At 43.0% G+C, this 139,223-nt stretch overlaps 13 protein-coding genes and 2 non-coding genes across 21 annotated transcripts in view; 7 read left to right on the forward strand and 8 right to left on the reverse strand.

Moving 5' to 3' along the window:
- Window positions 1-60,124: 60,124 nt before the first annotated feature.
- On the forward strand, window positions 60,125-67,480 carry slco1d1 (solute carrier organic anion transporter family, member 1D1). The gene is made up of 14 exons (XM_084701252.1): window positions 60,125-60,197; window positions 60,505-60,581; window positions 61,408-61,549; window positions 61,945-62,077; window positions 62,226-62,497; window positions 62,709-62,807; window positions 63,300-63,560; window positions 64,522-64,686; window positions 64,786-64,981; window positions 65,179-65,344; window positions 65,832-66,016; window positions 66,141-66,205; window positions 66,296-66,413; window positions 66,609-67,480. Exons 2-14 carry the CDS (start codon window positions 60,531-60,533, stop codon window positions 66,805-66,807), a joined length of 2,052 nt encoding a protein of 683 aa, XP_084557378.1. The 5' UTR covers window positions 60,125-60,197; window positions 60,505-60,530; the 3' UTR covers window positions 66,808-67,480.
- A 1,594-nt stretch (window positions 67,481-69,074) lies between these two features.
- Window positions 69,075-76,332, forward strand: slco1e1 (solute carrier organic anion transporter family, member 1E1). Of its 2 annotated transcripts, none has more exons than XM_084701250.1 (16): window positions 69,075-69,369; window positions 69,837-69,945; window positions 70,703-70,826; window positions 71,477-71,618; window positions 71,831-71,963; window positions 72,050-72,180; window positions 72,272-72,418; window positions 72,546-72,644; window positions 72,787-73,008; window positions 73,132-73,296; window positions 73,536-73,731; window positions 74,002-74,167; window positions 74,392-74,573; window positions 74,923-74,987; window positions 75,120-75,237; window positions 75,483-76,332. In XM_084701250.1, the coding sequence occupies exons 3-16, from the start codon at window positions 70,725-70,727 to the stop codon at window positions 76,084-76,086; spliced, it is 2,472 nt and encodes an 823-aa protein (XP_084557376.1). In that variant the 5' UTR covers window positions 69,075-69,369; window positions 69,837-69,945; window positions 70,703-70,724; the 3' UTR covers window positions 76,087-76,332. The 2 variants fall into 2 exon arrangements, with proteins under 2 accessions (XP_084557376.1, XP_084557377.1); XM_084701251.1 differs by having other exon boundaries at window positions 70,707-70,826.
- Window positions 76,333-79,005: 2,673 nt separating this feature from the next.
- iapp (islet amyloid polypeptide) lies at window positions 79,006-80,828 on the forward strand. The gene is made up of 4 exons (XM_084701730.1): window positions 79,006-79,109; window positions 79,479-79,574; window positions 80,007-80,144; window positions 80,350-80,828. Exons 2-4 carry the CDS (start codon window positions 79,495-79,497, stop codon window positions 80,522-80,524), a joined length of 393 nt encoding a protein of 130 aa, XP_084557856.1. The 5' UTR covers window positions 79,006-79,109; window positions 79,479-79,494; the 3' UTR covers window positions 80,525-80,828.
- Window positions 80,829-83,997: 3,169 nt separating this feature from the next.
- On the forward strand, window positions 83,998-88,117 carry pyroxd1 (pyridine nucleotide-disulphide oxidoreductase domain 1). Its single transcript, XM_084701024.1, has 12 exons — window positions 83,998-84,412; window positions 84,588-84,668; window positions 84,873-84,992; window positions 85,351-85,479; window positions 85,640-85,713; window positions 85,836-86,026; window positions 86,147-86,232; window positions 86,303-86,405; window positions 86,505-86,617; window positions 86,725-86,847; window positions 87,013-87,150; window positions 87,728-88,117. The coding sequence occupies exons 1-12, from the start codon at window positions 84,332-84,334 to the stop codon at window positions 87,974-87,976; spliced, it is 1,488 nt and encodes a 495-aa protein (XP_084557150.1). The 5' UTR covers window positions 83,998-84,331; the 3' UTR covers window positions 87,977-88,117.
- A 129-nt stretch (window positions 88,118-88,246) lies between these two features.
- On the reverse strand, window positions 88,247-95,653 carry recql (RecQ helicase-like). The gene is made up of 15 exons (XM_084701027.1): window positions 95,419-95,653; window positions 94,984-95,069; window positions 94,036-94,263; window positions 93,687-93,866; window positions 93,412-93,518; window positions 93,084-93,282; window positions 92,755-92,921; window positions 92,491-92,572; window positions 92,080-92,228; window positions 91,788-91,905; window positions 91,521-91,659; window positions 91,354-91,445; window positions 91,005-91,221; window positions 90,760-90,898; window positions 88,247-89,192 (listed from the first exon to the last, which is right to left on the reverse strand). Exons 2-15 carry the CDS (start codon window positions 95,003-95,005, stop codon window positions 88,563-88,565), a joined length of 2,469 nt encoding a protein of 822 aa, XP_084557153.1. The 5' UTR covers window positions 95,006-95,069; window positions 95,419-95,653; the 3' UTR covers window positions 88,247-88,562.
- A 126-nt stretch (window positions 95,654-95,779) lies between these two features.
- On the forward strand, window positions 95,780-98,445 carry golt1ba (golgi transport 1Ba). 2 transcript variants are annotated; one of them, XR_014762410.1, is made up of 6 exons: window positions 95,780-95,934; window positions 96,391-96,482; window positions 96,601-96,779; window positions 96,926-97,007; window positions 97,168-97,230; window positions 97,514-98,445. XR_014762410.1 is itself a non-coding variant. In XM_084701025.1 (5 exons), exons 1-5 carry the CDS (start codon window positions 95,910-95,912, stop codon window positions 97,550-97,552), a joined length of 417 nt encoding a protein of 138 aa, XP_084557151.1. In that variant the 5' UTR covers window positions 95,780-95,909; the 3' UTR covers window positions 97,553-98,445. The 2 variants fall into 2 exon arrangements, 1 of the variants encoding a protein (XP_084557151.1); XM_084701025.1 differs by lacking the exon at window positions 97,168-97,230.
- Window positions 98,446-98,583: 138 nt separating this feature from the next.
- Window positions 98,584-100,336, forward strand: spx (spexin hormone). The gene is made up of 6 exons (XM_084701026.1): window positions 98,584-99,182; window positions 99,396-99,476; window positions 99,559-99,616; window positions 99,759-99,821; window positions 99,955-100,041; window positions 100,130-100,336. Exons 1-6 carry the CDS (start codon window positions 99,177-99,179, stop codon window positions 100,192-100,194), a joined length of 360 nt encoding a protein of 119 aa, XP_084557152.1. The 5' UTR covers window positions 98,584-99,176; the 3' UTR covers window positions 100,195-100,336.
- Window positions 100,326-108,918, reverse strand: gys2 (glycogen synthase 2). The gene is made up of 16 exons (XM_084701023.1): window positions 108,416-108,918; window positions 107,308-107,489; window positions 106,830-107,021; window positions 106,472-106,657; window positions 105,655-105,799; window positions 105,354-105,471; window positions 105,083-105,203; window positions 104,679-104,785; window positions 104,412-104,471; window positions 103,972-104,050; window positions 102,547-102,660; window positions 102,307-102,433; window positions 102,115-102,210; window positions 101,834-101,997; window positions 101,226-101,306; window positions 100,326-100,974 (listed from the first exon to the last, which is right to left on the reverse strand). Exons 1-16 carry the CDS (start codon window positions 108,534-108,536, stop codon window positions 100,762-100,764), a joined length of 2,106 nt encoding a protein of 701 aa, XP_084557149.1. The 5' UTR covers window positions 108,537-108,918; the 3' UTR covers window positions 100,326-100,761.
- A 737-nt stretch (window positions 108,919-109,655) lies between these two features.
- On the forward strand, window positions 109,656-110,376 carry kiss2 (kisspeptin 2). The gene is made up of 2 exons (XM_084701094.1): window positions 109,656-109,866; window positions 109,959-110,376. Exons 1-2 carry the CDS (start codon window positions 109,749-109,751, stop codon window positions 110,249-110,251), a joined length of 411 nt encoding a protein of 136 aa, XP_084557220.1. The 5' UTR covers window positions 109,656-109,748; the 3' UTR covers window positions 110,252-110,376.
- A 129-nt stretch (window positions 110,377-110,505) lies between these two features.
- On the reverse strand, window positions 110,506-115,070 carry ldhba (lactate dehydrogenase Ba). Its single transcript, XM_084701091.1, has 8 exons — window positions 114,931-115,070; window positions 112,983-113,119; window positions 112,685-112,802; window positions 112,369-112,542; window positions 111,959-112,132; window positions 111,706-111,823; window positions 111,496-111,619; window positions 110,506-111,345 (listed from the first exon to the last, which is right to left on the reverse strand). The coding sequence occupies exons 2-8, from the start codon at window positions 113,109-113,111 to the stop codon at window positions 111,178-111,180; spliced, it is 1,005 nt and encodes a 334-aa protein (XP_084557217.1). The 5' UTR covers window positions 113,112-113,119; window positions 114,931-115,070; the 3' UTR covers window positions 110,506-111,177.
- Window positions 115,071-119,425: 4,355 nt separating this feature from the next.
- slc25a3a (solute carrier family 25 member 3a) lies at window positions 119,426-125,366 on the reverse strand. 2 transcript variants are annotated; one of them, XM_084701623.1, is made up of 8 exons: window positions 125,270-125,366; window positions 124,614-124,773; window positions 122,734-122,861; window positions 121,844-122,023; window positions 121,442-121,623; window positions 120,832-121,004; window positions 120,415-120,525; window positions 119,426-119,905 (listed from the first exon to the last, which is right to left on the reverse strand). In XM_084701623.1, exons 2-8 carry the CDS (start codon window positions 124,753-124,755, stop codon window positions 119,745-119,747), a joined length of 1,077 nt encoding a protein of 358 aa, XP_084557749.1. In that variant the 5' UTR covers window positions 124,756-124,773; window positions 125,270-125,366; the 3' UTR covers window positions 119,426-119,744. The 2 variants fall into 2 exon arrangements, with proteins under 2 accessions (XP_084557749.1, XP_084557750.1); XM_084701624.1 differs by lacking the exon at window positions 122,734-122,861 and adding an exon at window positions 123,581-123,705.
- On the reverse strand, window positions 120,137-120,356 carry LOC146276427 (small nucleolar RNA SNORA53). Its single transcript, XR_014766176.1, has one exon. It is a non-coding gene; the product is annotated as a small nucleolar RNA SNORA53 (small nucleolar RNA).
- LOC146276428 (small nucleolar RNA SNORA53) lies at window positions 121,089-121,308 on the reverse strand. Its single transcript, XR_014766175.1, has one exon. It is a non-coding gene; the product is annotated as a small nucleolar RNA SNORA53 (small nucleolar RNA).
- Window positions 125,367-126,325: 959 nt separating the features above from the next.
- On the reverse strand, window positions 126,326-138,621 carry tmpoa (thymopoietin a). Its single transcript, XM_084701385.1, has 14 exons — window positions 137,978-138,621; window positions 132,554-132,671; window positions 132,090-132,239; window positions 131,837-131,952; window positions 130,706-130,897; window positions 130,135-130,215; window positions 129,736-129,990; window positions 129,166-129,339; window positions 128,889-128,978; window positions 128,749-128,811; window positions 128,419-128,619; window positions 128,010-128,147; window positions 127,619-127,719; window positions 126,326-127,399 (listed from the first exon to the last, which is right to left on the reverse strand). Exons 1-14 carry the CDS (start codon window positions 138,206-138,208, stop codon window positions 126,985-126,987), a joined length of 2,325 nt encoding a protein of 774 aa, XP_084557511.1. The 5' UTR covers window positions 138,209-138,621; the 3' UTR covers window positions 126,326-126,984.
- Window positions 138,622-138,705: 84 nt separating this feature from the next.
- The window catches only part of strap (serine/threonine kinase receptor associated protein), a 3,497-nt gene continuing 2,979 nt past the window's right edge, over window positions 138,706-139,223 (reverse strand). For all 4 annotated transcript variants that reach the window (XM_084701382.1, XM_084701381.1, XM_084701384.1 and 1 more), the window contains exon 10: window positions 138,706-139,223. This exon is cut by the window's right edge. The gene's annotated coding sequence lies outside the window, so the exon portion shown is untranslated.

Genomic DNA, 139,223 nt, shown 5'->3' on the forward strand with positions numbered 1-139,223 from the left:
ATCAGAAAAAACGGCTCAAGGTTAGTGTGAATCGATGAAGTAACTACCCCAAACCATCTTTGAAAGTTTTAATACCTTTGGGAAGCAGTTACAGGGGAACACATATGCTTAAAATGTATTTTTTGTGGGTCACACATTCTGACGGCCGTCAGAAATTGTGACCTGCGTGGTAATGGCTCTATGACGACTCTAAATCAGAAACAACGACTCCAGATTAATGTGAATCGATTAACTAACTACCCCAAACGATCTTTCGTAATTGTAATACCTTTAGGAAGCAGTTACGGTGGGAACACACATTCTTGAAACATATTTTTTTTTATTATTGTTGGTCACACATTCTCACGGCCGTCAGAAATGGTGACCTGTGTGGTAATGGCTCTATCACGATTCTAAATCAGAAAAAACGGCGCAAGGTTAGTGTGAATCGATGAAGTAACTACCCCAAACCATCTTTGAAAGTTTTAATACCTTTGGGAAGCAGTTACAGGGGAACAAATATGCTTAAAATGTATTTTTTGTGGGTCACACATTCTGACGGCCGTCAGAAATGGTGACCTGCGTGGTAATGGCTCTATGACGACTCTAAATCAGAAACAACGGCTCCAGATCGATTAACTAACTACCCCAAACGATCTTTCGAAATTGTAATACCTTTAGGAAGCAGTTACGGTGGGAATAAACATTCTTAAAACATCTTTTATTATTGTGGGTCACACATTCTGACGGCCGTCAGAAATGGTGACCTGTGTGGTAATGGCTCTATGACGACTCTAAATCAGAAACAACGGCTCCAGATTAACGTGAATCGATTAACTAACTACCCCAAACGATCTTTCGAAATTGTAATACCTTTAGGAAGCAGTTACGGTGGGAATAAACATTCTTAAAACATATTTTATTATTGTGGGTCACACATTCTGACGGCCGTCAGAAATGGTGACCTGTGTGGTAATGGCTCTATCACGATTCTAAATCAGAAAAAACGGCTCAAGGTTAGTGTGAATCGATGAAGTAACTACCCCAAACCATCTTTGAAAGTTTTAATACCTTTGGGAAGCAGTTACAGGGGAACACATATGCTTAAAATGTATTTTTTGTGGGTCACACATTCTGACGGCCGTCAGAAATTGTGACCTGCGTGGTAATGGCTCTATGACGACTCTAAATCAGAAACAACGACTCCAGATTAATGTGAATCGATTAACTAACTACCCCAAACGATATTTCGTAATTGTAATACCTTTAGGAAGCAGTTACGGTGGGAACACACATTCTTGAAACATATTTTTTTTTATTATTGTTGGTCACACATTCTCACGGCCGTCAGAAATGGTGACCTGTGTGGTAATGGCTCTATCACGATTCTAAATCAGAAAAAACGGCGCAAGGTTAGTGTGAATCGATGAAGTAACTACCCCAAACCATCTTTGAAAGTTTTAATACCTTTGGGAAGCAGTTACAGGGGAACAAATATGCTTAAAATGTATTTTTTGTGGGTCACACATTCTGACGGCCGTCAGAAATGGTGACCTGCGTGGTAATGGCTCTATGACGACTCTAAATCAGAAACAACGGCTCCAGATCGATTAACTAACTACCCCAAACGATCTTTCGAAATTGTAATACCTTTAGGAAGCAGTTACGGTGGGAATAAACATTCTTAAAACATCTTTTATTATTGTGGGTCACACATTCTGACGGCCGTCAGAAATGGTGACCTGTGTGGTAATGGCTCTATCACGATTCTAAATCAGAAAAAACGGCTCAATATTAGTGTGAATCGATGAAGTAACTACCCCAAACCATCTTTGAAAGTTTTAATACCTTTGGGAAGCAGTTGCAGGGGAACACATATTCTTAAAACATGTATTTTTTGTGGGTCACACATTCTGACGGCCGTCAGAAATGGTGACCTGCGTGGTATTGGCTCTAAGACGACTCTAAATCAGAAACTACGGCTCCAGATAAGTGTGAATCGATTAAATAACTACCCAATAGGATCTTTCGAAATTGTAATACCTTTAGGAAGCAGTTACGGTGGGAACAAACATTCTTACAACATATTTTTTATGTTGTGGGTCACACATTCTGACGGCCGTCAGAAATGGTGACCTGCGTGGTAATGGCTCTATGACGACTCTAAATCAGAAACAACGACTCCAGATTAATGTGAATCGATTAACTAACTACCCCAAACGATCTTTCGTAATTGTAATACCTTTAGGAAGCAGTTACGGTGGGAACACACATTCTTGAAACATATTTTTTTTTATTATTGTTGGTCACACATTCTGACGGCCGTCAGAAATGGTGACCTGTGTGGTAATGGCTCTATCACGATTCTAAATCAGAAAAAACGGCTCAAGGTTAGTGTGAATCGATGAAGTAACTACCCCAAACCATCTTTGAAAGTTTTAATACCTTTGGGAAGCAGTTACAGGGGAACACATATGCTTAAAATGTATTTTTTGTGGGTCACACATTCTGACGGCCGTCAGAAATGGTGACCTGCGTGGTAATGGCTCTATGACGACTCTAAATCAGAAACAACGGCTCCAGATTAACGTGAATCGATTAACTAACTACCCCAAACGATCTTTCGAAATTGTAATACCTTTAGGAAGCAGTTACGGTGGGAATAAACATTCTTAAAACATATTTTATTATTGTGGGTCACACATTCTGACGGCCGTCAGAAATGGTGACCTGTGTGGTAATGGCTCTATCACGATTCTAAATCAGAAAAAAACGGCTCAAGGTTAGTATGAATCGATGAAGTAACTACCCCAAACCATCTTTGAAAGTTTTAATACCTTTGGGAAGCAGTTACAGGGGAACACACATTCTTAAAACATGTATTTTTTGTGGGTCACACATTCTGACGGCCGTCAGAAATGGTGACCTGCGTGGTATTGGCTCTAAGACGACTCTAAATCAGAAACAACGGCTCCAGATAAGTGTGAATCGATTAAATAACTACCCAATAGGATCTTTCGAAATTGTAATACCTTTAGGAAGCAGTTACGGTGGGAACAAACATTCTTACAACATATTTTTATGTTGTGGGTCACACATTCTGACGGCCGTCAGAAATGGTGACCTGCGTGGTAATGGCTCTATGACGACTCTAAATCAGAAACAACGACTCCAGATTAATGTGAATCGATTAACTAACTACCCCAAACGATCTTTCGTAATTGTAATACCTTTAGGAAGCAGTTACGGTGGGAACACACATTCTTGAAACATATTTTTTTTTATTATTGTTGGTCACACATTCTCACGGCCGTCAGAAATGGTGACCTGTGTGGTAATGGCTCTATCACGATTCTAAATCAGAAAAAACGGCTCAAGGTTAGTGTGAATCGATGAAGTAACTACCCCAAACCATCTTTGAAAGTTTAAATACCTTTGGGAAGCAGTTACAGGGGAACAAATATGCTTAAAATGTATTTTTTGTGGGTCACACATTCTGACGGCCGTCAGAAATGGTGACCTGCGTGGTAATGGCTCTATGACGACTCTAAATCAGAAACAACGGCTCCAGATCGATTAACTAACTACCCCAAACGATCTTTCGAAATTGTAATACCTTTAGGAAGCAGTTACGGTGGGAATAAACATTCTTAAAACATCTTTTATTATTGTGGGTCACACATTCTGACGGCCGTCAGAAATGGTGACCTGTGTGGTAATGGCTCTATCACGATTCTAAATCAGAAAAAACGGCTCAATATTAGTGTGAATCGATGAAGTAACTACCCCAAACCATCTTTGAAAGTTTTAATACCTTTGGGAAGCAGTTGCAGGGGAACACATATTCTTAAAACATGTATTTTTTGTGGGTCACACATTCTGACGGCCGTCAGAAATGGTGACCTGCGTGGTATTGGCTCTAAGACGACTCTAAATCAGAAACTACGGCTCCAGATAAGTGTGAATCGATTAAATAACTACCCAATAGGATCTTTCGAAATTGTAATACCTTTAGGAAGCAGTTACGGTGGGAACAAACATTCTTACAACATATTTTTTATGTTGTGGGTCACACATTCTGACGGCCGTCAGAAATGGTGACCTGCGTGGTAATGGCTCTATGACGACTCTAAATCAGAAACAACGACTCCAGATTAATGTGAATCGATTAACTAACTACCCCAAACGATCTTTCGTAATTGTAATACCTTTAGGAAGCAGTTACGGTGGGAACACACATTCTTGAAACATATTTTTTTTTATTATTGTTGGTCACACATTCTGACGGCCGTCAGAAATGGTGACCTGTGTGGTAATGGCTCTATCACGATTCTAAATCAGAAAAAACGGCTCAAGGTTAGTGTGAATCGATGAAGTAACTACCCCAAACCATCTTTGAAAGTTTTAATACCTTTGGGAAGCAGTTACAGGGGAACACATATGCTTAAAATGTATTTTTTGTGGGTCACACATTCTGACGGCCGTCAGAAATGGTGACCTGCGTGGTAATGGCTCTATGACGACTCTAAATCAGAAACAACGGCTCCAGATTAACGTGAATCGATTAACTAACTACCCCAAACGATCTTTCGAAATTGTAATACCTTTAGGAAGCAGTTACGGTGGGAATAAACATTCTTAAAACATATTTTATTATTGTGGGTCACACATTCTGACGGCCGTCAGAAATGGTGACCTGTGTGGTAATGGCTCTATCACGATTCTAAATCAGAAAAAAACGGCTCAAGGTTAGTATGAATCGATGAAGTAACTACCCCAAACCATCTTTGAAAGTTTTAATACCTTTGGGAAGCAGTTACAGGGGAACACACATTCTTAAAACATGTATTTTTTGTGGGTCACACATTCTGACGGCCGTCAGAAATGGTGACCTGCGTGGTATTGGCTCTAAGACGACTCTAAATCAGAAACAACGGCTCCAGATAAGTGTGAATCGATTAAATAACTACCCAATAGGATCTTTCGAAATTGTAATACCTTTAGGAAGCAGTTACGGTGGGAACAAACATTCTTACAACATATTTTTATGTTGTGGGTCACACATTCTGACGGCCGTCAGAAATGGTGACCTGCGTGGTAATGGCTCTATGACGACTCTAAATCAGAAACAACGACTCCAGATTAATGTGAATCGATTAACTAACTACCCCAAACGATCTTTCGTAATTGTAATACCTTTAGGAAGCAGTTACGGTGGGAACACACATTCTTGAAACATATTTTTTTTTATTATTGTTGGTCACACATTCTCACGGCCGTCAGAAATGGTGACCTGTGTGGTAATGGCTCTATCACGATTCTAAATCAGAAAAAACGGCTCAAGGTTAGTGTGAATCGATGAAGTAACTACCCCAAACCATCTTTGAAAGTTTTAATACCTCTGGGAAGCAGTTACAGGGGAACAAATATGCTTAAAATGTATTTTTTGTGGGTCACACATTCTGACGGCCGTCAGAAATGGTGACCTGCGTGGTAATGGCTCTATGACGACTCTAAATCAGAAACAACGGCTCCAGATCGATTAACTAACTACCCCAAACGATCTTTCGAAATTGTAATACCTTTAGGAAGCAGTTACGGTGGGAACAAACATTCTTAAAACATCTTTTATTATTGTGGGTCACACATTCTGACGGCCGTCAGAAATGGTGACCTATGTGGTAATGGCTCTATCACGATTCTAAATCAGAAAAAACGGCTCAAGGTTTGTGCGAATCGATGAAGTAACTACCCCAAACCATCTTTGAAAGTTTTAATACCTTTGGGAAACAGTTACAGGGGAACACATATGCTTAAAATGTATTTTTTGTGGGTCACACATTCTGACGGCCGTCAGAAATGGTGACCTGCGTGGTAATGGCTCTATGACAATCAGAAACAACGGCTCCAGATTAACGTGAATCAATTAACTAACTACCCCAAACGATCTTTCGAAATTGTAATACCTTTAGGAAGCAGTTACGGTGGGAACAAACATTCTTAAAACATCTTTTATTATTGTGGGTCACACATTCTGACGGCCGTCAGAAATGGTGACCTGTGTGGTAATGGCTCTATCACGATTCTAAATCAGAAAAAACGGCTCAAGGTTAGTGTGAATCGATGAAGTAACTACCCCAAACCATCTTTGAAAGTTTTAATACCTTTGGGAAGCAGTTGCAGGGGAACACATATTCTTAAAACATGTATTTTTTGTGGGTCACACATTCTGACGGCCGTCAGAAATGGTGACCTGCGTGGTATTGGCTCTAAGACGACTCTAAATCAGAAACAACGGCTCCAGATAAGTGTGAATCGATTAAATAACTACCCAATAGGATCTTTCGAAATTGTAATACCTTTAGGAAGCAGTTACGGTGGGAACAAACATTCTTACAACATATTTTTTATGTTGTGGGTCACACATTCTGACGGCCGTCAGAAATGGTGACCTGCGTGGTAATGGCTCTATGACAACTCTAAATCAGAAACAACGACTCCAGATTAATGTGAATCGATTAACTAACTACCCCAAACGATCTTTCGTAATTGTAATACCTTTAGGAAGCAGTTATGGTGGGAACACACATTCTTGAAACATATTTTTTTTTATTATTGTTGGTCACACATTCTGACGGCCGTCAGAAATGGTGACCTGTGTGGTAATGGCTCTATCACGATTCTAAATCAGAAAAAACGGCTCAAGGTTAGTGTGAATCGATGAAGTAACTACCCCAAACCATCTTTGAAAGTTTTAATACCTTTGGGAAGCAGTTACAGGGGAACACATATGCTTAAAATGTATTTTTTGTGGGTCACACATTCTGACGGCCGTCAGAAATTGTGACCTGCGTGGTAATGGCTCTATGACGACTCTAAATCAGAAACAACGACTCCAGATTAATGTGAATCGATTAACTAACTACCCCAAACGATCTTTCGTAATTGTAATACCTTTAGGAAGCAGTTACGGTGGGAACACACATTCTTGAAACATATTTTTTTTTATTATTGTTGGTCACACATTCTCACGGCCGTCAGAAATGGTGACCTGTGTGGTAATGGCTCTATCACGATTCTAAATCAGAAAAAACGGCGCAAGGTTAGTGTGAATCGATGAAGTAACTACCCCAAACCATCTTTGAAAGTTTTAATACCTTTGGGAAGCAGTTACAGGGGAACAAATATGCTTAAAATGTATTTTTTGTGGGTCACACATTCTGACGGCCGTCAGAAATGGTGACCTGCGTGGTAATGGCTCTATGACGACTCTAAATCAGAAACAACGGCTCCAGATCGATTAACTAACTACCCCAAACGATCTTTCGAAATTGTAATACCTTTAGGAAGCAGTTACGGTGGGAATAAACATTCTTAAAACATCTTTTATTATTGTGGGTCACACATTCTGACGGCCGTCAGAAATGGTGACCTGTGTGGTAATGGCTCTATGACGACTCTAAATCAGAAACAACGGCTCCAGATTAACGTGAATCGATTAACTAACTACCCCAAACGATCTTTCGAAATTGTAATACCTTTAGGAAGCAGTTACGGTGGGAATAAACATTCTTAAAACATATTTTATTATTGTGGGTCACACATTCTGACGGCCGTCAGAAATGGTGACCTGTGTGGTAATGGCTCTATCACGATTCTAAATCAGAAAAAACGGCTCAAGGTTAGTGTGAATCGATGAAGTAACTACCCCAAACCATCTTTGAAAGTTTTAATACCTTTGGGAAGCAGTTACAGGGGAACACATATGCTTAAAATGTATTTTTTGTGGGTCACACATTCTGACGGCCGTCAGAAATTGTGACCTGCGTGGTAATGGCTCTATGACGACTCTAAATCAGAAACAACGACTCCAGATTAATGTGAATCGATTAACTAACTACCCCAAACGATCTTTCGTAATTGTAATACCTTTAGGAAGCAGTTACGGTGGGAACACACATTCTTGAAACATATTTTTTTTTATTATTGTTGGTCACACATTCTCACGGCCGTCAGAAATTGTGACCTGCGTGGTAATGGCTCTATGACGACTCTAAATCAGAAACAACGACTCCAGATTAATGTGAATCGATTAACTAACTACCCCAAACGATCTTTCGAAATTGTAATACCTTTAGGAAGCAGTTACGGTGGGAATAAACATTCTTAAAACATCTTTTATTATTGTGGGTCACACATTCTGACGGCCGTCAGAAATGGTGACCTATGTGGTAATGGCTCTATCACGATTCTAAATCAGAAAAAACGGCTCAAGGTTTGTGCGAATCGATGAAGTAACTACCCCAAACCATCTTTGAAAGTTTTAATACCTTTGGGAAGCAGTTACAGGGGAACACATATGCTTAAAATGTATTTTTTGTGGGTCACACATTCTGACGGCCGTCAGAAATGGTGACCTGCGTGGTAATGGCTCTATGACAATCAGAAACAACGGCTCCAGATTAACGTGAATCAATTAACTAACTACCCCAAACGATCTTTCGAAATTGTAATACCTTTAGGAAGCAGTTACGGTGGGAACAAACATTCTTAAAACATCTTTTATTATTGTGGGTCACACATTCTGACGGCCGTCAGAAATGGTGACCTGTGTGGTAATGGCTCTATCACGATTCTAAATCAGAAAAAACGGCTCAAGGTTAGTGTGAATCGATGAAGTAACTACCCCAAACCATCTTTGAAAGTTTTAATACCTTTGGGAAGCAGTTGCAGGGGAACACATATTCTTAAAACATGTATTTTTTGTGGGTCACACATTCTGACGGCCGTCAGAAATGGTGACCTGCGTGGTAATGGCTCTTTGACGACTCTAAATCAGAAACAACGGCTCCAGATTAATGTGAATCGATTAAATAACTACCCCAATGGATCTTTCGAAATTGTAATACCTTTAGGAAGCAGTTACGGTGGGAACAAACATTCTTAAAACATCTTTTATTATTGTGGGTCACACATTCTGACGGCCGTCAGAAATGGTGACCTGTGTGGTAATGGCTCTATCACGATTCTAAATCAGAAAAAACGGCTCAATGTTAGTGTGAATCGATGAAGTAACTACCCCAAACCATCTTTGAAAGTTTTAATACCTTTGGGAAGCAGTTGCAGGGGAACACATATTCTTAAAACATGTATTTTTTGTGGGTCACACATTCTGACGGCCGTCAGAAATGGTGACCTGCGTGGTATTGGCTCTAAGACGACTCTAAATCAGAAACAACGGCTCCAGATAAGTGTGAATCGATTAAATAACTACCCAATAGGATCTTTCGAAATTGTAATACCTTTAGGAAGCAGTTACGGTGGGAACAAACATTCTTAAAACATATTTTTTATGTTGTGGGTCACACATTCTGACGGCCGTCAGAAATGGTGACCTGCGTGGTAATGGCTCTATGACAACTCTAAATCAGAAACAACGACTCCAGATTAATGTGAATCGATTAACTAACTACCCCAAACGATCTTTTGTAATTGTAATACCTTTAGGAAGCAGTTACGGTGGGAACACACATTCTTGAAACATATTTTTTTTTATTATTGTTGGTCACACATTCTGACGGCCGTCAGAAATGGTGACCTGTGTGGTAATGGCTCTATCACGATTCTAAATCAGAAAAAACGGCTCAAGGTTAGTGTGAATCGATGAAGTAACTACCCCAAACCATCTTTGAAAGTTTTAATACCTTTGGGAAGCAGTTACAGGGGAACACATATGCTTAAAATGTATTTTTTGTGGGTCACACATTCTGACGGCCGTCAGAAATTGTGACCTGCGTGGTAATGGCTCTATGACGACTCTAAATCAGAAACAACGACTCCAGATTAATGTGAATCGATTAACTAACTACCCCAAACGATCTTTCGTAATTGTAATACCTTTAGGAAGCAGTTACGGTGGGAACACACATTCTTGAAACATATTTTTTTTTATTATTGTTGGTCACACATTCTCACGGCCGTCAGAAATGGTGACCTGTGTGGTAATGGCTCTATCACGATTCTAAATCAGAAAAAACGGCGCAAGGTTAGTGTGAATCGATGAAGTAACTACCCCAAACCATCTTTGAAAGTTTTAATACCTTTGGGAAGCAGTTACAGGGGAACAAATATGCTTAAAATGTATTTTTTGTGGGTCACACATTCTGACGGCCGTCAGAAATGGTGACCTGCGTGGTAATGGCTCTATGACGACTCTAAATCAGAAACAACGGCTCCAGATCGATTAACTAACTACCCCAAACGATCTTTCGAAATTGTAATACCTTTAGGAAGCAGTTACGGTGGGAATAAACATTCTTAAAACATCTTTTATTATTGTGGGTCACACATTCTGACGGCCGTCAGAAATGGTGACCTGTGTGGTAATGGCTCTATGACGACTCTAAATCAGAAACAACGGCTCCAGATTAACGTGAATCGATTAACTAACTACCCCAAACGATCTTTCGAAATTGTAATACCTTTAGGAAGCAGTTACGGTGGGAATAAACATTCTTAAAACATATTTTATTATTGTGGGTCACACATTCTGACGGCCGTCAGAAATGGTGACCTGTGTGGTAATGGCTCTATCACGATTCTAAATCAGAAAAAACGGCTCAAGGTTAGTGTGAATCGATGAAGTAACTACCCCAAACCATCTTTGAAAGTTTTAATACCTTTGGGAAGCAGTTACAGGGGAACACATATGCTTAAAATGTATTTTTTGTGGGTCACACATTCTGACGGCCGTCAGAAATTGTGACCTGCGTGGTAATGGCTCTATGACGACTCTAAATCAGAAACAACGACTCCAGATTAATGTGAATCGATTAACTAACTACCCCAAACGATATTTCGTAATTGTAATACCTTTAGGAAGCAGTTACGGTGGGAACACACATTCTTGAAACATATTTTTTTTTATTATTGTTGGTCACACATTCTCACGGCCGTCAGAAATGGTGACCTGTGTGGTAATGGCTCTATCACGATTCTAAATCAGAAAAAACGGCGCAAGGTTAGTGTGAATCGATGAAGTAACTACCCCAAACCATCTTTGAAAGTTTTAATACCTTTGGGAAGCAGTTACAGGGGAACAAATATGCTTAAAATGTATTTTTTGTGGGTCACACATTCTGACGGCCGTCAGAAATGGTGACCTGCGTGGTAATGGCTCTATGACGACTCTAAATCAGAAACAACGGCTCCAGATCGATTAACTAACTACCCCAAACGATCTTTCGAAATTGTAATACCTTTAGGAAGCAGTTACGGTGGGAATAAACATTCTTAAAACATCTTTTATTATTGTGGGTCACACATTCTGACGGCCGTCAGAAATGGTGACCTGTGTGGTAATGGCTCTATCACGATTCTAAATCAGAAAAAACGGCTCAATATTAGTGTGAATCGATGAAGTAACTACCCCAAACCATCTTTGAAAGTTTTAATACCTTTGGGAAGCAGTTGCAGGGGAACACATATTCTTAAAACATGTATTTTTTGTGGGTCACACATTCTGACGGCCGTCAGAAATGGTGACCTGCGTGGTATTGGCTCTAAGACGACTCTAAATCAGAAACTACGGCTCCAGATAAGTGTGAATCGATTAAATAACTACCCAATAGGATCTTTCGAAATTGTAATACCTTTAGGAAGCAGTTACGGTGGGAACAAACATTCTTACAACATATTTTTTATGTTGTGGGTCACACATTCTGACGGCCGTCAGAAATGGTGACCTGCGTGGTAATGGCTCTATGACGACTCTAAATCAGAAACAACGACTCCAGATTAATGTGAATCGATTAACTAACTACCCCAAACGATCTTTCGTAATTGTAATACCTTTAGGAAGCAGTTACGGTGGGAACACACATTCTTGAAACATATTTTTTTTTATTATTGTTGGTCACACATTCTGACGGCCGTCAGAAATGGTGACCTGTGTGGTAATGGCTCTATCACGATTCTAAATCAGAAAAAACGGCTCAAGGTTAGTGTGAATCGATGAAGTAACTACCCCAAACCATCTTTGAAAGTTTTAATACCTTTGGGAAGCAGTTACAGGGGAACACATATGCTTAAAATGTATTTTTTGTGGGTCACACATTCTGACGGCCGTCAGAAATGGTGACCTGCGTGGTAATGGCTCTATGACGACTCTAAATCAGAAACAACGGCTCCAGATTAACGTGAATCGATTAACTAACTACCCCAAACGATCTTTCGAAATTGTAATACCTTTAGGAAGCAGTTACGGTGGGAATAAACATTCTTAAAACATATTTTATTATTGTGGGTCACACATTCTGACGGCCGTCAGAAATGGTGACCTGTGTGGTAATGGCTCTATCACGATTCTAAATCAGAAAAAAACGGCTCAAGGTTAGTATGAATCGATGAAGTAACTACCCCAAACCATCTTTGAAAGTTTTAATACCTTTGGGAAGCAGTTACAGGGGAACACACATTCTTAAAACATGTATTTTTTGTGGGTCACACATTCTGACGGCCGTCAGAAATGGTGACCTGCGTGGTATTGGCTCTAAGACGACTCTAAATCAGAAACAACGGCTCCAGATAAGTGTGAATCGATTAAATAACTACCCAATAGGATCTTTCGAAATTGTAATACCTTTAGGAAGCAGTTACGGTGGGAACAAACATTCTTACAACATATTTTTATGTTGTGGGTCACACATTCTGACGGCCGTCAGAAATGGTGACCTGCGTGGTAATGGCTCTATGACGACTCTAAATCAGAAACAACGACTCCAGATTAATGTGAATCGATTAACTAACTACCCCAAACGATCTTTCGTAATTGTAATACCTTTAGGAAGCAGTTACGGTGGGAACACACATTCTTGAAACATATTTTTTTTTATTATTGTTGGTCACACATTCTCACGGCCGTCAGAAATGGTGACCTGTGTGGTAATGGCTCTATCACGATTCTAAATCAGAAAAAACGGCTCAAGGTTAGTGTGAATCGATGAAGTAACTACCCCAAACCATCTTTGAAAGTTTTAATACCTCTGGGAAGCAGTTACAGGGGAACAAATATGCTTAAAATGTATTTTTTGTGGGTCACACATTCTGACGGCCGTCAGAAATGGTGACCTGCGTGGTAATGGCTCTATGACGACTCTAAATCAGAAACAACGGCTCCAGATCGATTAACTAACTACCCCAAACGATCTTTCGAAATTGTAATACCTTTAGGAAGCAGTTACGGTGGGAACAAACATTCTTAAAACATCTTTTATTATTGTGGGTCACACATTCTGACGGCCGTCAGAAATGGTGACCTATGTGGTAATGGCTCTATCACGATTCTAAATCAGAAAAAACGGCTCAAGGTTTGTGCGAATCGATGAAGTAACTACCCCAAACCATCTTTGAAAGTTTTAATACCTTTGGGAAACAGTTACAGGGGAACACATATGCTTAAAATGTATTTTTTGTGGGTCACACATTCTGACGGCCGTCAGAAATGGTGACCTGCGTGGTAATGGCTCTATGACAATCAGAAACAACGGCTCCAGATTAACGTGAATCAATTAACTAACTACCCCAAACGATCTTTCGAAATTGTAATACCTTTAGGAAGCAGTTACGGTGGGAACAAACATTCTTAAAACATCTTTTATTATTGTGGGTCACACATTCTGACGGCCGTCAGAAATGGTGACCTGTGTGGTAATGGCTCTATCACGATTCTAAATCAGAAAAAACGGCTCAAGGTTAGTGTGAATCGATGAAGTAACTACCCCAAACCATCTTTGAAAGTTTTAATACCTTTGGGAAGCAGTTGCAGGGGAACACATATTCTTAAAACATGTATTTTTTGTGGGTCACACATTCTGACGGCCGTCAGAAATGGTGACCTGCGTGGTATTGGCTCTAAGACGACTCTAAATCAGAAACAACGGCTCCAGATAAGTGTGAATCGATTAAATAACTACCCAATAGGATCTTTCGAAATTGTAATACCTTTAGGAAGCAGTTACGGTGGGAACAAACATTCTTACAACATATTTTTTATGTTGTGGGTCACACATTCTGACGGCCGTCAGAAATGGTGACCTGCGTGGTAATGGCTCTATGACAACTCTAAATCAGAAACAACGACTCCAGATTAATGTGAATCGATTAACTAACTACCCCAAACGATCTTTCGTAATTGTAATACCTTTAGGAAGCAGTTATGGTGGGAACACACATTCTTGAAACATATTTTTTTTTATTATTGTTGGTCACACATTCTGACGGCCGTCAGAAATGGTGACCTGTGTGGTAATGGCTCTATCACGATTCTAAATCAGAAAAAACGGCTCAAGGTTAGTGTGAATCGATGAAGTAACTACCCCAAACCATCTTTGAAAGTTTTAATACCTTTGGGAAGCAGTTACAGGGGAACACATATGCTTAAAATGTATTTTTTGTGGGTCACACATTCTGACGGCCGTCAGAAATTGTGACCTGCGTGGTAATGGCTCTATGACGACTCTAAATCAGAAACAACGACTCCAGATTAATGTGAATCGATTAACTAACTACCCCAAACGATCTTTCGTAATTGTAATACCTTTAGGAAGCAGTTACGGTGGGAACACACATTCTTGAAACATATTTTTTTTTATTATTGTTGGTCACACATTCTCACGGCCGTCAGAAATGGTGACCTGTGTGGTAATGGCTCTATCACGATTCTAAATCAGAAAAAACGGCGCAAGGTTAGTGTGAATCGATGAAGTAACTACCCCAAACCATCTTTGAAAGTTTTAATACCTTTGGGAAGCAGTTACAGGGGAACAAATATGCTTAAAATGTATTTTTTGTGGGTCACACATTCTGACGGCCGTCAGAAATGGTGACCTGCGTGGTAATGGCTCTATGACGACTCTAAATCAGAAACAACGGCTCCAGATCGATTAACTAACTACCCCAAACGATCTTTCGAAATTGTAATACCTTTAGGAAGCAGTTACGGTGGGAATAAACATTCTTAAAACATCTTTTATTATTGTGGGTCACACATTCTGACGGCCGTCAGAAATGGTGACCTGTGTGGTAATGGCTCTATGACGACTCTAAATCAGAAACAACGGCTCCAGATTAACGTGAATCGATTAACTAACTACCCCAAACGATCTTTCGAAATTGTAATACCTTTAGGAAGCAGTTACGGTGGGAATAAACATTCTTAAAACATATTTTATTATTGTGGGTCACACATTCTGACGGCCGTCAGAAATGGTGACCTGTGTGGTAATGGCTCTATCACGATTCTAAATCAGAAAAAACGGCTCAAGGTTAGTGTGAATCGATGAAGTAACTACCCCAAACCATCTTTGAAAGTTTTAATACCTTTGGGAAGCAGTTACAGGGGAACACATATGCTTAAAATGTATTTTTTGTGGGTCACACATTCTGACGGCCGTCAGAAATTGTGACCTGCGTGGTAATGGCTCTATGACGACTCTAAATCAGAAACAACGACTCCAGATTAATGTGAATCGATTAACTAACTACCCCAAACGATCTTTCGTAATTGTAATACCTTTAGGAAGCAGTTACGGTGGGAACACACATTCTTGAAACATATTTTTTTTTATTATTGTTGGTCACACATTCTCACGGCCGTCAGAAATTGTGACCTGCGTGGTAATGGCTCTATGACGACTCTAAATCAGAAACAACGACTCCAGATTAATGTGAATCGATTAACTAACTACCCCAAACGATCTTTCGAAATTGTAATACCTTTAGGAAGCAGTTACGGTGGGAATAAACATTCTTAAAACATCTTTTATTATTGTGGGTCACACATTCTGACGGCCGTCAGAAATGGTGACCTATGTGGTAATGGCTCTATCACGATTCTAAATCAGAAAAAACGGCTCAAGGTTTGTGCGAATCGATGAAGTAACTACCCCAAACCATCTTTGAAAGTTTTAATACCTTTGGGAAGCAGTTACAGGGGAACACATATGCTTAAAATGTATTTTTTGTGGGTCACACATTCTGACGGCCGTCAGAAATGGTGACCTGCGTGGTAATGGCTCTATGACAATCAGAAACAACGGCTCCAGATTAACGTGAATCAATTAACTAACTACCCCAAACGATCTTTCGAAATTGTAATACCTTTAGGAAGCAGTTACGGTGGGAACAAACATTCTTAAAACATCTTTTATTATTGTGGGTCACACATTCTGACGGCCGTCAGAAATGGTGACCTGTGTGGTAATGGCTCTATCACGATTCTAAATCAGAAAAAACGGCTCAAGGTTAGTGTGAATCGATGAAGTAACTACCCCAAACCATCTTTGAAAGTTTTAATACCTTTGGGAAGCAGTTGCAGGGGAACACATATTCTTAAAACATGTATTTTTTGTGGGTCACACATTCTGACGGCCGTCAGAAATGGTGACCTGCGTGGTAATGGCTCTATGACGACTCTAAATCAGAAACAACGGCTCCAGATTAATGTGAATCGATTAAATAACTACCCCAATGGATCTTTCGAAATTGTAATACCTTTAGGAAGCAGTTACGGTGGGAACAAACATTCTTAAAACATCTTTTATTATTGTGGGTCACACATTCTGACGGCCGTCAGAAATGGTGACCTGTGTGGTAATGGCTCTATCACGATTCTAAATCAGAAAAAACGGCTCAATGTTAGTGTGAATCGATGAAGTAACTACCCCAAACCATCTTTGAAAGTTTTAATACCTTTGGGAAGCAGTTGCAGGGGAACACATATTCTTAAAACATGTATTTTTTGTGGGTCACACATTCTGACGGCCGTCAGAAATGGTGACCTGCGTGGTATTGGCTCTAAGACGACTCTAAATCAGAAACAACGGCTCCAGATAAGTGTGAATCGATTAAATAACTACCCAATAGGATCTTTCGAAATTGTAATACCTTTAGGAAGCAGTTACGGTGGGAACAAACATTCTTACAACATATTTTTTATGTTGTGGGTCACACATTCTGACGGCCGTCAGAAATGGTGACCTGCGTGGTAATGGCTCTATGACAACTCTAAATCAGAAACAACGACTCCAGATTAATGTGAATCGATTAACTAACTACCCCAAACGATCTTTCGTAATTGTAATACCTTTAGGAAGCAGTTACGGTGGGAACACACATTCTTGAAACATATTTTTTTTTATTATTGTTGGTCACACATTCTGACGGCCGTCAGAAATGGTGACCTGTGTGGTAATGGCTCTATCACGATTCTAAATCAGAAAAAACGGCTCAAGGTTAGTGTGAATCGATGAAGTAACTACCCCAAACCATCTTTGAAAGTTTTAATACCTTTGGGAAGCAGTTACAGGGGAACACATATGCTTAAAATGTATTTTTTGTGGGTCACACATTCTGACGGCCGTCAGAAATTGTGACCTGCGTGGTAATGGCTCTATGACGACTCTAAATCAGAAACAACGACTCCAGATTAATGTGAATCGATTAACTAACTACCCCAAACGATCTTTCGTAATTGTAATACCTTTAGGAAGCAGTTACGGTGGGAACACACATTCTTGAAACATATTTTTTTTTATTATTGTTGGTCACACATTCTCACGGCCGTCAGAAATGGTGACCTGTGTGGTAATGGCTCTATCACGATTCTAAATCAGAAAAAACGGCGCAAGGTTAGTGTGAATCGATGAAGTAACTACCCCAAACCATCTTTGAAAGTTTTAATACCTTTGGGAAGCAGTTACAGGGGAACAAATATGCTTAAAATGTATTTTTTGTGGGTCACACATTCTGACGGCCGTCAGAAATGGTGACCTGCGTGGTAATGGCTCTATGACGACTCTAAATCAGAAACAACGGCTCCAGATCGATTAACTAACTACCCCAAACGATCTTTCGAAATTGTAATACCTTTAGGAAGCAGTTACGGTGGGAATAAACATTCTTAAAACATCTTTTATTATTGTGGGTCACACATTCTGACGGCCGTCAGAAATGGTGACCTGTGTGGTAATGGCTCTATGACGACTCTAAATCAGAAACAACGGCTCCAGATTAACGTGAATCGATTAACTAACTACCCCAAACGATCTTTCGAAATTGTAATACCTTTAGGAAGCAGTTACGGTGGGAATAAACATTCTTAAAACATATTTTATTATTGTGGGTCACACATTCTGACGGCCGTCAGAAATGGTGACCTGCGTGGTAATGGCTCTATGACAACTCTAAATCAGAAACAACGACTCCAGATTAATGTGAATCGATTAACTAACTACCCCAAACGATCTTTCGTAATTGTAATACCTTTAGGAAGCAGTTACGGTGGGAACACACATTCTTGAAACATATTTTTTTTTATTATTGTTGGTCACACATTCTGACGGCCGTCAGAAATGGTGACCTGTGTGGTAATGGCTCTATCACGATTCTAAATCAGAAAAAACGGCGCAAGGTTAGTGTGAATCGATGAAGTAACTACCCCAAACCATCTTTGAAAGTTTTAATACCTTTGGGAAGCAGTTACAGGGGAACAAATATGCTTAAAATGTATTTTTTGTGGGTCACACATTCTGACGGCCGTCAGAAATGGTGACCTGCGTGGTAATGGCTCTATGACGACTCTAAATCAGAAACAACGGCTCCAGATCGATTAACTAACTACCCCAAACGATCTTTCGAAATTGTAATACCTTTAGGAAGCAGTTACGGTGGGAATAAACATTCTTAAAACATCTTTTATTATTGTGGGTCACACATTCTGACGGCCGTCAGAAATGGTGACCTGTGTGGTAATGGCTCTATGACGACTCTAAATCAGAAACAACGGCTCCAGATTAACGTGAATCGATTAACTAACTACCCCAAACGATCTTTCGAAATTGTAATACCTTTAGGAAGCAGTTACGGTGGGAATAAACATTCTTAAAACATATTTTATTATTGTGGGTCACACATTCTGACGGCCGTCAGAAATGGTGACCTGCGTGGTAATGGCTCTATGACAACTCTAAATCAGAAACAACGACTCCAGATTAATGTGAATCGATTAACTAACTACCCCAAACGATCTTTCGTAATTGTAATACCTTTAGGAAGCAGTTACGGTGGGAACACACATTCTTGAAACATATTTTTTTTTATTATTGTTGGTCACACATTCTGACGGCCGTCAGAAATGGTGACCTGTGTGGTAATGGCTCTATCACGATTCTAAATCAGAAAAAACGGCTCAAGGTTAGTGTGAATCGATGAAGTAACTACCCCAAACCATCTTTGAAAGTTTTAATACCTTTGGGAAGCAGTTACAGGGGAACACATATGCTTAAAATGTATTTTTTGTGGGTCACACATTCTGACGGCCGTCAGAAATTGTGACCTGCGTGGTAATGGCTCTATGACGACTCTAAATCAGAAACAACGACTCCAGATTAATGTGAATCGATTAACTAACTACCCCAAACGATCTTTCGTAATTGTAATACCTTTAGGAAGCAGTTACGGTGGGAACACACATTCTTGAAACATATTTTTTTTTATTATTGTTGGTCACACATTCTCACGGCCGTCAGAAATGGTGACCTGTGTGGTAATGGCTCTATCACGATTCTAAATCAGAAAAAACGGCGCAAGGTTAGTGTGAATCGATGAAGTAACTACCCCAAACCATCTTTGAAAGTTTTAATACCTTTGGGAAGCAGTTACAGGGGAACAAATATGCTTAAAATGTATTTTTTGTGGGTCACACATTCTGACGGCCGTCAGAAATGGTGACCTGCGTGGTAATGGCTCTATGACGACTCTAAATCAGAAACAACGGCTCCAGATCGATTAACTAACTACCCCAAACGATCTTTCGAAATTGTAATACCTTTAGGAAGCAGTTACGGTGGGAATAAACATTCTTAAAACATCTTTTATTATTGTGGGTCACACATTCTGACGGCCGTCAGAAATGGTGACCTGTGTGGTAATGGCTCTATGACGACTCTAAATCAGAAACAACGGCTCCAGATTAACGTGAATCGATTAACTAACTACCCCAAACGATCTTTCGAAATTGTAATACCTTTAGGAAGCAGTTACGGTGGGAATAAACATTCTTAAAACATATTTTATTATTGTGGGTCACACATTCTGACGGCCGTCAGAAATGGTGACCTGTGTGGTAATGGCTCTATCACGATTCTAAATCAGAAAAAACGGCTCAAGGTTAGTATGAATCGATGAAGTAACTACCCCAAACCATCTTTGAAAGTTTTAATACCTTTGGGAAGCAGTTACAGGGGAACACACATTCTTAAAACATGTATTTTTTGTGGGTCACACATTCTGACGGCCGTCAGAAATGGTGACCTGCGTGGTATTGGCTCTAAGACGACTCTAAATCAGAAACAACGGCTCCAGATAAGTGTGAATCGATTAAATAACTACCCAATAGGATCTTTCGAAATTGTAATACCTTTAGGAAGCAGTTACGGTGGGAACAAACATTCTTACAACATATTTTTATGTTGTGGGTCACACATTCTGACGGCCGTCAGAAATGGTGACCTGCGTGGTAATGGCTCTATGACGACTCTAAATCAGAAACAACGACTCCAGATTAATGTGAATCGATTAACTAACTACCCCAAACGATCTTTCGTAATTGTAATACCTTTAGGAAGCAGTTACGGTGGGAACACACATTCTTGAAACATATTTTTTTTTATTATTGTTGGTCACACATTCTCACGGCCGTCAGAAATGGTGACCTGTGTGGTAATGGCTCTATCACGATTCTAAATCAGAAAAAACGGCTCAAGGTTAGTGTGAATCGATGAAGTAACTACCCCAAACCATCTTTGAAAGTTTTAATACCTCTGGGAAGCAGTTACAGGGGAACAAATATGCTTAAAATGTATTTTTTGTGGGTCACACATTCTGACGGCCGTCAGAAATGGTGACCTGCGTGGTAATGGTTCTATGACGACTCTAAATCAGAAACAACGGCTCCAGATCGATTAACTAACTACCCCAAACGATCTTTCGAAATTGTAATACCTTTAGGAAGCAGTTACGGTGGGAATAAACATTCTTAAAACATATTTTATTATTGTGGGTCACACATTCTGACGGCCGTCAGAAATGGTGACCTGTGTGGTAATGGCTCTATCACGATTCTAAATCAGAAAAAACGGCTCAAGGTTAGTATGAATCGATGAAGTAACTACCCCAAACCATCTTTGAAAGTTTTAATACCTTTGGGAAGCAGTTACAGGGGAACACACATTCTTAAAACATGTATTTTTTGTGGGTCACACATTCTGACGGCCGTCAGAAATGGTGACCTGCGTGGTATTGGCTCTAAGACGACTCTAAATCAGAAACAACGGCTCCAGATAAGTGTGAATCGATTAAATAACTACCCAATAGGATCTTTCGAAATTGTAATACCTTTAGGAAGCAGTTACGGTGGGAACAAACATTCTTACAACATATTTTTATGTTGTGGGTCACACATTCTGACGGCCGTCAGAAATGGTGACCTGCGTGGTAATGGCTCTATGACGACTCTAAATCAGAAACAACGACTCCAGATTAATGTGAATCGATTAACTAACTACCCCAAACGATCTTTCGTAATTGTAATACCTTTAGGAAGCAGTTACGGTGGGAACACACATTCTTGAAACATATTTTTTTTTATTATTGTTGGTCACACATTCTCACGGCCGTCAGAAATGGTGACCTGTGTGGTAATGGCTCTATCACGATTCTAAATCAGAAAAAACGGCTCAAGGTTAGTGTGAATCGATGAAGTAACTACCCCAAACCATCTTTGAAAGTTTTAATACCTCTGGGAAGCAGTTACAGGGGAACAAATATGCTTAAAATGTATTTTTTGTGGGTCACACATTCTGACGGCCGTCAGAAATGGTGACCTGCGTGGTAATGGCTCTATGACGACTCTAAATCAGAAACAACGGCTCCAGATCGATTAACTAACTACCCCAAACGATCTTTCGAAATTGTAATACCTTTAGGAAGCAGTTACGGTGGGAATAAACATTCTTAAAACATCTTTTATTATTGTGGGTCACACATTCTGACGGCCGTCAGAAATGGTGACCTATGTGGTAATGGCTCTATCACGATTCTAAATCAGAAAAAACGGCTCAAGGTTTGTGCGAATCGATGAAGTAACTACCCCAAACCATCTTTGAAAGTTTTAATACCTTTGGGAAGCAGTTACAGGGGAACACATATGCTTAAAATGTATTTTTTGTGGGTCACACATTCTGACGGCCGTCAGAAATGGTGACCTGCGTGGTAATGGCTCTATGACAATCAGAAACAACGGCTCCAGATTAACGTGAATCAATTAACTAACTACCCCAAACGATCTTTCGAAATTGTAATACCTTTAGGAAGCAGTTACGGTGGGAACAAACATTCTTAAAACATCTTTTATTATTGTGGGTCACACATTCTGACGGCCGTCAGAAATGGTGACCTGTGTGGTAATGGCTCTATCACGATTCTAAATCAGAAAAAACGGCTCAAGGTTAGTGTGAATCGATGAAGTAACTACCCCAAACCATCTTTGAAAGTTTTAATACCTTTGGGAAGCAGTTGCAGGGGAACACATATTCTTAAAACATGTATTTTTTGTGGGTCACACATTCTGACGGCCGTCAGAAATGGTGACCTGCGTGGTAATGGCTCTATGACGACTCTAAATCAGAAACAACGGCTCCAGATTAATGTGAATCGATTAAATAACTACCCCAATGGATCTTTCGAAATTGTAATACCTTTAGGAAGCAGTTACGGTGGGAACAAACATTCTTAAAACATCTTTTATTATTGTGGGTCACACATTCTGACGGCCGTCAGAAATGGTGACCTGTGTGGTAATGGCTCTATCACGATTCTAAATCAGAAAAAACGGCTCAATGTTAGTGTGAATCGATGAAGTAACTACCCCAAACCATCTTTGAAAGTTTTAATACCTTTGGGAAGCAGTTGCAGGGGAACACATATTCTTAAAACATGTATTTTTTGTGGGTCACACATTCTGACGGCCGTCAGAAATGGTGACCTGCGTGGTATTGGCTCTAAGACGACTCTAAATCAGAAACAACGGCTCCAGATAAGTGTGAATCGATTAAATAACTACCCAATAGGATCTTTCGAAATTGTAATACCTTTAGGAAGCAGTTACGGTGGGAACAAACATTCTTACAACATATTTTTTATGTTGTGGGTCACACATTCTGACGGCCGTCAGAAATGGTGACCTGCGTGGTAATGGCTCTATGACAACTCTAAATCAGAAACAACGACTCCAGATTAATGTGAATCGATTAACTAACTACCCCAAACGATCTTTCGTAATTGTAATACCTTTAGGAAGCAGTTACGGTGGGAACACACATTCTTGAAACATATTTTTTTTTATTATTGTTGGTCACACATTCTGACGGCCGTCAGAAATGGTGACCTGTGTGGTAATGGCTCTATCACGATTCTAAATCAGAAAAAACGGCTCAAGGTTAGTGTGAATCGATGAAGTAACTACCCCAAACCATCTTTGAAAGTTTTAATACCTTTGGGAAGCAGTTACAGGGGAACACATATGCTTAAAATGTATTTTTTGTGGGTCACACATTCTGACGGCCGTCAGAAATTGTGACCTGCGTGGTAATGGCTCTATGACGACTCTAAATCAGAAACAACGACTCCAGATTAATGTGAATCGATTAACTAACTACCCCAAACGATCTTTCGTAATTGTAATACCTTTAGGAAGCAGTTACGGTGGGAACACACATTCTTGAAACATATTTTTTTTTATTATTGTTGGTCACACATTCTCACGGCCGTCAGAAATGGTGACCTGTGTGGTAATGGCTCTATCACGATTCTAAATCAGAAAAAACGGCGCAAGGTTAGTGTGAATCGATGAAGTAACTACCCCAAACCATCTTTGAAAGTTTTAATACCTTTGGGAAGCAGTTACAGGGGAACAAATATGCTTAAAATGTATTTTTTGTGGGTCACACATTCTGACGGCCGTCAGAAATGGTGACCTGCGTGGTAATGGCTCTATGACGACTCTAAATCAGAAACAACGGCTCCAGATCGATTAACTAACTACCCCAAACGATCTTTCGAAATTGTAATACCTTTAGGAAGCAGTTACGGTGGGAATAAACATTCTTAAAACATCTTTTATTATTGTGGGTCACACATTCTGACGGCCGTCAGAAATGGTGACCTGTGTGGTAATGGCTCTATGACGACTCTAAATCAGAAACAACGGCTCCAGATTAACGTGAATCGATTAACTAACTACCCCAAACGATCTTTCGAAATTGTAATACCTTTAGGAAGCAGTTACGGTGGGAATAAACATTCTTAAAACATATTTTATTATTGTGGGTCACACATTCTGACGGCCGTCAGAAATGGTGACCTGCGTGGTAATGGCTCTATGACAACTCTAAATCAGAAACAACGACTCCAGATTAATGTGAATCGATTAACTAACTACCCCAAACGATCTTTCGTAATTGTAATACCTTTAGGAAGCAGTTACGGTGGGAACACACATTCTTGAAACATATTTTTTTTTATTATTGTTGGTCACACATTCTGACGGCCGTCAGAAATGGTGACCTGTGTGGTAATGGCTCTATCACGATTCTAAATCAGAAAAAACGGCGCAAGGTTAGTGTGAATCGATGAAGTAACTACCCCAAACCATCTTTGAAAGTTTTAATACCTTTGGGAAGCAGTTACAGGGGAACAAATATGCTTAAAATGTATTTTTTGTGGGTCACACATTCTGACGGCCGTCAGAAATGGTGACCTGCGTGGTAATGGCTCTATGACGACTCTAAATCAGAAACAACGGCTCCAGATCGATTAACTAACTACCCCAAACGATCTTTCGAAATTGTAATACCTTTAGGAAGCAGTTACGGTGGGAATAAACATTCTTAAAACATCTTTTATTATTGTGGGTCACACATTCTGACGGCCGTCAGAAATGGTGACCTGTGTGGTAATGGCTCTATGACGACTCTAAATCAGAAACAACGGCTCCAGATTAACGTGAATCGATTAACTAACTACCCCAAACGATCTTTCGAAATTGTAATACCTTTAGGAAGCAGTTACGGTGGGAATAAACATTCTTAAAACATATTTTATTATTGTGGGTCACACATTCTGACGGCCGTCAGAAATGGTGACCTGCGTGGTAATGGCTCTATGACAACTCTAAATCAGAAACAACGACTCCAGATTAATGTGAATCGATTAACTAACTACCCCAAACGATCTTTCGTAATTGTAATACCTTTAGGAAGCAGTTACGGTGGGAACACACATTCTTGAAACATATTTTTTTTTATTATTGTTGGTCACACATTCTGACGGCCGTCAGAAATGGTGACCTGTGTGGTAATGGCTCTATCACGATTCTAAATCAGAAAAAACGGCTCAAGGTTAGTGTGAATCGATGAAGTAACTACCCCAAACCATCTTTGAAAGTTTTAATACCTTTGGGAAGCAGTTACAGGGGAACACATATGCTTAAAATGTATTTTTTGTGGGTCACACATTCTGACGGCCGTCAGAAATTGTGACCTGCGTGGTAATGGCTCTATGACGACTCTAAATCAGAAACAACGACTCCAGATTAATGTGAATCGATTAACTAACTACCCCAAACGATCTTTCGTAATTGTAATACCTTTAGGAAGCAGTTACGGTGGGAACACACATTCTTGAAACATATTTTTTTTTATTATTGTTGGTCACACATTCTCACGGCCGTCAGAAATGGTGACCTGTGTGGTAATGGCTCTATCACGATTCTAAATCAGAAAAAACGGCGCAAGGTTAGTGTGAATCGATGAAGTAACTACCCCAAACCATCTTTGAAAGTTTTAATACCTTTGGGAAGCAGTTACAGGGGAACAAATATGCTTAAAATGTATTTTTTGTGGGTCACACATTCTGACGGCCGTCAGAAATGGTGACCTGCGTGGTAATGGCTCTATGACGACTCTAAATCAGAAACAACGGCTCCAGATCGATTAACTAACTACCCCAAACGATCTTTCGAAATTGTAATACCTTTAGGAAGCAGTTACGGTGGGAATAAACATTCTTAAAACATCTTTTATTATTGTGGGTCACACATTCTGACGGCCGTCAGAAATGGTGACCTGTGTGGTAATGGCTCTATGACGACTCTAAATCAGAAACAACGGCTCCAGATTAACGTGAATCGATTAACTAACTACCCCAAACGATCTTTCGAAATTGTAATACCTTTAGGAAGCAGTTACGGTGGGAATAAACATTCTTAAAACATATTTTATTATTGTGGGTCACACATTCTGACGGCCGTCAGAAATGGTGACCTGTGTGGTAATGGCTCTATCACGATTCTAAATCAGAAAAACGGCTCAAGGTTAGTATGAATCGATGAAGTAACTACCCCAAACCATCTTTGAAAGTTTTAATACCTTTGGGAAGCAGTTACAGGGGAACACACATTCTTAAAACATGTATTTTTTGTGGGTCACACATTCTGACGGCCGTCAGAAATGGTGACCTGCGTGGTATTGGCTCTAAGACGACTCTAAATCAGAAACAACGGCTCCAGATAAGTGTGAATCGATTAAATAACTACCCAATAGGATCTTTCGAAATTGTAATACCTTTAGGAAGCAGTTACGGTGGGAACAAACATTCTTACAACATATTTTTATGTTGTGGGTCACACATTCTGACGGCCGTCAGAAATGGTGACCTGCGTGGTAATGGCTCTATGACGACTCTAAATCAGAAACAACGACTCCAGATTAATGTGAATCGATTAACTAACTACCCCAAACGATCTTTCGTAATTGTAATACCTTTAGGAAGCAGTTACGGTGGGAACACACATTCTTGAAACATATTTTTTTTTATTATTGTTGGTCACACATTCTCACGGCCGTCAGAAATGGTGACCTGTGTGGTAATGGCTCTATCACGATTCTAAATCAGAAAAAACGGCTCAAGGTTAGTGTGAATCGATGAAGTAACTACCCCAAACCATCTTTGAAAGTTTTAATACCTCTGGGAAGCAGTTACAGGGGAACAAATATGCTTAAAATGTATTTTTTGTGGGTCACACATTCTGACGGCCGTCAGAAATGGTGACCTGCGTGGTAATGGCTCTATGACGACTCTAAATCAGAAACAACGGCTCCAGATCGATTAACTAACTACCCCAAACGATCTTTCGAAATTGTAATACCTTTAGGAAGCAGTTACGGTGGGAATAAACATTCTTAAAACATCTTTTATTATTGTGGGTCACACATTCTGACGGCCGTCAGAAATGGTGACCTATGTGGTAATGGCTCTATCACGATTCTAAATCAGAAAAAACGGCTCAAGGTTTGTGCGAATCGATGAAGTAACTACCCCAAACCATCTTTGAAAGTTTTAATACCTTTGGGAAGCAGTTACAGGGGAACACATATGCTTAAAATGTATTTTTTGTGGGTCACACATTCTGACGGCCGTCAGAAATGGTGACCTGCGTGGTAATGGCTCTATGAAAATCAGAAACAACGGCTCCAGATTAACGTGAATCAATTAACTAACTACCCCAAACGATCTTTCGAAATTGTAATACCTTTAGGAAGCAGTTACGGTGGGAACAAACATTCTTAAAACATCTTTTATTATTGTGGGTCACACATTCTGACGGCCGTCAGAAATGGTGACCTGTGTGGTAATGGCTCTATCACGATTCTAAATCAGAAAAAACGGCTCAAGGTTAGTGTGAATCGATGAAGTAACTACCCCAAACCATCTTTGAAAGTTGTAATACCTTTGGGAAGCAGTTGCAGGGGAACACATATTCTTAAAACATGTATTTTTTGTGGGTCACACATTCTGACGGCCGTCAGAAATGGTGACCTGCGTGGTAATGGCTCTATGACGACTCTAAATCAGAAACAACGGCTCCATATTAATGTGAATCGATTAAATAACTACCCCAATGGATCTTTCGAAATTGTAATACCTTTAGGAAGCAGTTACGGTGGGAACAAACATTCTTAAAACATATTTTTTATGTTGTGGGTCACACATTCTGACGGCCGTCAGAAATGGTGACCTGCGTGGTAATGGCTCTATGACAACTCTAAATCAGAAAAAACGACTCCAGATTAATGTGAATCGATTAACTAACTACCCCAAACGATCTTTCGTAATTGTAATACCTTTAGGAAGCAGTTACGGTGGGAACACACATTCTTGAAAAATATTTTTTTTTATTATTGTTGGTCACACATTCTGACGGCCGTCAGAAATGGTGACCTGTGTGGTAATGGCTCTATCACGATTCTAAATCAGAAAAAACGGCTCAAGGTTAGTGTGAATCGATGAAGTAACTACCCCAAACCATCTTTGAAAGTTTTAATACCTTTGGGAAGCAGTTACAGGGGAACACATATGCTTAAAATGTATTTTTTGTGGGTCACACATTCTGACGGCCGTCAGAAATTGTGACCTGCGTGGTAATGGCTCTATGACGACTCTAAATCAGAAACAACGACTCCAGATTAATGTGAATCGATTAACTAACTACCCCAAACGATCTTTCGTAATTGTAATACCTTTAGGAAGCAGTTACGGTGGGAACACACATTCTTGAAACATATTTTTTTTTATTATTGTTGGTCACACATTCTCACGGCCGTCAGAAATGGTGACCTGTGTGGTAATGGCTCTATCACGATTCTAAATCAGAAAAAACGGCGCAAGGTTAGTGTGAATCGATGAAGTAACTACCCCAAACCATCTTTGAAAGTTTTAATACCTTTGGGAAGCAGTTACAGGGGAACAAATATGCTTAAAATGTATTTTTTGTGGGTCACACATTCTAACGGCCGTCAGAAATGGTGACCTGCGTGGTAATGGCTCTATGACGACTCTAAATCAGAAACAACGGCTCCAGATCGATTAACTAACTACCCCAAACGATCTTTCGAAATTGTAATACCTTTAGGAAGCAGTTACGGTGGGAATAAACATTCTTAAAACATCTTTTATTATTGTGGGTCACACATTCTGACGGCCGTCAGAAATGGTGACCTGTGTGGTAATGGCTCTATCACGATTCTAAATCAGAAAAAACGGCTCAAGGTTAGTATGAATCGATTAACTAACTACCCCAAACGATCTTTCGAAATTGTAATACCTTTAGGAAGCAGTTACGGTGGGAATAAACATTCTTAAAACATCTTTTATTATTGTGGGTCACACATTCTGACGGCCGTCAGAAATGGTGACCTGTGTGGTAATGGCTCTATCACGATTCTAAATCAGAAAAAACGGCTCAAGGTTAGTATGAATCGATGAAGTAACTACCCCAAACCATCTTTGAAAGTTTTAATACCTTTGGGAAGCAGTTGCAGGGGAACACATATTCTTAAAACATGTATTTTTTGTGGGTCACACATTCTGACGGCCGTCAGAAATGGTGACCTGCGTGGTAATGGCTCTATGACGACTCTAAATCAGAAACAACGGCTCCAGATTAATGTGGATCGATTAAATAACTACCCCAATGGATCTTTCGAAATTGTAATACCTTTAGGAAGCAGTTACGGTGGGAACAAACATTCTTAAAACATCTTTTATTATTGTGGGTCACACATTCTGACGGCCGTCAGAAATGGTGACCTATGTGGTAATGGCTCTATCACGATTCTAAATCAGAAAAAACGGCTCAAGGTTTGTGCGAATCGATGAAGTAACTACCCCAAACCATCTTTGAAAGTTTTAATACCTTTGGGAAGCAGTTACAGGGGAACACATATGCTTAAAATGTATTTTTTGTGGGTCACACATTCTGACGGCCGTCAGAAATGGTGACCTGCGTGGTAATGGCTCTATGACGACTCTAAATCAGAAACAACGGCTCCAGATTAACGTGAATCGATTAACTAACTACCCCAAACGATCTTTCGAAATTGTAATACCTTTAGGAAGCAGTTACGGTGGGAATAAACATTCTTAAAACATCTTTTATTATTGTGGGGCACACATTCTGACGGCCGTCAGAAATGGTGACCTGTGTGGTAATGGCTCTATCACGATTCTAAATCAGAAAAAACGGCTCAAGGTTAGTATGAATCGATGAAGTAACTACCCCAAACCATCTTTGAAAGTTTTAATACCTTTGGGAAGCAGTTGCAGGGGAACACATATTCTTAAAACATGTATTTTTTGTGGGTCACACATTCTGACGGCCGTCAGAAATGGTGACCTGCGTGGTAATGGCTCTATGACGACTCTAAATCAGAAACAACGGCTGCAGATTAATGCGAATCGATTAAATAACTACCCAATAGGATCTTTCGAAATTGTAATACCTTTAGGAAGCAGTTACGGTGGGAACAAACATTCTTACAACATATTTTTTATGTTGTGGGTCACACATTCTGACGGCCGTCAGAAATGGTGACCTGCGTGGTAATGGCTCTATGACGACTCTAAATCAGAAACAACGACTCCAGATTAATGTGAATCGATTAACTAACTACCCCAAACGATCTTTCGTAATTGTAATACCTTTAGGAAGCAGTTACGGTGGGAACACACATTCTTGAAACATATTTTTTTTTATTATTGTTGGTCACACATTCTGACGGCCGTCAGAAATGGTGACCTGTGTGGTAATGGCTCTATCACGATTCTAAATCAGAAAAAACGGCTCAAGGTTAGTGTGAATCGATGAAGTAACTACCCCAAACCATCTTAGAAAGTTTTAATACCTTTGGGAAGCAGTTACAGGGGAACAAATATGCTTAAAATGTATTTTTTGTGGGTCACACATTCTGACGGCCGTCAGAAATGGTGACCTGCGTGGTAATGGCTCTATGACGACTCTAAATCAGAAACAACGGCTCCAGATTAACGTGAATCGATTAACTAACTACCCCAAACGATCTTTCGAAATTGTAATACCTTTAGGAAGCAGTTACGGTGGGAATAAACATTCTTAAAACATCTTTTATTATTGTGGGTCACACATTCTGACGGCCGTCAGAAATGGTGACCTGTGTGGTAATGGCTCTATCACGATTCTAAATCAGAAAAAACGGCTCAAGGTTAGTATGAATCGATGAAGTAACTACCCCAAACCATCTTTGAAAGTTTTAATACCTTTGGGAAGCAGTTACAGGGGAACACACATTCTTAAAACATGTATTTTTTGTGGGTCACACATTCTGACGGCCGTCAGAAATGGTGACCTGCGTGGTAATGGCTCTATGACGACTCTAAATCAGAAACAACGGCTCCAGATTAATGTGAATCGATTAAATAACTACCCCAATGGATCTTTCGAAATTGTAATACCTTTAGGAAGCAGTTACGGTGGGAACAAACATTCTTAAAACATCTTTTATTATTGTGGGTCACACATTCTGACGGCCGTCAGAAATGGTGACCTGTGTGGTAATGGCTCTATCACGATTCTAAATCAGAAAAAACGGCTCAATGTTAGTGTGAATCGATGAAGTAACTACCCCAAACCATCTTTGAAAGTTTTAATACCTTTGGGAAGCAGTTGCAGGGGAACACATATTCTTAAAACATGTATTTTTTGTGGGTCACACATTCTGACGGCCGTCAGAAATGGTGACCTGCGTGGTATTGGCTCTAAGACGACTCTAAATCAGAAACAACGGCTCCAGATAAGTGTGAATCGATTAAATAACTACCCAATAGGATCTTTCGAAATTGTAATACCTTTAGGAAGCAGTTACGGTGGGAACAAACATTCTTACAACATATTTTTTATGTTGTGGGTCACACATTCTGACGGCCGTCAGAAATGGTGACCTGCGTGGTAATGGCTCTATCACGATTCTAAATCAGAAAAAACGGCTCAAGGTTAGTATGAATCGATGAAGTAACTACCCCAAACCATCTTTGAAAGTTTTAATACCTTTGGGAAGCAGTTGCAGGGGAACACATATTCTTAAAACATGTATTTTTTGTGGGTCACACATTCTGACGGCCGTCAGAAATGGTGACCTGCGTGGTAATGGCTCTATGACGACTCTAAATCAGAAACAACGGCTGCAGATTAATGCGAATCGATTAAATAACTACCCAATAGGATCTTTCGAAATTGTAATACCTTTAGGAAGCAGTTACGGTGGGAACAAACATTCTTACAACATATTTTTTATGTTGTGGGTCACACATTCTGACGGCCGTCAGAAATTGTGACCTGCGTGGTAATGGCTCTATGACGACTCTAAATCAGAAACAACGACTCCAGATTAATGTGAATCGATTAACTAACTACCCCAAACGATCTTTCGTAATTGTAATACCTTTAGGAAGCAGTTACGGTGGGAACACACATTCTTGAAACATATTTTTTTTTATTATTGTTGGTCACACATTCTCACGGCCGTCAGAAATGGTGACCTGTGTGGTAATGGCTCTATCACGATTCTAAATCAGAAAAAACGGCGCAAGGTTAGTGTGAATCGATGAAGTAACTACCCCAAACCATCTTTGAAAGTTTTAATACCTTTGGGAAGCAGTTACAGGGGAACAAATATGCTTAAAATGTATTTTTTGTGGGTCACACATTCTGACGGCCGTCAGAAATGGTGACCTGCGTGGTAATGGCTCTATGACGACTCTAAATCAGAAACAACGGCTCCAGATCGATTAACTAACTACCCCAAACGATCTTTCGAAATTGTAATACCTTTAGGAAGCAGTTACGGTGGGAATAAACATTCTTAAAACATCTTTTATTATTGTGGGTCACACATTCTGACGGCCGTCAGAAATGGTGACCTGTGTGGTAATGGCTCTATCACGATTCTAAATCAGAAAAAACGGCTCAAGGTTAGTATGAATCGATTAACTAACTACCCCAAACGATCTTTCGAAATTGTAATACCTTTAGGAAGCAGTTACGGTGGGAATAAACATTCTTAAAACATCTTTTATTATTGTGGGTCACACATTCTGACGGCCGTCAGAAATGGTGACCTGTGTGGTAATGGCTCTATCACGATTCTAAATCAGAAAAAACGGCTCAGGGTTAGTATGAATCGATGAAGTAACTACCCCAAACCATCTTTGAAAGTTTTAATACCTTTGGGAAGCAGTTGCAGGGGAACACATATTCTTAAAACATGTATTTTTTGTGGGTCACACATTCTGACGGCCGTCAGAAATGGTGACCTGCGTGGTAATGGCTCTATGACGACTCTAAATCAGAAACAACGGCTCCAGATTAATGTGGATCGATTAAATAACTACCCCAATGGATCTTTCGAAATTGTAATACCTTTAGGAAGCAGTTACGGTGGGAACAAACATTCTTAAAACATCTTTTATTATTGTGGGTCACACATTCTGACGGCCGTCAGAAATGGTGACCTATGTGGTAATGGCTCTATCACGATTCTAAATCAGAAAAAACGGCTCAAGGTTTGTGCGAATCGATGAAGTAACTACCCCAAACCATCTTTGAAAGTTTTAATACCTTTGGGAAACAGTTACAGGGGAACACATATGCTTAAAATGTATTTTTTGTGGGTCACACATTCTGACGGCCGTCAGAAATGGTGACCTGCGTGGTAATGGCTCTATGACAATCAGAAACAACGGCTCCAGATTAACGTGAATCAATTAACTAACTACCCCAAACGATCTTTCGAAATTGTAATACCTTTAGGAAGCAGTTACGGTGGGAACAAACATTCTTAAAACATCTTTTATTATTGTGGGTCACACATTCTGACGGCCGTCAGAAATGGTGACCTGTGTGGTAATGGCTCTATCACGATTCTAAATCAGAAAAAACGGCTCAAGGTTAGTGTGAATCGATGAAGTAACTACCCCAAACCATCTTTGAAAGTTTTAATACCTTTGGGAAGCAGTTGCAGGGGAACACATATTCTTAAAACATGTATTTTTTGTGGGTCACACATTCTGACGGCCGTCAGAAATGGTGACCTGCGTGGTATTGGCTCTAAGACGACTCTAAATCAGAAACAACGGCTCCAGATAAGTGTGAATCGATTAAATAACTACCCAATAGGATCTTTCGAAATTGTAATACCTTTAGGAAGCAGTTACGGTGGGAACAAACATTCTTACAACATATTTTTTATGTTGTGGGTCACACATTCTGACGGCCGTCAGAAATGGTGACCTGCGTGGTAATGGCTCTATGACAACTCTAAATCAGAAACAACGACTCCAGATTAATGTGAATCGATTAACTAACTACCCCAAACGATCTTTCGTAATTGTAATACCTTTAGGAAGCAGTTATGGTGGGAACACACATTCTTGAAACATATTTTTTTTTATTATTGTTGGTCACACATTCTGACGGCCGTCAGAAATGGTGACCTGTGTGGTAATGGCTCTATCACGATTCTAAATCAGAAAAAACGGCTCAAGGTTAGTGTGAATCGATGAAGTAACTACCCCAAACCATCTTTGAAAGTTTTAATACCTTTGGGAAGCAGTTACAGGGGAACACATATGCTTAAAATGTATTTTTTGTGGGTCACACATTCTGACGGCCGTCAGAAATTGTGACCTGCGTGGTAATGGCTCTATGACGACTCTAAATCAGAAACAACGACTCCAGATTAATGTGAATCGATTAACTAACTACCCCAAACGATCTTTCGTAATTGTAATACCTTTAGGAAGCAGTTACGGTGGGAACACACATTCTTGAAACATATTTTTTTTTATTATTGTTGGTCACACATTCTCACGGCCGTCAGAAATGGTGACCTGTGTGGTAATGGCTCTATCACGATTCTAAATCAGAAAAAACGGCGCAAGGTTAGTGTGAATCGATGAAGTAACTACCCCAAACCATCTTTGAAAGTTTTAATACCTTTGGGAAGCAGTTACAGGGGAACAAATATGCTTAAAATGTATTTTTTGTGGGTCACACATTCTGACGGCCGTCAGAAATGGTGACCTGCGTGGTAATGGCTCTATGACGACTCTAAATCAGAAACAACGGCTCCAGATCGATTAACTAACTACCCCAAACGATCTTTCGAAATTGTAATACCTTTAGGAAGCAGTTACGGTGGGAATAAACATTCTTAAAACATCTTTTATTATTGTGGGTCACACATTCTGACGGCCGTCAGAAATGGTGACCTGTGTGGTAATGGCTCTATGACGACTCTAAATCAGAAACAACGGCTCCAGATTAACGTGAATCGATTAACTAACTACCCCAAACGATCTTTCGAAATTGTAATACCTTTAGGAAGCAGTTACGGTGGGAATAAACATTCTTAAAACATATTTTATTATTGTGGGTCACACATTCTGACGGCCGTCAGAAATGGTGACCTGTGTGGTAATGGCTCTATCACGATTCTAAATCAGAAAAAACGGCTCAAGGTTAGTGTGAATCGATGAAGTAACTACCCCAAACCATCTTTGAAAGTTTTAATACCTTTGGGAAGCAGTTACAGGGGAACACATATGCTTAAAATGTATTTTTTGTGGGTCACACATTCTGACGGCCGTCAGAAATTGTGACCTGCGTGGTAATGGCTCTATGACGACTCTAAATCAGAAACAACGACTCCAGATTAATGTGAATCGATTAACTAACTACCCCAAACGATCTTTCGTAATTGTAATACCTTTAGGAAGCAGTTACGGTGGGAACACACATTCTTGAAACATATTTTTTTTTATTATTGTTGGTCACACATTCTCACGGCCGTCAGAAATTGTGACCTGCGTGGTAATGGCTCTATGACGACTCTAAATCAGAAACAACGACTCCAGATTAATGTGAATCGATTAACTAACTACCCCAAACGATCTTTCGAAATTGTAATACCTTTAGGAAGCAGTTACGGTGGGAATAAACATTCTTAAAACATCTTTTATTATTGTGGGTCACACATTCTGACGGCCGTCAGAAATGGTGACCTATGTGGTAATGGCTCTATCACGATTCTAAATCAGAAAAAACGGCTCAAGGTTTGTGCGAATCGATGAAGTAACTACCCCAAACCATCTTTGAAAGTTTTAATACCTTTGGGAAGCAGTTACAGGGGAACACATATGCTTAAAATGTATTTTTTGTGGGTCACACATTCTGACGGCCGTCAGAAATGGTGACCTGCGTGGTAATGGCTCTATGACAATCAGAAACAACGGCTCCAGATTAACGTGAATCAATTAACTAACTACCCCAAACGATCTTTCGAAATTGTAATACCTTTAGGAAGCAGTTACGGTGGGAACAAACATTCTTAAAACATCTTTTATTATTGTGGGTCACACATTCTGACGGCCGTCAGAAATGGTGACCTGTGTGGTAATGGCTCTATCACGATTCTAAATCAGAAAAAACGGCTCAAGGTTAGTGTGAATCGATGAAGTAACTACCCCAAACCATCTTTGAAAGTTTTAATACCTTTGGGAAGCAGTTGCAGGGGAACACATATTCTTAAAACATGTATTTTTTGTGGGTCACACATTCTGACGGCCGTCAGAAATGGTGACCTGCGTGGTAATGGCTCTATGACGACTCTAAATCAGAAACAACGGCTCCAGATTAATGTGAATCGATTAAATAACTACCCCAATGGATCTTTCGAAATTGTAATACCTTTAGGAAGCAGTTACGGTGGGAACAAACATTCTTAAAACATCTTTTATTATTGTGGGTCACACATTCTGACGGCCGTCAGAAATGGTGACCTGTGTGGTAATGGCTCTATCACGATTCTAAATCAGAAAAAACGGCTCAATGTTAGTGTGAATCGATGAAGTAACTACCCCAAACCATCTTTGAAAGTTTTAATACCTTTGGGAAGCAGTTGCAGGGGAACACATATTCTTAAAACATGTATTTTTTGTGGGTCACACATTCTGACGGCCGTCAGAAATGGTGACCTGCGTGGTATTGGCTCTAAGACGACTCTAAATCAGAAACAACGGCTCCAGATAAGTGTGAATCGATTAAATAACTACCCAATAGGATCTTTCGAAATTGTAATACCTTTAGGAAGCAGTTACGGTGGGAACAAACATTCTTACAACATATTTTTTATGTTGTGGGTCACACATTCTGACGGCCGTCAGAAATGGTGACCTGCGTGGTAATGGCTCTATGACAACTCTAAATCAGAAACAACGACTCCAGATTAATGTGAATCGATTAACTAACTACCCCAAACGATCTTTCGTAATTGTAATACCTTTAGGAAGCAGTTACGGTGGGAACACACATTCTTGAAACATATTTTTTTTTATTATTGTTGGTCACACATTCTGACGGCCGTCAGAAATGGTGACCTGTGTGGTAATGGCTCTATCACGATTCTAAATCAGAAAAAACGGCTCAAGGTTAGTGTGAATCGATGAAGTAACTACCCCAAACCATCTTTGAAAGTTTTAATACCTTTGGGAAGCAGTTACAGGGGAACACATATGCTTAAAATGTATTTTTTGTGGGTCACACATTCTGACGGCCGTCAGAAATTGTGACCTGCGTGGTAATGGCTCTATGACGACTCTAAATCAGAAACAACGACTCCAGATTAATGTGAATCGATTAACTAACTACCCCAAACGATCTTTCGTAATTGTAATACCTTTAGGAAGCAGTTACGGTGGGAACACACATTCTTGAAACATATTTTTTTTTATTATTGTTGGTCACACATTCTCACGGCCGTCAGAAATGGTGACCTGTGTGGTAATGGCTCTATCACGATTCTAAATCAGAAAAAACGGCGCAAGGTTAGTGTGAATCGATGAAGTAACTACCCCAAACCATCTTTGAAAGTTTTAATACCTTTGGGAAGCAGTTACAGGGGAACAAATATGCTTAAAATGTATTTTTTGTGGGTCACACATTCTGACGGCCGTCAGAAATGGTGACCTGCGTGGTAATGGCTCTATGACGACTCTAAATCAGAAACAACGGCTCCAGATCGATTAACTAACTACCCCAAACGATCTTTCGAAATTGTAATACCTTTAGGAAGCAGTTACGGTGGGAATAAACATTCTTAAAACATCTTTTATTATTGTGGGTCACACATTCTGACGGCCGTCAGAAATGGTGACCTGTGTGGTAATGGCTCTATGACGACTCTAAATCAGAAACAACGGCTCCAGATTAACGTGAATCGATTAACTAACTACCCCAAACGATCTTTCGAAATTGTAATACCTTTAGGAAGCAGTTACGGTGGGAATAAACATTCTTAAAACATATTTTATTATTGTGGGTCACACATTCTGACGGCCGTCAGAAATGGTGACCTGCGTGGTAATGGCTCTATGACAACTCTAAATCAGAAACAACGACTCCAGATTAATGTGAATCGATTAACTAACTACCCCAAACGATCTTTCGTAATTGTAATACCTTTAGGAAGCAGTTACGGTGGGAACACACATTCTTGAAACATATTTTTTTTTATTATTGTTGGTCACACATTCTGACGGCCGTCAGAAATGGTGACCTGTGTGGTAATGGCTCTATCACGATTCTAAATCAGAAAAAACGGCGCAAGGTTAGTGTGAATCGATGAAGTAACTACCCCAAACCATCTTTGAAAGTTTTAATACCTTTGGGAAGCAGTTACAGGGGAACAAATATGCTTAAAATGTATTTTTTGTGGGTCACACATTCTGACGGCCGTCAGAAATGGTGACCTGCGTGGTAATGGCTCTATGACGACTCTAAATCAGAAACAACGGCTCCAGATCGATTAACTAACTACCCCAAACGATCTTTCGAAATTGTAATACCTTTAGGAAGCAGTTACGGTGGGAATAAACATTCTTAAAACATCTTTTATTATTGTGGGTCACACATTCTGACGGCCGTCAGAAATGGTGACCTGTGTGGTAATGGCTCTATGACGACTCTAAATCAGAAACAACGGCTCCAGATTAACGTGAATCGATTAACTAACTACCCCAAACGATCTTTCGAAATTGTAATACCTTTAGGAAGCAGTTACGGTGGGAATAAACATTCTTAAAACATATTTTATTATTGTGGGTCACACATTCTGACGGCCGTCAGAAATGGTGACCTGCGTGGTAATGGCTCTATGACAACTCTAAATCAGAAACAACGACTCCAGATTAATGTGAATCGATTAACTAACTACCCCAAACGATCTTTCGTAATTGTAATACCTTTAGGAAGCAGTTACGGTGGGAACACACATTCTTGAAACATATTTTTTTTTATTATTGTTGGTCACACATTCTGACGGCCGTCAGAAATGGTGACCTGTGTGGTAATGGCTCTATCACGATTCTAAATCAGAAAAAACGGCTCAAGGTTAGTGTGAATCGATGAAGTAACTACCCCAAACCATCTTTGAAAGTTTTAATACCTTTGGGAAGCAGTTACAGGGGAACACATATGCTTAAAATGTATTTTTTGTGGGTCACACATTCTGACGGCCGTCAGAAATTGTGACCTGCGTGGTAATGGCTCTATGACGACTCTAAATCAGAAACAACGACTCCAGATTAATGTGAATCGATTAACTAACTACCCCAAACGATCTTTCGTAATTGTAATACCTTTAGGAAGCAGTTACGGTGGGAACACACATTCTTGAAACATATTTTTTTTTATTATTGTTGGTCACACATTCTCACGGCCGTCAGAAATGGTGACCTGTGTGGTAATGGCTCTATCACGATTCTAAATCAGAAAAAACGGCGCAAGGTTAGTGTGAATCGATGAAGTAACTACCCCAAACCATCTTTGAAAGTTTTAATACCTTTGGGAAGCAGTTACAGGGGAACAAATATGCTTAAAATGTATTTTTTGTGGGTCACACATTCTGACGGCCGTCAGAAATGGTGACCTGCGTGGTAATGGCTCTATGACGACTCTAAATCAGAAACAACGGCTCCAGATCGATTAACTAACTACCCCAAACGATCTTTCGAAATTGTAATACCTTTAGGAAGCAGTTACGGTGGGAATAAACATTCTTAAAACATCTTTTATTATTGTGGGTCACACATTCTGACGGCCGTCAGAAATGGTGACCTGTGTGGTAATGGCTCTATGACGACTCTAAATCAGAAACAACGGCTCCAGATTAACGTGAATCGATTAACTAACTACCCCAAACGATCTTTCGAAATTGTAATACCTTTAGGAAGCAGTTACGGTGGGAATAAACATTCTTAAAACATATTTTATTATTGTGGGTCACACATTCTGACGGCCGTCAGAAATGGTGACCTGTGTGGTAATGGCTCTATCACGATTCTAAATCAGAAAAAACGGCTCAAGGTTAGTATGAATCGATGAAGTAACTACCCCAAACCATCTTTGAAAGTTTTAATACCTTTGGGAAGCAGTTACAGGGGAACACACATTCTTAAAACATGTATTTTTTGTGGGTCACACATTCTGACGGCCGTCAGAAATGGTGACCTGCGTGGTATTGGCTCTAAGACGACTCTAAATCAGAAACAACGGCTCCAGATAAGTGTGAATCGATTAAATAACTACCCAATAGGATCTTTCGAAATTGTAATACCTTTAGGAAGCAGTTACGGTGGGAACAAACATTCTTACAACATATTTTTATGTTGTGGGTCACACATTCTGACGGCCGTCAGAAATGGTGACCTGCGTGGTAATGGCTCTATGACGACTCTAAATCAGAAACAACGACTCCAGATTAATGTGAATCGATTAACTAACTACCCCAAACGATCTTTCGTAATTGTAATACCTTTAGGAAGCAGTTACGGTGGGAACACACATTCTTGAAACATATTTTTTTTTATTATTGTTGGTCACACATTCTCACGGCCGTCAGAAATGGTGACCTGTGTGGTAATGGCTCTATCACGATTCTAAATCAGAAAAAACGGCTCAAGGTTAGTGTGAATCGATGAAGTAACTACCCCAAACCATCTTTGAAAGTTTTAATACCTCTGGGAAGCAGTTACAGGGGAACAAATATGCTTAAAATGTATTTTTTGTGGGTCACACATTCTGACGGCCGTCAGAAATGGTGACCTGCGTGGTAATGGTTCTATGACGACTCTAAATCAGAAACAACGGCTCCAGATCGATTAACTAACTACCCCAAACGATCTTTCGAAATTGTAATACCTTTAGGAAGCAGTTACGGTGGGAATAAACATTCTTAAAACATATTTTATTATTGTGGGTCACACATTCTGACGGCCGTCAGAAATGGTGACCTGTGTGGTAATGGCTCTATCACGATTCTAAATCAGAAAAAACGGCTCAAGGTTAGTATGAATCGATGAAGTAACTACCCCAAACCATCTTTGAAAGTTTTAATACCTTTGGGAAGCAGTTACAGGGGAACACACATTCTTAAAACATGTATTTTTTGTGGGTCACACATTCTGACGGCCGTCAGAAATGGTGACCTGCGTGGTATTGGCTCTAAGACGACTCTAAATCAGAAACAACGGCTCCAGATAAGTGTGAATCGATTAAATAACTACCCAATAGGATCTTTCGAAATTGTAATACCTTTAGGAAGCAGTTACGGTGGGAACAAACATTCTTACAACATATTTTTATGTTGTGGGTCACACATTCTGACGGCCGTCAGAAATGGTGACCTGCGTGGTAATGGCTCTATGACGACTCTAAATCAGAAACAACGACTCCAGATTAATGTGAATCGATTAACTAACTACCCCAAACGATCTTTCGTAATTGTAATACCTTTAGGAAGCAGTTACGGTGGGAACACACATTCTTGAAACATATTTTTTTTTATTATTGTTGGTCACACATTCTCACGGCCGTCAGAAATGGTGACCTGTGTGGTAATGGCTCTATCACGATTCTAAATCAGAAAAAACGGCTCAAGGTTAGTGTGAATCGATGAAGTAACTACCCCAAACCATCTTTGAAAGTTTTAATACCTCTGGGAAGCAGTTACAGGGGAACAAATATGCTTAAAATGTATTTTTTGTGGGTCACACATTCTGACGGCCGTCAGAAATGGTGACCTGCGTGGTAATGGCTCTATGACGACTCTAAATCAGAAACAACGGCTCCAGATCGATTAACTAACTACCCCAAACGATCTTTCGAAATTGTAATACCTTTAGGAAGCAGTTACGGTGGGAATAAACATTCTTAAAACATCTTTTATTATTGTGGGTCACACATTCTGACGGCCGTCAGAAATGGTGACCTATGTGGTAATGGCTCTATCACGATTCTAAATCAGAAAAAACGGCTCAAGGTTTGTGCGAATCGATGAAGTAACTACCCCAAACCATCTTTGAAAGTTTTAATACCTTTGGGAAGCAGTTACAGGGGAACACATATGCTTAAAATGTATTTTTTGTGGGTCACACATTCTGACGGCCGTCAGAAATGGTGACCTGCGTGGTAATGGCTCTATGACAATCAGAAACAACGGCTCCAGATTAACGTGAATCAATTAACTAACTACCCCAAACGATCTTTCGAAATTGTAATACCTTTAGGAAGCAGTTACGGTGGGAACAAACATTCTTAAAACATCTTTTATTATTGTGGGTCACACATTCTGACGGCCGTCAGAAATGGTGACCTGTGTGGTAATGGCTCTATCACGATTCTAAATCAGAAAAAACGGCTCAAGGTTAGTGTGAATCGATGAAGTAACTACCCCAAACCATCTTTGAAAGTTTTAATACCTTTGGGAAGCAGTTGCAGGGGAACACATATTCTTAAAACATGTATTTTTTGTGGGTCACACATTCTGACGGCCGTCAGAAATGGTGACCTGCGTGGTAATGGCTCTATGACGACTCTAAATCAGAAACAACGGCTCCAGATTAATGTGAATCGATTAAATAACTACCCCAATGGATCTTTCGAAATTGTAATACCTTTAGGAAGCAGTTACGGTGGGAACAAACATTCTTAAAACATCTTTTATTATTGTGGGTCACACATTCTGACGGCCGTCAGAAATGGTGACCTGTGTGGTAATGGCTCTATCACGATTCTAAATCAGAAAAAACGGCTCAATGTTAGTGTGAATCGATGAAGTAACTACCCCAAACCATCTTTGAAAGTTTTAATACCTTTGGGAAGCAGTTGCAGGGGAACACATATTCTTAAAACATGTATTTTTTGTGGGTCACACATTCTGACGGCCGTCAGAAATGGTGACCTGCGTGGTATTGGCTCTAAGACGACTCTAAATCAGAAACAACGGCTCCAGATAAGTGTGAATCGATTAAATAACTACCCAATAGGATCTTTCGAAATTGTAATACCTTTAGGAAGCAGTTACGGTGGGAACAAACATTCTTACAACATATTTTTTATGTTGTGGGTCACACATTCTGACGGCCGTCAGAAATGGTGACCTGCGTGGTAATGGCTCTATGACAACTCTAAATCAGAAACAACGACTCCAGATTAATGTGAATCGATTAACTAACTACCCCAAACGATCTTTCGTAATTGTAATACCTTTAGGAAGCAGTTACGGTGGGAACACACATTCTTGAAACATATTTTTTTTTATTATTGTTGGTCACACATTCTGACGGCCGTCAGAAATGGTGACCTGTGTGGTAATGGCTCTATCACGATTCTAAATCAGAAAAAACGGCTCAAGGTTAGTGTGAATCGATGAAGTAACTACCCCAAACCATCTTTGAAAGTTTTAATACCTTTGGGAAGCAGTTACAGGGGAACACATATGCTTAAAATGTATTTTTTGTGGGTCACACATTCTGACGGCCGTCAGAAATTGTGACCTGCGTGGTAATGGCTCTATGACGACTCTAAATCAGAAACAACGACTCCAGATTAATGTGAATCGATTAACTAACTACCCCAAACGATCTTTCGTAATTGTAATACCTTTAGGAAGCAGTTACGGTGGGAACACACATTCTTGAAACATATTTTTTTTTATTATTGTTGGTCACACATTCTCACGGCCGTCAGAAATGGTGACCTGTGTGGTAATGGCTCTATCACGATTCTAAATCAGAAAAAACGGCGCAAGGTTAGTGTGAATCGATGAAGTAACTACCCCAAACCATCTTTGAAAGTTTTAATACCTTTGGGAAGCAGTTACAGGGGAACAAATATGCTTAAAATGTATTTTTTGTGGGTCACACATTCTGACGGCCGTCAGAAATGGTGACCTGCGTGGTAATGGCTCTATGACGACTCTAAATCAGAAACAACGGCTCCAGATCGATTAACTAACTACCCCAAACGATCTTTCGAAATTGTAATACCTTTAGGAAGCAGTTACGGTGGGAATAAACATTCTTAAAACATCTTTTATTATTGTGGGTCACACATTCTGACGGCCGTCAGAAATGGTGACCTGTGTGGTAATGGCTCTATGACGACTCTAAATCAGAAACAACGGCTCCAGATTAACGTGAATCGATTAACTAACTACCCCAAACGATCTTTCGAAATTGTAATACCTTTAGGAAGCAGTTACGGTGGGAATAAACATTCTTAAAACATATTTTATTATTGTGGGTCACACATTCTGACGGCCGTCAGAAATGGTGACCTGCGTGGTAATGGCTCTATGACAACTCTAAATCAGAAACAACGACTCCAGATTAATGTGAATCGATTAACTAACTACCCCAAACGATCTTTCGTAATTGTAATACCTTTAGGAAGCAGTTACGGTGGGAACACACATTCTTGAAACATATTTTTTTTTATTATTGTTGGTCACACATTCTGACGGCCGTCAGAAATGGTGACCTGTGTGGTAATGGCTCTATCACGATTCTAAATCAGAAAAAACGGCGCAAGGTTAGTGTGAATCGATGAAGTAACTACCCCAAACCATCTTTGAAAGTTTTAATACCTTTGGGAAGCAGTTACAGGGGAACAAATATGCTTAAAATGTATTTTTTGTGGGTCACACATTCTGACGGCCGTCAGAAATGGTGACCTGCGTGGTAATGGCTCTATGACGACTCTAAATCAGAAACAACGGCTCCAGATCGATTAACTAACTACCCCAAACGATCTTTCGAAATTGTAATACCTTTAGGAAGCAGTTACGGTGGGAATAAACATTCTTAAAACATCTTTTATTATTGTGGGTCACACATTCTGACGGCCGTCAGAAATGGTGACCTGTGTGGTAATGGCTCTATGACGACTCTAAATCAGAAACAACGGCTCCAGATTAACGTGAATCGATTAACTAACTACCCCAAACGATCTTTCGAAATTGTAATACCTTTAGGAAGCAGTTACGGTGGGAATAAACATTCTTAAAACATATTTTATTATTGTGGGTCACACATTCTGACGGCCGTCAGAAATGGTGACCTGCGTGGTAATGGCTCTATGACAACTCTAAATCAGAAACAACGACTCCAGATTAATGTGAATCGATTAACTAACTACCCCAAACGATCTTTCGTAATTGTAATACCTTTAGGAAGCAGTTACGGTGGGAACACACATTCTTGAAACATATTTTTTTTTATTATTGTTGGTCACACATTCTGACGGCCGTCAGAAATGGTGACCTGTGTGGTAATGGCTCTATCACGATTCTAAATCAGAAAAAACGGCTCAAGGTTAGTGTGAATCGATGAAGTAACTACCCCAAACCATCTTTGAAAGTTTTAATACCTTTGGGAAGCAGTTACAGGGGAACACATATGCTTAAAATGTATTTTTTGTGGGTCACACATTCTGACGGCCGTCAGAAATTGTGACCTGCGTGGTAATGGCTCTATGACGACTCTAAATCAGAAACAACGACTCCAGATTAATGTGAATCGATTAACTAACTACCCCAAACGATCTTTCGTAATTGTAATACCTTTAGGAAGCAGTTACGGTGGGAACACACATTCTTGAAACATATTTTTTTTTATTATTGTTGGTCACACATTCTCACGGCCGTCAGAAATGGTGACCTGTGTGGTAATGGCTCTATCACGATTCTAAATCAGAAAAAACGGCGCAAGGTTAGTGTGAATCGATGAAGTAACTACCCCAAACCATCTTTGAAAGTTTTAATACCTTTGGGAAGCAGTTACAGGGGAACAAATATGCTTAAAATGTATTTTTTGTGGGTCACACATTCTGACGGCCGTCAGAAATGGTGACCTGCGTGGTAATGGCTCTATGACGACTCTAAATCAGAAACAACGGCTCCAGATCGATTAACTAACTACCCCAAACGATCTTTCGAAATTGTAATACCTTTAGGAAGCAGTTACGGTGGGAATAAACATTCTTAAAACATCTTTTATTATTGTGGGTCACACATTCTGACGGCCGTCAGAAATGGTGACCTGTGTGGTAATGGCTCTATGACGACTCTAAATCAGAAACAACGGCTCCAGATTAACGTGAATCGATTAACTAACTACCCCAAACGATCTTTCGAAATTGTAATACCTTTAGGAAGCAGTTACGGTGGGAATAAACATTCTTAAAACATATTTTATTATTGTGGGTCACACATTCTGACGGCCGTCAGAAATGGTGACCTGTGTGGTAATGGCTCTATCACGATTCTAAATCAGAAAAACGGCTCAAGGTTAGTATGAATCGATGAAGTAACTACCCCAAACCATCTTTGAAAGTTTTAATACCTTTGGGAAGCAGTTACAGGGGAACACACATTCTTAAAACATGTATTTTTTGTGGGTCACACATTCTGACGGCCGTCAGAAATGGTGACCTGCGTGGTATTGGCTCTAAGACGACTCTAAATCAGAAACAACGGCTCCAGATAAGTGTGAATCGATTAAATAACTACCCAATAGGATCTTTCGAAATTGTAATACCTTTAGGAAGCAGTTACGGTGGGAACAAACATTCTTACAACATATTTTTATGTTGTGGGTCACACATTCTGACGGCCGTCAGAAATGGTGACCTGCGTGGTAATGGCTCTATGACGACTCTAAATCAGAAACAACGACTCCAGATTAATGTGAATCGATTAACTAACTACCCCAAACGATCTTTCGTAATTGTAATACCTTTAGGAAGCAGTTACGGTGGGAACACACATTCTTGAAACATATTTTTTTTTATTATTGTTGGTCACACATTCTCACGGCCGTCAGAAATGGTGACCTGTGTGGTAATGGCTCTATCACGATTCTAAATCAGAAAAAACGGCTCAAGGTTAGTGTGAATCGATGAAGTAACTACCCCAAACCATCTTTGAAAGTTTTAATACCTCTGGGAAGCAGTTACAGGGGAACAAATATGCTTAAAATGTATTTTTTGTGGGTCACACATTCTGACGGCCGTCAGAAATGGTGACCTGCGTGGTAATGGCTCTATGACGACTCTAAATCAGAAACAACGGCTCCAGATCGATTAACTAACTACCCCAAACGATCTTTCGAAATTGTAATACCTTTAGGAAGCAGTTACGGTGGGAATAAACATTCTTAAAACATCTTTTATTATTGTGGGTCACACATTCTGACGGCCGTCAGAAATGGTGACCTATGTGGTAATGGCTCTATCACGATTCTAAATCAGAAAAAACGGCTCAAGGTTTGTGCGAATCGATGAAGTAACTACCCCAAACCATCTTTGAAAGTTTTAATACCTTTGGGAAGCAGTTACAGGGGAACACATATGCTTAAAATGTATTTTTTGTGGGTCACACATTCTGACGGCCGTCAGAAATGGTGACCTGCGTGGTAATGGCTCTATGAAAATCAGAAACAACGGCTCCAGATTAACGTGAATCAATTAACTAACTACCCCAAACGATCTTTCGAAATTGTAATACCTTTAGGAAGCAGTTACGGTGGGAACAAACATTCTTAAAACATCTTTTATTATTGTGGGTCACACATTCTGACGGCCGTCAGAAATGGTGACCTGTGTGGTAATGGCTCTATCACGATTCTAAATCAGAAAAAACGGCTCAAGGTTAGTGTGAATCGATGAAGTAACTACCCCAAACCATCTTTGAAAGTTGTAATACCTTTGGGAAGCAGTTGCAGGGGAACACATATTCTTAAAACATGTATTTTTTGTGGGTCACACATTCTGACGGCCGTCAGAAATGGTGACCTGCGTGGTAATGGCTCTATGACGACTCTAAATCAGAAACAACGGCTCCATATTAATGTGAATCGATTAAATAACTACCCCAATGGATCTTTCGAAATTGTAATACCTTTAGGAAGCAGTTACGGTGGGAACAAACATTCTTAAAACATATTTTTTATGTTGTGGGTCACACATTCTGACGGCCGTCAGAAATGGTGACCTGCGTGGTAATGGCTCTATGACAACTCTAAATCAGAAAAAACGACTCCAGATTAATGTGAATCGATTAACTAACTACCCCAAACGATCTTTCGTAATTGTAATACCTTTAGGAAGCAGTTACGGTGGGAACACACATTCTTGAAAAATATTTTTTTTTATTATTGTTGGTCACACATTCTGACGGCCGTCAGAAATGGTGACCTGTGTGGTAATGGCTCTATCACGATTCTAAATCAGAAAAAACGGCTCAAGGTTAGTGTGAATCGATGAAGTAACTACCCCAAACCATCTTTGAAAGTTTTAATACCTTTGGGAAGCAGTTACAGGGGAACACATATGCTTAAAATGTATTTTTTGTGGGTCACACATTCTGACGGCCGTCAGAAATTGTGACCTGCGTGGTAATGGCTCTATGACGACTCTAAATCAGAAACAACGACTCCAGATTAATGTGAATCGATTAACTAACTACCCCAAACGATCTTTCGTAATTGTAATACCTTTAGGAAGCAGTTACGGTGGGAACACACATTCTTGAAACATATTTTTTTTTATTATTGTTGGTCACACATTCTCACGGCCGTCAGAAATGGTGACCTGTGTGGTAATGGCTCTATCACGATTCTAAATCAGAAAAAACGGCGCAAGGTTAGTGTGAATCGATGAAGTAACTACCCCAAACCATCTTTGAAAGTTTTAATACCTTTGGGAAGCAGTTACAGGGGAACAAATATGCTTAAAATGTATTTTTTGTGGGTCACACATTCTAACGGCCGTCAGAAATGGTGACCTGCGTGGTAATGGCTCTATGACGACTCTAAATCAGAAACAACGGCTCCAGATCGATTAACTAACTACCCCAAACGATCTTTCGAAATTGTAATACCTTTAGGAAGCAGTTACGGTGGGAATAAACATTCTTAAAACATCTTTTATTATTGTGGGTCACACATTCTGACGGCCGTCAGAAATGGTGACCTGTGTGGTAATGGCTCTATCACGATTCTAAATCAGAAAAAACGGCTCAAGGTTAGTATGAATCGATTAACTAACTACCCCAAACGATCTTTCGAAATTGTAATACCTTTAGGAAGCAGTTACGGTGGGAATAAACATTCTTAAAACATCTTTTATTATTGTGGGTCACACATTCTGACGGCCGTCAGAAATGGTGACCTGTGTGGTAATGGCTCTATCACGATTCTAAATCAGAAAAAACGGCTCAAGGTTAGTATGAATCGATGAAGTAACTACCCCAAACCATCTTTGAAAGTTTTAATACCTTTGGGAAGCAGTTGCAGGGGAACACATATTCTTAAAACATGTATTTTTTGTGGGTCACACATTCTGACGGCCGTCAGAAATGGTGACCTGCGTGGTAATGGCTCTATGACGACTCTAAATCAGAAACAACGGCTCCAGATTAATGTGGATCGATTAAATAACTACCCCAATGGATCTTTCGAAATTGTAATACCTTTAGGAAGCAGTTACGGTGGGAACAAACATTCTTAAAACATCTTTTATTATTGTGGGTCACACATTCTGACGGCCGTCAGAAATGGTGACCTATGTGGTAATGGCTCTATCACGATTCTAAATCAGAAAAAACGGCTCAAGGTTTGTGCGAATCGATGAAGTAACTACCCCAAACCATCTTTGAAAGTTTTAATACCTTTGGGAAGCAGTTACAGGGGAACACATATGCTTAAAATGTATTTTTTGTGGGTCACACATTCTGACGGCCGTCAGAAATGGTGACCTGCGTGGTAATGGCTCTATGACGACTCTAAATCAGAAACAACGGCTCCAGATTAACGTGAATCGATTAACTAACTACCCCAAACGATCTTTCGAAATTGTAATACCTTTAGGAAGCAGTTACGGTGGGAATAAACATTCTTAAAACATCTTTTATTATTGTGGGGCACACATTCTGACGGCCGTCAGAAATGGTGACCTGTGTGGTAATGGCTCTATCACGATTCTAAATCAGAAAAAACGGCTCAAGGTTAGTATGAATCGATGAAGTAACTACCCCAAACCATCTTTGAAAGTTTTAATACCTTTGGGAAGCAGTTGCAGGGGAACACATATTCTTAAAACATGTATTTTTTGTGGGTCACACATTCTGACGGCCGTCAGAAATGGTGACCTGCGTGGTAATGGCTCTATGACGACTCTAAATCAGAAACAACGGCTGCAGATTAATGCGAATCGATTAAATAACTACCCAATAGGATCTTTCGAAATTGTAATACCTTTAGGAAGCAGTTACGGTGGGAACAAACATTCTTACAACATATTTTTTATGTTGTGGGTCACACATTCTGACGGCCGTCAGAAATGGTGACCTGCGTGGTAATGGCTCTATGACGACTCTAAATCAGAAACAACGACTCCAGATTAATGTGAATCGATTAACTAACTACCCCAAACGATCTTTCGTAATTGTAATACCTTTAGGAAGCAGTTACGGTGGGAACACACATTCTTGAAACATATTTTTTTTTATTATTGTTGGTCACACATTCTGACGGCCGTCAGAAATGGTGACCTGTGTGGTAATGGCTCTATCACGATTCTAAATCAGAAAAAACGGCTCAAGGTTAGTGTGAATCGATGAAGTAACTACCCCAAACCATCTTAGAAAGTTTTAATACCTTTGGGAAGCAGTTACAGGGGAACAAATATGCTTAAAATGTATTTTTTGTGGGTCACACATTCTGACGGCCGTCAGAAATGGTGACCTGCGTGGTAATGGCTCTATGACGACTCTAAATCAGAAACAACGGCTCCAGATTAACGTGAATCGATTAACTAACTACCCCAAACGATCTTTCGAAATTGTAATACCTTTAGGAAGCAGTTACGGTGGGAATAAACATTCTTAAAACATCTTTTATTATTGTGGGTCACACATTCTGACGGCCGTCAGAAATGGTGACCTGTGTGGTAATGGCTCTATCACGATTCTAAATCAGAAAAAACGGCTCAAGGTTAGTATGAATCGATGAAGTAACTACCCCAAACCATCTTTGAAAGTTTTAATACCTTTGGGAAGCAGTTACAGGGGAACACACATTCTTAAAACATGTATTTTTTGTGGGTCACACATTCTGACGGCCGTCAGAAATGGTGACCTGCGTGGTAATGGCTCTATGACGACTCTAAATCAGAAACAACGGCTCCAGATTAATGTGAATCGATTAAATAACTACCCCAATGGATCTTTCGAAATTGTAATACCTTTAGGAAGCAGTTACGGTGGGAACAAACATTCTTAAAACATCTTTTATTATTGTGGGTCACACATTCTGACGGCCGTCAGAAATGGTGACCTGTGTGGTAATGGCTCTATCACGATTCTAAATCAGAAAAAACGGCTCAATGTTAGTGTGAATCGATGAAGTAACTACCCCAAACCATCTTTGAAAGTTTTAATACCTTTGGGAAGCAGTTGCAGGGGAACACATATTCTTAAAACATGTATTTTTTGTGGGTCACACATTCTGACGGCCGTCAGAAATGGTGACCTGCGTGGTATTGGCTCTAAGACGACTCTAAATCAGAAACAACGGCTCCAGATAAGTGTGAATCGATTAAATAACTACCCAATAGGATCTTTCGAAATTGTAATACCTTTAGGAAGCAGTTACGGTGGGAACAAACATTCTTACAACATATTTTTTATGTTGTGGGTCACACATTCTGACGGCCGTCAGAAATGGTGACCTGCGTGGTAATGGCTCTATCACGATTCTAAATCAGAAAAAACGGCTCAAGGTTAGTATGAATCGATGAAGTAACTACCCCAAACCATCTTTGAAAGTTTTAATACCTTTGGGAAGCAGTTGCAGGGGAACACATATTCTTAAAACATGTATTTTTTGTGGGTCACACATTCTGACGGCCGTCAGAAATGGTGACCTGCGTGGTAATGGCTCTATGACGACTCTAAATCAGAAACAACGGCTGCAGATTAATGCGAATCGATTAAATAACTACCCAATAGGATCTTTCGAAATTGTAATACCTTTAGGAAGCAGTTACGGTGGGAACAAACATTCTTACAACATATTTTTTATGTTGTGGGTCACACATTCTGACGGCCGTCAGAAATTGTGACCTGCGTGGTAATGGCTCTATGACGACTCTAAATCAGAAACAACGACTCCAGATTAATGTGAATCGATTAACTAACTACCCCAAACGATCTTTCGTAATTGTAATACCTTTAGGAAGCAGTTACGGTGGGAACACACATTCTTGAAACATATTTTTTTTTATTATTGTTGGTCACACATTCTCACGGCCGTCAGAAATGGTGACCTGTGTGGTAATGGCTCTATCACGATTCTAAATCAGAAAAAACGGCGCAAGGTTAGTGTGAATCGATGAAGTAACTACCCCAAACCATCTTTGAAAGTTTTAATACCTTTGGGAAGCAGTTACAGGGGAACAAATATGCTTAAAATGTATTTTTTGTGGGTCACACATTCTGACGGCCGTCAGAAATGGTGACCTGCGTGGTAATGGCTCTATGACGACTCTAAATCAGAAACAACGGCTCCAGATCGATTAACTAACTACCCCAAACGATCTTTCGAAATTGTAATACCTTTAGGAAGCAGTTACGGTGGGAATAAACATTCTTAAAACATCTTTTATTATTGTGGGTCACACATTCTGACGGCCGTCAGAAATGGTGACCTGTGTGGTAATGGCTCTATCACGATTCTAAATCAGAAAAAACGGCTCAAGGTTAGTATGAATCGATTAACTAACTACCCCAAACGATCTTTCGAAATTGTAATACCTTTAGGAAGCAGTTACGGTGGGAATAAACATTCTTAAAACATCTTTTATTATTGTGGGTCACACATTCTGACGGCCGTCAGAAATGGTGACCTGTGTGGTAATGGCTCTATCACGATTCTAAATCAGAAAAAACGGCTCAGGGTTAGTATGAATCGATGAAGTAACTACCCCAAACCATCTTTGAAAGTTTTAATACCTTTGGGAAGCAGTTGCAGGGGAACACATATTCTTAAAACATGTATTTTTTGTGGGTCACACATTCTGACGGCCGTCAGAAATGGTGACCTGCGTGGTAATGGCTCTATGACGACTCTAAATCAGAAACAACGGCTCCAGATTAATGTGGATCGATTAAATAACTACCCCAATGGATCTTTCGAAATTGTAATACCTTTAGGAAGCAGTTACGGTGGGAACAAACATTCTTAAAACATCTTTTATTATTGTGGGTCACACATTCTGACGGCCGTCAGAAATGGTGACCTATGTGGTAATGGCTCTATCACGATTCTAAATCAGAAAAAAACGGCTCAAGGTTTGTGCGAATCGATGAAGTAACTACCCCAAACCATCTTTGAAAGTTTTAATACCTCTGGGAAGCAGTTACAGGGGAACACATATGCTTAAAATGTATTTTTTGTGGGTCACACATTCTGACGGCCGTCAGAAATGGTGACCTGCGTGGTAATGGCTCTATGACGACTCTAAATCAGAAACAACGGCTCCAGATTAACGTGAATCGATTAACTAACTACCCCAAACGATCTTTCGAAATTGTAATACCTTTAGGAAGCAGTTACGGTGGGAATAAACATTCTTAAAACATCTTTTATTATTGTGGGGCACACATTCTGACGGCCGTCAGAAATGGTGACCTGTGTGGTAATGGCTCTATCACGATTCTAAATCAGAAAAAACGGCTCAAGGTTAGTATGAATCGATGAAGTTACTACCCCAAACCATATTTGAAAGTTTTAATACCTTTGGGAAGCAGTTGCAGGGGAACACATATTCTTAAAACATGTATTTTTTGTGGGTCACACATTCTGACGGCCGTCAGAAATGGTGACCTGCGTGGTAATGGCTCTATGACGACTCTAAATCAGAAACAACGGCTGCAGATTAATGTGGATCGATTAAATAACTACCCCAATGGATCTTTCGAAATTGTAATACCTTTAGGAAGCAGTTACGGTGGGAACAAACATTCTTAAAACATCTTTTATTATTGTGGGTCACACATTCTGACGGCCGTCAGAAATGGTGACCTATGTGGTAATGGCTCTATCACGATTCTAAATCAGAAAAAACGGCTCAAGGTTTGTGCGAATCGATGAAGTAACCACCCCAAACCATATTTGAAAGTTTTAATACCTTTGGGAAGCAGTTACAGGGGAACACATATGCTTAAAATGTATTTTTTGTGGGTCACACATTCTGACGGCCGTCAGAAATGGTGACCTGCGTGGTAATGGCTCTATGACAATCAGAAACAACGGCTCCAGATTAACTTGAATCGATTAACTAACTACCCCAAACGATCTTTCGAAATTGTAATACCTTTAGGAAGCAGTTACGGTGGGAACAAACATTCTTAAAACATCTTTTATTATTGTGGGTCACACATTCTGACGGCCGTCAGAAATGGTGACCTGTGTGGTAATGGCTCTATCACGATTCTAAATCAGAAAAAAACGGCTCAAGGTTAGTGTGAATCGATGAAGTAACTACCCCAAACCATCTTTGAAAGTTTTAATACCTTTGGGAAGCAGTTGCAGGGGAACACATATTCTTAAAACATGTATTTTTTGTGGGTCACACATTCTGACGGCCGTCAGAAATGGTGACCTGCGTGGTAATGGCTCTATGACGACTCTAAATCAGAAACAACGGCTCCAGATGAATGTGAATCGATTAAATAACTACCCCAATGGATCTTTCGAAATTGTAATACCTTTAGGAAGCAGTTACGGTGGGAATAAACATTCTTAAAACATCTTTTATTATTGTGGGTCACACATTCTGACGGCCGTCAGAAATGGTGACCTATGTGGTAATGGCTCTATCACGATTCTAAATCAGAAAAAACGGCTCAAGGTTAGTGTGAATCGATGAAGTAAATACCCCAAACCATCTTTGAAAGTTTTAATACCTTTGGGAAGCAGTTGCAGTGGAACACATATTCTTAAAACATGTATTTTTTGTGGGTCACACATTCAGACGGCCGTCAGAAATGGTGACCTGTGTGGTAATGGCTCTATCACGATTCTAAATCAGAAAAAAACGGCTCAAGGTTAGTGTGAATCGATGAAGTAACTACCCCAAACCATCTTTGAAAGTTTTATTACCTTTGGGAAGCAGTTACAGGGGAACACACATTCTTAAAACATGTATTTTTTTGTGGGTCACACATTCTGACGGCCGTCAGAAATGGTGACCTGCGTGGTATTGGCTCTAAGACGACTCTAAATCAGAAACAACGGCTCCAGATAAGTGTGAATCGATTAAATAACTACCCAATAGGATCTTTCGAAATTGTAATACCTGTAGGAAGCAGTTACGGTGGGAACAAATATTCTTACAACATCTTTTTGTTGTTGTGGGTCACACATTCTGACGGCCGTCAGAAATGGTGACCTATGTGGTAGTGGCTCTATCAAGATTCTAAATCAGAAAAAACGGCTCAAGGTTAGTGTGAATCGATGAAGTAAATACCCCAAACCATCTTTGAAAGTTTTAATACCTTTGGGAAGCAGTTACAGGGGAACACATATTCTTAAAACATGTATATTTTGTATGTCACACATTCTGACGGCCGTCAGAAATGGTGACCTCAGTAGTAATGGCTCTATGATGACTCTAAATCAGACACAATTGCTCCAGGTTAGTTTTAATTGATGAAATAACTACCCCAAACTATCTTTCGAAGTTTCAATACCTTTGGGAAGCAGTTACGGTGGGAACACACATTCTAACAAAATCTTTTTATTTTTTTGTGGGTCACACATTCTGACGGCCGTCAGAAATGGTGACCTCAGTGATAAAGGCTTACTCTAAATCGGACAAAATGGCTCCAGATTAATGTGAATCGATTAACTAACTATCCCAAACGATCATTCGAAATTGTAATACCTTTAGGAAGCAGTTACAGTGGGAACAAACATTCTTGAAACATCTTTTTTTTATTATTATTGTGGGTCACACATTCTGACGGCCGTCAGAAATGGTGACCTGCGTTTTAATGGCTCTTAGACGACTCTAAATCAGAAACAACGGCTCCAGATTCATGTGAATCGATTAACTAACTATCCCAAACCATCTTTGAAAGTTTTAATACGTTTGGAAAGCAGTAAGAGGGGAACACACATTCTTAAACATGTATTTTGTGGGTCACACATTCTGACGGCCGTCAGAAATGGTGACCTGCGTGGTAATGGCTCTATGACGACTCTAAATCAGAAACAACGACTCCAGATTAATGTGAATCGATTAACTAACTACCCCAAACGGTCTTTCGAAATTGTAATACCTTTAGGAAGCAGTTAGGGTGGGAACACACATTCTTGAAACATATTTTTTTTTATTATTGTGGGTCACACATTCTGACGGCCGTCAGAAATGGTGACCTGTGTGGTAATGGCTCTATCACGATTCTAAATCAGAAAAAACGGCTCAAGGTTAGTCTGAATCAATGAAGTAACTACCCCAAACCATCTTTGAAAGTTTTAATACCTTTGGGAAGCAGTTACAGGGGAACACACATTCTTAAAACATGTATTTTTTGTGGGTCACACATTCTGACGGCCGTCAGAAATGGTGACCTGTGTGGTAATGGCTCTATCACCATTCTAAATCAGAAAAAACGGCTCAAGGTTTGTGCGAATCGATGAAGTAACTACCCCAAACCATCTATGAAAGTTTTAATACCTTTGGGAAGCAGTTGCAGGGGAACACATATTCTTAAAACATGTATTTTTTGTGGGTCACACATTCTGACGGCCGTCAGAAATGGTGACCTGGGTGGTATTGGCTCTAAGACGACTCTAAATCAGAAACAACGGCTCCAGATTAATGTGAATCGTTTAACTAACTACCCCAAACGATCTTTCGAAATTGTAATACCTTTAGGAAGCAGTTACGGTGGGAACAAACATTCTTAAAACATCTTTTATTATTGTGGGTCACACATTCTGAAGGCCGTCAGAAATGGTGACCTGTGTGGTAATGGCTCTATCACGATTCTAAATCAGAAAAAACGGCTCAAGGTTAGTGTGAATCGATGAAGTAACTACCCCAAACCATCTTTGAAAGTTTTAATACCTTTGGGAAGCAGTTACAGGGGAACACACATTCTTAAGACATGTATTTTTTGTGGGTCACACATTCTGACGGCCGTCAGAAATGGTGACCTGCGTTTTAATGGCTCTTAGACGACTCTAAATCAGAAACAACGGCTCCAGATTCATGTGAATCGATTAACTAACTATCCCAAACCATCTTTGAAAGTTTTAATACCTTTGGAAAGCAGTAAGGGTGGAACACACATTCTTAAACATGTATTTTTTGTGGGTCACACATTCTGACGGCCGTCAGAAATGGTGACCTGCGTTTTAATGGCTCTAAAACGACTCTAAATCAGAAACAACGGCTCCAGATTAATGTGAATCGATTAACTAACTACCCCAATGGATCTTTCGAAATTGTAATACCTTTAGGAAGCAGTTACGGTGGGAACAAACATTCTTAAAACATCTTTTATTATTGTGGGTCAAACATTCTGACGGCCGTCAGAAATGGTGACCTGTGTGGTAATGGCTCTATCACGATTCTAAATCAGAAAAAACGGCTCAAGGTTAGTGTGAATCGATGAAGTAACTACCCCAAACCATCTTTGAAAGTTTTAATACCTTTGGGAAGCAGTTACAGGGGAACACATATTCTTAAAACATGTATATTTTGTGTGTCACACATTCTGACGGCCGTCAGAAATGGTGACCTCAGTAGTAATGGCTCTATGATGACTCTAAATCAGACACAATTGCTCCAGGTTAGTTTTAATTGATGAAATAACTACCCCAAACTATCTTTCGAAGTTTCAATACCTTTGGGAAGCAGTTACGGTGGGAACACACATTCTAACAAAATCTTTTTATTTTTTTGTGGGTCACACATTCTGACGGCCGTCAGAAATGGTGACCTCAGTGATAAAGGCTGACTCTAAATCGGACAAAATGGCTCCAGATTAATGTGAATCGATTAACTAACTATCCCAAACAATCATTCGAAATTGTAATACCTTTAGGAAGCAGTTACAGTGGGAACAAACATTCTTGAAACATCTTTTTTTTATTATTATTGTGGGTCACACATTCTGACGGCCGTCAGAAATGGTGACCTGCGTGGTAATGGCTCTATGACGACTCTAAATCAGAAACAACGGCTCCAGATTCATGTGAATCGATTAACTAACTATCCCAAACCATCTTTGAAAGTTTTAATACCTTTGGGAAGCAGTTACAATAGGAACACACATTCTTAAAATATCTGATTTTTTTTTGTGGGTCACACATTCTGGCTGCCGTCAGAAATGGTGACGTCAGAGGTAATGGCTCTATGATGACTCTAAATCAGACACAATTGCTCCAGATTAGTGTGAATTGATGAAATAACTACCTCAAACCATCTTTCGAATTTGTTATACCTTTGGGAAGCAGTTACGATGGGAACACACATTATTAAAAAAAATATATATTTTTTTGCGGGTCACACATTCTGACGACCGTCAGAAATGGTGACCTCAGTGGTAATGGCTCTATGATGACTCTAAATCAGACAAAATGGCTCCAGATTAGTGTGAATTTATGAAATAACTACCCCAAACCACCTTTCGATTTTTTAATACCTTTGGGAAGCAGTTACAATGGGAACACACATTCTTAAAATATCTGAATATTTTTTGTGGGTCACACATTCTGACTGCCGTCAGAAATGGTGACCTCAGTGGTAATGGCTCTATGACGACTCTAAATCAGACACAATTGCTCCAGGTTAGTGTGAATTGATAAAACAACTACCTCAAACCATCTTTCGATTTTGTATACCTTTGGGAAGCAGTTACGATGGGAACACACATTCTTAAAAAATCTTTATTATTTTTTATTTTTTGTGGGTCACACATTCTGAAGGCCGTCAGAAATGGTGACCTCAATGGTAATGGCTCTATAATGACTCTAAATCAGGCAAAATGGCTCCAGATTAGTGTGAATTGATGAAATAACTACCCCAAACCGTCTTTCGAAGTTTTAATACCTTTGGGAAGCAGTTACGGTGGGAACACACATTCTTAATTACAATTTTGTCAATGCAACCTTTCTGATGTTTCCAAACAGCCTATTCCATCATACAGGTAACCATCTTGGTCATGGTGTGATGCCTTAGAGCAAGCAGTGATTACAGTAATAAGCCACAAGAAAGAAGCACTGATCTTAAAATGGCACATAATCAATCTGACAGTCAGTAATCCATTGACCAATCAATCAGTGAGAAGGTGTGAATTGTTTGAAGTCTTGTGAAAGTATTGACAAATGGACTGGTAGACTTTGTGCTGCTAGATTTACTGAACTGGATCCTGTGAGAAAAGAATTGCCTCCGTTCCGGCAAACTATAGACACACATGACTTGAAGTACCTGGATCTCTCATTCAGGTGCAGTTGGACTCTAAGAGTGGACCGGCTGGAGTGAAATCTGTGTTACTGTGGTTTAATGAGTTTGTGTGTGTGTGTACCCCCACCAGGATCCCTTGAAAGTACTCAGCTCTTGTCATGGGCACTCACATTTTTTAGGGGCCGTTTTGTTGACATAATCAACAAGCACACATGCAAGCTTAGTTACTGATTAGGACTGATGTTATAATGTCTCTGAGATAAGACCTTGACCAAAGTCCCATCAGCAAGAACTCTGTCTCTCCACTAATCATCCAGTCATTCTTCATCTCAGCACAGGAACCTCATCTGCTATTCAGGTAATAATAGTTTTTTCCCTTCTCTTTTCCTAAATCAATATCCTTTCATTGATCTTTGATGCATTGTTTGTCTTGTGACTGCAGTAGTTTGATATTTAGCACCTATTTGATGCTATCTCGAAAGAGAGAGAAATACTATATCCTGTCGGTCAGCAATATAATGTTCTTTGTTTGGGATCACTGGTAAATGTAATTACACAGCAGTGGCAGGTTCAAGTAGGAAAATGTGCAACATGAAGTCTAGCTTGGATTTAGAATTGAAACTTCTCTGTGACTCAGCTGGACTGAACTGTCTGTTCGCTCTCAGCTCCTGCCTGTCTGCCCGCCGTCACGATGAGTGTGGAAACCAAGCAACCACGTGAGGCTTGTTGCTCTCAACTCAAGGTCAGTTTTTACATCCTTTACAGGTGCCTCCAAATAGAGGAATGTAACATAGATGGCAGCCTAAGTCCTTTCTTCATGCCCTACTCAGTGGAAAGTGTCTTGAATTGCATAAATAATATTACCAGAAGTACCTGTCATTGTATTCAAAGCATGATTTAATGTTTTTAGTGGTTGGATGGTGTAGAAGCTATATATACAAGTTATAAGACTGATTTACATGCAATGGTATTTGAGAAGTGAACTCATCGATTAATTCGTGTTAAATGATCTGTCATAGATTATTGATTTAACTAACAATGTGAAGGAAAACCAGATGTTCTCATTTAGATACCAGGTTGGATTTAAATAGGGCTGTTATTCAGCATATATAAAAGTGATTGGCAGGGGTTTGTGGAGGGTGGTACATACCCTCTAAAGGTATTGTGCAAACACAGACGTGGTATAGCCTGTAACCCCACGTCTTTAATCTTTAACTCTTTTTACTACATGCTCACTTACACAAAAACTGCAATCTACCAATAGGAAAACAAACTAGGAAAAAGAGCAAATCAACTTTTATCTAAATCTTAGGGCATAGGGGAAGAGCATTGAGGGAAAGGTTACTGGAAGCACACAAGGGTGCAAGACAAATAGTTACATAGTGTGCTGTGTCATTCTACGTCATTCAATGATAAACACACGCATAACGCCAGTGGGAACATGGCGTTATTCCTCACATTCCCTGTCTGTCACAAGCATTTAGACCAGCACCAAATATGATCCGATCCACAGCCATGTTAACCTCGTTCGCTGTAGTACCAACTGTCATGGTGGTGTGTTTCCCCAGCTCTTCCTGGCCTCCCTCTCCTTTGTGTACTTTGCCAAGGCCTTCGGGGGCAGCTACATGAAGAGCTCCATCACTCAGATCGAGAGGCGCTTCGACATCCCCAGCTCCCTCATCGGAGTCATCGACGGCAGCTTTGAGATGGGTAGGAATGTCCTCTGACTCCAAGTTGAATCACCCCACCCAAACTTAACAATGCAGATTAGCTTACTTTGCAAAAAAACAAAACACTACAGTAGACTATCTCATTGTAACCTTTGTTTGATCTTTATAGTATTTCTGAACTCTTTCTTGTTTGCTTGTGTGTGTGTGTGTGTATTGGGGGGGGGGGTCAGATGGCTGAGCGGTGAGGGAATCGGGTTATTAATCAGAAGGTTGCCGGTTCAATTCCTGGCTGTGAAAAATGAAGTTGTGTCCTTGGGCAAGGCTCGTCACCATACTTGCCTCGGGGGGAATGTCCCTGTACTTACTGTAAGTCGCTCTGGATAAGAGCGTCTGCTAAAGGACTAAATGTGTGTGTGTGTCTTTCTGTTGGGTCAGGCAACCTGCTGGTGATAGCGTTTGTGAGCTACTTTGGAGCCAAGATGCATCGACCCCGGTTGATCGGCGCTGGCTGTCTCATCATGGCGGCTGGGTCCTTCTGCACAGCCCTGCCACATTTCTTCCAGGGACAGTGAGTCAGCAACTGCCACAGTTCACTTCAGTTCAGCTGCAAAAGAAAACACACGGATCCACACAAACACCAAAAAGAAAGAGTTACGCAACAGCAGTGAAACAATGTCTCCTTCACACAACTCGCCTGTGGTCTCCGTTCCCCTCAGGTACAAGTATGAGACGAGCATCAAGCACTTTTCAGAGGTAAACTCTACAGAGACTATCCTGCCCTGCATGTCCAACCACAGCCTGAGCGTATCAGAGGCTGCCCCCTCTGCGGAGAACCAGGCGGCGTGTGAGAAGGAGGCAGGCTCCTACCTGTGGATCTACGTCTTCCTGGGGAACATGCTCAGGGGCATCGGAGAAACCCCCATCATGCCCCTGGGCGTCTCTTACCTGGATGACTTTTCTAGAGAGGAGAACACCGCTTTCTACCTGGGTACGTTGTCACGGCAGAAACACCTTTCATCTTCTACCTGGGGAGGTTACCGTGGCAACAATCTGTCACGTGTTCTACGACTAAAGCCTACTATAGCTTGAACTCTTTAATAACAAAGTCAACCAAGACAGTGTCTCCATTTAACAGTCGATGCAATCAGTTCTTTTTTTCTCTCCCTCTCCTCTCCTCTCCTCTCCCCTTCCTGCTTCAGCGTGTATCCAGACCGTGGGGATCCTGGGTCCCATGTTTGGGTTCATGCTGGGATCCTTCCTGGCTAAGGTCTACGTGGATGTTGGAACAGTGGATCTAGGTAACACACTCCTGATGTCCTGGATGTTTAGTTGGTTGCTTGCCATGTTAGAAAGTCTGACATAGGCTGTTTCCTCTATTCCAAATTACATTTAATTGGCACTTTATTGATTTTTCATTAGTCCTTTTATAGTGTACTTTATTGGTATTGCCGATGTTGCTACATGGGGTGATTGACAGCAACTGTGTTTGTTTGTAATCGTGGCCTGTTTGCGGATGGGTCCCCACAGATCCTCTTAGGAAATTGATGCCAAGGGTCATGTAGCAATACTGGAACTACCTGTTATGCTGTTGTCGTGAGAGTTTGTTATTCATCCACCATTAGGTTCAATAAATTGGTGACATGATGTAATACATTATTATATATAATATCAGCAGTATTTATAATATTTAATTAACAATCTTTTGTTGAAGTACACTAGTGGTTTGCCTTACATCAGTAATTCATCAACAACATCTCCTTTCCTCTCTCTCTCATCTCCCCTCCACCCAGACACAATCTCGATCAACCACAAGGACTCTCGCTGGGTTGGGGCCTGGTGGCTTGGCTTCCTGTTGACTGGAGTGATCATGCTCCTGGCTGGAATTCCCTTCTGGTTCCTTCCCAAGTCCCTCCCTAAGCAAGGCCGGGGCCAGGGCCAGGACCAGGGCCAGGACCCAGGGGCCTCAGAGGGAGAGCAGGAGGGCTTCCTCCCTGAGGACAGCAGTGACCCAGCACAGGACAAACCTGTCACCATGGCCGAGATGGCTCGAGGTGTGTGTCAGCTCCAACCCTCCTCCTGGTGCCCTCCAAACCCTTTTACCTTGTCTGTGTATCGTCAGGGTAGATTAGTAGGAGGCCAACGTGCTGGTGGTTAGTGGAACTGCAATTTTTACAAGTGCAAGAGATTTATCATGGGGACACCATATTTATGTCTCGGGCAGTTTTCTCTCAATCATTCATGGACATTACAGCCTTGTGACCTGGAAGACAGTGTGCAGGACACTTGACCCTGAAACCAACTTTACCCTGTTTAAGCAGTGATTGGCCATTTACTGTTTCTCAACACACCCGTGTGAGTTTAGTAAATCAATAGGTGGGTCTTTACAACTTTGGTTAGGATTAAGATAGAGCATGTATGGTAGCTTAAGCAGTAACTTTGGCTGTACTAGGTAAATATGTATTAACCAAATGCATGTTACTTTTCACAGGTCACAGTAGCAAATAGAAATGCAATATTGTATTATATGTATCAAGCCAGAGTTCCAGAGGTGTTAACCCCTGTTAATGCCACACCTGGGGGGTCTTTCTCTCTCTCTCTCTCTCTCTCTCTCTCTCTCTCTCTCTCTCTCTCTCTCTCTCTCTCTCTCTCTCTCTCTCTCTCTCTCTCTCTCTCTCTCTCTCTCTCTCTCTCTCTCTCTCTCTCTCCCTCTACCTCCCTCCCTCTCTCTCTCTCTCTTTCTCTCTCTCTCTCTCTCTCTCTCTATCTCTCTCTCCTCTCTCTCTCTCTCTCTCTCTCTCTCTCTCTCTCTCTCTCTCTCTCTCTCTCTCTCTCTCTCTCTCTATCTCTCTCTCTCTCTCTCTCTCTCTCTCTCTCTCTCTCTCTCTCTCTCTCTCTCTCTCACTCTATCTCTGTATCTCTCTCTCACACACAGTGTCTCTCACAGTCATCCCACTCTTTTCCCTTCTCTTTCTCTATGTGTTTAATAAACAATGTGGCCTCCATTGTCTCCAGATTTCATTCCGTCCCTGCGGAGGCTGTTCTTCAGTACGGTCTTCCTGCTGATCATCTGCACCTCCCTCGTCCAGGTCAACGGCTTCATCGGCATGATCACCTTCAAACCCAAGTTTATGGAGCAAGTCTACGGCCAGTCTCCCTCCAAGGCTATCTTCATGATAGGTAGAGCAGGCTCATTGTACCCTGGTGTTAGTCAAGGGGCATGGTGAACCCCACGATGAGCTATTATTTCATGGATTCTGTGTGTGTGTGGCCTCCCAGGGGCGATGAACCTGCCCGCGGTGGCGTTGGGGATCATCACAGGAGGTCTGCTGATGAAGTGCTTCAAGCTGAGCATTCTGGGAGCGGCCAGGGTGTCCATCAGCGCCTCCTTCCTGTCCTTCTGCATGCTCCTGCTGCAGTACTTCCTGTATTGTGACAACAGCCAGGTGGCCGGCCTGACCGTCTCCTACCAGGGGTGGGTTCACAGACCTGCCTATGAGGCTGCTATAGGATACGTACTGGCAGCGGTTGTTATCTCATAGTTATCTGTTACAGTTCATAGTTATCTGTTACAGTTCATAGTTATCCATTACAGCCTCGAGCCTAAGGTCAATTCAAAAAACAACACAATTAACCTTATGGCCCTCTCTGTGTGTGTGTGTGTTCTCCTAGGGTGTCAGCAGTGTCCTATGAGCAGGAGAGCCTGTTGTCACAGTGTAACGTGGGCTGCTCCTGCTCTCTGCGGCGCTGGGACCCTGTGTGTGCCTACAACGGCATGACGTACGCGTCACCGTGCCTGGCCGGGTGCCAGACCTCTACAGGAAAGGGCAGAGAGATGGTGGGATGTGCACCAGCAAACATAACACATTCACACACTCCAGAGAGACGGTGGGATGTTCACCAGCAAACATAACACATACACACACTCACTCCAGCCCACATACACAGCTAGACAGATAAATCAACGTGTAGTGAGATGGAGAAAAGAGCACCGTAGTCTGTCGACTTATTCAATCCACTGGTACCTGTTTTATGTGTACATACATCAGCCTGTCTCCATGGAGATATCCCTGGCTGGCTGACCCCAGCAGGGCTGAATCTCTGCTGGTCACATTCCCCTCTCTCAGAGAAACTTTAATCACCTAGATCACACATCAAGCTGTAAATCACGAGTCCCAAAAATCTGCCCCAACATTTTTATTAAATATAATTCTCTTGTTGATCTTTAATGATGGGCTGAACGCCTATCAGTGAATTGGACACACACACACACACACTCACCCACACACTCTCTGATCTCTACGCCCCCCGTCCTCCGTCCCCAGGTGTTTCACAACTGCACGTGCGTGAAGGAGACGAGCGCCCCAGCTGTGAACATGTCGGCCATCTTGGGCCAGTGTCCCAGGAAGAGTGACTGTGACTCCATGTTTAAGTTCTACATGGCTGCATCTGTGGTGGGGGCCTTCGTCTCAGCCTGCGGGGCCACGCCGGGCTACATCGTCCTGCTCAGGTTAGGCCCTCCGCTCCCCGTCATCCACGCAGTGCAGCTCGTCTGGACGTCGATAACTTAGCCTCGACGACAGGCCATTCAACCGGACGAGGGGGTTTGATGCGTGTCTGTCTCTGCGTTTCAGGTCCATACATCCTGACCTGAAGTCCCTGGCTCTGGGCATGCAAACACTGATAGTTAGGACGCTGGGTGAGCACTATAGATGGACGTGGTCATTCTGGAACCGGAGCCGTTTGAAATGCCGTAGATTGTCTTTGACGTCTTTGTGTGTGTTTACAGGTGGCATCCCTCCTCCTATATACTTTGGAGCTTTGATTGACAGGACGTGTCTGAAATGGGGCTCCAAAAGGTGTGGCGGGAAAGGAGCGTGTCGACTGTATGACTCGCATGCATTCAGGTAAAAGGAAATCACCCCAGGAGACTGCTCCGTTGAAAGTCATTCAACATGGCTTCGTCACTAAAGGCTTTACAGATGCCCGTTAGACGACCGACACCCAGGGCATGCAACCTAAACTCTGAGCCCAAACACACTACACACCGCAGCAAGGCAGGGAGACGACTCGTTCTAACCTGTGGTTCTGTCTCCTTCCAGAGTGACGTTCCTGGGCCTCATCTACGGCCTGTACTCACTGTCCTATTTGCTGTGGGGAGTCCTCTACCACCGCCTGTCCAAGAGACAGAAGAAGTTGGCCCTGAGGAGCCAGGCCAAGGCTGCGGCTCTGGAGGGCTGCACCAATGGCCCGTCAGACCCGGTGAAGAAGGAGGACCTGGAGAAAGAGAGCACCATCTAAGATGGAGGACGGGAAGGGTTGTGATCTGGTGCAACCTCCAATAAAGACTGACACACCAACACCCGCATACACGCACACACAGGCGTACATACACAAACACCAACGCTGCGTTCACACCGAACACAAAGCGAGTTGAATTCAAAACCAACACATTTGGTGGTGTTTAAATTTCAAGATTAAGCCTTCAATTACTTTGAAAATTCAAAACATTCTGTCACTGATTTGCTTCCATACATAACACCTCCGTCACACATACACACACACACACACACATTCATACACACACACACACACAGACACGCACACTTGCACAGATGCACACACACACCCCCGACACACACTCTAACAATATCTTGAACGCCTAACAGAACTCTACTGAAGGACTATTGTACATAGTGTAATTATGATCTACACACATACAAGCCGTAGTCTCTGTCAACACAGGACTCTTACTGTCCTGTCTTGGAAGCTCTTGTTACATAATATTCACTTACCTTACAGATTGTTCCTATCTGGCTGTGTTTCTTTACCCTGTAGGCTTGGTGCTGTTTAGAAGTATTGTTTTGGAGTGGAAACTATAGTTGATTGTACGTACTGAGTTATTATTTTTTAGATCTCTGTTTTCAATTTGACTGCTGTGTTAATATAAAGATGTGTACAGCTATAGTTAGGACATGTTTTTGGCGGTTTGTGTTTTGTTGCTACAATTATCTCGATCTACATCATGTCCAACCATCAACATACATACTGCCAGTGTTGACCATACAGCCATACACTCAGTTCATCATTACAATTGCAGTAATATTTTGGTGTTACATTGGTACATTACTGAAGATAATATCCAACTTTGTTCTTTTAGGATACCATGCAAGCACGTTACGAACAGAGACAGTACCTACTCATGACCACTAGACGATGCTGTAGACCACAACTGTCTTTGCTAGATTGTGGACCAATATTTTAACTGGGCATATTAGAACGCACATGAAATACAATTTGAACAATATAAAATCTGTGAAATTGATAACAAGTATACAGGTGAAATTAAATGTTGTTTTAAAAGCATAGAGTATTAATCGCTACAATCCAAACCACGTCCCATAACCAAGTAAACTTGACATTGCATGCAGTTACAAAAGTCCTTCATTTGTGTGTCTAATGTCCAATAAAAGAGAGGGATTGTAAACATCAAGGGAGCTGCTGAGAGCTTTCCTCTCAGTCGCTGTGCAGGAATGTGTTGGGCTCTTAAACCTTAATCCCTAAAACTCCAGTGAGGGAAAAGCTGCAGGTTCACATGCCCGTCTGTCTGCCTGACACCCTGTCTCCCTGCCTGTCAGCCTACCTGCCTGACACCCTGTCTGTCTGCCTGACACCCTGTCTGTCTGCCTGTTGGCCTACCTGCCTGACACCCTGTCTGTCTGCCTGACACCCTGTCTGTCTGCCTGACACCCTGTCTGTCTGCCTGTTGGCCTACCTGCCTGACACCCTGTCTGTCTGCCTGACACCCTGTCTGTCTGCCTGACACCCTGTCTGTCTGCCTGTTGGCCTACCTGCCTGACACCCTGTCTGTCTGCCTGACACCCTGTCTGTCTGCCTGACACCCTGTCTGTCTGCCTGTTGGCCTACCTGCCTGACACCCTGTCTGTCTACCTGACTGTTTGTCTGTCTGCCTGACATCCTGTCTGTCTGCCTGACATCCTGTCTGTCTGTTTGTCTGTCTGCCTGACAGCCTGTCTGTCTGCTTATCTGTATGCCAGACAGCCTGTCTCCCTCTCTGTCTTCCCAACTGCATGCCTGCCTGCTGGCCTGAACCACATGCTGGTTAATGCATTAATAACAAATTCCTTGACTCAGACCCAGATCTCCTAGTGTGAACCGTCACACTGTAGAGCTGCCGCTGGTCCGGTTCTGGACGCCCAGTAGGTCACAGGGACTAATTGGGCTTTGTTGATTTAGTTGGGTAACCAGTAATGACATGTCAGACACCCTGTGTGTCTACTGTATAGGTATGCTTACAAAACGATATGGGCTACTACAGTTGGGTATTAAAGCAGTTAAGCAGTTAAGTTAAAGCAGTTTTCTTTTTAAATGGGGGGAATTGGATAGTTGGAAGAATCCAAGAAGAATCTCTTTTTCTCCTCCTCTCTCCATCTCTTCCCTCCCCTTTACCTTTCTCACTCTCTCTACTCCCCCCCCCCACCTGCGCTCTTTTGTGCTGTCTGGTATCCCTCTTTCCCCCTCCTTCTCTCCTCCTCCCTCCCTCTCTGTTCACTTGTTGCTGTCCCCTTCTGGGTTGGCATGTGTACGGAATAGAAATGTGCCAGGGCTTTTGTTGGGCCTGCTCTCAGTAGCGCTGCAGCCCACCGCTCCAGGACTGGGCCTTTCGGAGGCCTGGGCGCAGAAGGACAGGATGAACAGACAGACACACAGACGCAGCCACACAGGAACAGGAGACTCCAGCTGAGATACGACACATTGCACTTCAGCAGACACCAGGAGGAGAGGAGAGCTGGAACTCAGGCTGGGTGCACAAGGGATCTTATCTAAGCCACAGTTAACCAGGTAAGCCATAGGGAATTCATTCAGACACTTACAACAAGATGATCACATGTATAACTAACATTCTGACAGTTGAGTAATTAGTCAAGTTTATGTCTGTGTGTATGTGTGTGTGTGTGTGTGTTCGTGTGTATGTGTGTGTGAGAGAGAGAGAGAGAGAGAGAGAGAGAGAGAGAGAGAGAGAGAGAGAGAGAGAGAGAGAGAGAGAGAGAGAGAGAATATGTGTGTGTGTGTGTAAGGCCTTGTGGAGGTGCATCTACAGTTGACTCTGTTGTTGTGAGAGTTGTTTTATAATGAATGAGATTCTTGGGGCCTGCGCTTTGGGTGGGAGACTTAACCAGGCTAAATCTGAAGGGGATTATCAAAGTAAGACCTGAAAACAGTCAAACTGCCCCAGCCTTTGTTCAGCACTGCTACAGGCAACACTGTGAGAGTGAGGTCCATAACAGCACATCTCTATTTCTACCCAGTAAGCGAACACAGTTTGATTTGAGCTTTTCATGGTGCATCATGGATCCAAAGGTGACCTGACAGCTGCAGACATCGCAAAGAAACAAACTTGGATTCTTAAGAGCCAAAGTAAGTAACCTTCTTCATGACCCTAAAAGAGTCTTACTTTCTTTCAGTCTACAGTCTACTAATATTGGAGAGACAGTGTGTCTTTTTGTTAGAGGGAATGATTGTGTTGTCAGACAGACATGTGGGTAAATGATAAAACTTGCATGTCACTGTGATTGTTTGTAAAGCCTTCCTGCAGGGGAAAGTTGACCATGAATTAAGACAAAGAGCTCCTTTGACTCATTAACATTGTAACCCAACCCAGACAGGAGCCAAGTGTCCTTGGAGACAAAACCCGCTACAAAACTAAAAGTATATTTTATGCAGTCTCTCCACATGAGACGTTCAGTTCAGCTCTAAACCCTCCATAGAGCTACAATAGGGTTTCCTCAGTTTCCATCAGAGTATTCTAGTTCTCCAGAGATCTCCTACCCTGTGTCTCTTCCTGCCCTCCCTCCTGCAGTGTCTCTCAGACCCTAAGCAGCAGGCATCTGTGGGCCAAAAAGACCGACCACATATTATTTACTCACTGAGAAGAGTTTAAAGTGGCTTGTATTTCTGAGTTACAGTCCAGCATTGTAGAAGAGGTTGTCAGGAACAAAAAGCATCTTCAGCCTTTCAGATTGGTCGATTATAGATTGAGAATTTGGCTCCCAATATGGAATGGAATGTCAAAAACATTCACAACTCGTTACAACATCATGTCCCAATAACCCAACCCAGCTGGGAGGGCGAATAAGGCTAACAGATGTTGCTCTGTGCACATGTGGTTCCTGAGGCAGAAAGAGGCAGCTTCAGTGATGGGGGATCCAGCAGAGGACAGAGAGAGGCTGACCAGCCAGCAGGCCCTGTGTGTCCCTGACCAGAAGACCTCCAAACCAGCCTGCTGCTCCACACTCAAGGTCACTAAAGGGACAGTGCAAAACAAAAACAGAAAAAGAGTAAATAAACGTTGGAGATCTGGGGGGTATTCCAGAAAACAGGTTATGCAACATAACTGGGTAAGTTAACCCACCAGCTGATTCACAATGTTGCTACAACTCTGGGTGTCAGCTGGAGAGTTAATTTACCCAGGTATGTCACATAACCTGATTTCTGGAATACCCCCCCAAAGACATACTGTTGCATATCATGTGATTGTTGAGATCCTTTCAATATTTATTTTTCTCTATGTTTAGGAGGTACGGGTGACTTGGAAAACAAATGTGTGTGACCTTAAATCGCTTTTATAGGAATGTCATCCCACATCAAAAATGAGTTTGAAGGTTTTCATTACATTCACATTCATTCAGTCATTTCGCAGACGCTCTTATCCAGAGCGACTTACAGTAAGTACAGGGACATTCCCCCCGAGGCAAGTAGGGTGAAGTGCCTTGCCCAAGGACACAACGTCATTTGGCACAGCCAGGAATCGAACAAACTAACCTTTTGATTACTAGCGCGATTACCTCAACGCTCAGCCATCTGACTTTTCTCAAGTGAATATGTTGAGCTGTAACCACGGTGATCGGTGATGAGTGTGTCTAACACGCAGGTCTTCTTTCCTCCACAGATGTTCATTGTAGCTTTATCCTTCGCCTACTTCTCCAAGGCCTTGGCGGGGACTTACATGAAGAGCTCCATCACTCAGATCGAGAGGCGCTTCGATCTCTCCAGCTCCCTCATCGGGCTCATCGACGGCAGCTTTGAGATGGGTACCTGCCCGCAAACATCTACAACCAACTTTCAGTTTTTTTTCCCACTCACCTTCACTTCTAGTCGTTTGTTGAGCCTTGAACTACATTCTCTCGTCAGGTTAAGGACATGTCTCTGATACACCCTGAAGTGCCAGAGAGGTTTTAGGATGCTAACCTGGCCCTCAGTGGTTTAGATGGTGTTGAATCCTGTTTGTCTTGGCTGTTTGCAGGAAACTTGCTGTTCCTGGCTCTGGTCAGCCATTTTGGAGCTAAGTTGCATCGACCCCGACTCATCGGCATAGGCTGCTTCCTCATGGCCGTGGGCTCCTTCCTCACCGGCCTGCCACACTTCTTCATGGGACGGTGGGATTCCACTAGTAGATTATGAGTTTGTGTCAAAGCTGCAAGAAAAAATGAAAATAAATACCTGAAATGTGTCTCTCCTGTAGATATAATTTTGACACGGTCATCCAGGGTTCTCAGAATGAGAACATCAGTATAGCCCCCTGTGCTCACCCCATGAGACAGGCCTCTGTTGTCCCAGAGATACTGATGGAGCCGTCCTCTGACAGCAACACAGGTAGGGTCATGTTTTCCACTCCAGCGTCCCCTGTCTCTGGGTATTGTGTCCAGTATCTGTAACTGTAAGGTATGTGTGTGTGTGTGGACAGCCTGTGTGAAAGACTCCAGCTCTCACATGTGGATCTATGTGTTCCTGGGGAATGCCCTGAGAGGCATAGGAGAGACCCCCGTCACGCCCCTTGGAATCTCCTACGTTGACGACTTCGCCAAAGCCGAGAACTCCCCTTTTTACATCGGTGAGTTGTGTTACTGCAAACAGAGCCATCGCTCTCTCAGTCAATTCAGTGTGTAGATGTGAATCAGGACGTAGTGGTCATTCAGTGTAGTTCCATTGGACTGAGGTTTCTGTAATGTGATTGGCAGCTTGTCTGCAGACTATCACTCTGTTGGGACCCATGTTTGGATTTCTACTTGGCTCCTACTGTGCTAGGCTCTATGTCGACATTGGACATGTTGATATTGGTAAGTGGCACACATCAAACTCACTTACTGTCTGTCTATTATGTACTAGCAGTAAGTGTCAGTAAGCGTGTTGTTGTTTGTTTGCACTTTTATTATGAAAGGCAAAAGAGTTTGTTTTTCCTGGTGTGTGTGTTTCTTCCAGAGAGCGTGACCATCACCCCTAAAGACGCCCGCTGGGTGGGGGCCTGGTGGCTGGGTTTCTTTGTCTCCTCCATAATCTTACTACTAGCCAGCATCCCCTTCTGGTTCCTACCCCGCTCGCTGCCCAAGCAGGGCGAGGAGAACAAGCTTCCCTCAGATGCTCCGGAAGGGGTGGAGAATGGCACCAACCACAACAATATGAAGATGACCGACATTGCCAAAGGTTAGCTGAAAGGAGAGTTGTATACAAGGAGGTGAGGTGTGAGCAGATGCTGTTAAAGCTCATTGAAAAAGACACAAAGCATCAAGAAGCGACAGTCATTTTAGTTTTGTTGTTTTTCCACAGGCTTCCTGCCCTCCCTGAAGAGGCTGCTGGGAACTCCAGCCTACTTCCTGTTGCTGTGCGGCAGCATCCTGAAGTTCAACTCCTTCATCGGCCTGCTCACCTTCAAGGCCAAGTACATGGAGCAGCAGTTCGGACAGTCGGCATCCAGAGCCAATTTCCTCATAGGTCAGACACAGCCCCTCACTGCTTATTACTGCACAAAAAGACCATACTCACTATTCCAGCATAGATGAAGTCTTTCCAGGAAAGGAGGAAAGGGAAAAAGGAAGCAAGAATTGAGGGAAAGGAGGGAGACACAACTGTGTTCAAAAATAGACAGAATCTTAAAGCACACTTAAAACAGCCCTCACCCCTCAACTGTCAGATTTAAACAGTCTGACCTCACCCCCTCCTACCCCCTGCAGGTGTGCTCAACCTGCCAGTGGTTGCCATAGGGATCTTCCTGGGTGGTCTGCTGATGAAGAGGTATAAACTGAGCGTCGTCTCTGGCGCCCAGCTGTCCTTCGTCACTTCCTTCCTTGCCTACCTCCTCCTACTCCTCCAGTTTGGCACCAAGTGTGACAACGTGCCCATGGCTGGCTTGACCGTGTCCTACAATGGGTAAACAAGAACACTGGATCCCCCCAGGTCCTCATTACACCAGATCTCACCAGATCCTACCATTTAGCATCCCACCTGGTAACACCAGATCACAACAAGCCAAAGTTCCCTGGTTGATCTCAACCAAAGCCACTTTTAAAATATCTTTCTCAATATAATTCATGTAGTATTTCGATGCCACAGGGTGTCGGTCGACCATCTCTGGTAGATCCTGAAGCTCTGTGTGTCAGGTGAGTGTGGTGTGGTAGTGACCTGTGGCCTGCCCCCCAGGACCCCAGGGCTGTCCTACAACGACAGCGAGCTGTTCTCTGAGTGTAACCAGGGCTGCTCCTGCTCGGTCAAGGAGTGGGACCCTGTCTGTGCCCAGAACGGCCTCACGTACATGTCCCCATGTCTGGCTGGATGCGTCGCATCGTCCGGCTACGGCAAGAACACGGTAACCACACGGATGTAGGACAACACGGCATGTGCTGATGTGGTTTAGAATTGTAGAGATGTCAAAATTCTAGAATGGTTCCTGAGTCCTGAGTACAAAAACATTTCTATTGATATTACTTAAAAGAGTAAAACCTACCATATCAATACTTGCAGGCTAAAATAAGTAGTATTTTGTTTATTTTTTCTGTCATTTTTGATTCTCAATGTCTATTTTCCCACTAGATGTTCCACAACTGCAGCTGTGTGTCCTCCTGGCCTCCAGGGGGCAGTGCTTCTGTGTCTCTCGGCCAGTGTCCTCGCGGCAGAGACTGCAGCCGCAGCTTCACCTCCTACATGGCCGTGTCAGTCCTCAGCTCTTTCATCAACTCTCTGGGAGCCACTCCAGGATACATGGTCATCATCCGGTCAGTGCCGTCATCCATCACACCCAACATCAAGTCCTTCTCTCATTCCACACATTTGAAAGGCTTGGTTTTGCATTAGCAGGTGTCCTTTCTCTTTTACTTGACTTTCCAGCTGGCTGGGGGGCCACGTTCCAAACCCTTAGCAATCTTTCCTCCCTTCCTTCCTTCATTGGGGTGGTCACATTCCAGCACACCTTACATGTGCTTCCTTCCTTTGTTCTTTCAAAGTCAAACCACAGCCAGTCAGTCAGTGGACACGTTCCAAACTTTCTCAACAACATCCTCCCTCGCTTCAACTATTCACCGGCCTATCAGTGTCCCTGTTCTGATATGAATGACTCTGATTTAGATGCATTAAGCCGGAGCTGAAATCCCTGGCCCTGGGCATCCAGACGCTGGTGGTCAGAACACTAGGTAAACCTCCTCTTTTTCTCTGCTGACGTTTCAAGATGAAATACACATTCTGAGGTGTTGCTGTCGAGTGTCCAGTCTCAGGGTGTGGTGTCCAGGTGCTTACTGACCTGTACTGCCCCTGGGGACCTGTAGGTGGCATCCCAGCACCTGTATACTTCGGGGCGCTGATCGACTCGACGTGTCTGAAGTGGGGCGTGAAGAAGTGCGGTGGCCGGGGAGCCTGCCGGATGTACGACTCTGACATGTACAGGTAAGCATGCCTGAGATGGACGACGTGTGACATACCTGTAGGGGTGCATTGAGCTCTCTCCGGTGCCTTCTCTGAAAATGTGACACTGTTGGTAATACAGATTGAAGGTACACTTTGAGTGCATGGGTGATGGGAGTGGCCCGGAAGTGTGCATTAGTGTTTGTTTGATTGTGTGAGTGTGTTTCTCTGTGTGTGTGTGTGTGTTCTGGACAGTGTTGTGATTTGCCCTGTGTTTCTGCATGCAGAGTGATATTCCTGGGACTGATCACTTGTCTCAGTGGCTCCTCCTACATCTTCATCATTGCCGTCATCATCCTCCTCCGAAGGCAGTTCCGAAAGGAAGGGGTCAAGCTGTTGGAACAGCCTGCCCCCCCAAACACAGGCATGGAACTCCAGACTCCCACCAAACTCCCCGAGGAGCGAGGACACACCCCCACGGAGGGGAGGGGGGAGTTGGAAGGGGACGGGCTGCACACAAACCCCCAGACTGAAGCACAAACACCCCTCCCCTCTTACACAGGCACGGAGGCAGAGCCATCCCCCAGTCAGACAGGGACAGCCGCCGATCTTCCTCCGCCCGACACAGGAGAGAAGGAGGTGGTGGTGGTGGTGGAGGGGACCCAGCCGGAGGAGAACCAGGAGACCCAGATGCACTGCTCTCTAGGGGGAGGAGGAGGGCAGAGAGGGTCCCATGAGCAGGCCAACGGCTCAGTGGAAGGAGAGGGGCAGACTTGTCCCAGAGAGACGACCATCCCGACCCAGGAGGACCAGCTGTCAGCCAGGGACAGAGAGAGGACAAACCAGGCCGCTACTGGCGGTTCTGTTAGTCTGCAGATCCTGCCATCCTAAATAGACAAACAGCACTGGAACACACATATTAAAGAGTCTGTCTAGTACGTACTCAACATACGTACTAAAGAGTGGTAGTGCAATGCTAACACACACATACACACACATACACTCTCACTGCAGCCTGCTCTGTCCAAGAAGCACACCTTTGGGATCATGCAGGCAAAGACACCTCCTTCCTTTTGTTAATGAAGTTTGTTCTACATTGTAATAAAAAAGTACATCTTCACTAAAGCTACCGTTATTGCCAAATCCCACGTGACCATTATAAATGAGTTGTTTGGAGTGGGATGCATCCTCTCAGAAACATTATTTTTGGGTCCAGTTATGTTGACCAAAAAACTGTGAGCAAAACTATCCAATTATACTATCTGTGAGTCATGCATTTAATTCAGTCCCAAGTGTATGGCACGCGTAGTAGCAATGGTGGGTTCATGCATTGTGCTGTGACCCAATCAATGACACTGTGTGTGTGTGTGTGTGTGTTTGTCTGAGCAGTGTGACTGACACACACTTTTGCTATGTGTTCAGTTCACTCAGACATTCTAATGGGAACTGGCCTATCAGTGCTGCTCAGATAGAGAAAGAGAGAGAGAGAGAGAGAAAGAGAGAGAGAGAGAGATACATTTCATTAACAGAGGGCTCGTGATATCATCAACCTCCTTGACAGTGATCTCTGATCTCTGACCTGCAGAAGAGAGCAGAGTGTGGTTCATAATCATGTGTTATAATCATTTCCTCACCTGCATCGCCATGGGAACAAATGGATACAGTATTGTAGCCAATAAGAGGTTATCTGAGTTTTATTGCATTGCACCTGGAACGCAATAAACCTGACTCTCCACTTGGTGACAGTAAAGGAGTTAAAATGGTGCTAACAGTACTTCGGGGCAGAAGGATGCTCAAAAGTGATGAAGGGTATCAAAGATAAGAAATGACATTGTATAATGTCTTACATCTGAGAAATGATAGGTTACTAATTTTGTATGAGAACAAGTGCACAACAGTTGTCATTGACACCAGAGAAGTTCTAGAAGACATGAACTGCCCTGTCCTCCACATTCAGCTCATGTTCTATTCTCACACCAGACGTGTCTCTCTGCCTCCTCCTCAACCCACCCAGATACTTCAACCTCACCTCCTCTGTTCCTCCTCTCTTCTCACAAGATTGCTTGAACAAGTCTCAACCTCACAGTGACACTCAGAAATGTGTGTATGCATATACGCACTCGTGTCGTTGCAGGTGTGTGTGTGTGCGCGCAAGCGTTTGTGTGTGTTGCAGTGTCCGTCAGAAAGCACACAGGACGGACAGACGGACAGACACCATGGTCTTGAGCTTCCATTAAGCCAGTCCCATGATCCCACTAGCTCTCCTCACCATCATGTCCCCAGGGTCAGGGCTGCGGGCAGAGCCCTGCACTTATCAGGAGCTTGCTATGACGGTGGGCCCCCCGGAAGCCTGCCAGTGATGGGGGAGAGCGGGTCTGGGGAGAGAGGGGGTCTGGGCGGTGAGGGGTCTGGGGGGTGAGGGGATCTGGGGGGTGAGGGGGTCTGGGGGGTCTGGGGAGTGAGGGGGTCTGGGGAGAGAGGGGGTCTCGGGTTTGGGGGGTGAGGGGGTATGGGGGGTGAGGGCGTATGGGGGTGAGGGGGTATGGGGGGAGAGGGGGTCTGGGGAGAGAGGGGGTCTCGGGTCTGGGGGGTGAGGGGGTCTGGGGGGTGAGGGGGTCTGGGGAGAGAGGGGGTATGGGGGGAGAGGGGGTCTGGGGAGAGAGGGGGTATGGGGGGAGAGGGGGTCTGGGGAGAGAGGGGGTCTCGGGTCTGGGGGGTGAGGGGGTTTGGGGAGAGAGGGGGTCTGGGGAGAGAGGGGGTCTCGGGTCTGGGGGGTGAGGGGGTCTGGGGGGTGAGGGGATCTGGGGGGTGAGGGGGTCTGGGGAGAGAGGGGGTCTGGGGAGAGAGGGGGTCTTGGGTCTGGGGGGTGAGGGGGTCTGGGGGGTGAGGGGGTCTGGGGAGAGAGGGGGTCTGGGGAGAGAGGGGGTCTTGGGTCTGGGGGGTGAGGGGGTCTGGGGGGTGAGGGGGTCTGGGGGGTGAGGGGGTCTGGGGGGTCTTGGGTCTGGGGGGTGAGGGGGTCTGGGGGGTGAGGGGGTCTGGGGGGTGAGGGGGTCTGGGGAGAGAGGGGGTCTCGGGTATGGGGGTGAGGGGGTCTGGGGAGAGAGGGGGTCTGGGGAGAGAGGGGGTCTCGGGTCTGGGGGGTGAGGGGGTCTGGGGGGTGAGGGGGTCTGGGGGGTGGGTCCCTGTCAGAGCCCACACACTTTGTGATGGGACACACCATGACAAGTTGACAACTTTCCTCAAGATCTGTGGTTGCGATCAGGACGTTTCCTGAACTAGTCATATCTGCAATATATGTAATTGTTCATGTCCTTTGTGGAGGAAGGAGAACATGGCTCAGTGATTTAAACCCGAGTTCACTTTCTGAATATTCAGCTGACAGACTGAAGTGCACGTATGGTTTCTAACACCCTCCCTGTCTGTGTGCATATCATTACCTCCGGACGTGCTAGGAGGTCGCTACAGACAGAACTCTTGGAAATAAGAAGTGAGTGCTTAGAGTTTGTCACCCCAGACACTTAATATAATGTCTTGGTGTAAAATGAATGTCTCTGGTTTCCTTGTTTCGCTGTCTTCTCCCCAGAGTGAGTTTAGAGAAAACCAACGCATTGCGCTGGTGATGATGATGACGATGATGACGAAGGTGATGATGAGGAGGATGACGTATGTGTGTGCATGTGTGTGTGTGTGTGTGTGCAGGGAATGTGACCCTAGTTGTTTCTTCAAGTGAACCCCCATCCCTGTTAATGGAAAGACCAGGCTATATTTGGAGAGGCTGATGTCACAAGTGGTTTTCGGGGAAGCCTATAACAGTGTGCGACTGTGTATGTGTGTGTATGTGACAGCCTGACTAAAGACAGCCACTGCACTAGGATCTCTCTGGAAACAAAGGCTACTGGGCTCAAATACTGAGGGTGAGTCTCTGAACCATGTTCTTTTTGGGCATTATCTCTCTCTTTGATTGTCTCACTGGATGGAGGTTGATGGTAATGAGGTTCAGAGATGTGTGCTGGCAAAGGAGTTTTAAGGAAGTCTCTACTTTGCTCTTGGTGATGCACTTTGGTTTTTATATTTGACATTAGGCCTACAGGAGTAAAAAAAAAACATCTGAGTTTTTTTTTAATTACATGTTGGAAGAGGAGATACCTTTATATTTCTGCCTTTCTGCAATGATTTCTGTGTGCTTTTGTGTTGGGGAATGCTTTAAGATGGTACGCAGCCGTCTCTGTAACTATGCTTAATCAGTGTGAGAGTTTATAAAATGTAATGTTTCGTTCTTTAAGGAAACCCTCGTGCAATATGTATCACCTGAGAATTCCCGTGCTTCTAATCATCCCGCTTGTCCTGCTGCCGTGCGTGATCACCGCCCCTAGCAACAGGTAAGTGCGCGCGACGCTCTGATATCATGTTTGCGAGTCATTTTCCGTGCGATTTTCTGAAGGTATCGCTGTTCCAAAACAACGTGTGCCGTTTCGTCTAAGGTTAAGTGGGGGGACGAAGTAGGAAATTATGTGACAGATTATGTGTCCCAATTTAGTGGCCGATTATCAGATTTGCGTAATTGAAATTACTGTCATTTTGAACAAATCAAAATCCACGACCTGGGCCAATATAAAGTCGCCTTGTGAGACGGATATCGTTGTCTAGGAGCGTCTGTGCGCTGTCCAGTCTAGGTGGAGGAGGTTGCACACGAGAGAGTAAAATTGAACACTTGTGGAGAGGCCACTCGAGGATTGAGCTGATGATTTGAAGTGTGTATCAGTGAGTGGTTTGAGCTGTTCTGACACTTGCCTGCCTCCTTTCGGATTCAGGTACTTCAGCCCCATATCAAGCGGGCAGGAAAGCGCACCCCCGGAGAGAGAAGACTGGCTACTGCCAGAATTGGTCTCCAACCCTTTCCTCAGTCTCGTGGGCGCACGTCCCCAGAGAGGGCTCACAGCTGTCAACAGGTATTGTCGCTCTTGTGTTTTGCCTTAGTTGTTGTTGAAGTTGGTGGTAGTAGTATTTTAATGGTGTTTTAGGTATTGCCTCAATACAATTTGTGGAATAATAATAAGAGCTTGTTCACTTCTCATTTAACCTAAATTAGTTGCTGATTTGGTGACTGGTGAATTGATTGATTCATTAACTCTTTGATCTCATTTCTCCCATCAGCCACCACTTAGAGAAGCGGAAATGCAACACCGCCACCTGTGTGACCCAGCGACTGGCAGACTTCCTGGTTCGCTCTAGCAACACCATTGGTACCGTTTACGCCCCCACTAATGTGGGCTCCAGCACCTACGGAAAAAGAGAACTGCTGCAGCCACCCAGCTACTTTCGTCTTTAGGATTGGAGACAACTGTAGTTACTGTAGAAAAGCGGCCGCTAGGTTCACTTCATGTAAAGACAACATGTATACTATTGAAAAATAATTCACTTCTGGGATACTTGTTTTTTTTTTTTACAATAAAACAACAGTGCCTTTGATGAAAAAATATTACAATTAAATAAAAATGTTGGTAGGTTATTGGTACACAGATCAGAGACTGGGGGAGATGTTTAAGGTAATGTTTAATGTGCAACACAACCCAAATATGGCATGTGAATCAAATGTACTGTAAAAAAAAAAAAAAAAAAAAAAGTAAACTGATGTAAAGGCATATGAAATTCAAATTTTGTCTTTCTGTTTGTCTGCTTGTTCATTCAGTTTTTATAATAAAGATTGAAAATATTTTGAAAGTCAGTTTTGCTGCACCTCATTAAAACGACCACATGTAGGGCTGGCAGAACAGGCATCTCGATGGCTGGTTCCAAAAACAGAGATTTTAGCTGGTTGTGGGAGCCTAAAACTTCAGCCCCTACACTGGTAATAACTTAGCTTGTTGGGAAAGGACCAGCATGTAAAATACAGATAGTATCTTATTTTCTCATTGTTTTAATGTATTGTATATATTATTGTATTGTCCTTAAAGAACATTTTTCTTAATGCTCAAAGAGTTAAAACATAACAAACCACATTTTGAAGACATTAATGCAATCCAGAATGACTAAATAAATGCCACATATTTACAAATACAAGTTCATGCTTTACGAAATTATTAAACTATTATTAAACAAAATTTGTAAACTATTAGCACACATGGAAAGCATGCTGTCCAATGTGCTATATGCCTTGTTAAGCGAAAACTTAGAGAATCGTCAGGAAACTCTGACGGGGTTGACACACCCTAAACACATGAGAGGTGATGATTGGGTAAGAGGAGAAGGGTTGTGACGCATGGCATTGACACCCATTTGATGAGCAGTGCTCCGATTAATATGAGCCAATGAATCCTGTTTAACCTCTACCTAAGAGGCATGTCAAAAATAGAACACAGGCATGGTTTTTGCTGATGAAGCCAAACTCGCTAAAGCCATTAACTGTAACACCGACTCTTTGTGACAGGTCAGACGTGAAAGAGAGTGTTGAGACCCTCATGAAAACAGCACAGGTGTCCATGGGTTAATGCACAACATCAATTCCCTGCAATCATTAGAACAAGCTACTGGATCTACATCCAGAGTTGTTTACACTAAGCAACTAATTGTCAAAGAGAAGGGTGATGTGTGATTGAATTCCAGACTGTTATCCTTCTGCATCAGACCTCATCTACTCACCCTGGACCTAATTTACCCTGAAGTACCTACTCAAAGAGCAGGATGGGTGTATTAGATGGATTCATGTAACATGGAACATGTAAAGGTGTCAAGTGTGAAAAATGTATTTAACTCATGTTGATTTGTTTTTTGGATAAACAAACGTTGGAAGTTGAAATGTTTTTAACAATCCCTGAACTGATGAGTTCTGTCAGACTTTCAACGTCTCTCACACAGGCTATTTTGTGGTTTGTTACATTTGCAATTGTTCATGAATCATGCAGAATGCTCCACCATACTGTATAGTGCTCTATGAATTATGTGTCTATGTGTCACACTACTTCAAATTACTGACAGTTGGAAAACTGTGCATTGTAGCTTGCTGTCTAGTAAGTAGCTTGCTGTCTAATTTGCTTTGGGATAACTCCTAAAGCAAATTAGACAAATCTTTCTGATTTGGTTGTAAAGCTGCCATGAATGAATGTGGGGTCCAGAAATGATGAATCTGCATCATTGTCAATCTAGTACAGAGACAGTATATAGGGATGGTGAATGTCACAACCAGAGAGGAGCTGAACTTTTCATCATGGGTTGTCAGAGTTCACAGAGAACAAAGAGAGGCAGAGGACAAGTTAAAAAAGAAGAACCATGGTTTTCCAGACAGTATCTGATCCATTTACCACTAATTGGTCCAGGTTCTCTTTTGTTACTGTTGTGAAATGCCATTGTTCAGAAATAATGCACTCCAACTATGTTCAATAACCGTTAAATAGTGTATAACATGATTATATCTATGTCTATGTATGAGAATGGAATAACTGCCAATGTCACTGAACTTAAAAGCCTGACTAACTTTTTTTTAATTTTTTTTTAATCTCCATTCCCCATGTGAGTCATTAACTGCCTGTGACATTTCACCTGTGATACAATCCACAGTGTGTCTTCAGTAATTACCCCAACAGGAGCGGAAATGTGTATAGAGTCTAATACAGAATCTCTTTCCAGTCTATCCATCGTCACAAACCAGACTCTGATAGCCTGTCAATGGTCATGCTCTATTGAGCCTATCTCTGTCTGTGGCTATCTTTCCCATCCTGGCGTTAATGTCCGCATGTTCTGCAATAGAGGGGCAAGAGGCCACACTTGCTGTCCAAGGCTATTAAGATGCTAACCACATACATGCAGTTAAATTGAGTCCACTGTGTGTGGATCTGGATGTCTAGTTGAATCAAACCCTAATTATTGTGTAGTATTATTAATTACCACAGGCAGTTTAATTAATCCTGCACTGATGACTGATTTGGCATCTCTTTCTCCTTCTCCCTTTGTTGATTTGTGCTTGTTGAGTCCTATAGCGATCTCATTTCAGGACAAAAGTTAACATGCATGAGGAGACAAAAATAGTTTCAATCTAATGACTATACATCAGTCTTTTATTTATACGAACATACTGTATAATGATCTGCATGAGCGGACCCACGTTGTCGTGACATCAACAACTATATTTCAATCTGTTCTTCCCCATCTCCATCCCTTCTCCCAACCTTTGGAATCTCTCTCTCTCTCTCTCTCTCTCTCTCTCTCTCTCTCTCTCTCTCTCTCTCTCTCTCTCTCTCTCTCTCTCTTCCTCTCTCACTCACATACACAGACACACACAAGCAAATGCCAACCAACCCTAAATAAAGAATGACCCACCACGCAGGTCAGTGGTACAGGCAGATGGGGTGAGAGTGCATTCAATCTGAAAGGCTGAAATTGAAACTGTCAGGCCGGGGGTAATGTTGTTTTTGTATGCATGACAGATTGCCTACCACTCCAACTACTGATGGGGAAAACTCGGGCATGTCGTGTCACTCGCTCGTGGGTGCTGTCCTAACAGTCGTTTTTCTTATTCTGATGGTTTTATTTCTAACTGGATGCTCCCACTCTCTATTTATATCTGATGACGCATACTGGCAAAACATTTGTGTTTTGGTCTTGAGGGAGGGACCATGTTAGATTAAACTGTCCCATCAAAACTAAACCAATGAAAAGTTGGTGTACTTTTTACAGTGGGTCTTCTTAAAACATTAATGACCTTATGTGTGGTCGGATGTTCAGGATATCACGAGAAAAATAAGCACGGGGAACCTTTATCTTAACTTCAGAGGATTCCTGTTTGATAAGCAGGCTAGTCATCTACGCACACTCTGGATAACTTTGATTGTAGTAGCGTGAACTGACTGTAATGGCTACACCTAACTGGACATTCTGGCGAAGATTATTTTAGACCTTGACGCTTGCCGTAGTCCTTTGAGAAAACAAGGAAGTAGCAATATCGCACGTTTGTTACATGAAGCCACAATATCTTGAGTATCCCAATTGTATTTTATCACCGCAAATAGGGTCACGATGTTTCAAGCAGTAATCTGTGACTGATACTTTTTTTTAAAGAATGGGATAAGGACATTGAAGAAATTGACAATCCTAGCCAGGTTGGAAGCTTTTCTCTGCACAAGCGAAAGTTATATAAAAACGAATGATGGCAGAAAATAAAGAAGGGACGTTCAGGTTTGTTGTTGTCGGTGGGGGAATCGCAGGTGTAACGTGTGCTGAGCAGGTGAGCATCTTCAGCATATTGAAGTTCTTTCCTAGGTCCTCTACATTAACACCGGAGTCATTTTTTTATTGAATTAAAGCTAGCCAGCTACTGTAGTATTATTTAACAATTAATCAATACATTTTTACTAAAATTGTACTCAAATATATTGCAAACACTGACAAAATCTCGACAGTTGGCCTCCCAGTTTCCATCGAGTGATGTCGCCCTTCTGACTGCAGCTCCTCAGATCAAGACAGTTACAAATTTTAAACAGGTAAGCAGGTTGTTGTCCAGTCTGTTACTTTTTCAGGAATGACCCACACCAGATAGTAGCTAGCCCTTTATCTCGTCTGCTACACAGTATAGATTGTCCATGGCATTAACTGCATAATATCCACTTTCTATGACACGTCTGGGATATTCCTTATTGCTCTCAGACTCTAATAACATGTTGGATCTCCTCCCTGGTCCTGGTTAGGTGTCGAAGACTCTGGAGGAGTTTGATGTGGAGGAGTGTCCCTCCAGCGTCCTGGAGGAGAAGTATGCTAACCTGAAAGTGATCCAGTCTGCTGTCACAGGCCTTCAGGCACAGCTACATGTAAGTGCAGGAGCCTGGGCAGGCAGAATGGGATCTCTCCTCTACTGTCTTACAGGAAAACGATTGCTATTATTTTGGGTACTGAACAATAGCTTGTTCTTTTTTTTTTTTTTTTTTAACAGTGGCATGGATCTTTTTCACAATCCACCTAGTCTGTATTTGTCTCTTACATTTCTGGAAAAGCTAAATGATCTCCACCTAAACATACAGTTTGTTTGTGTTCTGTCCTCAAGTCAACCTGACTTCCTGTCAAGCACTGCCATCTTGTGGATATTTTGTCACTTGTGATATAAACTGTATTTATCAGTTGAAATGGCTTGTTTAGTGTGACTGATATTCTGATCCTGACTGCTCTCAGACTCTTCACACTGTAGATGGTCAGGAGATCCCGTATGAAAAGCTGTGTATCTGCAGCGGGGGCAGACCCAAACTACTCACCCAGGACAACCCCTTCGTCCTGGGGATAAGAGACACAGATAGCGCCCAGGTACACTTGGGTGCCCTTCTCTGCACAGTCTACAGTCAACCAACCACCTGTTACTGTTGAATCAAATATACTTTGTTTTAGTTTATCTGGGTATTGGTCAGTATACTGCTATTGGTATACTGCTATACCTATTGGAATTTATCTACCCTTTTGTCTACAGGAGTTTCAAAAGCAGTTATCTAGAGCGAAAAGAATAGTGGTCATTGGGAATGGAGGCATTGCCTTGGAATTAGTGTAAGTATATTGCACTACGAACACCACTTAGTGCTAATGCTCCTTTTTTGTTGTTGTAGTTGAATTTGAATGAATCTGCTCCCAGATCTGAATAATCCACGTGCAGTATTTTGCCTTTGCAGGTACGAAGTGGAGGGTTGCGAGGTCATTTGGGCTGTAAGAGACAAGGCCATAGGAAACACCTTCTTCGATGCAGGAGCCGCCCAGTTCCTCATCCCATCCCTGGCGACCGAGAAGCCGGGGAGAGCTGCTCCGTGTAGGAGAGCTCGCTACACCACTGAAGGGGCTGGGGCCTCAGCTGCAGCTACCTCAGGTAAACACACACCTGCTTCACTGGGACCGATGGGCAGGTATATTGGCAGAAATGTGCTAGAAGGAGGAAAAAAATGATGTGTATATTTCACTGAATACACGCTTCATGCGTGTGTTTAAGGTGGAGATCGTAGGTTGGCAGAGCCTGGCAGTGCCCTGGGACCAGACTGGCACGAGGACATCACTCTGAGAGGAGCACAGGAGGAGGTGCGTGTGTGTGTTTGTATGTATCTGCATGCATGCGTGTAACTGTGTGTGTAATCTGTGCTGTGTCCAGGTGTCTCACAGAGTGACCGTGGAGTACCAGTGCGAGGTTGAAAAGATCTACACACACCAGGAATGGCTGCAGTCAAAACATGCTCTGCACACAACTGACACAGGTCCTGAGGCCTCATTGCACTTCTCCTTTATGATTATAGGAAATGTCAAATGTAAATATGCCTTTCCTGTCCACTAATCCTCTCCCTCTCTTCCTGCAGTATCCTGGAAGGTGTACGTCCAGCTGACCAATGGGAAAACGTTTGGCTGTGACTTCATCGTCAGTGCCACAGGTGTCGTGCCCAACACGGAACCATTTCTCCATGGCAACAGTGTAAGGAAACAGTTACACGCACAGTATTGACAGACCTTTGTCTCACCTAAGTTTTAACAGGCTGTGTGTGTGTGTGTGTGTGTGTGTGTTTCCATGCATGTGGTCAGTTTGCACTGGCGGACGATGCTGGACTGCAGGTGGATGACCACATGAGGACGTCAGAGCCTGACGTGTACGCCGCGGGAGATGTGTGCACTGCATGCTGGGAACCCAGCCCTCTGTGGCAGCAGGTAGGCTACAGACATGACCCCCCCCCCAAGATTGTGGCCCCTGTAACAAGCAACCTTCAACTGGCCTCTGACCAACCAGATTGGTTTGGATTTGAGAAGCAAGTCTGTCTTTCCTCTGTGTCTCTTTCTCCTCTGAGTCTCTTTCTCCGTCCATTTCCCCTGTAGATGCGTTTGTGGACGCAGGCTCGGCAGATGGGCTGGTACGCAGGCCGCTGCATGGCCGCTGACGCCCTGGCTGAACCCATAGAGCAGGACTTCTGCTTCGAGCTCTTCTCGCACATCACTAAGTTCTTCAACTACAAGGTACCGTGGTTTTTGGTGGTCTGCAAACCTGGGCTTACTGTCGTGTGGATTTCAGCCACATTGTTCAACAGGAGTATAAGTCATATTTTTAATGTCAAATATTGTGTGCGAGGGAGGCGGGCAACATCAAATAATTGGATAGTGAGAAGATTATTAATTTAACTAGAACTTGAATTCGTCAAAACGTCACATATTGACATTTCATTTTCTATTAGGATCCCCATTAGTGGCCCATTTAATGGCAGCTAATCTTCCTGGGGTTCTCTTTAAAATATTCACAACATAAAATTACACAAAGCATTAACAACACAAATTTCAATCAAAAGAATTCAAACATTGCAATTACATTCAAAATATTACCAAGTGAAAGAACATGAGAATTTCCAGCTTTCACAAGGTCATTTGTAGCAATTCCTGGGTTACTGTCCTCTTACATTTATATTTGTTCTGAATTCTGCGTGATGAGACAGAGTCGATTCGAAATAGATATTGCTCTGTAAAGTGATGTGCGTTTCAGAAAATTTGTCCTGGGAAGCGGAAGTTTGACATGAGTTTCTCTCCCACCCTGTCCTCCCAGGTGGTCCTTCTGGGGAAGTTCAACGGCCAGGGCCTGGGCCTTGACCAGGAGCTGCTGCTGCGCTGCACCAAGGCCCTGGAGTACGTCAAGGTGGTCCTGAGCGAGGGGAGGATGATGGGGGCCGTCCTGATCGGAGACACTGACCTGGAGGAGACGTTCGAGAACCTCATTCTCAATCAGATGGACTTAACGCCTTATAGAGACGAGTTGCTGAACCCCAACATTGATATAGAGGACTACTTTGACTGAGGCTACGTGCTGCAGACAAGAGGGAAACCAAGTGTTTTTCTAGCCAATACGTTTTTATCTACAGGGTCTTGCACATCCGTTTTATTTAAGTGTGATTTGAACGATTGTTGAAATTAAGTTTAAAATAAATTATTTTGCTGACTGGGGTGTGCTTTGGCATTTAACATGGACTCAGGCTCGATAGAGGGTTTGTCTGGAGGATGGTCCCTGCCTGCCTTCTACTGCGTGTTGTACCTTCAAATGACCACCAGATGGCATTTGAGCACCATATTAGTACAAACCTGTTTTATTAACCAAAGGAGTTCAATTCAAAGAACAAAGTGCCTGAAAGTGTCACAGCAAGGCTTAGTGCTGTACCTGAAGTGGCTGTAAAATACTAAACAAATAGGCAAGCCAAATATAAAAATATTAATGAAATGTCAAGAAGGTAGTGAGCTTAAAACATTTCTAGGCACACAAGCTCGCTAATAAGATATCACAATGATATCAAATGATACACAAAATACACCGAATGATGGAACATTTCGGATGCGGAAAAACAAATACTAACATATTTCTTTAGAGTCAATACCAGATGCCATCTAGGTCATCTCTGGACGAGCTTTCTCCTAGAGCTGACTCTGGTCCACAGGTTCCTCGCTGTCTTGGCAATGGCCGCCCCTCGAGGCAGGCGCAGGCTCTTCAGAGGCTCCCTGATACAGCCCAGAACCCCTGGCTCTGGGTGCTGCTGCAAGTACTCCTGGGAAATGTAGTTGATTCGCCGCAGCTGCTTGCTGTAGTAGTTGCGGAGGTCACAGAGCTCCTCCACAGCTCCCTCAGAGATGATGGAGACCTGGGAGGGGGAGGCAACCAACGCTGGCCCCTGGTGGTCGGGGGTGGAGACTGCAGGGGCCTGAGGAGACTGATCTTTGCAGGATCTCCTCCGTCTCTGAGGGGTCGTTGATTTACGTTTGGAACTAGGTTTGATGGGTGGTGGTGGAGGCGTGTGCTCGTTGTCTATGATATTGATCTCTACATCCACCTCTATAGCGGTGGGTAGGACAGGCCCGTCTCCAGTGTCCTCATCCTCCTCCTGATCAGGGTGGTTCTGTTTCTTGGCTAGGTTCTGTTGGTCTTTGTCTATCTTCACTAGCTTGGGTCTCGACAGAGGACTGCCGTTGCCATTGACAACAGCAGGTGATAAAACTTGTTGGGCTCCAGCACCAGACTCATCCTCCTGTTAAGAGACAGGAAACAGCCAGGGTCAGCGACCTTTCACCTTACAGCATAGGATCCATTTCCTGTGACTAAGCGTTAGACAGAACCCATAACCCGGACACCGAGTGTTTAGCCCCTGTTCAATCAGAGTTTGAGATGAACCAAAAGTAAACGTGCTGCTTTAAAGACTCTTAACACCAAACATGCAGCAGGAAAGGCCAGTTTAACAGATGGTCAAACAGCCTCTATACATGACTAGACAGACAAACCCATGTTAGTGGGTCTAGTTAGTGAGGCACAGCATTAGTGAAAGCAAGCTCTGTACTGAATGACGTGTGTGTGTGCAATGACAGGACATACACACAGGGTTGAGTTAAGACAGACCACGAGTGCTGACTGTGTTAATGACAAGCAATGTTTATGTATGGATATAGAAATGGGACATGCATTTTCCCTTCTCACCAATGATAACCACTTTGTTGTCCCCCCCCCCCAAAAAAAACACTTGTTTTATCATAACCCAAAGACTGACAGACAGTTGCCTTGACGATGCCATGCCCAAGATGCGGTGGAGCAGTTGAAACAGAGAATGAATGAACTGTACTTTCTTTCTCTCTCTCTCTCTACCTTCCCTCCAGGAGAACTAGAGGACAGGGTTTTTCTTGGCTTTCTTGTTGCCTGGGGGGCTGGCAGCAGTGTCCCCGCTGGGTCTCTTGGCTCCTGGTGGCTTTACCTGGTCACCACACCCTTTAACCTGCAGGTCAGTGACATTAGCTTTATACCTGGCAGGCTTCACACACTGTGGATGGGATCAGGAGAACATCAGGACAGGGACATGGGACATGGGGACAGCACAGGATATCTGCTCCCCAGGTATCAGGGGGCATCACTCCTCACAGTCCATCACAGTCTGGTGATGACAATGTGCGTCAGAATGGGGGGATGGACTTCTTTAAACCTTCTCCCGCCCATGTAAGGGAATCATAGGTTGTTGATCCATCTTAGGAGTTGATTATCGGAGTAAATTAAAAAACGTTCAATTTGAGACCGAGGTGATTTGAGTGAGTGAATCAGATCAGAAATTGTCTCAGTGGTTAAGGGTGGCTTCTTCTAACAGTGTGTTGTTAGATTGCTAGTGGTGATCACAGGTGGTAAAAGATGGTGTTGGCAATGATTACTGCTCTAAAAAAGCTTTGGAAGAAAATGCAAGTTGTAGGAATCATATGCAGCAGAAATAAATATTATAAAGACCTAGATGTTTGATTTAAGATTAAGACCTTTTTGTGTCACCTGGGAAATATGTTTTACTTACCTCATGGGATCTGTAGTTCATTAACTAAGTGTCACAAAACATAATCCAAAAAGCACAATTGTTTATAGAAAAGTGGGAAAAACAGATCAGAGAACAACACAGGAATAAAAGAGAGATTTCACAGAAGAACAAAGAAGTAAAAGAGAAAGGATGAGAGAGGAGGATTAAATATTTGAGACATCGACTCACATATCTCTCAAAAAAACACTGAAGAACAACTAGAAATGTCTCCCTTCAGTGTGTATGTGTGTGTGTATGTGTGTTCTGTACTGACCGTGGTCGTGTCTGCTGCTGCCAACCCCGTCCTCCTCATCTTCATAGTGATGGAGTTAGTTTGGCTCTTGAGCAGAGCAGCCTTACGACCAGGCTTCAGGTAGAAGTATGTAGTGTACGGTGTGAAGCTGAAGTCCTCACTGCCAGGAGAAGACCAGCCACAGATCAATAGAGAAACCAGCTACAGATGGGTAGAGGTGTGTGTGTGTGTGTGTGTGTGTAACTGCTATGTAACGGGTGTTGAACCTCAGGTAGCCCTGGATGAGCAGGCGGACGATGATGGCCTCCACCTCCGAGCGAGAGAGGCTGGTGGTCTGGATCATCTTCCTGCGTTTGGCCGGGCCCTTGCCCATCCAGGCCTCCACCACCTTCAGAGGGGTCATCTTCTCGTCCAGAGAGGCTGCCAGCTCCACGATCTGGAGCACCTCCCGGGCATGGTTTGTGATGTCCACTGTGATGTAGTCTGCGACACACAGGCAAGAGGACATGAGAATACCAGTCAGACCCAGACAAGCAGGCAGACAGACAGATGGGTAGGCAGGGAGACAGACAGGTAGGTAGGGAGACAGACAGGTAGGCAGGCAGGGAGACAGACCGTTCCCATGTCTGCAGACATCACACATCTGGTTGCATCCTTCATCATCCCAGACTTCATCAAAGTGAACCGCCATGACTGAGCGTCGGCACCTGGACAGAACAGATGGGAATCAGCAATGGTAGTACACCTCCATCCACCAGTCCATCCCTCTATGTCTTCAGTACCTGTCCACGTTCTGGCAGTAGTCCACCATGGTCAGAAGCTTCTTCTGCCCCACGTTCTCCATGACAACCATGGTGCTGATCCTGAAGATGTCCGCAAAGCCGTAGAACACAATACAGTCTGCCGGGCGGTCATCCCTGCCTGGAAAGGGGGAAGAGAGACATTTACGTGAATTCCTTGTGTAGTTCTCCATTAACAGATGTTCTTCTCAGACAAAAAAAAGTGCAGCAGTTGAGGAAAATTATAAAAATGAGTGAATGAGTCCCAACCTGCGCGCCCACTCTCCTGGTAGTAGTTCTCTATGGACTTGCTGATAGTGTGGTGGATCACAAACTTCACGTCGGGCTTGTCGATGCCCATGCCAAACGCCACCGTGGCCACCACCACCTGGAACAGTCATCAACACCCTCAAACTAAACCAAAACGCAGAGGTCGAAATGGAACCGCTCCTTCCTGCAACTCCAGGTCAGAGAGCAAAGCTCCAAGTTGAGTCCAAAGTCAAGGGAGCCCAGCAGGCCTATAGCCTGGCCTGATACGGTGTGCTTTGGTGTTGGTGAGTACCTGGATCTTGTTATTGGTCCATTTGCGGTGGACCTTGGACTTATCATTTGGGTGCATGTTGGCGTGGTAGGGGTATGACACGATGCCCTTCTTCTCCAGGTCGGAGGACACCACCTCTGCATCCTTCTGAGAGAACACGTACACTATCCCTGCAGGAACACGACACATCCAAAACACTGACTCCATTTAACCAGGAGAGTTACATTTAGCAGACTTATTACACGGTAATAAGCTTATGGTAACAAATACATTGTAGAAAGATACACTGTGTCAAGTTATTTTTTTGGAAAATAGCCGTGTAATAAGTGGGATAATTATTGTTATATTATTATATTATCCCTTACTAATAAGAGTGTCACATAAGAGTTGAATCAACCTTGTAAAGCGTTGGGGACACCAGAGGTGGAATACCTGACTGGTCCTGGTATCTCTTCTTGATCAAAGCTGATATGTCCGCAATTGATGTCTCGTGGTTTGCATCTTTCATTTGAACCTGAGAGAAGCAAGCGAGGCATATTAAGGGTCACAACAAATAAACGTATGTAGCCTTCTTCAGACGGTCAGAGCATCACTGACAGGAGTGTGTGTGTATGTGTGTGTGCGGGGTTGCGGCTGCGTGAAGGGCAATTGGGCAGCCAGGTAGGTGCAGGAGTGCGGTTGCCATGGCGCGCTCACCTCGTAGTACAGATTAGTGCGGTTAAAGGAAGCGGTGAGCGTGATTGGCTCAGGCACGCACAGGATCTTCTGACAGTCCTTCAGAACGCTGCTGGTTGCCGTGGCAGTCAGGCCTAGCAACGGCACGTTAGGGAACTGCCTCTTCAGGATCCCCAGGAGCTTGTAGTCTTCACGCGTGCGAGGAGAGAGGACGTTATGACTGTGTGGAACACGTAGATGACCATGCACATAAATGCAGTTATGGAAAAAAATGGTCAGAGACAAACTGCAAGGATGGCAGATTACACATAGGCTACGCAAAATCTGGAAAATGTCACAAGGTGAGTCACCTGGTCTGAAGTCATGCCCCCATTGGCTGCAGCAGTGGACCTCGTCGACGGCGATGCGGCTGAGCCTGCCCGCCTGATAGGCCTTCTCTAGACGGGACATCAGCAGCTTGCTCTTGGCGATCTTCTCCGGAGTGACGTAGAGCATCTTGAAGGGAGCCTTCGGGTCGGTCAGTCCACCCATCACCATCTTCGCATGCTCCTGCATGGACACATAGCTCAGTCTATCACTGTCAATAATGGCCATGAGAGTGCAAACTGGAGGTGTGGGGAAAGCAGGGGCAGGAATAGACGTGGTGTTGTGTTGTCTAGGATGGTGTTGGTCGTTTACCTTACTGCTGGATGCGTTGAGTGAAACTGCTGACACGTCTCTGGACTTCAAGTACATAAGCTGATCTTCCATAAGCGACACCAGAGGAGTCACAACCAGGGTGAAACCTAAAACACACGCACATTAGGACAACAGATGGGTGATTCTCCATGAAAAGGCTAATGCGTGTTTGCCCAGAACCATTAGCCTGACCACTGCCACAATAACAACGCCATAAGGGGAGTTTAGAGCCAAGTTGATAATGAAACTGTGTGTGGGTGTGCGTGTGACCTTACCCTCGGAGCAGACAGCAGGTAGCTGATAACACAGACTCTTGCCGCGTCCAGTGGGCATCACTAAGAACAGGTCCTTGCCAGACATGCTCAGGTTAATGGCTCTCAGCTGCAGGGGACGAAACTGAGACAGCTGGAACGTGTCCTTCAGCTTCTCCTCCAGCTCCTTGGACCAGGGGAAATCTAGAATGATGGAAAAGATCATCGTAAGAAACCGACTTTAATTCTGAAAGGTTCACCTTCGAACGCATCACAGCGCTATCTGGTCTCAACAGGAACCAGTAGCATAAACTGTTCGCTGGTACTGGCCACCTCAGCGGAGAGTAATGCGTGAATCTATCCTGTACTGTACCAGAGTTGTCATAGAGTTGCATCTCCTTCTTGCTGATAGGCCCGGCTCTAGAGGACTGTGACGAGGAGGAGGAGCCTGAGGGCTGGGCGGAGTCGCAGGCCTCCTCCAGCTTCCTTAGAAGGTGTTTCCTGCGGGAGGTCAGACTGGCCTGCTTCTCCAGTAGCTCTGCTACCTGCAGCTCCACCACCTCTAACTCCGCCTCCACTGACTCCAGCTCTGCCTGCACCTCTGAAGAACGGGACGCCAAAAGGTTTATGTTTCGTCATACTAACACAGATAAGTAAAACAAAAAGACTGTAAACAAATCTTATCTTGCCTAGGTGGCATAACGGCCGACCGACAACCTGAATACCAGTCATACCCTGTTCTACATCCTTTACCTTACCTTACCTTTAGTCATTTAGCAGACTCTCTTATCCAGAGCGACTTACAGTAAGTACAGGGACATTCTCCCTGAGGCAAGTAGGGTGAAGTGCCTTGTCATTTGGCACGGCCGGGAATCGAACCAACAACCTTCTGATTAATAGCCCGACTCCCTTACCGCTCAGCCATCTGACCCCCTCATAGAGATTACTAAAATGAACCTAGGTCTTGCCTATCCACAAGCTTATGCTGTGGCCTTCTGGGACCGAGTGTGACATGGTATATCCAGCTGTGAGGTGGGAAAGAAGTCTGACACTTCCCTAGTTACTAATGACCTCTGTGTCACGGGTGGAGGTGTAATGATCTCAGACACACTACTCACACCTCTGGGGGGAGAGCAAATGTACCTGCCTCTTACGGGCGTCATCTGCTGAGCTCTACTTCTCTCACACACAAAAAAAATGTCCAGTACTCACTGAAACATGTTTTATGCTTCAATGTTATTTCTTCAACTCATACAGTGACATGCCGTCATTTTAAGTAGGGAAATGTTCCAAATCCAATAAAAAATGTCAACAGACTTACCATTTGTAATTTCACTTTCCATTACCAAAGCTGTTTAAGCTTGCTACCTCGAAGGAGATAACCTCGACGTAAAGCTAGATGTAAATCTGGAAGAAGAAAAAACAATGTGCAGCTTTAACAAATGATCATGGATATATTACTAACGCTATTAATTTTGCATGCTGGCCCGTTGGTCTACAGAACACAATAAAACTACAGTGTTGATAATAAACAGGAGATAATCCTGCCATCTGGCTTGCCTAGTCGTCCTCGATCTGGCAAGCCACCTGCTCGCGATGTTAGCTAGGCTGGCTAGCCAGCTTTGAGACTACAGTACTTTAGATTGCTTTAATTGATAGCCAACGCATTTCAAAACAATTATGAGTTGCTGTGCATAGCTATTTTAGGGAACATTTGTAGTAATATATTGTTTAATATGAAGAAAAAAAACCTCACAACTCGCTGACGTTGACTTCACCATTCAGTCTGTCTTGTTTGGACTCCTATTGATGGTTGGTTGCTAGACAGCTCGCGCTGAGAGTTTTGGGAGCCAATCCGGTGGCGACGGCTTTCAGTCTTGAGTTTTTCTGGGGTGTGTTCACGTCTCGCCATGCACTCGTCTAAGCTTTTAGCTACATGGTTTGAAAGCAATGCACAATATTAATACATTACATCAAGTAAATTATTAATTTTGCATTGTGATTTATCAATTCAAAGTTCTGTATCGTCGAGGCTCTATATTCGATATGTTTTGTAGCGAAACGCTCTTGAACAAACCTCAGATTTGTTCCGGAAGTTGTGAGCAAGGGAAGGCGTGTTTCCGGAAGACGTGGCTGCTGGCGGCTGTGACTAACTCTATGGGCTGTGACAGCTGTCAGAGGGTTCATTTTTGTTAAGCCGCAAATATTTATAGTTAATGTGCCTCGGAAATTGTATCCATCGTCAAAATGATCTCTCTTACGGATTCACAGAGTAAGACTTTTCTATCTGACTGTAGCTATGATAAGCCAGTACTGTTGACTTGCTAACATGTCAGTTGACATAAATTACTAATGCTAAGCTAAATGATTATTATTCTTGTTAGCCTATTGCAGTTTAAGCTTGCTGTTGGCTAACATTCGTGACAAGGCAATGTTAGCAGCTACTTTATATCACAAAATCGTTATTGGTCGTATTAGCAATGAGAGAAAACTAATTGTTATCAATGCTATCCATCCATTTGGATGCTCACGGTGAACATTTTAAATGATGTGTGATCACTCACTGAGCTATGTTCCAGGTCTCATCCTAATCACTACACATCACTGACTGCTTATTGATTCAGCCCGGGCTCAGAAATTGGTTAGGAGTGAATTTAATAGAATTTAATGCAAGTCAGTCACCTGAGTAAAACTATGTAAAATGTATGTGATTCCTTTCTGTTTGCAGAGATAGGGATAGGACTGACTGGTTTCGGAGTGTTCTTTCTCTTCTTTGGGATGATCCTGTTCTTTGACAAAGCCCTCCTGGCTATTGGAAATGTAAGTGATGTCCTGTGAAACACTTTGTGTCAGCTATGGAAGTCAAAGGAGAAACGTTTTTTTAAATTGTTAATCTCATTCTTTTTTATCTTCTTTTTCACACTCACTCGCTTCGAAGATCCTCTTCGTAGCGGGGCTCGCTTTTGTTATCGGGCTCGAGAGAACGTTCCGGTTCTTCTTCCAGAAACACAAGATGAAGGCCACCAGCTTCTTCCTGGGTGGTGTGCTTGTGGTGCTCATCGGCTGGCCCATCGTGGGCGTGGTGCTGGAAGTCTACGGCTTCTTCCTTCTGTTCAGGTGAGGATGATCTGATCCGAGTTCCAATCAGCAGTCCTCCATTCTGGCTGTGGTTCTTCTCTACCATCTCTACCTTTCACAGTTGCTGGCTCTGTTTTGCAGAGGCTTGTCTCGTGATGAGGTCTGTGTGTGTGCTTCTCCTCCAGGGGGTTCTTCCCAGTGATAGTGGGCTTCATCAGGAGGATACCTATCCTGGGCTCCATCCTGAACTTCTCCTTCCTCAGTGGGGTGAGTGTAGGAGCCGAGCTGCATGCTCCCTAGCTTCACTGACCTGACCAAAGGATGCAGGTTGCCTACTAATTCAGACAGAGAAATGTGTGTGTGTGTGTGTGTGTGTTGTGGATGCCTTTGTTCTAAGGTGATGTTGTGTGTCTCTGTCTTCCTAAAGCCTTCCTAAGGTTTTGAAGACTATCAGAAGGCTTGGTCAGTCACTGCAGATTTCCCTTTGCATGTGAGCATGAAGTTGCATGCACTAATGTGTGCACTAATGTATCCGTGTCCTATTCCACTGTATGGATATAACAGTCTATCCCTGACACGGACACAATCACATTTAGAATTAACTGTGTCATTTCATATTGATGTTCTCCATGAATATTATTAATTTGAGTGAGAACTAGTATATGCGTTCTTCCGATTCCGATAAGTCTCATGCATAGTCATGCTGGTGTTCTATATTCTGAGGTGTTTGGACACTAATTTAACAAGCTTTTATTTTATTTGTTTTCTTTCAGTATGTGGACAAACTGGGAGAGAGTAACACCATGGTATAACAGGGACTTTTTGTGTCCTGAAATTTTCATTTATTTTTATTTATCATACTGCAGTTTTACAAAGCAATGCCAATCACCCACATGGTCAACCACTGGCTTGCATCAGATCTTTTTACTAAGAGTTTATATATGAAGACTCTCATCCCACCTCAAGGGAAAGGCCTGCATTTTTGTATCAGCCATTTTGATTGGCTGACTGTCCCAATAAAGCGTTTATGTTGCCATGGAACACTGTTACTTACCAATGGATCTGAAGCCGGTTACCTGGGTCCAGCAAGACATCCTGCATGTCAGTGCTCTCCTCAACGGTTTGATTCTCCAAAGAAGCCCTTCTGAACTAAGAACTGTATCAGTTCAGCTTTGCAGTGTGGAATGGGTAGGGCTGCTGGCTGTGTACTACAGTGGAGGACATCCCCAGGGGTGGGCCTGTTCTTATCCTCTACAAATGCAGCCTTTGATCAGCTTTCCTACCTCAATCATCTGACATGATTAGATTGGCAAAGCACTTAGATTGGTAAACCGCAGGTTTTTTTTCCTTTTTTTGTAGGAAGGGTGCGTTTGTAGATAATTCCAACAGCCGGCTCTGGTCGTAATATAATGGTGCTTGTGCTTTAACTCTTAACTGGGAAGGTGAAATTCTTCTGTTTTCTCTCAAAGCTGTGCCACATGTGACACGGTGGCACATAGTCAGTTCTAATCGTTCATTCATTGAATTATGATGACTGACAAGGTGGTTGGTGCGGGTTTTTTTAACATTAGGCTACTGACTTTTAGCATTTAGCCTAAAGCTATTTGGATGGAGGGTAGGCCTACTGAATAGTCAGGTGTGATGTGAAAATGCTTTGACAATGTCTACTTGCCGGGCACTTTTGTAAATACTCTTTAAAAAGCAATTTTGTCTGTGTCATATTTGGGGGCCCATACGTGTACAATAAACCGATTACATGACATGTTGATGGTACATCCAATGATAGCGATTGTATTGATAAAGAACCCCTGCGAGCCACCTTTTTGCAGTGATGTCACACACAGTTTATATAAATGGATGATAACGTCGATGAGATGCGTAGGGACGCCCTAAGTTTTCCTGATAAAACACTCCTACGTTCATTGAGAGGCTGTCAGAGGTCCATTCATAAAAAACGACCGACATAGGCTATCCGTCTGCGCTTCAGTGCACAAGGTGTAAACATATCGATATTTCCGAGCAATTACCCCGATTGTTTATTAGGCCTACCATACGGCCGCTTCAAGTGTTTACTTAAATTAGCACATTTTTTATTTTAATCCATTAGCCTACTTTAGAGACAAACAAAAAAACTAGAAAATGATTTCTACTGATTTTACTTCTACTACTTGTTTTAGTTATATGATGGTCTACATGTATGCCTACGGTGAGTAATTGCTTTCCAGGTTCATTCATTTTTGCAGCCCTCGGGGTTCGCCCCAGTTCATCAAATTGGCATGACCTATTGCTGTTGACATCCATAATCCAATATGTGGAGAGTTCGGCTACGGCCTCCCCACCCTGTTGATATAAATACAGCGGTAGCGTCTTGCGAGGCACTGAACGTCTTCACTGACTTAGAAACGGATCAGCAACGATAAGGAGAACGTCTTCGAAATGAAAGTAAGCGCATGTTCTATTACAAATTAAGTAAATATTATAGGTAGGCCTATCATGTTTAAATAGACTAGAAATAAAGTGGTAAGAAGCAGTGATTGTATTTAGTTTGTGCCCACGTAGCCTAAGATTTATTTAAATGTAACAATTTTAAACTTTTACCACAGCCTATGTGCTGTAACTGTTCAAAGTAAAGCGTCCTGCAACTTCTGTGCCTAGGGTGCAAGGACTGTTACGGCATACGCGCTTGTGCTTTTACTGGTTGCAACGTTCATCTCTCATTCTTGGAGTGCTCCCAAGGTAATTTAAATAATTGTAACAATTCCAGATATTGTAATTGAGAGTAATATCGGTTCTGACCAGTCCTTTTTTCAAATTAAAGAGTAATATCCATCGGAGAAACTGGACGCCGCAGGCTATGTTGTATCTCAAGGGGACTCGTATGTATCTTACTTAATACTTACTTATACTTTTTTAAGCATGTTTTATGTTCTGTAATTTCCCTTCAACTGTAACTACATCCACCAGCAACTTACTATATCCCTAAGGGATACTTTAATGTTCTAAAAAACGTTTTTATAGAGGGAAGGCGGTTTATATCTGAAGACCGAAAAGAAGGAGACGTGTATGACACATTACACTTGGGTACACGTCATTTATTACATGGATAAAACAACTATATACAGCATTGTATCTTGATCTTTAATGGTTCATTTGCTTCTTCGTGAGATCATCCCAGTAAATCACCTGCGCACGTGTGTGTGTGTCTTCCTCGCAGAGACACGCAGTCAGAACACAGAGAAGCTTAGTGTGAACCAGGTAGCCACTGTGTTGTTGAACTTCCTCCAGCAAGCCAAGGAAGAAGGTGAGCGCAATGTTTAGAGAGGAAATATCTCAGAACAATGTATAGTGTCACTACAACAATCAATACATGCTGTTCTTGTTCCTTTCAGCTGACGAAAACCCGGATGAAATGTATTTTCAGGACCTTCCAGCTTGGAAAAGAGAATACTTCTGACACACTTATGTACTGATTCTGAAACATCTGTATTTGTAAACATCATCTGATTGCATCCATTATTTTTGTCGTTGGATGTTTTAAATGGTGTGTAAGAAAAAAATATTGGTTTGTAAATATGGCACACTGACCATGTTTGAATGTGTTGTTTAATAAAAAGAAAAAAATGAATTCACAGCAACACTTGTCTAAGACAACTACTTATTATATAAACATTGTTCCTCATTGTTCCTAATTTCATCAAAAGCTTTGGTGATTAATACAATGCAATTCAGTGTTTTTAAATTTCTTATTCAAATTGCCAGACTTTTGATGAGACACTGACATTTCTAAGGACTGAGTTTGTCCAAAATCAAAGCATGACATTTTTACATATCCTATAATCTACAATTATTTTAGAATTTTCTAAATCTAGTCTGAACAATTACTTAAATAAATGAATCCCTCAATATAAGCAGAGGTCTGTGGGTTTTCTTTGAGGTTGAACCAAACAGGTATCTGATAGTATTACCAGTGTGTGCCACCCAGGTCTTCTGGCATGACTTGTCAACTGTGACCTTTGACCTCTCAGTTGCCAGACTCTCCTGGCAGTTTTTTCTCGCCCTCAAGCACGTCCCTTAGAGAGAAAGGTGCTTTAATGTTCAGCCTATCTCTTTCTGCCTCTTCATCTTCATCATAGTCCTCGTCATCGTCTTCATCACTGTGGTGGGGGGTGGAGTGTAGGGAGGCAGAAGGGGAGGGGGGCACTGAGGCGGGCCGGGGGTAACGGAATCCCTGAGTCTGTGCGGGGTACAGATAATACAAAAATGTCACAATATTATTTATTTTGCAGTATGTGTGTACGCGTTTGTATAAGTGCGAGAGCGAAAGACAGAGGGAGTCTATGAGATCACGGGAGGGAGCCAGGTGGCTGACGTGGTATCATGCATTCAAATGTTAAACTGTCAATTACTGGTCACATCGTGTGGGTCAAATCCCAGGTGTCAGTACAGTCTGATAGAACAGGATCTCTCCTGTCCTGTGTCTCCTACCTTGGCAGGGACCAGAGGATCCATCTGGAACTGGTCAGGGAAAGCTCTGCTTAGGGCCAAGTGGCGGGCATGCTGGTAGAACTGCAATCACACATCCACCACAGAGCATCAGAGTGTGTGTGTGTGTATTTGTGTGTGTGTGTGTGTTAACGTGCATGATGTGCACTACACTACAAAACTGTATCTGTACCATTTGTATCTCCTGTAATAATTGTATTTATAATGTAAATTATGGCAACTTATATTTTATTGTATATTTTATTTTAATTCTTTCCCACTTAATATTGCTAGTTTATGTACCCTTAGCATAGTTAGATCACACATTTAAATGTAATATTCCTATAGTCAGGTGGCTGAACGGTGAGGGAATCAGGCTAGTGACCAAATGACGCTGTGTCCTTGGGCAAGGCACTTCACCTTACTTGCCTCTGGGGGAATGTCCCTGTACTTACTGTAAGTCACTCTGGATAAGAGCGTCCGCTAAATGACTAAATGTAAATGTATATGTTTATTGTATGCACCTTCCTGCCAAAACAAATTTCTTGTCTGTGCAAACTTGGTGTCATGGTGAATAAATCTCTTTGAGATTGTGATGACCAAGCGCTCACCCGTCCCAGGTACCTCCAGTCCAGCAGGTCAGACAACCTCTCTGTGCGGTTCCGCTGGATGATGCGTTGTCGTCTGGACTGCTGACAGAAGGAGAGCATGAACTGGGTCAGCTGGTTGCATGACTCATCAGCCGAGCGAAACCGTCGGTCCACGATGTAGATCCCTGAGGAGAGAGGGGAAAACAACAATACCGATTTGGCACACCTCAATAAAAAAATCAATAGTCAATAGGAGGATATTTAAAAACGATATGTATGGACACAAATGATTCTGTCTGTACCATACGCGGCGGGGTCAGAGACATGGTCCTCCATGAAACAACCAAAACCAGACAGGTTGGTGGTCACACTGGGTATCCCCATCACCGTGCACTCACCTGGGAACACAGACAACCACAACAAGCAAACTCAAAGACCCAAAGCAACACACAACACCCACTGTGTGTGTGTGTGTGTGTGATGACTGTGTGTACCTGGTGTGTATCCCCAGGGCTCATAGTAGGAGGGGAAGACTCCCAGGTGACAGCCTCGTACAAATTCCTCGTAGTCCATAGGCAGCAGGGGACTGGTGGAGGACAGGAACTCTGGGTGGAATACTATCTGAGAGGAGGAAATGACACGCTCTCACTGTCATTCCCTGTGTCGCGTCTTCAGACTGCACACAGAGATGAAGGCGTGAGTTCCGCGGGCGGAGGGGAGCCAGCCAGCCGTACCTTGACGCGGTCCGTGCGAGAGTTGAAGAGGCCGATACGCCGCACATTGGCCAGGATGGGGTCTGACACGTCGTCCAGCATGTTGTGAGTGGTGACTGGAGGGAGGGTGTGTCTCTGCGACAATAGAAGCATTTGTGTGTGAGAATGTTTTTGTGGGGACAAAACATTCCCTCAAGAATGGGGGGGGGGGGGGGGTGAGGGACAAGGGACATGCTTGGGTACTTGTGGGTGTTTATGAGCTCATCATGAATCTCCTTCAGCTGAGAAACCAATGAGAAAGCATCCAAGTCTATGGATTACTGGTCCATGACTAATAACTCTTTGAAACAGGCATCAGAAGTATTGATCGCTGTCTTCCAAACACTGCAGCTAATGATATCTAATGTCTTCTCGCCTGAAACGTTCTTACTTTAGGGCAAAACAGACCAGTGTAAGATGAACATGTTAAGTTCCTAGTTAGAACAGTTGGATGCTAATTCAGTATTGAGATGTATAGGGTAATAGCAGGCTTTAACACCACGCTGTAACACGAGGGTGTAAACCCTGCAGCTCTCCTCTCCGTAGCAAACAGCACATTTGTCTTCCTGCCATTTGCATGTGAATAAGGATAAAAGTTAATAAACCTCGAAAAGCAGGTTTAGAGACTGACGTGAGAGAGAGCATGAACTGGCAACACAGTCTGACTGATTTCACCCAGGGGATTAATAAAGTACCTACTACTACTACCACTACTACTACTACTACTGCTACAGATGTACATTGGCCCCTTCCGCTCCTTCCCCAGGCCGGTACACATGTACTATAGTCTATAACCCCTCCCCTTCCAACCGCCGACTTATTGACGTTGACATAAACCAAATCTAATTGAGGGCGGCCTGTTTTCTCGTCTCTCTTGTCGAGGGCTAGTGATGCATCATTGCTACACAGCAGATCTATCAAGCAGTGGTCCACTGGGACAGGCATTAAATAACCCCACTCTGGAGGGCCATTTCACCAGCACTCATTCGTGTTTCTGGCCTAGGGAATCCCCCTTCATCCTCGAGAAGATAGATCACTTCTCTGGGGCGTAGCTCACATCGATCCACTGACTGTTTAAATGGCTTTGTCTATTCATTCATTCATAAAATCAAACTGTGTTGGATTGCTCCCTCTATGTTGTTGTGTCTCTCAGACTAGGACAGTTGTCTAGGTTATGTACTTCTTTTGTTCATCTCAGTCTATGAAAATAACTCAGAATTGCTTGAATTCCTTGCTGTTATGTCTTTACATGTATATTTCCTGTTTTAAAGGGCCTTCACAAAGCAAGGATGCAACTTATTATTCAAACAATTGTCAAAAATGAAGATATGATTGTTGCTTATTGGATATTTCTGGCATTACACAAAAATAGGAAAATGTTCTTCATTTTTGTATGTATATGTGTACCTGTGTGGCAAAGATGGCTCTCTTCATGATGCTGAAATCATCTCTGTCCAGGATAGTGTTCATGTCAGGGATTTCCCCTCTGAGTGAGAAAGAGAGAGAGCGAGAGAGAGAGAAAGAGAAAATAAAAAAGAGGGAAAGGGATAGAAATACTGTAGGTCTCTCCTCTGGCCTCCAGACACATCTGCCACACACACACACACACACACACACACATTTCTCAACAAAAACACACATGCACACACATCCCTTCACACTCTAACCAGCATGGACAAACCATCATCAACGCCCAGCCTATTTCAACACTTAGGATATACACTAAAGGTCATTTATTTGCTCTAGGGGATAATAGTGAGAGACAGGTCCAGCTACAACGCTCCCGTCAGACCAGATGACACTCTGTGGGGACCACCAGAGGGAAGTAGGGTGTTACATGGACTTACTTTAACAAGGCCTCATACAGTCGCTTCCCAAACTTCTCCTTCACACTGTGAGCAGTGTCCCTACATGGACAAGAGCACAGGGGTGGACCCAGGTCAGCCAATCAGGACTGTTAGATGAGTGTTTGACTATCAGTGTCTGAACAATATGTGAGGGAAAGGTAAACAGAGGATGAAAGTCTCTGGTTTGATATGAAGACTGTGCAGACTTTTAAGTCGAACCTGGCTAAGACTTGGTTAGACTTGGTTTGGTGTGATCTGGAGACCTACCAGAGTTGTTTGCGTACTGCCTGTCCCTTTAGTGTTTCCACGTTGAAGTTGTTAGTCTTCGCTGGCATGATGAAGAACACCACCACTGTCACATCACTCTTATGCACCTGGGATAGACAGCAAATCACAGGAAAGAAGACAAACCAGAACAATAAAATAAAATTCTAGACCCAGTTCACCCTTTACAGTGGGTGAACTGTAAAGAGACTGTAATAGCACAATGTTCGGTAGCTCTACAAGAGTCACGTTTCCACATTTTACCCCTGAGGTCAAACAACCAGCTTTAAAACATGGTTAGACACATGTGATTAGAGATGTCTTGTAACACCATAGATCAATGTCAATCAGGTGCCTCAGTCTGCAGGACCATGGAGGACAGGCTGGAGACTTGGTCTGAGATTCACCCTCAGCAGGTAGTTGAGTCTGGACAGAGACTCCAGGAAAATGTCTGCTCCCTTGTTGGAGAACTCATAGCGTCCTGCTATGAAGAAGCAAAGGGTCTTTTCCAGGTTGAAGTCCAGGTGGCTGCCAGACAGAACACACACACACACAGTTTGATGAGATTGACCAATCAAAATGTTGGAGTGACACTAGGACATGTGAGGTAAGCATGTAGTCTTTCATCCAGTGAGTGGTTCTGCATGAGATGTGTTTGTGGACAGGATCAGGACCCACCCGTAGAAATGTCCCCGGATAAACTCCTGGATCTGGTTCTTGTTGGTGGAGTGGAGGTTCTGGAACTCGTGCATGGCTGAAAACTTCTTCACGTTCAGACCGTTGGGGGTCACCACATCTGCACAGAACAAACACAAACATCCAAAAACCTCCATGTCTCAGCAGCCATGCACTGTAACCCAATGTTGTGTCAAAGAAGGATTTCAGTCTAATCCTTCCCCACCTGGGTCTGATGAGGTGTTACAGACTAATCCTTCCCCACTTGGATGTGATAAGGTGTAACAGTTTAATCCTTCCCCACCTGGCTTCCTGTGCAACATGTGGCTGGCCTCCACAGCAGTGATCTGGGACACTGTTGTGAAGACATGAGCACAGTGGACAGCTGCTCTCTCCAGACAGTATCGGTGGTAGATTTGCCTTTCCCCAGCCTCCTGGTCGACGTTGAACTGAAACAGGGTTAAAGAAGACAACATAAATGACTTACTATATTGATCTAACAGGAGAACAGCTCCACAAGTAGTAGGTTTATAACCAAGATAAAACACTAGATCAAACGTTGTGTGGAGGGGGATGGCAGGATGGTAGTTGATTGATTTAAAAGACAACTGTTATAATGGAAGGACATTCTCTGAATGGCTTCCCTCCCATCTTTCCCCTTTCTTTTGCACTCCTTACTGCTTAGCTCTCCTTACCCATTCTACCTCTCATATCCTTCCCTTTCCATTACTCTCATCTCCTTTAACGAGAGGCTGTCAATCATCTCTCAGCTTGGTGAATGGCCTTTAAGGCCCACGCTGACCTTTACACTGTGAGTCTAAGAGGCCCAATTACAAACAGCAGTATGGTAACCACTGACCCTCCCTGACGCACAGCCACACGGCTGACACTCACTAACTCTGACTAGCTCGCTACAGTGTGTGTGTGTGTGTGGGGGGGTGGGTGTAGTTGAGTGAGTGAGAGGTAGAAAGAGAGAGAGAGGTAGAGAGGGAGAGAGAGAGGTAGAGAGGGAGGGAGAGAGGGGGAGAGAGGTAGAGAGAGAGAGAGAGAGAGAGATAGTTTATTAGATACAGTACATCATTATGGTATCTGGATATGTGTGAGTAAAGGATGAAACCCACTTTGTCCAGGTTGTTATAGAAGTCCACATTGCCAGCACATAGGTACCGGCCCAGCAAAGTGGCATGGGTCGTGAACACGGTTGCCACGGGGATCCTCCGTGAGCGGATGAGAATAAGCCCCGCCCCGGCCTGCCACTCGTGGAAGTGAGCGATGACATTTGGCATGTCCCCTGTTTGGTCCGTCAACTGATAACCCAACAACAGGGAATTGAACATGGTATGTTTTATTATTTTTGTAACTGTTATACAACTTTCAATTAAAAAGGTCAGGTGCTTGCATGAACATTTTTAAATATTGCACTTACACCACTGTCTATATTTGTGTTTGGAACAGAAGCAGGCTTTGCACATACAGTACCTCTTTGAAGAACCAGGCTATCAGGGATCCAAAGATTAGCGTGTCATTGGCCTCTCTGTCGTTAAAAGGCATGCCGATACCACAGGTGTCCCACAGGTCCCCCCTCCAGCGGTCCAGGTTCCAGGCAGCCCCCTCAATGTCAAACAGGATCACATAGGGGCTGCCCTCTATCAACCAGCGCCCAAAGTGGACCTGTAAACACCAACACATAAACATATGAGGAAAATAAACAAGAATACAATATCAACACACAGAGATTGGCTGCACCTATGGTTACAACCACATCTTGTAAACGGGATAGGCGTAGATTACCATTATTCAAACTATACATCAATATATTATTATAAATGTTATCCCTATTTGGATTGTTTTTGATGTAAACACACTCCTCACGAGCTCATTGTACATTCATCTGCTGTTTATGTGAGCTCCATAACCAAATACGAGACGTTGATGCCATCTAGTGGTGAAAAGGCACCTGGCAGCCGTTGGTGTTGAGCGCGTCCATGGCTTTCTTTATGGCAGGGTTTGGAGGGTCGCATGCCTCCACCTGGGTCTTGAAATTGTGCTCGTAGTACGGCCCCATCATGAAGAGATTCTCCCCCCATTCATCCACTGTTATCTTAGCCTTGGTCTGGATCACTGTGTAGATACCCCCCACTGATGGAAACACACAGAGAAACACACAAACACACAGACGCATGAATAGGTATGACTTGTATGTGTATAAAAGTATAAAACTGACCATCTATAATGAATGACAACCGAATTTAGGACCATGTAACATAAATCTATAGAGAAGAAAAGCACAGGCACCTGTCGGTGTGACACAACAAACACAACCTACACAGGAAAATAGCACACACAACCGCCCTGAAACGTTTGTCAGGAGGACTTTGTAAATGTGTGTATGACGTCAGAAGGCTGTCAGTGTTATATAAGGTGATAATATACCTTATAGCAGATCTATCCAGGCCTGATAACCTGTGAACTGTTACTGAGTAAAAAGGGGCCAACAATAGCCTGCATCCTGCACAAGAGATTCACAAACAGACCCTGTTGTAATATGTGGAAAATAAAAGAAATGCTCCCAAAGAGAAGATAACTCTGGGGACCTGAAACTCTGTAGCCCATATTTAACAAAATCTACCTAAATACAGGTATTTTCTTTAGTTTGAGTATCTATTCAGTTTAATGTTTAACTGTTCAGTCATACATATTCTATCGCCACTCTCACTGTACTTCAATATTTGCTCTTTGGGACCAAAGATAGGAGTCTGTTTCAATGCCCACCCGTCAAACAAACAAGTGTGGAAAAGCCCCAGGAGACTGTTATAATTGACTAAGTTCTACATCTATTCCATCATTGTGTGTTATTCCTCACATAACATTATGGAGTATAGATCCATGTCTGACTGCTCTGACCTCTGTGTCGACACCTACAGAAGCTCGGGACAGCTGATCCCTTTCCCAGCATATTTTGAACCATCAATTTGTGCATGATTTATTGTGCATGCATATCTGCGTATACTGTAATGCGGCACATAGCGACCCTGAGTGGTGACGCCATGTTCTTTCATCCTCACCTTTGTTAGTGACTTCCCAGGCTACCTCAAACAGCAGCAAGTCTTCCACGGGGAGGTCCTCGTCCTCCCAAAGGGGAAGGCCGCTCAGGGAGCTCATGGATAAGGATCGAGTCAGGGGCATCTTGGCAGCAGCAAGTACGGGCTCCTTTTGTTTGTTCAAACGTACACCTTTACAACATAAAACCTTAAAAGCGTGTATGAATGTTCCTTTTTAAAATGGGACATTAACAGTGCCGCTTGTTGGCGGTTAGGCTGAAGTGGTCTAACTGGCGCCTAGTGACCTGGAAGATGCACGCGAGTTTCCCTGGCCCTGGGGTTGTGGAAAAGCTGAAATACCAGGTTGGTGGGTCTGGAGGGGCCCGATGTGGTCGCAGTCCGTCTTTCTTCTTCGCCTTTCAGTGAATGAACTCGACCCCTTGGTCTGTTGCACAGGGAAAGCTATTCTATGGGAGCATGGGACTGAAGTCCACGGACATCAGTGTGATGGTTTTGGCAAAGCCACCAGCTGAGAACGTGCCGGTAGCAGGGTGAGCAAACAGCAGCGCACTGATTACGTAATTTAATTCCACGACCATTTGTCAAAGCACTATCCAACTGTTAGAGTAGTCCGTCTATAATGGATTTTGAACGTAGGCCTACCTTTAAAATAACACACCATGCACAGAAAAACATCATTGTTTAAGAGGGGGGCCCATTCTTTTAATGAACATAACAGCATTTCCAGTCAGGCACTATATGTGCAACCGTGACGCACTGTTCCTTATGATTGGCGTTTATCTTTATTTTTCTACCAGAGACACTAGACATTATAAATTACAGTTGGTCCTCTGTTATGGTTAGCATAACACCATAACAAGTTCCACACGCTAATGGTTTTGCACATGAACATTGGGTTTGATTAATTGACTGACTTGATGTGATGAAAAATAATTAACAATTGGCCAACAAAATGCCTCCTTAAAATATTGTCCAGATATATCTTTCTGGGAGGATTTACTATCACTAGTTGCATCACTTGTACAATTAGGCCCTACATCATTATTCAAAACATAAGGCATTATGTCCGTTAGTAGCGCGCAAATTGTCATCATTTCCTAGAAGTATGAATGATGCATTCACCCCCTCCCAAGTAGTGGAAAGTGCCGTAATATGTTGAGGGAGGGGCGCAGGTGCACCTCGCATCGCCAGCCCCTTCACGAAACTGGTTCAAAACAGGGTTGTGCTGGGTGGGTATAAAACTGCAGTTTACACATCTGCCGTGGACAAAACAAGAATTGCTTGGTGTTGATGACCGCACACCGTTTAGACTAGTCAGAAGAGAAAAAGTGAGCACATGGGTTTTGACAGAATGATGATTTTGGCATTGGTCCTGTTTTGTGGAATTCGTCAATATGGAACTCTGGGGGTGTCTCTAAATGGCTTTGGAAGTTCTGAGTGGAAAGATAATACAGGTACATTTCTGTTTTAATAGCTCAAACTGTATAATATGGATTTGTTTAATATGAAACATGTTTCTAGCCTATACGTCTCTTTGTACCTCCAGGACTCTCGCTGCCTGCCAGGGTTCGAGGGAGCACTGTGGTGACAAAAAGAGAGTTTGAGGGGCTTCATTTACCCGACGACCAGAATCTTTGTTACCTTTTAAAAGAAAAAGAAGACGAACGACAGATTATTTGCCAGAACCGGCTAACTCGGAGTAAATTTAATTTCAACCCGTTTGGGCTTCGTTTTGGAAAGCGAAACAGTGGTTACAGATCCCAAATCGGCATTACAAAATCCAGACCGAACAAACTGTCAATTTTATTTAAAATCCAACAATTGGACGTACCTACCTGAACATAATTTCCATCAAAGTTGTCTAACAAATGTGTCTGTCTACTTTCCTTCTAGGCTGTTGGCCTATTCTAAATGTATCCCGCTAAAGTATTACGTATCTACCTGTATTTATTCATAACGATGTGTTGCAGCAGTGAAAATGTTAACCATTTAGTTTTAATGTGTTTTTAATGCAAGAGCCAGAAACCATAACATGTTGCAGTGCTTGTGTGATTAAATATCGTGCTGCCAAATAAATAATGACAAGTCTCTCATCAGGATGTTATTGCATGTTTATGCATATATTTATTAAGTTACTCGTCCAATTGTCAACACAATTCTTCACACCAATGACAGCTCGTTTTCAAAACAAAAACTCGAGGTGAGGACATTTTAGAATCCACCTCGGCCCTCTCCCTTTGACAAAGACGTGGAAACACAGGGGCTGGGCCTTCCTCCACTCCCCCCGCCGGCCAGGACTTCCCCTCCTCGCGGGGGAGCAGACAGGAGGATGAGGGTCCTATGTATCCCTACAAGGCGGAGTTAAAGGAACGTGCTCAAGTGCAAATGAGTGAAGAGAAGAGCCCAAACACTACTTTCTATTTGATCGTACGTAGAATAGCTGCAACACAGGAAAACCGACCACAGATGCTATACACGCTTTACCCTAAGTCACACCGAAACCAGCATGTTACACTTCACTAGACGGCCACCACATCCTACTGATGATGGTGTGTGTGTGTGTGGGGGGGGGGGAGGGGTGACAGGAGTGCATCAGTTGTGGAAGAAAAAGTAAGGAGTGTTAGGGGTGCTTGTCAAGACGATTTAGCTAGAGAGGATGTTAGACTCAAGAGGGAGGAAGGAATGACTGATGGACAGACGTGGGGAGGGGTGATGACGAGAGAGGCCTGTTGGGAGTGTGTGACGTCCGCTGACCCGACCCGGGTCTACAGGTCTTTCAGATCCTTCTGGATTCCCCAAAGGGTGTCGGCGCTTTTCTTGAGCTGGGCCACCTCGTCGTCATTCAGGGTCATGTTGACCACGCTGCCCACGCCGCTGCTGTTCAGCACGCAGGGCAGGCTCAGGAACACTTCCTCGCCGATGCCATACATGTCCTGCCAACCACAGTGACGGCTTCATTTCAACACGACTCACGGTTCAAATCCACCTCTCCCTTTGACTAAAAGCCGCTGTCAAATCATCCACAACACAGAAACAGCGTGCCGTAGCATCAGTGTGTGTGTGTTACGGTGTGAAGCCCTCACCTTGACCATGGTGGAGACAGGGTGGATCCTGCTCATGTTCTTGACAAGGCTCTCTGTCAGGTCAGCCACACTCAGGCCGATGGCCCAGTTGGTGTAGCCCTTCAGCTTGATCACCTCGTAGGCACTGCAACGCAACACGCCGCTGTCAGTCTGGTAGTATGGAACAGGGGACCTGAGGGTGGAGCATGGTAACCTAAGGGGTACATGTACCTGTCCACCACCTCTTTGTGCGTCTGCTTCCAGTGCTCCTTGTCTCCATCAGTGCCGATCTCGGGGTTGAGCTTCTGCAGGTTGACTCCTGCCACGTTGGCGCCGCTCCACACAGGCACTGCGACACGCATAGTGACGGACATTTGATCACCTCCTCTAAAACCCATCGTTTGTCACTACCCCCTCTGTTCTCCACCCTCCAGACCTCTCATCAGGTTCCTCCACCCCCCTCCTCCTCCGCGTGCATGCTCACCGCTGGAGTCTCCGTGCTCCCCCAGGATCCAGCCGTTGAAGCTGCTGGAGTGGATGCCAAGGCGTTCAGCCATCAGGTAGCGGAAGCGGGCGGAGTCCAGGTTGGTGCCACTGCCGATGACGCGGTTCTTGGGCAGGCCGCTGAGCTTCCAGGTGACATAGGTCAGAACGTCCACTAGGGGGCCACAGATAAGAGATAGAGAGGGTGGGGGTGAATGATATTGCCAATACACTATTACCCTGGTCTGCCCGTGGGATAGAACTGGAATGATGCTGGGTTGACAATACAATGATCTGGTGGCATGAAGTGTGTGAAAGACAAAGTGTGTGTTTCATTGTGTGTGTTTTTGAGTCCCTGTGTGTGTGTGTGTGTGTGTGTGTGTGTGTGTGTGTGTGTGTGTGTTCACGTACCTGGGTTGGAGACAACCACGAGGGTGCAGTTGGGGCTGTATTTGATGATCTGAGGGATGATGGCCTTGAAAACGTTAACGTTCCTCTGGACCAGGTTGAGCCTGCTCTCTCCTTCCTGCTGGCGCACGCCAGCCGTCACCACCACAATACGGGAGTTGGCGGTCACTGCGTAATCTGTGACACACACACACACACACACGTCATTAATTCACAATAAACTTAAAAACCACACACAGTTCACCTAGTAGGTAAGAACTGGGAGTCTCATCTGCAATTCACTAGGTCTGCTAAACAACCCAGGGGCAGACTGCTGTACCTTTGTCAGCCACAATCTTTGAGGTCTTGAGGAAAAGGCTGCCATGCTGCAAGTCCATCATCTCTCCCTTCAGCCTGTCCTCCATCACATCCACAAGGGCCAGCTCATCAGCCAGGTCCTGCAGAAAGAGGAGGGGAGGGGGAACAGGGGGAGGAAGCGCAGAGGGAAAAAAGGATGGTTAGGGGGACAAACCCCGATAGCAGTGGGGATAGGGTTTCATTGTGGTAAAACTGGTTTAATTGTTGCGTTGCAGTAGTGTCCTCGAGTCTTAGTGGTTGATGCAGGCAGGCAGACTTACCCTGAGGAGGATGCTAATGGCACAGGCCATGCCAACCTGTCCCACCCCCACCACCGTCACCTTGTTCCTGGGGGGTTCGGAGGGCCCACTGGCCAGGGGGGTGATCAGTTTCTGCATGACAGACGACATGACCTAAGCTGTGCAGAGAAAGAGACACAAAGAGTGAAAGTGGAGATGAGAGAGGGATTCCAAGTAGATCAGCCTCTAATTAAGCCTACACCCGAGCACGGCTCAGTCTAATGGTTTTACACTCCAGGTCAGGTCACCAATGGTGCTTTCTGAAGCAACAGTAGGCAACTATGAAACCCAAGCTCATAGCCAGCCAATCACTATCCTTTAATCTTGTGATGGACTTCAGGAGGTCCTAGTAGTGGTCACTTCAGTTAACCTCGAAAAAATAACCAAAGAAAATGGGCAATTTCTGCCATCCTAGTCAATAAAACCTCTATGCCTTACCTCACACAATTCCAAACAAACTGTAGGGCATCAACCCATCGGGAAACAGGATCTAACATTTTGCAAGTAAATATCTACACCACTACCAAGGGCTGACACCATCAAATGACTGAACGGACCTGGGCCTTCAGGTCTAAATCTATCTGGAGGCCATCTTGGATTCCTAGCTCCTCAAGAATAGCCGTCTGGCCTGGAAGACCTCTAGTGTGATTTAGGATGCAGGGAGAATACACGGTCACTCTCCTAATGCAACAGTGTGAAGGCCCAATCCCTCCTACTCGTATGTGCTGCTTACTGGTCCCTTTAATCCTCCCTCCTGCCCCCTCTTCTGGCAGAATGGAAACTGTAATCCTGCAAACACACCAGATATCCCATCTGCTGTGTGCAGCACACACACACAAAGCAGACAGATACAAACGGCTGGCATATACGTACGTGCGCGCACACACACACACAACTCTGTTTATGTAATCACAAATAAGGCTATCTATAGCCCAACTGCCAACAGTGCATCAATAGAATTAGGGTTGGAGTGGTCATATGAACTTCCTTTCTTTTGAGGCTTTTGACAAATGTCATTTTTTTAAAATTATGTTAAACCTCTAACAGAAAATATGTAATCCTTGTGCATTTTACACATGTGCGTTTCTCTCACCTACCTACCTAACAAAAAAGTTTACATTCCAAATACCCTGACAGTAGGCCTAAGAGGCCATGTCTCTGCTTTTGTGGTTTCATCTTTTCAGCCATGACATATTTTGTGCCATTCAAAAAAACCTTTATTGAATTGTGTGTGTGTGTGTTACTTAGTAACATACTTGTCTTCTCCCCCAGCCTTCGCTGAATCCCACATCTTCTAGTTAGTTAACTAAAATATGACTGCTAAACATTTCCCATCTGAAATGTGTGTCCGTTGACCATTCTTTGATTCTTAAGATAGTCCTTTCCGTTTTCAATTTCCATTACGCAAAGACCTTTCATTGTCCTTGATGCTGTCGATTGGTCTGCCTGACCAAATTGTGTTGTATGATGACTCGGCTCATAAAACAAATCTCACAAGAGACGTGGAAAATAGTTAATAACCATGAACAGAATTACGTACCTCCAGCAATTCAATTAATCATAATGATGCATAAAGTATGCTAGCCTTCTCTATTAGCAACTAACCTACGTTGGTGAATAAGATGGCCGTTTGTAACCTTGCTTAGAAGTAGCTAGCTAGCTGAATACGTTAAATTGTGTTAGTTGCCCATGCTAGCTAGCTGCATCAAATTGAAAGCGATTTTCTAAATGGACTGAATATATAAATAGATGCGACATAAGCTAACCCCGTGTACCGTTGTTACAGCTGGAAGCCAGCGACAGGTTACATCAGACATGGTGTGCGCTTTGTGTTCATCCATTGTATTTCGAACAACCGTGAGCGCGTGGCACGCCTACACGAACTTATTTTTCAATCCAAAAAATAGATCAGAGCAAAGAAAATACATACATGTTTGCAGTGTTTAAGAATGAAAATCCCTTCTGGTCCAGATAGAGGATGGTGAGGGAACGTCGAGGATTGCTGCAGCAGTGAAAGCTCGTGACGTTGACAGGGTGCTCAATTTGAATGGGTTCCGGGAGGAAGAGGAGGAGGAGGAAGATGGGATGCCAATGTGTGTAGCTCAAAAATGAGGGTCGTAGGGACGACCTGACCTAGTTAACTTTGAAGTTAAGCTGGTATGGTATGGTATACCTTTCACTTTTTTTTTCACTGATCTATCTTTAAAATTTGAGAGGAGCGGTCTTCACTGAAACATACTTCTAAATTAATTCAATTCGTGCTTAGTTGTCATGTGGGTATGTCAGTTTGAGGCAAATTAGTTTGTCGCATGATAACATTTGGCGCTTGCACGGACTTAATATGGATTTCCTATGAAAGCTTTATAGTTTGTGGATGTGTATGGGCTCATTTGGATGTGAAAATATGCATCGTTTTCAACTAGAGTAATGATAGAAGTAGAGTTTGCAATCGTCATTGGCATAAAACAATGTATGTGTGATTGAATAGACTTATCTGAAGACCATTTTCCCCAACATTTCTGCAAGTCATAGTGAGCACACCGATCTGATTAAAAACCGCCCCCTACTCATAATATATTTAAGCCAAAACAGGAGCATGACGAGGCATTTCTCTGCACATGAGAAACAGACGAGTTCAGCAGTCACTTTCTCACCCCTTCTCCAGACCACAGCCCATTGAACTTGAGAAGTTAGTCGAGGACATTTATTTCATACTACTTAACTAGACTCATAACCTTGTCACTTGGACAACCAACCTGGTTAATTCCCCAACAGGGCATAACATGCAGGTGTGGTCGGATGGAGGATTGGTTCGAGTTGCGTAGTTAAGTCCCCCAGGCAACAGGAGAAATAAACATCCTCAAATCTAATTGAGCAAAAAACTGTTGCACCAACAGAGTAACAGTAAAGTGACAGTACAGATACTATGGAAACCTGCCAGGAGCTTGTTAATCTATTCCTCATAGACACGTATAGAGTAAACCTTATTCCCCCACATCTTGCACCTATAATGTTTTCAGTGGCTCACTGTTGTACTGAGTTTGCAGTAAGGGATGTGGGGATGTTTGTAAATGTTGAAAGCAGAACTGAGCATGGGTTTGACATAGTTAGTACTTTATTTTAACAATCCCATATATACTTTCTTTCTGTTTCCCTGTATAGACAATAGAATCCCACAGTGGTCTGCACTGTTTCAGTGTGTCTGCGAATAGCCAAAGCTGGGCAGTATTTTTTAGTAGGCTATTCTCTCTCCTCCCCTGATGTTGTAGCAATCCTATCAATGTCACATATGAAGCAGCCTGGCCTGCCAGACATCCAATTGGGAGTGCAGTCACTCCTCCTTCTTCAGCCAATCGGGGTAGAGAACAGTTACTAGTCAAAGACATTGGGTCGGCTGCAAGGGCATTGTCTGGCACACACTGAGGAGGTGGGACCTTAGCAGTGCACTTAGAGCTGACTGGAGGAAGGAGCAGGGTTGGGTCCAGAGGACATCAGTCTTATATCTCTCACCCTCTTTTATTAATCATATTCTCTCTTTATTGCTCTCTGCTACATCGTGCTCTGTGTCTATAACAATCACGATGACACAGGATAGTTGTCTAAAAATTACTTCCATACCAACATTTACATTTAGTAGACGCTCTTATCCAGAGCAATTTACAGTAAGTACAGGGACATTCCCCCGAGGCAAGTAGGGTGGATACAACGTCATTTGGCAAGGCCAGGAATCAAACCTGTCACCTTCTCATTAATAGCCTGATTCCTTAACCGCTCAGCCATCTGACTCCATACAACATACCCTTCCAAACAAACACCAGAACTGCTCAATCCTGTTCTGGAGAGCTATCAGCAGAGCTGTTGATTTGCTTTCAACACTAATCCTGCACACTAATAATTAGCTGGTTGACAAGCTGAATCATGATAAATTCATTATAGTTGGTAAGACTGAAAACTTCCAGAAGGGTGTCTATTCCCCTCCTCTCCTTTAAAAAAAAGTTTATAAAGTTTCAAAAAAAAAAAGTTTGTAAAGGTTGAACAAATATTTTTCAAAAGAAGTTTAGAAAAAAATTGTTTTGAAAGGTCGAAAAAAATTATTTTTTAAGAAGTTTAGAAATTCAAAGTTTAAAAGGGTCGAAATTCTTTTAAAAAGTTTAAAAAAAAAGTTTGCATCATTGATGAGTACTTGATGAGGACTCTACTATACTGTACTCTATTGTACTCTGCTCAGTTTTCCTCTACTTTGCTCTACTCTACTGTTTTCCTCTTCCCCCTCTCCTCCTCTCTTCTCCTGGGAGACAGGAGGCTAAGTCACCACTCCTACTCTGAGTAACTAGATCATTATGGGTCCAGGTGCTGATTCCATGGTCCTAGACTTGCTGTCACATGCATACAGGTGTAAAACAAAGTGCCCACCTCGTTCAGTTATTACTGTCAATAGTGCAATAGTGGGTTATCCATGGAGTGTCAGTGTTTACACATCATTCACTGACCCAAGGACAGGTCCTTTTACCTCTCAGGTTATGTTATGATAATATACCTTGACCAAAATTTGACCATTACAGAGAACGGACTTACTGACTTGATCACAATTATGACCAACTGAAAACAATGTAGCTTATTCTGCTGGAGGATTTGCTCCCCAACTTCCTTCCTATGTCATATTTAAGATCTATATGGTGGTACAGACAGTGATACAGTTCCAAGGGTCTCTTAAAGATCCTCATCTCTCCAGTCGTCAATTATAAATGCGGTACTTCCTGGGTCATCAAAAAATCTTTAATTATATCTCACAAGACAAGTCTTCCTTAATGACATTCTCAAGTTTGGTGAAGCTTTCAATCACTGGTTACTCTTTATCACAGACCCAGATAAGCCCAGCAGTGGGTCACATGACTGACAGGAACACTGGCTCCCATTTCAGAGCATGTCCTCCAAAACCCTCACACAAGGGCAGCAAGACAATGGGCACACACACACTCACGCATGAATGAATGCAGCGTTCTGGCATGCGCAACAACTCACTTCACCACGCATACTGCTTTTTTGTTGTTGTAACTTTGTCCTCTCCAGTCACAGACATAACCAGAGTATGGTACCCTTGCCCTGAGGTGTGAACACCAAAAACGAGTTACCAAAAACAAAGAAAACAACCGAAAGGACGGCTCAGAAAGCCAGCAAAACATTGTACGGTTTTGACAATGATCGTTCTTATGCACGGTGTCTTTAGTGTTCATGCTGCATAAAAGAACATGGCAGGGTGCAGTGGAAACAAGGCTGTGTGTGGGGTATTAGGGACTGTGTCTCTGGTGAGCCACAGCTGTTTTCACCTAGTCTCTAACACATTAGAGTTGGCCTGAGACAAAAATAGACCTCTACCCAGAATCTGCTCCACCATCACCAGCGCTCTCACTTGGTCAGTGTTAACGTGAAGGAATATACACTCCATGTCATTACAAGATGCTATTGTCACTTATTAGGTACAATAGAGTAGTCAATGTCATACATAGTACCTTCTCATTCAGACAATCTCCAAACCTCATGATTAACACTGTGAGATTGAATGAAAACAAACCTATGACAGGCATTTCATCATCCACACATTTGAAATATACAATGCTTTATTCATCAGGTTGCTGCAGCAGAGGTTTCCTTTGTGTTATTCCTGTTTAAAAGCACACAATGATCACAGGTCACACAGAAATGGACTCCCATCTCACACACGCATCCCATTTCCCAGTATGCCGTTCCATTGTAAAAAAAAAAGAACGAAGAAATCCCAACCCAAACCTTTATTTCCAAACACCCAAATGGATTATAATGACAATTATTATACTGGGTAACAAAGGGGTCTGTTGAGACCCAATGGTAAAGCTACCTCTGAAGGTCATGTGACAGGCTAGTTCCATTAGTGTGTTCAGTCCTCCAGTGCCCTCAGGAAGTTCTGCTTATACACACACACACACAATACAGGTGCTCTGATAGGATGATGACGACCATCGTAGACAGAACCTCACATCCAGAGTTGCTCCATTTCCTGTTGATCTATAAAATAATGAAAACAATGTTTTGGGTCATCGCAATCTACTGTACCTTACCAGCACCTCTGAAAAGGGCTTCAAATACAAAATAGGACTGGCCGTGTGATTAAGATAAAAGGCTTATTTAAAAACATATTTTAAGAATGGACCTGTAAGAGTTATTGACATGTCTGTATTCCTTGGCACTGAAATCAAGCCTACTTTTAAACTCCCACATCCAAAATGTGAGTGTGCAGCTCCCTCCAATGGTTGGAAATAAACATGTAAAATAAAATACCTTTCACCTACTTTAGTTCATTTCTCTCAAGAGACGTTTTTATATCCAACAATAACCAGCCAAGGATCACGATAAAGTTGTGTGTAAAAAATGAAAAACAATACTGAATATCCAGGGAAGAAATCTTTAATATTTTGAATTTCCACATAACTAAAGACAGAATTTGATAAAACCAGACCATGTTTCTACATTATTTCATCCTGTCCCTTTCTTGGTTCTGGGGACAATCACACTCCCTTGCTTCCTCCTCCTCCTCCTCTTCTTCTTAAATATACATGAATTGCAGCTCTGGGCCCAGACAGGCCTACGGGAGCAGTGGGAACATAAATATAGAAAACAGAGCAGTGTGCTGCCAGGGTGGGGGAGCTGACGTGAGATCACAAGAGACTGCTGCCTGGTGGAGGGGTGTTCCAGAGAGAGCGGAGGTCTCTACTCTGTGAGGCCCAGCTTCTTCTTCAGGGACTCTGGCATCTCGGGGGGAGGGGGGCGGGGCAGGCGGAAGTAGACCTTGACGGAGTCGTAGATGAACCACTGCAGGGCTGTCAGGGTGCCGATCATGATGATACGGGCCACCAGACCCTTCCACACTCCTTGGAGACAAGATCATTGGGGAGAGAGTTAGGAGGGCGTGTGATATTACTCTGTGGTAAAAAGATAAGGTCATATATCACTCTCCACTGAATTAGAAAGAGTTGGTGAGAACTAGACTGCCTTAGGTCTGCGCTCAATTAGACATTATACACAATGTTGTGCTTTCAAACCAAGGCAGTCTTTAAAATCACACAGAACAGACATGATATTCGACGAGGCATTTCAAAAGATGTGTCCGCTCCCCAGCCTATCTGCCCTGGGAGAATCCTGCCAGTTAAACTGGTGGGTTGCCAGTGCAGTGGGGGGGCTGAGGAGCAGGTATACTGCTCTCACACGCCAATGACTCAAGCACCTCTAACTGTACAGCCAGGAAGCTGCTGAGGGAGTCAAGGCTGAGACTGCAGCCCCAGACCTGGAGCGCCCCCTAGAGGTGGATCTAAGGAGCGTGTCTGCTTTTTCACAGTGATGAATACAGTGATAATGGATGAGATGCAGTTGGAGTACTGACCTTTGGGGCCGAGCTTCTTGAGCACCCCAAATGCAGTGCTGCCACTCTCCTTGTTCAGGACAGACACCACAGAGTCAGCAGGGTGGGACACAATGGCACAGAACACACCAGCTGTAGAAGGGACAAAGGACACATTAGCACACACTAAGGAGCTGCCCTCAGCAGATTCAGTCTTTCCTTTTGATATCAAAAAGGGATTACTCCAGCTGTGTGTGTACAATTTAATAAATATTTTGGCTGTGGAGGGACATACCTAGTATGCTCAATGCTAGAAGTACCCTTTTATTATATCCTAATGGACAACGCTCAACAGTAATCTCTCCTCCCCTCTGAGTACATGTCTTGCTTTGTAAAGTATCGTCTTCCTGTAACACTACCACCTTGATTACGCTCCATGCAGTAGGCCGATGTACTCACCAATATAACCAGCTATGAATGTGACAATTAGCTGCTCTCCCTTGGTGCACTCGCTACGGGGCTTGGGCACGGCGTGCTTGTACAGCAGCTCCACGGTGCGCTCAAAGCAGGAGAACTTCATCATGGTGTAGGGGATCTGCCTCATCCAGAGGGGAACCACCCCCTTGTAGAACCTTGAAAGAGACGAAAGATTCCACCGCTATCAGGATGGTGAGTTATGATGAAGTCAAGTCATCTTGACAAATGTCACTTGTATGAGTGTCCGCTCCCCAGCCTATCTGCCCTGGGAGAATCCTGCCAGTTAAACTGGTGGGTTGCCAGTGCAGTGGGGGGGCTGAGGAGCAGGTATACTGCTCTCACACGCCAATGACTCAAGCACCTCTAACTGTACAGCCAGGAAGCTGCTGAGGGAGTCCAGGCTGAGACTGCAGCCCCAGACCTGGAGCGCCCCCTAGAGGTGGATCTAAGGAGCGTGTCTGCTTGTTCAAACTGACCGTACGGTCAGTACACTATACAAATAGCTTTAGAGAACCCCTCTACCTACTGGGCCTTCTTTCCTCAGAAAACCGCACCAGCCAGTGGGGTGAACGACAGAGGGGAATATACTCACGCCCATAGACCCTCCTCTGCGAACATCTTGGGAGCGCACTGTCTGAGGTTGTTGGCGTAGCCGGGCTTGGTCTGGATGCGCACTTTGCACGCCTCCATGGGAGCCAGGGCTATGTCAGCGAAGAACTCAGCGCTGGCGGAAGCCGCCAGGTACAGAGACGTCCTCCACAGATAGGTGTTTTCCTGGTAGGGGACAGACGGCAGAGGTCAAAAGGTGGCAAAAAGAAGGTCGCCATACACATTTCAACTAGGGTTTGATGATTTTGGGAATCCTTGACTTGTAGGCAAGGTATGTTTGGTTTGTGTTCCACAACATCCGTCTACAGGTTCATATCAACCCTGTCTTTTGGGAGGGGCGTATGTGTCTTCTCTCTACATTAGTTCCCCCTTCCCCATTTCTCACCTCTCCCAGCAGGTCACTGTAGAAGATCTTGAACATCTCGTAGAAGCCAAACTTGCAGAGTCCCTGCATGGAGTAGCCGATAAAGGTGGGGGCCCAGCCCTTGGCCAAGCCTCTGACACCATCCTCTTTCAGCGTGACGGCAAAGCCGTTCCCAATGCTCCGGTACTTGTCTGGGTCGACCTAGAGGGGCAGAGATGACTCCTTGAGGACAGAATCAACAGTGTTTAAACAGTGGGGCAGATCTGACTATGGGTCTATGAGGAGACTAGTGAATCAACCCAAATGTATATATGCTAAGGCAGTTATTCCCAACCCTGGTCCTTAGGGAACACCTGTCCTGCATGTTTAAGATGTTTCCCTACTCCAACAGACCTGATTCAAATGAATGGTCATAAGCAGGCTTCTGCAGAGCTGGATAACGACCCATTCATTTGAATCAGGTGTGTTGGAGTAGGGAAACATCTAAAACATACAGGACAGGTGTTCCCTGAAGACCAGGGTTGGGAAACACTGTGCTAAGGGTTTCATCATTTGTATGCTAAATTCTACATAAGCAACTATGTGTTAAGGCATTTCTTGGTATGATGGAAGTCTGCATCCATCATACATCTGCCAAATGACTAAATGTAAATAAGCTATGCATGTTAATTCCCCAGAACTACAAGTACCCACTTACTCAAACGTTTATCACCAGGGATAAGAGTCAACAACTTTCCAATCTATTCAGTAAAACCTTAAAATTGTTCTGGTTCATAATTGAGAAGTCAATTGGATTTTTCTTAACCTTTTAAAATCAAGTCTCGGGTGACCAAGGTTAAGGGCACCTTGATACATTTTCTGAATGGGATAGATGCCAGAAAGGAATGGACTCTACGGGCCACCGTACAAACCTGGAGCCGGCACTTGACAAGGTCGAGGGGTACGACAGCTGTGTGTGTTAAGCCGCAGCTCAGGATCCCCCCAAACCCACACAGGGCATAGTACTGGCTTGAGCCAAACTCACAGCTCACATCAGAGTCTGTATCAAAGGGGGAAACGACAAACGTGCACACATGCAGTCACATGCAACACAGGGACAAAATCACCACCATGCCTTCATTTGGGACACATCAAGGGTGAATCGTGATTTATGATTATTCACAAACAAAATCAGCATTCCATCTTCAGTGTAGGACTTGAAATCATAAGATTTAAGTTACATTAGTGTTTAGGAACACTAAGACATTATAAAACTACCCCAGACATCTATTGAACTAACTGATTTTCCCCAGTGATACTACAAAATAATTTCTAATGTATTCCAGATTACACTGACTGCTTATATTTTAAAGAGAGACATGAAAGCACACCTTTGACCAATGGAAAAGAGTGGTACTTGGATATAGTTATAATTGGCAATGTCAACGTTGCAGAAATATTTTCCCATTGTCCTCTCTGACCTTAACCTATGCAAGTCCTCAGCTGTGGATCAGGAGTGAGAGAAACGGGATGATAATGACAAGCTTCAGGCAGGATTATAAAACACACCGGGCAGAATCACACTTACCATGCTTTGGGGGTCATTAGATAAAACAAATCAAGTGATCAAGTGGACAATGACCAAAAAATATATAAAATAAGAGTCCCACCAAAAGTGGGACCGTTGACAAATTTCCCATGCAAATGAACGTGTCTCAAACACAGGTGGGTTTGGGTGAGAGGGGGGTTGTTTAATTGGCAACTCGCAAGACGACAGACCTGCATTCTGCATTTGACCAGATCAAGGGGCACAACGGCTGTGTGTGTTGTACCACAGCTTAGAATCCCACCAAAGCCACACAGGATCAAATACTTCTGGGAGCCGAACTCACAACTGTCTCCCTCTGAAGAAAAACAGGCAGTGGTACTTAATTTGTTATTTAGAATTCATAGAATGGTGATAAAACTAAATGGATCAGAGAGTATGCTTGACTTCTCTCTGAAGGTGAAGCCTTTATATTGTATCACAGGTCAAAAGGGTTGAAGTGAAGTGCACTTTACCAGTCACGTACTGTTATGCAACAGGTAACTGACTACCAGTACACCATCACACTACCTACCAGCAATTCAATGTTTAGCCTGAAAACAGGCAACCTAAGTATCAAGTTCTACCAAAATACAGTGGTTCAAGTTGTCTAATAAAAAACAACCTTCTGTTGAAAGTATTCAATAGTCCATTACTCACTCAAAATAGTTTTAGGTGTCAAATGTTAAAGTGCTTGCACACAGTACAGAAGACTTCAATAAGGATTCAGTTTCCTCCAATCTTAAATCTTCTGATGCATAAAACCTGTCAAACTACACTTGGCCTGCAGTGGATTCCGTAAATTTCAACAGACGTACACTAGGCTGCTAGTTAGGGGTCAGAGAACGCGGATTAGCCTACTCAACAACATCAATGTATTCTTTAACCTTGCCTTTGCTATCAGAGTCTAAATGTAGTCATCACCGTTCGTAAAATACGAACAAAATACAAGACCCAACGCGATCTTAATCATTCACCTACTGCAACGTAGTCAAAGGGGTTAGTTTGTCCTTCTGTGTCCTCCATACGTGTCTGGCTTAAGGCAAGGCCTAGTTAGCATAGCTTTTTCAAGTTACCGTTTTATTTTTAACTGCTAACAAACGGGTCCGGCAATAACACTTTTTCATCCACAACACAATTATACCTACACCACCTATACTTTATACACAAATCCTGATTACACTACTGTCACAATTTGTTGTAGAGGCCCGTCCATCCCAACCTTACCAGCCACTGCTGCGGCGGCGAGCCTTCGGTTCTGTCCATTTGCGGGCAGGCTCTGTTTAGGTTCCTCTACTTTTTGCAGGGAGAATAGCGGGGCACTGAATGGGTTAGCCCGGGCAAGCTGCGTTAGGACAGTCGGGTACATGATGTCCTGACTAGCGGGCTGCAGGAATGAAAAAAGAGCTAGCGTTAGCTAGTTAGCGTGGTGCTATGCTGCCACACCGCTTTAGTCGAAGGAAATAGCTGGCTCAGTCGTTCCCCCCACTGGAAGTGCACTGAATCAGATAGAACGTCACGTGGGGGGTGTGCTTTCAACTTGCTTTCTGCAAAGTCAAAATGTCAAAGAGACGCAAAAAGAAGAAAACAGTCTGCACCACAATTACATAGCCAAGTTTATAACAATCGTAAAATGTATCCTCGGTGAATATTCTGGCCTACTGTACTGAGCATTGCAGTCATATGGTAGCTAATAAACACACGATATGCTAACTCGCTAGCTGGCTGTAGTCAAGGTGGAATCATTGCTAATTCTTTTATTGAAATAATAAGTGAATAAAACACAGCTACGTGAGATGCATAGTCTTTGCTGCGTTTAAATATGCTAATACACATCCATACATTTTTGGAATATCTGATATTTGATGAAAATGTCCACTCACTCTCTTAATGTCTTAAAATGGCGCCTCCGCTTTACTGCAACCGCCGGCTCACAGAGACTGAATGACCTCGCGGTAAATCAATTTGTCCTTTCATGACGTCACTAGGAAAGTGGGAGAGTCTATTTGCTCTGTCCAATTACTAACAAGAACATTTTAACTTTCTTGCCCAATCATAAAATAGGACTACCATCGGCCTGCAAGCTAATTTACTCACCTCAATTTCCGAAACGGCAGTCCCCCAAAAAAACTCTAGCCACCGTGTATTAATGATTTGATTGTCGACAATTTGTTTCCCTATTGAACTGTCAAAGGAGCCATCATAAGTCAAGGACATAAGTGATGTGTTGCAATTAACTTAGAATCAAAATATAAAACCCCTTACAAGCAGGGGCAATTCAAGGATCAGACCTTTATGGGGGCTCAGCCCCCAATGCTTGCATAAGTGTGAAACCCCCTTGCTAATAAATCACTAATTTAACTAGATAAATGTTTTTTGCAAAATCTTGAACTACCAGCATAATGTGTCAACAATAAATAAACATTGTTTTAACACGCTAGAGCACTAAAACATATTTAAGATAATAATTATATTTTTTATTTATTATTATTATTTTTAGGGGTGCTGAGATTAAATTAAGGTGTGCTTGAGCACCCCTAAAGAGTCTAAAATCGCCACTGCTTACAAGCACACGTCACAGGGAACGTCACAAATGACCATAGGACTACACCTAAACCACCGTCAAATATAATCTTCTACATAACCATGGTGTGTGTCACTCGAGTAAGTAGATTACTTGGTATTTGGCCATGAGTGCTATTTCTAGCCGTTGTCTAGTAATCAGGCACAGAGCCACTCCTGATCAGTGTCAAGAACAGGCTGACAGTTTGTTACCTGTAACGTCATCCCCCCCACGTGAAGATCATTGGCAGTCAGATAAGTAGTGTCTGAGGTGGGATTATAAGAATCATGAAATTACTAATAAAAAGGTTATCAGATGGATTTCTAAAATGGTGAAATGAATCAAGCGATCAGCATAAGATCAAAACAACACAAGATTTTGAGAACAACAGTTTATTGAGAAGATAATTCATAATTTCTTACAATTAATACATACACAAGTAGACTACACTAGGACATCATTTCAAAATGTTTAAACAACAAGGTGGGTAGGGGTAGTAAGAGCTGTGTGTATGAGTAATAAACATCCTGCATTATTAATACACAGAGCAAAAAAGCAAATATAGCTGGTTTAAACTCTTAGGTTGGCCTGGATGCCGTTTTGGAGTTTATTACTCAGTTTCACCTTAGGTCATATCTCGTTAATAGGAGAAACTCACAAAGGCAAACCTGTAAAACACATTTGTAATTTCTCTCACTCGTCCAAACATATCTAAATCACACAGTCACACCCATACCATGCAGATTCAGGTAAAAAAAATAATTGTTTAAAGCAAATTAATAACTTCATGGAGGCCTTTGTTTTGGCATATTAAATGGCTTTCTCTCGGCGCCAAAGGACAAAACAAGGTAGGTGTGACAAAACCAGAACAAAACTGTCTTTTTATATTGTGTATGTGCGGATATTCAAGAGGTGTTAATACAGGTGTAGGTCCATACTGTTGCCTTAAAAACTGATAGTGAAATGAAAAACGATGAAAACAGAGGCAAACAAAAGACACAGAAGGAGTGAAGAGGATGATGGCGAAGAGTTGGCTCACTTGCTGGGGACGTCTGCCGTACTGTCACTTCCGACCTGGGCGGAGCCTGAGGAGGAGGAGCCTCCAAAGGGACTGATGGCATTGGTCTCCATAGCCTGGTAGACAAAGAACAGGAAGCCGGCCAGAGCGCTGAGCAGCAGCAGCTGCAGCCACATGGACAGGCCTCGCCGTGCCTTGGGCTGGACAGCGGGGGGCGCCACTGCTGCAGACACCAGCCTGGAGGAGGAGAAGGAGGGGGAGGAGAAGGAAGGGGGTGGGGGGGGCAGGGAGGTGACTCTGTGGACCACATGACTCTCTCTGTAGGAGGAGGTAGTCTCTCTAGGAGAGTGCAGGAGGGAGTTCTCCAACCACAGGTCACTGGACTTGAGGGGTCGTCCGGCTGCACCACGGATGGGTTGTCGACAGGTGGCGCTAGAGAGCGTGAGAGAGAGGTGGCGGGGTGGGATAGAAAGCAAGGACATTTTTTGGCACCTTCAAGTAACATTCCACACTTGTGAGTTATCCATCTGTAAGATTGGAACTACAAGGAATCCTGCTTTTGAGAACTGCCCAGACAGAGACTAGCAGTGGGGCTTCAACATGGCAACTTTGGGGGTTATGTGTAGTTGTGCAGGCGTGCTTGTGTCTTACTTGATTCCTGTTGGCGTGTTGACGTTGTTGGGGAACATCTCCTTGAGAAGGTCTCCTTCGTCCCTTCTGGAGGTCTGGTCTCCAGCTGCTATCTTCTCTACCTACAACACATGCGTCATGGAGTCAAGACATTTTTAGAGGCAGGTTGTCATATGCTGCTAGACACCCATTTGCTAACATTAGCATGTCAAAGTGACCACCACTGTAGAAGTGCCTGGATCTGACTGAAGAAAAGTTGTGAGATCATCCCCATTTTCCTCCAAGCAACACCTTGTGAGTAATACACTGACCGACCAAGCCACCTGGTCTTGGTGAAAGGCCCAGAACTAATTTTCCAGTGACCATGAGAGACCAAGATGAATGGTATTGTTCTGCAGAGCTCAATGGATACCTCTCCTAGCCCTGGGTCCTTGGACAGAAGGGAGACCCCACCACACCTCCTGACTGGGGTGACAGTGGACGGCAGGATGAGGGGGATCTTCGAATGTCTCCCCTTGGGCAGAGGCACATCTGTAGACTCATGCTGATCCTGCTCAGAGAGGTGTGTGTGTGTGTGTGTAAACCCATAAGCCATGGGGTGAGAGGTTAGTCCCCATACTTCAGCTGTCATGCAACTGTCAGTTCATCAACACACACTGAACAGCTGCTTTCATTCATCCTATGCCACACACACACAGCACCATTTATAATCAGTCGGACATGTGTTCATAACTATACCAGGTGTGAGATTACATTTAATCACCTTCAGACACAGCAGTGCAACCCTAACCAGCCATCGTGAGGGGAAAACAAAACTGTACCAAAGACAAAAGTTCATCTGGTGAATTAAACTGGGCAAAGCCAGCTTGAGCAGAGAGCTGTGTGGGGAGTGGGGTGGAGGAGATATGGCCCACAGGACTGAAGCAGAAGGCCCCTGGGTCTCCTCTGGTTTGGGGCCAGGCAGAGGGCTTGGAGGTCAGGCCAACCAAGAGGGGAGAGACCTCTTGAGGAAAAACCTTGTACTTGGATAGGAGTAGACTTGATCAGTACAATAGTTTATCTCTGAAACATAAATGACTCATCTGCATTTAACAAGTTTTTTTTCCCATATTGGGGACTTTTGGGCGGGTATGTTAAGAAGGTCTACCAACCGAAGCTAGTCGTTGGGGTCTTGTGCTCTTCCCTACAGGAGCATCAACACTCTGGTCAGGATCCTGAGATGACCAGAGATGAAATGTCAAATGTTGGAGTTTTGCGTTCAGTAGTGTCGAGTCAATACCAAGATTCTAACCTGAATCAAGGCAGTGTTGAGCAAGGAGACTGGCGAAGGAGAAGCAGCCTGGATCGGCGTAAGAGGGAGACAGACATCCTCTTCACTGGGCTTAGAGTCAATAAATCAATACACAGTCAGAAATATCCCCAGTCCCTTCTCACAGTTCGTACTAAAAACAAACTATTAGATGAGTTCTTTTCAGAGCTAGATTTAGCCTAAACCGTAACCATGTACCACAACGTGACCAGTAATCGTCTGGCTAACCATCACCCAGTGAGTGTGTGAGAGAGAACACCTTCCAGTTGGGTTGCCAGGTGGGGACACAGTGGGTACTGTCAGGGGCTCTGTGGTCCTGGGGAGGCCTGTGGAGGTGGATCCTCCCTGAGGGGCCTCCAGGTTTGAGGCCAGCCGACCCCTCAGTGACAGAGGAGAGCAGGACTGGCTCAGCCTCAGAGGTGGGCTGAAGGAGCTATAACAGGAGACACACCACACCATGGACAGTCATCTAGAGCTGTGGCCTCTTCAACCCTGGTCCCTGGGGGCCCACTTTCCTACTGCATGTTTCAAATGTTTCCCACACACCCGATTCAAACGATTAGGTGTGTTGGAGCAGAGAAACATCTAAAACATACAGGAAAGTGGGGCCAGAAACCTATACTAGCTGAAAACAGGGTTCAAGGAAATATAACCACTTCAGCAGTGTTACTAATATAGATTTCCATTCAAAAACAAAGTAAGCCTATGCTTTACTGTGAGGTTGAGACTACTTATGCGAGTACCAACTCAATTAAAAACCACCTATGTCCATGAAACCCAGTGCCCCACCATCCCAGGTTTGCCATATCACTAGAGCAGCTGGAGCTACCTGCATCCCTTTAGGGGAGTGTGAGGGGCTGTCAGTCCTGACCAGGTAGACAGCACTAGTGGACCGGGGCTGGGAAATGGCTTTGGGCTTTAGCAGCGGAAGGGACTGCCTCTTCTGTTGGGTCTTAACTGCCGTCTTGGGCTTGGGTAGGGAAGAAGACTGGGCCGGCAGTTTGGTTTTGGAAGAACCATGCAACAAGGGATGGGTTTTATCTGGCAGGTCAGCCAACAGAGGTCTGGGTTCATTAGGGATTCCCTGGAACAGTACAGAGGAAGGCAGAAAGGGGACGAGTAGTAGTATGGAGCTGCTGAACTGGCAGCCAATCAGCACAGCGCTGGAAGTTGTGTTGTGATCGTCGTGAAGGGCACATGATGAGAGGCTGACAAGAGGAGGAGGTACCTCGGGCTTGGCATGTCGGGGTGTGGTATGAAGGGCTGGAGGGGGAGGAGCCACCTCAGCTGCAGAGAACTCTGATAGGTCCTGGTGTTTTCGTGGGACAAGGAGGAGGTAGTCATGGAGACAATGACAACACTAATCACAAATACAAACTCAAACCACAGGAGGCCTGTTCCATAATGCGCACTACAAAAAGAGACTTGAAGGAACCTAACAAATCGGTTTCTTTGAGGTCACATTAACTAACATCTAGGTTGCCATCTTAGCGTTGTATAATACATTTAAGCATCATGAGCTTGTTGAATTGCTTCATGGAACCAAATCAATTAGCCTGGCTTATTTGGTAAACTCGCTTTATGAATCAGGGCCCAAAATGATGCAACACAAACACAGCCCACATTACTAAAGCCACATAGCCATTCAAACCTGTGAACTGAACCCATTACACATTTGCATGCATCTTCACAGGTACAACTGAGCTATCAGACCGCATGTAAGATGTTCTTGTGAGAACCAGTGCTGAATCTAACCAGTGTGCCACAGTGAAGTGTCATGCAAAGTAGCTAACTGCCACCTCCAGTGCACACCCCCATGGTGGCTCCCAGAGAGAGGAGGATAGCGTTACAGTCTCCTCGCTGACAGCTGTTGTCTGGTCTACTCGAAAAGATGTCCTCCTCGCCCTTCTCTTTATGTTCAGAACCGGCTGGGCTTCCTCCAGATCACCCACATCATCCTCCTCATCTTCATCAAACGACTGTTCATTCGTCTAGACACACACGTGCACGCACACACACACAAAAAACACACACCAAAATTCTGCATTCCTCCACACACACGTGTAGTTGGCTCGCACACAATCCCTTCCATCTGGTTATCATTTTCACTGACAAAAGGTGCCAGTTTTATACATGCCCTATTTGACCACCAGGAGGCGCACTCTGCAGTCACATGAGGAGGAGGATTTCTCGTGAAGGCCTTAAAACCACGTGCCAGAACACAGTCTTGACCATCATACTGACCTGGCACATTACATTTCAGTCTTTGTCGTGGGATGCCTACATTTAGGTGATTTATTGCCTGATAAAATTTGTTCAAATGTTTGTAACCAAGGCACTTTTGGTTTCAGTTTGTCTCAAGAGATTGTGACCAGGAATGCAACAGTAATGACAGGCCTGCTTCCTGGCTGAGCTTGGATTGTGGTGATCACATGATTGGGGGAGGGGCAGAACTAAGGCAGAAAAGGAAGAAAGAGTGAGGAGACAAATCAGGGACTGCAACTGGACAGGAAGAGAAAGAGAGGGAGAAAGAGGGGGAGAAAGAGAGGGGGAATCCATGCAGCAGCTAAAGGAAAACAAGCTAATCCAAGTCATGTGGTCCCTCTTGAAGTCCAAGCCTGTTGCTCTTATTCCCTGACAGTGAGAGAACAGGCTAGAGAACGACAATGAATAAGTGCATGAAGGCATCAAGTTCGACAATGGTAATTTCTGCTAAAGGTATTTAACAAAACACAAACTCTGGTTTGATCAGGTCTTGTTTGGGACACAATACAGAATTTCAGACAACCTATTTTACCAACCAGAGCAGGTTAAGAGACCAGATCCACCAAACTCACATACTCTGGAACTATAAACCATAAGCTTTAAATAACTGGTGCGTTTTGCTCATGTTTGTCACAACAACACATGGCACTGAGAAAGGAGCTCACTCTGTTGTGCTGGCTGCTGCGAGTCCTGGTGGTGACAGGGGTCTTCCCTCTGCTCCTCACCGGCCTCTCCACCACTGGGACTGGGACAGGCTCTGGCTCTGGAGCTGGCGTCTCCTCTGACAGCCAGGGAAACATCCACAGTCAAGAGGCATAAGTTCAGATTCAGATACAACAGTAGAGACTATTTTGAAATGATATAAAAAGGTCGTTTCACAACAATCAGCACAGAGTAATGATTGTTGACGTCTCTCACCCTCCTCCTTATCACTGTAGCGGTCTGAGTCAGAGTTGCCATTGTGGTTGCTGTCGATCTCCGTCACCACAGGTGGCGTTACCACCAGCTCGGGGGGGCCCTGGTCAAGAAGCTTCTGTAGTTTCCTCTCATACAGCTTACGGGTGGAGGCTAGAGGAACACCAGGCCAAACATCAGTGCATGAAGGACACTCGTCACCAGAAACACATAGCTGCTTCTAAATGAACGATTGCTGCCCCGCCCCCCTTCTTGTCTTTTAAATGAAATATTACAGTTTCTAAGCAAGACTCAACAATGATGAGCACTGCTTCCGCTGCTAGTACCTAGCTCTGTTTCTGACTGCTAGAGACAGAGACAGAGAGAGAGACAGAGAGAGAGACAGAGAGAGAGACAGAGAGAGAGACAGAGAGAGAGACAGAGAGAGAGACAGAGAGAGAGACAGAGAGCTGTTGTCGGTGCCTCACCCACGATAGGCCCTGCGTTGACTCCATACTTCAGCAGCTCGTCCTTCAGACCCTCGCTGGTTAGCTCTGTCACGTCCAGGTCTTCTGGAGAGGGCTTGTCAGTCTTCCTGGTAGCTTTCTATTGGAGCAGGGAAGAAAGGTCAAATGTCAACCTCTATTTACTTTCAAATTCCATTGCGACTTGATAACATTTGTCTTGCATTCATCTCGTTTGTGAGAAAGGCAAATAAAAGACATTCTGAACAAGATGGCACTTGAAAAGGATTGAGACAGCATTTCACATCAAACAACTGGAATAACCAGACGTTGACCTTCTAGCGTAGATTTCACAGCGTTAAGGAAAGGTTTGCCTTGTCTTTAGAGTAGTAGTGTGCTTACGAAACTCTAAAGGCCTCTGATAGAGACCTTTCACCTGCTAAGCAGGTTTTGTATCACATACAGTGCGTGGATTGTGTTATTTTTGTCCCGTGGCCTCGCACATTGTAATCAAATCCTATCATGTTCAACGAGGTGAATGTGCTATGTGGTTTTGAGATGGATAACATTCCTTTAAATGAAAGGTACTCATCTGTGCTACGACCTCAGTTATTATATCTGGTCTAGATACAAAAAGTGCTTCAGGAGAACTTAACAAAGTGTCACCACCGTACATCCTACTTAACTCATCACAGCTGACATTCTCAAAAGAGTGGCTGTTTAACCTACAGTGAATTTCCCCATCATGCAATGCAAACAAACTAATAATTACACACACGCACATCCACATTCCTCAGGGCATTGTGCCTTTGAAGGATGATATGCGGGTTCCTTCCTGCCCCCCAAACCATGGGAACACACAGCTTTAGGGATAAAGAACAATAACAGAAGTTGTAGTAGTAGTAGTAGTAGTAGTAGTAGTAGTAGTAGTAGTAGTAGTAGTAGTAGTAGTAGTAGTAGTAGTAGTAGTAGTAGTAGTAGTAGTAGTAGTAGTAGTAGTAGTAGTAGTAGTAGTAGTAGTAGTAGTAGTAGTAGTAGTAGTAGTAGTAGTAGTAGTAGTAGTAGTAGTAGTAGTAGTAGTAGTAGTAGTAGTAGTAGTAGTAGTAGTAGTAGTAGTAGTAGTAGTAGTAGTAGTAGTAGTAGTAGTAGTAGTAGTAGTAGTAGTAGTAGTAGTAGTAGTAGTAGTAGTAGTAGTAGTAGTAGTAGTAGTAGTAGTAGTAGTAGTAGTAGTAGTAGTAGTAGTAGTAGTAGTAGTAGTAGTAGTAGTAGTAGTAGTAGTAGTAGTAGTAGTAGTAGTAGTAGTAGTAGTAGTAGTAGTAGTAGTAGTAGTAGTAGTAGTAGTAGTAGTAGTAGTAGTAGTAGTAGTAGTAGTAGTAGTAGTAGTAGTAGTAGTAGTAGTAGTAGTAGTAGTAGTAGTAGTAGTAGTAGTAGTAGTAGTAGTAGTAGTAGTAGTAGTAGTAGTAGTAGTAGTAGTAGTAGTAGTAGTAGTAGTAGTAGTAGTAGTAGTAGTAGTAGTAGTAGTAGTAGTAGTAGTAGTAGTAGTAGTAGTAGTAGTAGTAGTAGTAGTAGTAGTAGTAGTAGTAGTAGTAGTAGTAGTAGTAGTAGTAGTAGTAGTAGTAGTAGTAGTAGTAGTAGTAGTAGTAGTAGTAGTAGTAGTAGTAGTAGTAGTAGTAGTAGTAGTAGTAGTAGTAGTAGTAGTAGTAGTAGTAGTAGTAGTAGTAGTAGTAGTAGTAGTAGTAGTAGTAGTAGTAGTAGTAGTAGTAGTAGTAGTAGTAGTAGTAGTAGTAGTAGTAGTAGTAGTAGTAGTAGTAGTAGTAGTAGTAGTAGTAGTAGTAGTAGTAGTAGTAGTAGTAGTAGTAGTAGTAGTAGTAGTAGTAGTAGTAGTAGTAGTAGTAGTAGTAGTAGTAGTAGTAGTAGTAGTAGTAGTAGTAGTAGTAGTAGTAGTAGTAGTAGTAGTAGTAGTAGTAGTAGTAGTAGTAGTAGTAGTAGTAGTAGTAGTAGTAGTAGTAGTAGTAGTAGTAGTAGTAGTAGTAGTAGTAGTAGTAGTAGTAGTAGTAGTAGTAGTAGTAGTAGTAGTAGTAGTAGTAGTAGTAGTAGTAGTAGTAGTAGTAGTAGTAGTAGTAGTAGTAGTAGTAGTAGTAGTAGTAGTAGTAGTAGTAGTAGTAGTAGTAGTAGTAGTAGTAGTAGTAGTAGTAGTAGTAGTAGTAGTAGTAGTAGTAGTAGTAGTAGTAGTAGTAGTAGTAGTAGTAGTAGTAGTAGTAGTAGTAGTAGTAGTAGTAGTAGTAGTAGTAGTAGTAGTAGTAGTAGTAGTAGTAGTAGTAGTAGTAGTAGTAGTAGTAGTAGTAGTAGTAGTAGTAGTAGTAGTAGTAGTAGTAGTAGTAGTAGTAGTAGTAGTAGTAGTAGTAGTAGTAGTAGTAGTAGTAGTAGTAGTAGTAGTAGTAGTAGTAGTAGTAGTAGTAGTAGTAGTAGTAGTAGTAGTAGTAGTAGTAGTAGTAGTAGTAGTAGTAGTAGTAGTAGTAGTAGTAGTAGTAGTAGTAGTAGTAGTAGTAGTAGTAGTAGTAGTAGTAGTAGTAGTAGTAGTAGTAGTAGTAGTAGTAGTAGTAGTAGTAGTAGTAGTAGTAGTAGTAGTAGTAGTAGTAGTAGTAGTAGTAGTAGTAGTAGTAGTAGTAGTAGTAGTGTCGACTCAAAGTCAGCTCATCAAAGACAGTAGCCATAATGACAAGCTGGCCCTTCCCCAGCCTACAGGAAATTACAAAATCTTTGAAGTTGAACTCCTCCTCTGAGGTAACTGTCTGAAGTAAACCTGCATTATGGTGTTCTGGAGTGCTGCCTGGTTCCTTTTAGCCTGACGTTGTCATACTCATAATTCTAGTCAGAATGTGTTTCTGAAACCGCTCCGTTGGGCTGTGAGTATGGGGCGTGTTTCAAATGAACCCGGAAAAAATGCCTCTTGGCTAAATTGGATAGACCTACAACCAATCAGAGCAACATAGTATGTTGTTTTTTGAAAACAAATTCAACCCAAGCGCTCTTTGGTGACGTGGTTGATTACGTTACTGTTGATGATCTGTCCATCATTGTATAAAGCCCGCCCTGACAATTTGATGGTTTGAACAGCTCCTGTTCGGACATACTTTTTCCCAAAACTAGCGATTCCAGACCCAACTTCCCGACCAATTTTTTTGTGGGTGGGGCCAAGTTGGGCTGGCAGCCAGGCTAGGTTCCTTTAGCACACAGCCAGAAGTCTGTCTGCCTTACAACAATCAGTCTGCCAAGAAAACCACCTGTTGACCTGCTATCCACGACCGTACAGACAACCAGAGGGGAGACAGGCTTTACGTAACACGTTTTCGCAGCAAAGTGGCAGAAACATGCAGAGGACATTGTGAGGTATAAGTCGGGAACTGACATTCCTGCTGGCTGGAGCTATAAGCCATGGCTGCTCATGTCACACACAACATGTGATGTGATCAAGGAGGTTGTGAAAAGGGAGGAAGAGGGAGGAGCTATGCCTGGAACAAATACGAGTGGTGGGAGACAGGGTTGAGAATCCTGGACAGTGAGTCTCCTACTACTTACGCCTCACAGAAGGTTCTCTGTTGGGGATAGTTTGGAGCAAAGCCCAAAGATTTCCAAATGACAGCATTCCAAGAGGAGGGGAAAACACTCCACACTCCTCCTCCCTGACCACACCCTTACATTTAACAGGCATATTTGGCCACTGAGCTCACGGCTAGGGCCCAGAGCCTGGCCAATCAGGGTTTCTCTGGCTGAGAAGGACTCCACATAGAGTAAGCATATAGAACACCAATGTAGAGTTAAACAACATGGATTAGAGTGATTGTGTGACTGTCTGGTTTCCTGTAATGCTTTGACAATGACTGTATATCGTTCCTTCTGGCAAAGCCAGCAGCGGTGAGTTAGTGACCTAATTGGGAATCGAGTGATTCCCTGTGTTCAGAAGCAACAACGGATGCCAGTCAATTACGGGGCGGTATTTCTGGTTAACCATAATGTATATGGTGAACACACCATTTCATATTTGGGGTTGCTATGACCACAAAAAGATAAACACTTTACACCAAAAGCCCAACAATGGCAGGAAACCAAGTAGGCTACTTCAAACTGCCCTGTTTTTGATGGCTGGAAATCCACATTCAGGGTTGTGTGTGTGTGTGCCAGCTGTAAAGGTTTCCATGAAATCCTCTATGACCTTTATCACCCCGCTAGGCTGTAACCACAGACACATGCCAGTGTGAGTTTACAAAAGAACAACATAGGAACTGCTCCAGTAAAAAAGAAAAAATGAGCCCACTTAAAGAAACGATTGCATGAGTCTGAGCACACATTCCTCTTCCTGGGAAAGTATTTCCTCAATAAAGAGACCAAACCCAGTAGGAAAACAGCTCCATCCGCACCAGAACTTCTCCCTCCACATCCCCTTCATCCACCTTCTTGGATCCACCACTTCCATGCATTCCTGCACTGGGCCCAGGTCCAATATTCTGGTCTGGGAGAGAGTACTGTCAAGAGTGATATTAACTACAAAGCTTTGGCCTTGCTTTTCTAACCCACCCACCTCCACCCCCTCTCACGTCAATATTCATCTACTACACGGGTGGAAATGGACACATATGTGCAAACCTTTGTTGGTGTATGTTCACACCTTTCAATAACCTAAATACCTGAAGCTTCTATGAAACAAACAGAAGTGACCAGAACTTGGCTGGGTAAATGTTTAAATGTTAAGCAGGCAAGACATGACGTTTGAGATGCATAAATATTGGTGAGTTTGATCCTGACAATAGCGTTTTAACCGTAAACAGCAACTAATGCACAAAAGAGCCGTCGGTGTTTTTTTCTGACGTCAACGTTGTTGATAGACGTACAGTTGCCACCAGTCTGGCATTGCCTTCGCAATGCCTGTCCCTGACTTCCTGAAACCGGCCTAAACGGGCTGGTGTTAAATTGACATCGGGCAGAAGGAAACACCCATCCCATTATGACTATATCTGTCACTGGCTTAGCGAAGTTACAGACTTACTGAACAAAAACATGTAGCACTGTTTAGAATTTTTAAGCGACATTCATTTAACTTTAAATGTGTTTCCACAACTGAAATGTAACGACTGCAGCTTAAGCACTCAGCTGTGCCAATAATGAGGATTCACATAACTTTTAAGCGGGAAACTTAATGCTAATGTTGATAATGCCACTTCGAGCTTCTTTAAAAGTATACGTATTTCAGAAATGGGACATAAGTTTAGATGCTAGAAACAAAATGCATTTAATAAAAACAACAAAGCAAAAACACGACGGCTGCACCACAAAAGTGCACCACATTTATGGAAGTTGCAGCAACATATCACTCTCTATTCATAGTTACTTCGAAAGAGACACCGGCGTTGCATGTAATTCACACGTGTATAAAACCAAACAAACTCTCACCCTGCCCGAGCGACTTTTGTTGGATACTACTGGCGTTGGCAACTCCTCATCACTGGAGAAAGCGTCTAGGGTAACGTTCTTCTTGTTCTGCACGGTCAAGCTTTTCAGATACAGCTGCACATAAACATCCTTTCTTTGATCCCCGCTCGGAAGAGCCACATTGTTGGCCAACAGCTCGCTCTTGAGTTTGTCTTTAGTGAGAACAGACGGGTCCTCGAGATACTCCGGCATGTCTGTTAATTGTGGAAAAATAATTCTCGCTGCTTCGGACAACAAAATGAGTACTGGGTTCTCTTTATGCAGCTAATCAGCTAACCAGCGCCTCTTGTCGGATATACAAAGCAAAAACCAAACTGCTCGTCAAAATTGGTGTGGTAGCAATCCAGTGAGTTGTTTTAATAGGTTCTAGTTGGTCCAAAATCCTTGTTGAAAGACAAGTTAAATAGAAGAAATGAAGTACTCCCTACGAGTGTGTAAGTGGTACTGCTACCATAGCCAGTAATAGACAAAACACCGGCCCGCTGCCAGTGATGATGAGGGAAGGTGGTGAGCAAACTGAGAACCACCATCCTGTGAAAGCTGCCTCTATTGGACCGAAGCGGCAGAAACACATTTTACCATTGGTGGAACTAGGCTACATGCTAATATGTTGTACAAGCAATCGGTGTGAGGCATATGATTTCTGAGCAAAGATTCTAAAATGATAATTCATATTAATGTAAATAAAATGATGCTTGTGACACATTTTTTTATTTCATTACTCAACACTGCAAGGTTGCAAATAAAATAAAAAACAATTCAATAAACTCAAGTAATTTTCGTCCCTTGTGTGTTACTGAACATTTCGCCAATATAAAACATGTTGACGGTTACATAGCCACAAAAATAAAATGTATACATAGATCTTGATGCTCTCTTTGAGAAAAAAATTAAATAAAATTCCCCTCACCCGTTTAACCAGTGTATTTTCCAAATTAGAAAAAAAGAAAGTCTAGGATAAATGTTCTCCCCAGTTTTAAACAAAGAAGCCCATGGGGTCAAAACAACATTGAACAAACAGGTCATGTAGATCAAGAGCTATTCAGAAATAAAGCAGCCAGCTATGAGACATTGGCTCACAGGTCTACTACTTTTCTCTGGTGCCCATACTGTGTGTGTGTAGTTTGTCTGAACTCAAGTCAGAGCTCAACTCCACGCTTGTCCCCTGTAAAAGAGGATACAGGTACTGTTCTCCTGGCAGAAACAC

The sequence above is a fragment of the Hypomesus nipponensis genome, chromosome 7, assembly GCF_054491055.1.
Source record: "Hypomesus nipponensis isolate SF chromosome 7, ASM5449105v1, whole genome shotgun sequence".
In the NCBI taxonomy this organism is placed as follows: domain Eukaryota; kingdom Metazoa; phylum Chordata; class Actinopteri; order Osmeriformes; family Osmeridae; genus Hypomesus; species Hypomesus nipponensis.

What these genes read in the sequence shown, in the direction of transcription:
- slco1d1 (XM_084701252.1), top strand. Translation starts at nt 60,531, where the DNA reads ATGAGTGTGGAAACCAAGCAACCACGTGAGGCTTGTTGCTCTCAACTC. An exon ending in CATGGCCGAGATGGCTCGAG is followed by an intron (nt 63,561 to 64,521) that starts GTGTGTGTCAGC and finishes CATTGTCTCCAG; the next exon opens with ATTTCATTCCGTCCCTGCGG. An exon ending in CAAGGCTATCTTCATGATAG is followed by an intron (nt 64,687 to 64,785) that starts GTAGAGCAGGCT and finishes GTGGCCTCCCAG; the next exon opens with GGGCGATGAACCTGCCCGCG.
- slco1e1 (XM_084701250.1), top strand. Translation starts at nt 70,725, where the DNA reads ATGGGGGATCCAGCAGAGGACAGAGAGAGGCTGACCAGCCAGCAGGCC. An exon ending in CATTGGACATGTTGATATTG is followed by an intron (nt 72,645 to 72,786) that starts GTAAGTGGCACA and finishes TGTTTCTTCCAG; the next exon opens with AGAGCGTGACCATCACCCCT. An exon ending in CCGGCTACGGCAAGAACACG is followed by an intron (nt 74,168 to 74,391) that starts GTAACCACACGG and finishes TTTTCCCACTAG; the next exon opens with ATGTTCCACAACTGCAGCTG.
- iapp (XM_084701730.1), top strand. Translation starts at nt 79,495, where the DNA reads ATGTATCACCTGAGAATTCCCGTGCTTCTAATCATCCCGCTTGTCCTG. An exon ending in ATCACCGCCCCTAGCAACAG is followed by an intron (nt 79,575 to 80,006) that starts GTAAGTGCGCGC and finishes TTTCGGATTCAG; the next exon opens with GTACTTCAGCCCCATATCAA. An exon ending in GGGCTCACAGCTGTCAACAG is followed by an intron (nt 80,145 to 80,349) that starts GTATTGTCGCTC and finishes TTCTCCCATCAG; the next exon opens with CCACCACTTAGAGAAGCGGA.
- pyroxd1 (XM_084701024.1), top strand. Translation starts at nt 84,332, where the DNA reads ATGATGGCAGAAAATAAAGAAGGGACGTTCAGGTTTGTTGTTGTCGGT. An exon ending in GGCATTGCCTTGGAATTAGT is followed by an intron (nt 85,714 to 85,835) that starts GTAAGTATATTG and finishes TTGCCTTTGCAG; the next exon opens with GTACGAAGTGGAGGGTTGCG. An exon ending in CCAGCCCTCTGTGGCAGCAG is followed by an intron (nt 86,848 to 87,012) that starts GTAGGCTACAGA and finishes TTTCCCCTGTAG; the next exon opens with ATGCGTTTGTGGACGCAGGC.
- recql (XM_084701027.1), bottom strand. Translation starts at nt 95,005, where the DNA reads ATGGAAAGTGAAATTACAAATG. An exon ending in GCAACTCTATGACAACTCTG is followed by an intron (nt 93,867 to 94,035) that starts GTACAGTACAGG and finishes CCATCATTCTAG; the next exon opens with ATTTCCCCTGGTCCAAGGAG. An exon ending in GGACCAATAACAAGATCCAG is followed by an intron (nt 91,906 to 92,079) that starts GTACTCACCAAC and finishes TGACTGTTCCAG; the next exon opens with GTGGTGGTGGCCACGGTGGC.
- golt1ba (XM_084701025.1), top strand. Translation starts at nt 95,910, where the DNA reads ATGATCTCTCTTACGGATTCACAGA. An exon ending in GGCTTCTTCCTTCTGTTCAG is followed by an intron (nt 96,780 to 96,925) that starts GTGAGGATGATC and finishes CTTCTCCTCCAG; the next exon opens with GGGGTTCTTCCCAGTGATAG. An exon ending in ACTTCTCCTTCCTCAGTGGG is followed by an intron (nt 97,008 to 97,513) that starts GTGAGTGTAGGA and finishes GTTTTCTTTCAG; the next exon opens with TATGTGGACAAACTGGGAGA.
- spx (XM_084701026.1), top strand. An exon ending in ATTCTTGGAGTGCTCCCAAG is followed by an intron (nt 99,477 to 99,558) that starts GTAATTTAAATA and finishes TTCAAATTAAAG; the next exon opens with AGTAATATCCATCGGAGAAA. An exon ending in GTTGTATCTCAAGGGGACTC is followed by an intron (nt 99,617 to 99,758) that starts GTATGTATCTTA and finishes ACGTTTTTATAG; the next exon opens with AGGGAAGGCGGTTTATATCT.
- gys2 (XM_084701023.1), bottom strand. Translation starts at nt 108,536, where the DNA reads ATGCCCCTGACTCGATCCTTATCCATGAGCTCCCTGAGCGGCCTTCCC. An exon ending in TAGCCTGGTTCTTCAAAGAG is followed by an intron (nt 106,658 to 106,829) that starts GTACTGTATGTG and finishes TTGGGTTATCAG; the next exon opens with TTGACGGACCAAACAGGGGA. An exon ending in CTGTATGAGGCCTTGTTAAA is followed by an intron (nt 104,051 to 104,411) that starts GTAAGTCCATGT and finishes TTTCTCACTCAG; the next exon opens with AGGGGAAATCCCTGACATGA.
- kiss2 (XM_084701094.1), top strand. Translation starts at nt 109,749, where the DNA reads ATGGGTTTTGACAGAATGATGATTTTGGCATTGGTCCTGTTTTGTGGA. An exon ending in TGAGTGGAAAGATAATACAG is followed by an intron (nt 109,867 to 109,958) that starts GTACATTTCTGT and finishes TTGTACCTCCAG; the next exon opens with GACTCTCGCTGCCTGCCAGG.
- ldhba (XM_084701091.1), bottom strand. Translation starts at nt 113,111, where the DNA reads ATGTCGTCTGTCATGCAGAAACTGATCACCCCCCTGGCCAGTGGGCCC. An exon ending in AAAGATTGTGGCTGACAAAG is followed by an intron (nt 112,543 to 112,684) that starts GTACAGCAGTCT and finishes TGTGTGTCACAG; the next exon opens with ATTACGCAGTGACCGCCAAC. An exon ending in CGTGGTTGTCTCCAACCCAG is followed by an intron (nt 112,133 to 112,368) that starts GTACGTGAACAC and finishes GTGGCCCCCTAG; the next exon opens with TGGACGTTCTGACCTATGTC.
- slc25a3a (XM_084701623.1), bottom strand. Translation starts at nt 124,755, where the DNA reads ATGTACCCGACTGTCCTAACGCAGCTTGCCCGGGCTAACCCATTCAGT. An exon ending in TTGTCAAGTGCCGGCTCCAG is followed by an intron (nt 122,024 to 122,733) that starts GTTTGTACGGTG and finishes CTGCCCCTCTAG; the next exon opens with GTCGACCCAGACAAGTACCG. An exon ending in GCAGAGGAGGGTCTATGGGC is followed by an intron (nt 121,005 to 121,441) that starts GTGAGTATATTC and finishes GTCTCTTTCAAG; the next exon opens with GTTCTACAAGGGGGTGGTTC.
- tmpoa (XM_084701385.1), bottom strand. Translation starts at nt 138,208, where the DNA reads ATGCCGGAGTATCTCGAGGACCCGTCTGTTCTCACTAAAGACAAACTC. An exon ending in CATGGGGGTGTGCACTGGAG is followed by an intron (nt 130,216 to 130,705) that starts GTGGCAGTTAGC and finishes CGAAAACACCAG; the next exon opens with GACCTATCAGAGTTCTCTGC. An exon ending in AACACGCCAACAGGAATCAA is followed by an intron (nt 127,400 to 127,618) that starts GTAAGACACAAG and finishes CACGCTCTCTAG; the next exon opens with CGCCACCTGTCGACAACCCA.